Genomic DNA, 121,896 nt, shown 5'->3' on the forward strand with positions numbered 1-121,896 from the left:
ATGGCGAAGCAGGTCCTCCTCCCCCTCCCTCCTCCTCCTTTTTAGCCTCTCTCTGTTTTTCCCCCTTCGTTTTTTGTTGCATGCAACGCTTGAGATACGATGATTTGACCTTCGTTTCTCCCATGTATCGATTCGGGGAGAAGTGAAGATACGGGTGGGCTTTTGGATCTTTTCTGTGACTTGGGTCGTTGCCCAAATGATCCGATTGATGGAAAATTTTGCTGATGAGGTCTCGCTGATTGATTGTTTCTTGGTGGATTCTATTTCTTTTAGCTGCTTCGTTTCATGATTATGAATTTAGGCCTTAACATTTGATCGAAGATCAGTGACTCCATTTATTCCTGCCAACAAGCCTTGAGCTTCCCTCAAGTTGCATTGTGAACTCTGTTCCATCAGATGTCTCAATTGAACGAATGAAGTACTCAGCAGAGGGTCTCTCTGTAGTGATGAGATCTCGATCCAGTTGCTGTAATTTTCCCACAGTTTTCTAACGGTATTCGATGAGATTATCTCACTTTTCATGGAGCCTGGAGTCCCTAATCTTCGTTGTCTCTTGAAAATTGTATAATGCTGTCATGAGTTTCCATGCGTTGCTCGTGTTGATAAGTTCCGCATCCGCTTCCACTGATGAGGATATTAGTATTCTTTTTCGTGTTGGTGATGTGTTAATAAGTTGTCTGTACAAGTTTTCGCTTGCTAATCATGCTAATAGATTATTTTCACTTGTTCTTGCCTTAGAAGTCTCAAGTGAAGAACTTGCAAACCATGCTTACATTGTAATGAACTCCGCTAAATCATCGAAGTTGCTTCTTCACTACAGGGAACCCAAAAAGTTTTTAGCTCTTTTAACCTTTCAGGTCTTTTAAATGCCTTGCTGGCATATTATCTTCCTGTCCTGCAGTTATTGACCTTCAAATGTCAATCCTACTTTTTCCCCTTTTGCTTTTTTAGACAGAGATCCAATGGATCCAACTGGAATCACTTTTTTCCCATATTAGGTTCAAGCCTTCGAAGCCTACCTTTGTAGAAAGGGAGGGTGGGGTATTTCCATTGTACTCTTTTTCTTTCTGAATACAGATGCATCCTGCTAATTCTTTCCTAAACTTAAGGTCCGAGAACATCAAATACTTCCCTCATAGTCCGGGCTTCTTGATGTCACATCTTGTTTCACTATTCCTATGTGCGGAACTTACTTTAGTTGGATATGTTTTTATATGGTGGGTTGTTGTCAAATGCGTATTATTTACATTGATCTCTCTTAGAAATCCTTTAGTTAAAAAGGTAATTACTGATGCAGAAACTGAAGACCCGTGTTATAAAGAAGGATGTTAATCCCGAGTGGAATGAAGATCTAACTCTCTCTGTTTCAGATCCTGCTATTCCAATCGAGCTGGTAAGTTTGTTCTCTCTCTCTCTCTCTCTCTCTCTCTCCCCGTCCCTTCATAACTTAAGTTTGGATAGATATGAATTATTTTTTCAATTCTCTGTCCTCGTCGGCCTCTCTGTTTGCCAGTCTGTTCCTCACTAGTGTGCTTAAGTTAAGGACTATCTAAGGAAGTTGTCTGATAGTATCTTTAGATGATGCATCTTGTATTAAGATTAGATTTTAGGTAAAAGAAATCATCATTAAGTTTAGCATACTTGCATGCAATTTTTTAAGGTCATCACAAACAATATTACAAGCATATTACGTTGGAATTTGTTTGTTTGTTTTTCAACTTAACAGCTTAGATATGTCAAGTGCTCATACAAAATCCATAATGCATTAACGGCAATACATGGAAGGATGCAGTCACAGTGCTTCCTAAATTTTCTTCCATATGTTAGTGCAGTATGAAAAAAATGAAAGGGAGAGTTTAGTTTTTCTTTGTATATTTATCGGCTCTTCCACTATTTATGTATTTTAGCTGTGGAAAAGACATTAAAGCAAAGAAGTCATGGCTTAGTAATGCTTTTTAGAGTGCAGAGTGCTGACATATTTGTTATTTAGCACAAGACCGGCTGCTCTCTTTCCTTGCTTTGTCTAAAGAATAGTTACCATTTTTCCTACTGATACCATCATGGTTTATTGCCATATCATTTTTATTATGTTTGTCCTGCTTATTAATTTTTCAAAGAGTCTAAATGCAAGTTTGGTTCACTGCAAGTTTCTCGGGTCTCTGCCTCATAAGTATTCTCGAAGTTCAGTCATTAAAGATGCTGCAGCTCATTAATTGGGTTGAAGTCAAACTATTTTGATTGTCCTTAGGGTCCACGAATAGTATAGGGCAAATGAGATGACATCATAAAGTAAATTCCCTTTTTACTGCAGTTGAGAACTCCAACACGCCATAGCTTGCATTTAGGAACCTGCTTTCGCGCTTAGGTTCTTTCATATACTTGCAATTCGTCCAGCTGAAAGAAATTAAGATGGCATCATTCTGCATCTAGATAATGAAGCTTTTCCTGATTAGGAGAAGACAGATATTGATGTTTCCTCGTGGCTTCAATTTTCCAGGGCGTGTTGTTGTAAAATGCAACAACTACAGAGATTTTTTTCCCCAGCCGTATTGTTGCAAAATGCAGCAATTTTAGACTCTCTCTCTCTCTCTCTCTCTCTCTCTCTCTCTCTCTCTCTCTCTCTCTCATGTTTTACTCGGATTCTGCTTAAGTGCAGACTGTTTATGACCACGATACATTCAGCAAGGATGACAAAATGGGAGATGCTGAGTTTGACATAAAACCATTCATAGAAGCTCTCAAGATGAATCTGCAAGGCCTTCCCAGTGGCACTGTCATAACGAGGCTGCAACCTAGTAGACAAAACTGCCTCGCCGAAGAAAGCTGCATCATGTGGAGTGAAGGCCGAGTTGTCCAAGACATGGTCCTCAGACTGAGAAACGTTGAGTGTGGAGAAGTGGAGATTCAGCTCCAGTGGATCGATCTTCCTGGTTCCAAGGGCTTATAAAGCACCATGAGGTTGGGCCCGTGTTTTGTACTCGAACCTCTCTTGTTCATACCATCCTGCGAAGAGAAGCTGTTGTATGTGTTTCTGCCCACGCGTGACTGGTTTGTATGTGCTTAGCGAGGCAGACATGTCGCAAATGCTCGTGTCTCATGTGATTTATAGGTTAAGCTTATTCGAAACAACATGATCAGAGGGTGGAAGGTGGTGATTGTGTATTTGCAAGTGCTTGTGCAGCCTTATCTCTTGCTACTTCTAGCAATCTTTGAACTTTCTTGGGGGATTGTTTGCTCATGCTTTCGAAAATTTCTACTAAGATTAAATCATCAGAAGCTTACCTTTGGTTTATCCATCGGTCGGGCTATTATGTTATCGAGGAGCTTTTTGTTCACAGGTCAAGCGATGCAAAGGGAACTGAGCTTTTCATACGCGGATCGATCTTCCTTCCGAAACACCGCATGAAATCTTTGTTTTCTCATGCACAAGGTTTATTCAAGTTTGAAAATCTTTGCACTTGACAGTGGATCCTAGCAAGTGATAAATCAAATTTTAGTGCTAAGACAAGCGCAAACCGCCACGGCTTCGTCTCATAAGATGCTTTGAAAAGCTTTTTCCCTCCCAAATGCCTCCATATATAATGTGCTTTTTTATAGCGGCACGCACCAACTTGACCCCTCCTCAAGTCCAATCAGAAATATCAGATTACTTATTGCAAGAAAGCAAGGGGAAAAAAACAAAAGGGACAAAATAGGGATCTGGCTGGACCGTGACCCTTGGGGGATCACTAGCTAGCTTAAGGTCGAGATAATTGTCCAAAAATCCTAAATATATAATATGGTGATCAATTCAATCTTAACTTTTTCAGCTTGACAAATCCAGGTCTAAAACTTTTGACGATTTGTCAATATAGTTCTTTCGGCCAATTTTAGCCAAAAATCGCTGACATGGACATTGATTGTCCTAAGTGGCACGATCAATGCTGACATAGATGATATTGCAATTTTTTTTCTTTCTTTTCTTTTTTTTTTTTTTCAATTGTGGGCAGGCCAGCCACCCACGTTGACCCCATAGGCGAGGGCCGCAAAAGCCCTCGTGGCACAACCGACGTCCGCAACAGCGATTTCTAGCCAAAATTGACTAGATGGACTGCATTGACAAATTGTGAAAAGGTTTAAGATTAAATTGGCGAAATTAAAAAATTTAGGACTAAGTTGGCTGACGTTCGATGAGCTTAGGACTTTTTGGACAATTTTTCCATGTAAAATGCTTATAAGTTGTATAGCTATTAGGAATTCACACACAGGCACTCAAAAGCTAGTACGTGTCATTAAGTTTGTAAAATGCGATAGGCGGCCAACTTGTGTTGTTCTTTTTTTGCCTCCATGTCCATTTAATATTAGAGAACATTATTTCATGAGGAAGTCCTATCCTATCTAGTCCTTGATCTGTTGTCTCAAGGTCGCCTCTCTCTCCTTTCTCTGTCACCGTTACCATCCTCGCCACCGCCACAGCCTCTAAGTGCGCGTCGGTTTGGGCCACCACAATCGACCCGAATCGAAGAAAGGTGGCAGTTCACTTCGAATTTTTGAGAGAGAGAGAGAGAGAGAGAGATCAAATCGGTACCGGTGGTCGAGCGGTAACGACAGATGATCGACACTCCAGGTGGTGACTAGCGTGGCATGCGAGACAGTCGTGTGGCGGCCGGTCGCTGAGGAAGAGAGGTAGAGAAAGGAAATGGGGATTGTGTTGGACGAGGGTTTCTTATTCTTGAGTACAGTTTTGCAAGTTGAGTTTACGCATGGTAAGTGAACAGAACGGAGTGCATCCGCTTTTTCGACATCTTTTTGTTCCCTAGAAAAGCCAAGGCAAGTGCGATTTGCAAAGCTCTCTCGCTCACAAGAACCTGAAGCGCATTGCCGTTTAACATCCTCCTCCTCCTCCTCCTCCTCCTCCTCAAGTTCACAGCCCAAACGCTTGATCAACCCCACGAGGCACGATGATCACGGGGTCGGACTTCTACCACGTCATGACGGCTATGGTGCCGCTGTACGTGGCGATGATCCTAGCCTTCGGCTCCGTCCGGTGGTGGCGCATCTTCACTCCGGACCAGTGCTCCGGCATCAACCGCTTCGTCGCCCTCTTCGCCGTCCCCCTCCTCTCCTTCCACTTCATCTCCTCCAACAACCCTTTTTCCATGAACCTCCGCTTCCTCGCCGCGGACTCACTCCAGAAGCTCCTTATCCTCCTCGCCCTTGCCCTCTGGTCCCACCTCTCCCGCCGCGGCTCCCTTGACTGGTCCATCACCCTCTTCTCCCTCGCCACCCTCCCCAACACCCTAGTCATGGGCATCCCCCTCCTCCGCGGCATGTACGGCCCCTACTCCGGTGACCTCATGGTCCAGATAGTCGTCCTCCAGTGCATCATCTGGTACACTCTTATGCTTTTCCTGTTCGAGTACCGTGCCGCGCGAACCCTCATCTCCAACCAGTTCCCTGGAGCCGCCGCCGCGTCCATCGTCTCCATCCAAGTCGACCCTGACGTCGTCTCCCTAGATGGCTCCCGGCAGCCCCTCGAGACTGAGGCTGAGGTAGGCAGCGATGGCAAGCTCCGCGTCACCGTCCGCCGCTCCAGCGCCTCAAGGTCGGACGTCTTCAAGCCCACGGCATGGCTCTCCCCACGGCCGTCGAACCTGACCAATGCTGAGATCTACTCACTGCAGTCGTCACGGAACCCCACACCAAGGGGGTCCAGCTTCAACCATGCCGACCTCTACTCCATGGCCACTGGGCTCGGAGGCGGAGGGAGGGGGTCAAACTTCGGGTCCACCGACGTCTACGGCCTATCGGCGCCGCTCGGCCTGACGCCAAGGCCATCGAATTACGAGGAGGATAACAAGCTGCCGAGGTTCCCATATGGTGGAGGTGGCACGGCGGGTAATTACCCGGCCCCAAATCCAGGGATGTTCTCGCCAAAGAGCGGCGGTGGGAGCGGAGGGAAGAGGGCGAATGGGCAAGGAGGGAAGAGAGGGGGCGAAGATGGCGGTGGTGGTGGTCGGAGGGATCTCCACATGTTTGTCTGGAGCTCAAGCACTTCTCCAGTTTCTGACGTGTTCGGTCATAACCATGACTTGCCCACTGGTGCAACTCATGACAAAGGTAAAACGTTTCTTTCCTTTTGTGATTCTCAAGTGAATTTCGGTTGTGTTCTTTCTTTGGGTAATCTATGGTGAATCATCAGTGGATCAGAATCATAGTAAAGAAGGTGATCATCAACTGGAGAGAGATGAGTTCAGCTTTAGAAACCGGAGGGCAGAGAACGTCGAAGCGGGCGGCGGGGATGCGATGCCACCAACGAGCGTGATGACGAGGCTGATCCTGATCATGGTGTGGAGGAAGCTTATCCGGAACCCTAACACCTACTCCAGCTTGATTGGCATCACTTGGTCCCTCGTCTCCTTCAGGTACATACAGTTTCAACACAACTTGGCAAATACACTTCTCCTTTGAACTTTCTGGCTTCTGGGTCTGCAAATTTTCATGCTTTGCTGACCTATTTCCTCATTGGCGTCCATCTCTTTCCCTTCTTATTCTGGTTCGTTTAGGTGGAACATCGAGATGCCTGCAATCATCGCCAAGTCCATTTCCATACTGTCAGATGCAGGACTTGGCATGGCCATGTTCAGTCTTGGTCAGTCAACAATTCTCCCCACATAACTCTCTCTCTCTCTCTCTCTCTCTCTCTGAGCTTTTATGTTGATTACACTTTCTTTTTCTGGGTCACGCCCACTCCTTCATAATTCATATAAGAGAGCACGCTTTGGATTTTCTCTGCAAGAACAAGCAAAGTGAAGCGTGGGTTGGGGTGGGGTTGGTAGCAAGAGAATTCTTAAATGGGGTAAAAGGGCTAAAGTCACATGCAAATAATGATGGGTTAGGGTTTCTTTGTGTTCCAGCACAGAATGTTCACTCTATACCTGCACGTACAGATCAATGGACTTATTTTCTTGGATTGGGAAAGATGCGGGGGTGTTAGGGTTTTGCTGGCGTAACATTCTTTAATTAACTGTGAGAGTAACAACATATTTTTGGCCATAAATTTTTGAACGAGTGGATCATAAATGATTTCTAGTTATTTTCTAGTTGTTCTTTTGTAGCTCAAAACAGACTGTTAATCTCATCATGGATTAAGGACAATCACATAATCATTTCTCAAGGCGTTATAATGAAGTGGCTAACGGTGAAGTACGATGAATGAAATGACAGGATTGTTCATGGCATTGCAACCGAGGATCATAGCCTGCGGGAATTCCATCGCAACTTTTGCCATGGCTGTCAGATTCCTCACCGGTCCGGCCGTCATGGCCGCTGCCTCCCTTCTTATTGGCCTTAGGGGGGATCTCCTACGTGTCGCCATCGTACAGGTCAGTCCCACACCTCGTCAAAATTATTTGGTCGGTGTAGTATAAGTACTAAACTTAATCTGGATCATCAAATTTGATGGGATTCACCATATTCAGATTAAGATAAGTACTAAGCTTATATTTACTCGCCATTGTCATGTGATCGTCCGATGACGTGCATCGTTGACATGTGAATCGCGCGATTTCATAGTGTGCTTACAGTGCCCTAAACAAATGTTACAGGCAGCTCTTCCACAGGGGATTGTCCCCTTTGTCTTTGCCAAAGAATACAGCCTACACCCCGACATTCTTAGCACAGCGTGAGTAATCCAATTGTATTCATAAATGTGTTCTAATCCATTCCACTCTTGCTTTAACTCCTAATCTTTAGCAATGGCTTGTCTAATTGGTCACTTGGTTGACTATTTGCAGTGTAATATTCGGGATGTTGATCGCCTTGCCAATTACACTCGTCTACTACATTTTATTGGGCATATGAAGAGCGAAGAGAAACTCCAAAAATCTTGGAGAGATAATGAAGAATTCGACTTCTTAATTCGCTTGCCAGTTCACGGGATCCGCAGAGAAATGGTGGAGAACATATCATCGTGTAGATTAATGTTTCTTCTCCATTGATTGTCGTTAGGAAAATTGTAAAATACTGGTTGTACCGAATAGAAAGTTTAAAAGCTTTTTCTTTTGGCAAAGAGAAGTTTAGGAAGAAGGGAGGTTATCTAAACTCCAATGCCAGCGTATATCGGTCAGATAGTACTCGGGTCAGCTTTCAAGTACCTCGACTAGTCCGCCTCTCCCTGGGGCGATTGTAAAAGTGCACTCCCGCACATCGGTCCGTTTCATTCAGCGTTTCACTCTGGAAATGCTTCGGATGAGACTTGAATCCAAGATTGTAAGGAGAGGCACAAACTCCTTTGCTTCTTGTTGTTTGATCAAACACTTGAATACAAGTTGTGGAGTTAACATGTTGGTCCACGTGATTGGTAAAGTTTTCATCCAAAGCTCAGAAAAGGATTACTATAGTAACAGCAATCGTGTAACAAAGTGCTTTGATTACATTTATGAACTAATGGGTTGTCATTTAAGTAGGAAAAAAAATAAAGTGAAAAAGGGACTGTAATCTTGATAGACACCAGAAGATGGGGCCAGAGAAATTAGGGCAAAGGAGTGTCCAACATGTTGGGAAGATGCTTCCATGGAGACTTTGCTTTTAGAAAATGGTCTGTAGATAGTGCAAACGAGGGTCCATGTCCATCATCTTCATCATCTTGCCCTTTGTTCTCGACTCAAATTCCTTTTTCACCGTCTTGTACTGTGGCTAGTGGTCCAGTGTGCTTGATTAGATATGAACATGATGTCTCTTCCACGGGTGATTTGATGTCTACCTCCGGCTACTTTAGTTAAAATAGCCATGAAAATGTCATGCTAGTTGATGAATGATGTCGATGGTTGTCAATTTTTTCGCATTAATAAATTGAATTTGAATTTGTATTGCCACTATATCTAAATAATGACCAATGGACCATTGTCATATTTTGTGCCCAAAAAAAAAAAAGGTTTAATTGAGTTCGGGACTTACCTCACCGTCAACTGGTAGAGCTCGTCGCGCGAGTCCAAGTCGGACATCGTTGCCCGGGTCTGTCCTTCGTAAAGGTATTCTGAAATCGAAAATAGATTAGAGAATAAGACAGACCTGTGATCTTCGATTTGCAAATCAAGTCTTAAATCATTCGACCAACCACCTTATTAGTGACCACGGACGTATTTCTAAAATATCTCTGATATCGTATTTATTTTCGTTTTTATAGATATCCAAGAGGCCAAAAGAACAAATTGAAAAGAAAAATAAAAAAGAGTTAAGGTGGTGACGGTCCTTGCATAGGGCCCTGCTAAGATGAATGAGTCTTCCTCCCTCATGATTCATCGATTCCATATCGTGCTCCTTTTGACCCCACCATCGCAATTTTCTGGTTCAATCAATGCTGTTGTGCATCCAAATTGATTACCAATTGTGAAGTTTATCTTTTTTTCCCCCAAGGGATGATCTCCGGAGCTATCTCCCTGGGAGTTACCACAAAGATTCAATCCTTGTACCGAATGTTTGAATTGAGTCGTAAATTACTCATTCTAGTAAGAGCTTGAAGGTCCGAAGTTGACAAGCATGTCGCAGCCGCCCCACTGGCATTAGGGGTGTCAAAAATCGAACCAAAATTTCATGTATTTCCGATTCGCTCGAATAATTAAACAAATAACCCTTTTTTTTCCAGTTTGGTTGACCAAACTGAACTAAAAACAACCCTAATATTCTCAGTGAAAACGAAGAGAGAAAATGAACTGGGTGGAAATGTGAGTTGAGCAAGGCACAAAAAAAAAAAAAACAAACAAAAGATCGAACCAAGCTCTATGAGGTTCAGATCGCAGTTTGGTTCAAAGCTAATGTACACCCAAATGGCTCGGTTCCGATTTCCTAAAGACCCGAACTGAACCGAATCATTTACACCCTTAACTGGAATACTTGAAATTAGTAGAGCAAGTTCACTGCACCTGAACTTAGGTGATTGGTTATGTCAAAAAACTTTGGTGATTTGTTCAGGCGGATAGAATTGGCCATGATGAGTTCCTCTACGCCCATTAGTCTTTCCACACGATATCCCGTACATCCAAACTCTTCATGTGAAAAAGGGTTTAAGTGTAACATTGATGACTAATTTAGTAATGGTTGAAGTTTGTTGAGAGAGATAAGGTGTTTTTTTTTTTTTTGGGTCAAAGAGAAACATAATATTTCAAGGAGAGAATTACCAAAACAGTTCTAGACCAATTGCAATTATGTCAATTCAGTCCATTTGACCAATCGATACCGACATGACACTTTTTTAAATAATATTTTAATAAATTTTGAATTTTTATGATGTTTTTCTTTTTTTTAATTTTTCTTTTTTTCCTTAAGTTTTGTTTTTCCCGAACCCTTGGGCCAATGAGGGCCACAACACCCTTGCCAGCCCAAGGGTTTGGGGAAAAAAAAGACTAAAGAAAAGTAAATAAAAAAGAAAAAAAATCATATAAAATTCAAGAATTACTAAAATATTATGCACCGGCCGGCCAAATGGATTGAATTGGCACAAATACAAAAGGTTTAGGATTAAGTTGACACAATTACAATGAGTTTAAGAATTAAATTAGATTTCACACACGTGATTGACATAAATTCTAAACATAAGACACTATAATTCAAACACCCAATCACTAGTTTCAAGACTTGATTGTATTTTTTGAAAGTTTTAAAACTCAATTATATTATCGCAACTTCCCAAACCAATCGAGATATTATGCACACAAGACAGAGAGAATTAATATGCTCTAAAGCATGCACGCACTTGTATGGAGGACCCCATTTACCCTTTTTTTTTTAAGTAGGTACAGTACAGACATCATTCCAGACATTGAACTAAAAATTAAAGGTTTGGCCAGACAAAACAAAGGCCAGCTTGTTCACTAAATTTATCATAAATCTGTAATGTACAGCCTCTCCTCACAAGACAAGCTTAATTATTATTTAAATTGATTATTTCTCGGTATATCGCATGAACAAATTCATGAACATCAGCAAAACCAAGAAAAAGGAAAGAAAGGACGATAAAGAGAAGGAGCTCTATAAACTCCATTTGATGTCTCCCACTAGTTTGTGTCGTGTCGGCCATTTCAACAACATTACTTTGTGGACTCTCTTTCTCTCTCTCTCTCTCATATTGGGAGAGATAAGGACATATGTAGAATGTTTACCTTAGGCCAATCAAACATTCTCTTGCATTCTTTAGACCGAGAATGATGAATTATGTAAATGCACGTGAAAAGTTGAACTAGACCCACTAGGGATTCCTTAAGAGGGCAAGGGGGTTTGCCTTCCTCCAATGCAAAAAACTATCTTGCCCTTCGAAACATAGAGAAAATTGAAGTTTATATGTCCAAGGGTCATTAGAGATGTGGTCATCCCCAGGGTCGCATCAAATATGATCGGAGAAAATTGTCCAAAAGAATTCTAGAATTATTATACGACGGCCAATTCAATCATAAATATTGCAATTGTGTAAATTTAGTCTTAAACATTTTGACGATTTGATAATTTAGTCTTTCTGTCTAATATTAGACGAACATTGCCAACATGACGGGGATGTCATCTTATATGGCACGGCCAAGATCGATGTGAACGTTTTATTTTTTGAATTTTTATAATTTTTCTTTTCTTTTCTTTTCACTAACCACTTCCTAATCGCCGACCATCCACGATGGCCCTCACCGACCCTTTCCAGGAAGTCAACAATAAAAAGAAGAAACAAACTTTGAAAAAGTCATAAAACTTCAAAAAATTATAGAAAATCATTACAATAAATTGTCCGCACGCGGATCATACACGTATGAGAGGCGGTGTCCACTTCAGCGATCTCCAACTGAAATTGATCGGAAAAATTAAATTAGCAAATCTCCAAAAGATTTAGGATTATATTGGAACAATTGAAATGTTCATGACTGAATTGGCAATCGTACAATAGATTTAGGACATTGTAGACAATTATTCCTATTCGATTACAATCTTCACGATTGCAAATGTCAAATATGATGCGACGGCGTAAACAATCGAATGCTTTCATTATAGTCTTGACGATTCCATGTATGGACACCATATCTTCACACGATGGGCATTATAGAGACGCTATTTATCAAACAATAGATCGAGTGCTTAAATAAGTCGATGATACGTATGAATTGAGTGTCGTTTGATTGAAACGTTCCATTCCATCTCATCAAGTGGGCAAGGGAATGGAAATCGATGAAGAGGTTGTATGTCCTTAAGCGTCAAATAACCTTCTAAGTTTGAGGCCAAAAACATTGCTACAAATCCGTCGAGGGGAGAGGCTTGTGGGGAATGAGAAATCGAAACGAAGCTGGGCCATCATTGAAAATTTGGAAAAGATAGCCATACCTCTTTTCGAAATTTGCGCCACTGTCATGTCGGATGCTGTTGCACGAGCATGCCGGTAGGAGCAATACCTTCTGATTTGATTGCTTTGATGTTACACCGCACTCGAGCAAAAAGCAGTCGAAGATAATTGTTAAGCATGAAAATGAGGCCAATTAATGCGTAAAAGACAAGCACACGAACACAAATTACATGCGCTACGTCATTTGATCACCATGGAGTGAAAATTTCAAAAAAGATTTTCAATTGTGTCGGCTTTTTCTATTGAGAATGTGGTTCAATCTTCCCTACGACAGAAAAGCACGTAAGTCTCGCTTAACGCTGAGCAAGCAAGGGTTCAAGAAACCCTCCCCGACGGGAGCCTCAAGGGGACAGCACCTTCCGGATACCAAGAGTTTTTACAATTTAGCTTCATAATTTTGCATTAATAGTTTGGATTTGGATTCATTAATAGCTATTATTACATATACACTATTTTTCGCTTGTAATTAAGCACTGTAACGAAATATGCGAAGCGCTAATTATAGTGAAATCATCTGCTAGACGTAGCTCCGGCTTAAGAGTGAACTAAGATAAAATCTCGCGTCTCGATTTCTCTTTCTCGCTCTATATTTCATTTCGATTTGACTGTGCGTTGAATCCCGATATTTTCAATAGAGCTTTTAAAATGAAAGTCATCTCGAATAAGAACTAATAATTGACAACTTGATCTTAAAAAACACATCTCCAGCTCGGAAGCAGGCTTAATCTTCCCTGATCGATATCCCACCTCTAGTGCTGCCGCTGTTAGGACCCGATCACGGGCCGCAAGTCTCACTTTCTCTGTTTGCTGCATAAATAACCTCGCAAATCAACTAGGTTGAACCCCGACACCAAGCCCATAAAGGCAGCCGCCTCATGCAACAACAGATCTATGGCCATGCAGGGCTAGCGAGCTCCACCGGAGTGGACCGATGGAGGTCGCGACTTCCATGGACATAGGTGGCGAGTTCTACAAGGGAGAGAAAAAGAGATGAAGGTGAAGCAAATGACTCGAACGGCTCTCAATTCTCATGCGGGTCACCTACTGGTCAAGCATGCCAAATTCGGATTCTGCCACAATGGACGATGTGAGACGCACGTGAAAACCCGCCGGCAAGGATTTGGCCGGCCGGTGGGCTGAGACTTGTTTTAAGACTAAGTTGGCCACCTCAATATTTATTTGAATAAGATCCACTCCTCTTTTGAGAAAGCGGACGCCCTTTAGGAAAAATATATATATATATATATATATCTTACGTCCATGCATTAGACCATTTCCTATGAAATCCCTTTTGTTTAGAATTAAATTTTGTTATGGATGCAGTGAATATCGCTCGGACTATATCCTTTTTCTTTTATGATGCGTTTGGTTCAAGAAAAACTCAAGATTTGAAAAATATTTTTCGAAAAATAATCCCTCGTATCACTTATAAAAATAAACTACTACAAAAAATTTTCATCACCCGTGAAAATGGGTATGCATAAATTACTATCAATAATAAAAATATTTTTCCGTAGACTAATTTTTAAAAGAGATATAACTATTCATTTTTCGAAAAATATTTTTCAAATCTTGAGTTTTTTGTTAAACAAGCGGACCCTTAAAATAAGAAAATAAAATACTTATGTCAATATCCATTCAGTAAAAATGGCAAAATACATGAGCTAGCCAGCTAGTCAAGACTTGGTATTTGGTAAAAATTCAAATGCAAAGCCACTTCCCTCCATCTATTTCTTGACCGAGAAACAATAGGCTCGCTTCTCCAAATCGGCACGCCGGTGTAGCGCTTGCCTATTCTACTTCCTCGCTTCAAGACCCGCCCCTCCGTGCACTCTCGAGACTCGCATGATTCCGGTTAGACAAAAATTGTCGAGCCCGACAACGAGAGGTGTGTATCGCGGGTTTTCGCTTTATTAGCGAAAGCGCGAAAAATTCGAAAGCCATAAGCTGTAGTTGAAAACGAGATGTGGTACAACTAAGCCGAGCAGGTCCTTAATAACCCAGACGGTTTTACTCACGAGTCACGTGGACCCTTTGATCATCTCCCGGCCCATAGTGATCTAGTTTGGAGCCGAGTACCTGGATTGGGCCGCGTAGAAGAAACTGCAAGGTGCGGTTACGGAAGTCCCCAAGACTAGGGAGAGACCGGCTTGGCCTGAGAAGGTAGAGAGCAAAACCCACCCAGCAAACCACTAATACTATGCCCCTTATGGTGGGGGGCTTCCGATTGATAGTTGGGCCTGGGTTGGCTCGAGTTGGGCCGTGGATCGAAAACTAGATCCACCTCAAGAGACTCTTGTCGGGTTTGTCACTCTAAGACTAAGGCGAATCGAAACTACATATCTAATCACACCACGCTCAACTTAACTTGGGTATCTAGTTTTTTGAGTGAGACTCACGGAATCCTTAAGTACAACGACGGGTTTCAACCTGTCATGACCTCATCAAGAGAGCAACATCGGCTCCCGACCGGTTTGTACATGGGAGACCAACCCCACCTTTAGAGCTCATAATAGTATGAGTTTTATATCCTAAAACTCCCATCATAGACCACTTGACAACACTCCCACGAGCAAATTGCATCATCCTCTCTGCATTGCTTACTCATCACCCCCACGTCACAAAGCTACACTCACAAAGGTATGTGACTACGAAAGAATTCGGTGCGTGATATTCTCCTCCACTCAATTTCGCAATGCCCGTGTTGTTAGCCGTTCTATCGCTTCCCTGTGTCACTCTAATACCATCAGCCCCGCTTTCGGACTTATGGTGAACGCTCGCCCTAAAGAACTACTTCACTCCACTGGTAGCTTCTCCCTATCAAAGCTATTTGTGAATCTTCAGTCATTTGTACTCACTTTGACAAGTGTGGAATCCCTTGCCAACTGCACTCCCTCGACAGCACTTTCTTTCTCCTACTAGGCTTCTCCCGATCTCAGCAGACTAATGGAGATTTCTCTCCTTGGTGAAAACATGGCAACAGACCTACTCTCGAGATTCGTCCATTGAACCATGAACATTATCCCTATTCATTGACCAATTTGGTTCCTTCTTGTGCCCTCATTGGCGTCCTAGGATCTAAACGAGAGCCGCACTTTATCCGAGCCTTTTTAGCCCCGGCGATCACTCTCCGGCATCGTGCGAGTGTGCTACAAGCTAGGTTAGAATCGTGTGAAAAGAATTTCACTATTAACTTTTAGTAGTATTCCCACGTCTTACCTTAAGAGATCATCGAACGCGACACATTATGCGTGGAAATCATCTCAATATCATAGCTATACCTAACTCAATTGAAAACTTTAATCCTTGAATTAAAGTTACATAAAAGGAAATTAATCATCTTGGGAGTATAAAGCTTGAAATTTGAAAAGATGCGATCTGCGCACATCTCCTTCGTGTCTGAGATATTTTTATTTGCGACTTGCCTTATTATCTTGAATTCGACATATCTTCATATATTAAACTTCGAAAACCTAATACATTAAAGTTAGTTCGGACACAATATGATCTACTTGATTCGCTGAAATCAATGCAACTCCGCGCATCTCGAGGGAACACCTTCTGGTTAACTTTCTTTATTTTTTGTTTAATATACGTTTTGAGCTTCGGAAATGTACCCAGTGTCCCAATATATTATTGGACAGGGATCTATCATTTTTTTTTTAAATTCAAAGAAAAAACCTTTTGTTTAAGATAATTTTTTAGCTTGGGAGATGTACCCAATCTATTATTGCATAGGGATCTATCAACCTTTTTTCGAAAAAAAGAAAAAAAAAATGAGGCAGATCTATTGTTATTTGTCGTTATGTATGATTTGTTTTGGTAAGTGCATGAGCCAAAGTCACAATAAAATTGGTGCCATCTATTCATATGCCCGAGGCCTCATATAATCCCAGGGCGATTGCCAATATTTCTATTCTCGAAAATAATTTTTGAGTAAAAATAAATTTTTATTCCATTTTCGGAAATAGTTTGTGAGCAGAAGAATACATTTGGAAATTGAATAAGATTTCTATTCTCGAAATTTAATAAAAAAAAGGACAGAAATACGTTTGGTACGAAGCTAAAAATTTATATTCCTAATTCTTTATTTAATTATAAAAATATCAGTGGAAGCGGCGGGGACCGGCTGCGGCGGCGGCGGCGGCGGACTCATTGTTGTAAAGATAAGAAAAATTACACTGAATTTGTTTTTCTAAAATGAATTTATTTTTTTCTTTGTTCCCAAGAGCAAAGAATCTACTTTTTTTTTTTAGTTTTTGTTTCTGTTACCGAAAACAGAAATTTATTCTCGAAAAAGAAAAGTAATTTACGGCACCGTTTGTTTCGCGAAAAATAACTTTTAGGAAAATGTATTCCCAATTTTCCGACATCCCCTTCCTCATCAACCTCCCCGGCTGAGGCCACGCGTCGGGGTTGAGTCATTCTCCGTCTCGCCCCGTGGACTCATCCGAGTCGACGACCTAGAGGGCCATCGGACGTGGCCACTACGAGCGGTTGCCGATAAAGGTGGAGAGCGGCGGCGACTTGGTGGAGGCCGAGGCGTGTTTTGCCCACGCCGGCTTGCGGGAGGGGCTGTGGCGGAGGGGAGGGGAGGTGGGTATGAGCGAGTACACGGGCGATCGCGCCGGCGAGTACGTGAAGAGGTCGGAGAGGCTGAAAGGTTAGAGCTTTGTGGAGGCCGTGAGAGAGTTCGTGTCTTCTCTTCTCATTGAGGACTGATTTCGATGATTATGTTTTGTTTAATTCTTGGGTTAATACCACGGAAAACCCCAAACCGGTACACTTGTGACAAATTTACCCCAAATTATTTTTTTGACCACATAAAACTCCAAACCGGTATACCCGTGACAAATTTACCTTAAACTGGTACACATGTGATAAATTTACCCTCCGTTAATTTTCGTTAAATTTAAGCGTCAAATTGTTGATTTGGTGACACGTGACGGTTGACGGGTATACCAGTATGGAGTTTTGACCATCCGCTTGTCACTGATTTATCAATTTGAGATTTTTCGTGATATTAAATCAATTTAACTGGGGTAAATTTATCACGAGTGTACGGGTTTGGGGTATTTCGTGGTCAAAAGAATTAGTTTATGGTAAATTTGTCACAGATATACCGGTTTAGGATTTTTGGTGGTCAAAAAAATAGTTTGGGGTAAATTTGTCACGGGTGTACCGGTTTGGGGTTTTTCATGGTCAAAAAAATAATTTAGGGTAAATTTGTCACGGGTGTACCAGTTTAGAGTTTTTCATGGTATTAACCCTTAATTCTTCTTTCATCATATATATCTCTTATGTTGTGAAGTCTTCATGCTGATTTTTTTTCCTTCTTTGTTCTCTTAGCAATGCGTGCATATGAATGATTTATGTTAATTTGTTTGTTTCCTGCTCAACAATTGAGCCCCGGTCGAACTCTGTAAACCGTGGTACTACGATCATAACGTTGTGAGGTGAAAAAATGGCTCGCGGAATCCGGCAAGGCTCGGCCGTCGGAATTTGGAGAGCTTGAGCCTCTCCGACCGGTGGCGAGGCCGGGCGGTTGTCATGGTCGATCGCCAGCCCCAAAAAAAAAGGAAAAATAAAAAAAAAATAAAAAAGAGAAAAACATAAAAGAAAATAATTTATTTATTTACAAAAAAAAAGAAAATAATTAAAAAAGTAAATTTATTTTAAAATAAAAAAATATATTAAAAGGAGTGTATGGTAGAAATTGATTTTCCTTATCAAACGGCGGAAAAAAAAATTTCTAATTCGTTTTCAGATTTCAGTCAAATACCAAAAAATATCATTCTTTTCTTGAAAAATAACTTTATGAAAAATGCTTTTCAAAAATACCTTTTTTTTTGCGAAATAAACGGAGCGGTCTCGTTGCCGCATCATTAAATCGTCAAACTTCATTGTCACTTGCTCTAATTATTTATTGAGAATCTTCAATGGTCTTGCCACTTGTTCTAATTTTCAAGGTGGGGCGGAAGGTATCGGGCGAACCGTTGGATCGGGCACAACCGGACAATCATTCGGGTTACGTGGAGATCGGATACCCACCCCACCCATTATTTTAATTAGGCCATCTGCCCACCTAAGTGGGACCCACCGAATCCTTGAGTATCTCGTGCGCCAATCGCATATCATCCCTCCAGATCCAATCCCAAATCAACAAAAAGCGAAGCTAAATTAAATAAATCATTTCTTTTTATAAAATTAATTCTGGTACAAAATACAAAAGAAACTCAAATTACCATATAGGACCTTGGGTGGACAATTTTTTTCTTTCTTTTGAAGAGGGTACTTTTGACATATCAACCTCGCTATTTCTAATCATACATTAAAAAACAAGTTAATTACAGTGTTAATGCCATCAAAAATCTCGAATCGGTACCTCACGACATATTTATCCCAAATTAATTCCAGTTTCGTAAAAAAATCTCAAATTGGTGCCCTTGAACCGGATCCTTAAAGGGTAGATTTGGGTTCGGAGTGTTGATTCGAAATCCTTCGAGACGAAAATTACTTTGAGCTAAATGCGTCACCGGGTATCAATTAGAACTTTCAATGATGTCGGTCCTTGGTTGTACATGTGCGTGAAGCGCTTTTTAAAATTTTAAAATGCAAAGTGGGTCGTTGGGAGGGACGTGTTAATGCGACTAACCGACACGCCACGTGCAAAATAATTTTAGATTTTACGGAAGAAAAGCAACCTAGGCATGAGATTTGCACTCCCGCTAAGCAGCTGATCAGATCTGAGGATTAAGGAGATCCCTTTTTTTTTAATTTAATCTTACAATTAAGATACGGTCGGAAATATCTACGACTTTAATATGGACCCGAATGGGGACAAAAGCGATTCTAGCCACGTGTCGTGAGATTGTTTGTTGACGTCGTTCCAATTTCTTTTTTCATTGATAATTAAAATTTGATCGGTGACTTTTCTAATGTTTTGGTGGGGGGAAATAGCGACGAAGGTTGCCGGATGGCGACAAAATCACGTGGCGATTGGTCCCGTTCTGCGATCTTTTTTTGCCCTTTTTGGCATCCCTTCGCTGCTTCCCGGGGTCAAAAAGCCGAAGCCCGATTCGAATCACCGACCGGGCCCCACCACGTATGATAACATAAATGATCATTAAATATCGAGAACATTATATAAATAGCCCGCTAATTTTAATTCACGAATTTTTAATTTGATCAGTACGGTGTTTGAACTAGTGTAAAAATTAGTAAAATTATCTCGAGAGTCCTAAAAGTTTTAGCTCAATGTGATCACTGAATTTTTAACTTGTTCAAAATAATCCATGAACTTTTTGTACATAATTAAATTTAGTCCCTAGACTATATGAAAATGTTGAATATCATTTCTAATCCTGAACTAGTAAAATGACAATGTTAGAACATTTTCATAAATTGAACACAAAGCAAAAGCCTAGAGACCACATTGAATAAATTAAAAATTCGTGAACTATGTTATATAACGAGCTAAAGTTCAAGAATCACATCGAACAAAATAAAAACACAAGGACTATATTGTATATCGAGCAAAAGTTTAGGGATCATTCGTGTTATTATCCCTTGAATATTTTTTATACAATTCATGAGCTAAATTGAATATGTACTAAAAGTCCAAGGATCACATTGAATAAACCAAAAGTTCGGGGACATCATTATATATATTAGACCAAAGTTCAGCAACCACATTGAACAAAACCACATTACATATTGAATCAAAATTTATAGACCATTTGTGTCATCTATCCTAAAGACAATTGCTAAGTTTGCTAAAAGTTGGTATCTGAAGTTATGTCATAAGATTATTGGATATTGAACTTGGCATGCTTATTGTCTTTATCTCGCAATTTGCATTTTTATGAACGAATGAAAGTGCTTTGTTTTACCCAAAAGAAAAGAAAAGAAAAGAAACTTGGCATGCTTACTGAAATGACTAATCATCATTATTTGCGTGGCAAAAAATTTGTCGATCCATGCCTAACATCTTTCATATACAAATTGCTTGATAGGTAAGAAGTCTCGAGTCCAACCAGTACATATTGACGTATTGACCTGCTTGCTTATAGAAGTCTCGACTGTTTTGGTGTCCCTAAGTATTCTGCGGAGATGGATCGTGGATTAGAAGAATGAATTTTGCGATATCTGGATTGGAAGTACGCCATGGGGTTGGACTCTGTTCGCCATTAAACCTAATATAACTTATGTCCACATGACACCAATTTGGTTTCTCAATTGCGTTTTATCCGACAATGGCGTTCCATCTACAACGCTAAAGGATTTCACTTCACTTGTATATGGTCTAATCGATTAATCTTACGTAGTTCTAATCTCTTTCTACTCAATAATTTAAGTTACCGCGTTTCCGTACTGATTTGTTACCAATCCCTTCATGAAATGGACCTTAATTTTTGTGTTTAACTACTTGTACTATTATCAATTATTGGCGTACAGATTCTTGGAAAGAGTTTATGGCAGATAGCTGCTTGTGTGGGACAGACAGATGGGCGTCACGCTACCCCCAATCAATACATGTGAGCCCTCCACGAACGAAGCACATGATAAAAGTTTGCACATCAAAAGTTTTTTATATTCGTGTGGAAATTGATCATGTGACTACGTGTAATTCATGGTTACACCTAGGGGTGAGAAAAAAATCGAGATTCACCGGAATAGGATTGAAGTGTACCCAACCGGCTAATTTTGGGCGGTTTGCATCGAGTACCGATCCGATTCTTGGTTTTAATTTGCTGGAACCGATGGGTAATGGTCCGGTTTCTGATTCTAAGTGGAAATCACCCACCTGGACCAACCGGACCGTACCTATTTATATAATACATGTATGTATATATATTTTAATAATAGCTATTTCTCTCAATAACGTGACCAAGGATTTGAGTACGTTGTTTTCTAAACTTAGTTTGATGATGTTAATTTGTTAACCGAGTCACTGACCACACAAAACTTTGGTTCGGACTTTTAGTGCATAACAATGCAGACTTCAGTTCATTATCTTTTTGAGCAAACTATGATGTAATGGTCGAAATCGGACGCTCATGCCATCTCTTTATCCCATGGGAACGGCTTCATTGGTTCACTTGCTTATGGTTTTTTTAATTAATGTTGGTCCTTGATACTCGTAGGACTTGTTCAGTGGACCCATTTGAGAACCAGATTGGACCCGTAATTTGATTTTCGAGTGGATCCATGGAACGAGTGGGTGATTCGTGATTCTTATTTCCCTAGTAGGTAGAAAACACCTACCTTGAAACCGATCACCCATAGTTACACCCATTCAAATTCAAGTTCAAGAATTTTCCAGGGGGTTGGTACATTTTCGTGTTCAAGATGACATATACCCACACAAAAAAAAAAAAAAAACCTAACTCTAACTCACTGATACCTTGTAAATTTTCATTTGGGTGATATCGGTACATATTTTAGTACTAATGATTAATTCAATTCTTTCCGATTTCACATGAATCTTCCTCTTTAGAACAACATAACAATTAAAATCCTTAGATATATATTAATGTGAAATATAAGGACGTTATAACGGTTAGAAAATTGCTAATTGTCGTTGTTATGGGATTCAAGGAAAATTATGCATAATCGATAATCATTTTATGTTTTCATAAATAAAATAAGCAAAATCTACCAAGGAAAATTAATATGTAAAATCACTTTTTAGAGGCGATTTCTAAGTAAAAGCAAGTTACTACATATTAATAGATATATAAAAAAGAATAAAATATACGGGATAATAACACAAATAATCCCCGAATTATGACCCATGTGCAACTATGAAGCACCAACATGTTGAGTAGCTCACCATGTCGGTGTCGGATACGTGTCAAACACGGACACACGGCCGACAAGCGTTCGACACACGCTCAACGAGTGTCGGAGGTCCGACCCGTGGTCAATGCCGGTGACATGCCAAGGACACCCGAGTCGGTGAGGAAGGAGGGCATAAAAAGCGCAAATCTAGAGGTCGGAAAGGGGGGAAGAGGAGGAAAAGGGCGCCTTCGTCTAGGACCTTGAGAGAGGGAGAGAGTCGGAGAAGAGCAAGTCAATGGGAAAGGAGGGCTGGATAGCACGGATCTGGAAAGGGAGGTAGTGATGGAGCGAGCCAGCCCTAGAGGATGGGCTTTATCTGCGTGGAGGACATAGAGAAAGCCTTAGAGAATAGAGCGAGAGAGCGGTAGAGGAAAGGCGAGACAACTAAAATCACGGTAGTCGTCTTGCTTCGAGAGAGAGAGAGAGAGAGAGAGAGAGAGAGAGCCGGGGAAAGAAGACGAAGAAGAAAGAGGAGCGAGAGCATGCAGATCTCCGAGAATGAAAGATGAAAAGGTAAGGGTACACATGATAACACTTCCAAAAGTGGATTTACGCTTCAGAAGTGTTTTTGGAGCAGAAATTCATTTGGTACAAATTTTTATTTTTGAAAGAAATTTTCACTTCTAAAGTTATTTTTTTCCCGATTTGAGAAGTTAAAAAAATAGCTTCTCCAACTCAAGAAGTACTTCTCGTCTCACCATCTTTTTATTACCCCATCACCCTCTTTTCTATTATATCCACATCCGCCAACCTCCGTCACCACAAACCATCGCCGACCTCAACCGGTTCTTGCCCACGACTACCGCCGACCATCACCTGCCCTTGCCCACCACGGACCTCTGTTGGCCGCCACCCGTCGACCGTTCCCTACGCCCAACCACTGCCAACCTTTGCCGAGCGCCGCCCATCGCCACCCATCGACTATCGCGCCGACGACCGCCGACCACCGCCGCTTCCAACCACCAACCACCAACCATCGCTTACTGCCAACCTTTGCCGGCTGCGATTGCGGCCAACCACCGATCTTTGCTAGGCGCGACCGCCGCCAACCATCGACCATCGCACCGGCTGCCGTTCTTGAATCGCCGTCTCTGGCCGCCTAAGTAAAAATAAATTATAGATTTTTATTTTTTAAAAATCACATAATATTTTAATAATAAATTTTATTTTCAAAGAATTTTAAAAATTTCAAAAATGAAGTAGAAATTTTTCGGTTGTCGATAATAATTTTCCATAGAATATTTTGTGTTAATAGTGTTTCCGAAGTGGAAATTTTCAACCGTTAACAAAAGAATTTCTCTCATCATAAATAACTTTAGAGTAGAAATAAAAAAATAAACTTCTACTTTTGAGGAGAAGTAAAAAAATTAATTTCTAATCAGAAGCTAATTTCTGTAGCAGAAGTGTTATCGTAAACGTCGTAAGCTTCGGGATGTAATCTGATCTCGTGATGCACATGCGCTGTTTTCCAGCGCACCACCACAGCGGCACATTAATTGACTTTCTCTCTCTCCTCTATCAGAAGGGGTCCCCATCACCAACCCTAACAACCATGGCCATCGTGTTTTTATAGGTCAAACTTTTCGCACCCAAAACCTAGCCATCGTGTCATTTGCTCGGTCCATAGAACTTGTAAGACAATAACTTAATGTTGACCACACTTGGTGGAACGAGGTCAAGAGAGGAAAATTTATGAATAATTTTATTTAGAATTCTATAAAAGTAAGACAATTTCTAAAAACATATGAGTTTTTCTTTAAAATATCCTAAGATTATCGCATGCCCAAAAAATAATTTTTCCTTGACACACACATATATAATTATTTATTATATAACATGTCGCAGTGTATCGAAATTCTCTATTTTTTAGAAATAATGTATCGGCGTGCCGTCTCGTGTCGTGTTCCGTATACGTGTCGGTGCTATTGAAGTGTGCAATATGACTATTGAATTTTGAATTTATTTAATGTGGTCCCTATTTCTCCCAATACACAATTTGATCAATATAAATTTTACATATATTCAATTTAGCCTCCGAATTGCATGAAAACTTCAATACTGCACTTGAATTTAAATTAGTTGGTGGATAATATTGAATATCTTCGTACAGTCTAAAAATTTGAATTGAAGGTATGCTAAAAATCGAGGAATCAAAAATAAATTTTTGGACCAAAAAAAAAATAGAATAAATTTAAAGTATAGGATCGTACTGCCCGGCGAGCCAAAGTTCCGGTGTCGTTTAGGTTTATTGTTGTACTACATGCCCCGTCGCCCACGACGAGTAAAAAGTACGAAAGAATTGAAAACTCTGGCGGGCGGCTGCTAGGGGAAGGCGCTGGGCTACCTCTATAAAAGCATAAGCATTGAGCGACTGCCAACTCCATTGCCATTACCATCATCTGTTCGTACAACGCCCGAAGAGCGCAGAGAGAGAGAGAGAGAGAGATCGCGTCGCCGATGCGGCAGAGAGGAAGAGCTCACAACCGCAGATCCAGGAGCTTCTCTAGGTCTCGCCTCGCCATTCAGGGCTGCAGTTGAGCTGACCCCGCTTCACTCGCTCCCTCTCTCTTCCATCTCCCATAAAAGCTCGCTCTTTCTCTCGCTCCCCCTCTTCCTTTCGCCTTTCATTGGCGCCTCCCTCTGCGACAATGGCTGCTCAAGGTACCGTTCCTCTGGCTTCTTTTTCTGTTTTCTTGTTCTCGGAGATTGGTGGGGCGGCGTTCTTTTTTGTTTTTGTTTGTTTTGGGAAAGGGAGGGGGGTGGGGGGGTGAGCGTAGCTAATGCGGAATGTTGATCGAATTTGGGCTTGGTTTTTTGTCAGGGGACGAACGCGAGGTGCAGAAGAGCTACTGGATCGAGCACTCGGCGGACCTGACCGTCGAGGCCATGATGCTCGACTCCAAAGCTTCGGATCTCGACAAAGAAGAGCGTCCTGAGGTGACGTCTCTGTCTCTGTCTCTCTCTAGAATTTTTTCTATGCCTTCCTTAGTTTTGTGGAAATGGTGGCGATTTGATTTTGGGTCGTGTCGGTGGCGATGGGCTGTTGTTGGTTTTGTGGTTCGGATGGTGAAGCGCGCATACCGTTCGTCAGAATTTCTAGCACTACTCTTTCACAAGGCAGGTGTCGCTCTACAGGTTTCAGTTGATGTGAGAATCGATTGGCGCTCCATTTGCTCGTTATTAGAGACAAGGATCCTCTTTCCTTCCTTTTTTATTCTCATGATTCCTATTCTTAATTATTACTGTTGTTGTCACCAAAAATCGTCAATGCACCCCGGAGGCCGCTGGACATGTTACTATCAGGCGTAACAATTTACTTGACTGTATGGTTCTTTTTTTTTGCACAATCCCAGGCACTATGGGAATCCCATGTCAGCTAAAGATTTTGCCAGTAATTTGAGGTTGTTCTTTTTTTATTTTGGAAAAGGGAATGTAACTTTCTTCACTGGGTTCCTTTATATATATCACACAGACATTGAGGATTGGGACGCTTCATTACATATTGGATTTGGATGGAATTTTTCCATCCCTTCTACTTTAAAGGAAAGCGATTTTCTGTTTCTGGTTCGTTTTAAAAAGAAGTAAAAAATGAACAATACTGGCTTGTGTTTAATTCAACTACAATGTGAGTGTAATTATCCTTAATTCCTTGGGTTAAAATATGGGGAAAGAATAAACATGTGAACATTCTCATAAAGGAAATTACTTCACCCGAGCAACTCCGGCAGCAATGTTCACAATCAGCCAAGATGTGGGTTTTTCTCCATGTACCTCTTAGTTAGGCATTCCCATTGTTGTTGATTTGAGGCGTCAGCCAGAACAGCAGTCGTCTCCAGCTTGACCAATTGTGCTGTTTAAGTCACCATTACACCATGCTGAGTGGGATATTCATGGGTGCTAAAACGGAGCAAAGTGCCTGCTATCTGCTTTATTGCTCTGTTTTACTTAGCTTCACATGATTTTGACTGCTATCTGCTTTATTGCTCTGTTTTACTTAGCTTCACATGATTTTATCCTTGGACTTATGTGGTTGGTTGGATTGTAGATCCTTTCTTTACTCCCACCATATGCCGGAAAATCAGTTCTGGAACTCGGGGCTGGCATTGGTCGCTTTACTGGTGAGTTAGCCCAGAAAGCTGGTCAGCTTTTGGCTCTCGACTTCATTGATAGTGCGATCAAGAAGGTAAATGTGCCTCTAAATGTATTAGACTATGCATCTCTTCAAGGGTATACTATAGTCATTCGGATGGATTACCTGAATATGTTTTTCAAATCTTGTTTTACAGAATGCAAGCATCAACGGGCATCATAAGAATGTCAAGTTTCTGTGTGCTGATGTGACATCCCCGGAATTGAAAATTGCAGAAAATTCTGTGGACTTGATATTCTCTAATTGGTTACTTATGTATCTATCAGACACGGAGGTGATTGCCATATTCTTCATGTATTCTTTTCCTACAAAAACCGTGGATAACAGAGCATGACTGCAGTAAGAAAATCGGTTACCAACATTTACCGCGAAGTCGGTCCTCCTTATAAATATAATCTCCATATTCGCGTGTGCCGGTTCATGTCTTAGTTATTAGAGATTTTTTATGCTGCATCAAAATAAGCTATCAGGGGTACTCTCCCCTGTACCGAACTTTTTATTTGCAGTCACTGCAAGTTCTGTTCTTAAATGTTGCATTACTCCTAAATGTTGCATTGCTCTATGTTAATAAAGTTGAGCACTGCTACCAGTGTGGCAAATCTGGTTCTGTTCTTATAAGTAGTAATATACGTCTCTTTGGGTAGTATTCAAAGCTGAATAGTTTTGTCCCTATATGTTTGAAGTAAAGAAGGATTATATCTGTTCCCTCTATGTTCTTTTTAAGCACGTCTTTTGTTGGTCAGGTTGAGAATTTGGCTGAAAGGATGGCCAAATGGTTGAAGGTTGGTGGATATATATTTTTCCGTGAATCTTGCTTCCACCAATCTGGAGACTCTAAGAGGAAACATAACCCTACCCATTATCGAGAACCCAGATACTACACAAAGGTTCGTCCTCTGATTAGCGTTCCAATAAGCATGCTTCTAAAAGAGGGCATTGACATTGACAGTTCGTGTTCTGACAGATTAGAATTGCTACTGGGAAGTATCATTTTTGCTGAATAGCTATCCAATTTGCATCTCAAATTGTTGTTTCTTTTCTCCCATTTTGTTTCTCCAAGAGGAGAAAGCTCCCTCTATGCAAACCATATTGTTGGATGAATTTCTTCACCCTGGGAACAGCTTCATGACTTTTTCTTGTCATGTTTTTATCATAGAGGTACACATGTTGTGTTTCTCCCTTGAGTGGAAATAGTTTTGTAATTCAAGGAAGCAACTTGAATTTTGCACTTTGGTTACTTGTAGGACATTGTTAGTGCAAAAAACAGACAGGATGCATATTATTGTATGTCTGGGATGGGGGATGTAAATATGTTTTAGATTTGCTTCTACACATGATACGGTTCAACAAATTCAACATATTTAATCTCAAGCGATTAGCAGAACTTTTCGAGTCCCTTAATGCCAGGTTCCACTGTGCACATTTTGAAGTAAATACGGTACTTTTTTGGAATCCATGCTAGATATTTTAGCGGGTAATTTAGTTTATTCATATTCTATTGCAGGTTTTCAAAGAATGCCACATGCGTGATTCATCTGGCGATTTGTATGAACTTTCTCTTGTTGGATGCAAGTGCATTGGAGCTTATGTGAGAAACAAAAAGAATCAGAATCAGGCAAATGATACTCACAAAACTTGAATCGCAGCTTTTTGATTTTTCTTTCCAGTTACAGCTTTGTGGATAGTAGATTCGATAATAACACAGGCAACTTCATCTTTGATGCAGATTTGCTGGACATGGCAGAAGGTCAAGTCAGACAACGATAGAGGCTTTCAGCGATTCTTGGACAATGTTCAGTATAAGTGTAGTGGCATACTACGTTACGAGCGTGTCTTTGGGCAAGGCTTTGTGAGCACAGGCGGGATTGGTATGCTTTAGGAAAACAAAATTCTATTCATATAAATTTCATTTATTCGGTTTCAAAAGGAGAACTTATTATCTTGGGGGAGAACTTTTTTTTTTTTGGTGTGTGTGCGTCTTTTTTTTTTTTTTTAAGAGGATGAATAGCTGCTGTCATTCCTGCATGCTTTAAGAAAGGGGACGCTTTCACCTAGAATAGTTCTGTACCTATAAGTCCTTCGATGAGTAATCATAAGTTGAAGTGATCTTCTCATGAAGCTGTACACAACTTAGAAGTGTGTGACATTACCTTTATGATTCCCTGGGGGGCAGTGCCAGTCTGACACAGAATAGCAAATGCTTCAGTTTGAAAAATGCATAGTATCACATAAATTTTCTTGACCAAAAGTAAAGGAAAAAAGAAAAAGCTTACTCGAATTTGGAAATATTGGAATTAACCTGTATTTCTTTATTTCCTGATACTTCCATGTTGAGACACCTTGGCTTCCCAGGAACTTAACCAAATTTGATGGATCTGTGGGATTACTCAAATCCAAGGTCTCTTTTTCTTACGTTATTTAAACATTACCATTTATAACAGATACTACTAAAGAATTTGTGGCAAAGCTGGAACTCCGGCCTGGTCAGAAAGTTTTAGATGTTGGGTGTGGCATTGGTGGAGGAGACTTCTACATGGCAGAGAATTTTGATGTTGAGGTCGTCGGCATTGATCTTTCCATAAATATGGTCTCTTTTGCTCTCGAGCGTGCCATTGGACTCAAATGCTCTGTTGAATTTGAGGTTGCCGACTGCACCAAGAAAAGTTACCCTGAGAATACATTTGACGTGATCTACAGTCGTGACACAATACTGCATATTCAAGTAAGTTTTCTTTTCCAAAGTAAAAAAACAACTTCTCTTTCTCAAAGGTCATTTGGACATGTGGCATAGTACATCAAGCTGATTTGGCACTCATTTATCTATTTTTGTCATTTACATCTTTAATCAATTCCATGAAGTCACTTGATCTCTAACAATCCATGGAGGAACATTTTGGTTGGAGATTATATATAGATAAACAATACTTCTTGTTACTTCGTCTCCTTTCATGTAGAAGTATGGGTATGCCTCCTCGGTGCTAAGTTCTATTTGCATGCTATTTCCAGGACAAACCTGCACTATTCAGATCCTTCTTTAAGTGGTTGAAGCCTGGAGGTAAAGTTCTTATTAGTGATTACTGCAAACATGCCGGAACTCCTTCACCAGAGTTCGCGGGATATATTAAGCAAAGAGGGTATGATCTCCATGATGTACAGGCATATGGTCAGGTATGCACATTAAAGACATCTCATTTGTGCTTTCTGCCAACAAATTTATCCTTAACCCATCAAGCTTATTTGATCTGTTTTTCTTTTTCTCTATATGCAGATGCTTAGGGATGCTGGATTTTCTGAGGTCATAGCAGAGGATCGAACCGACCAGGTCTGTATAATTTTTTTTTGTGTTGCCACATTGTGCAAATTGTTTTCCATTCTGAAATAAATTCCTTGCTTGTGCTTTCAGTTCCTTAAAGTTCTGGAGAAAGAACTAAATGCTGTTGAGAAGGACAAAGATGCATTCATAAGTGACTTTTCTGAAGTATGCTCTCCATAACCTTCTCGTCTTCCTTGCAAAAGGCCTTGGATTAACTTGCTATGGTGTTAAATTCTGTCTCTCACGGTCCTAAAATATGCAGGAAGACTATAATGATATAGTTGGGGGCTGGAAGGCGAAGCTGACGAGGAGTTCATCGGGCGAGCAACGATGGGGTCTATTCATCGCCAAGAAAAAGTGATGAGTTGATTGCTAAAACCATGCAATAAATTATCTGCTTTGCTTAGTTGATAGCACTCCTGTGTTTGTTGGTCATTTTCTCCAGCTTATGACAGGGCCTTCGTTAGTCATATCCCTTCCCTTGGTCTCTTTTGTTGTTCAGTTGATCCTGTCTGTTGAATGCTGTGTACTCTCCTTTGGACTTTGATAATAAGATGTCGTCTGGACTGATTTAGAATTGCCATACTTGTGGCCACAATGATGTTTAATCTGGATTTAGGGCGACTCTTGATATGTGTCGTTCATCGGTACTTATGGATAGGGCATAATCCACCTGACCTGACGCAATTGAGGGTTGTCATGGGCATTTGACATTGGAGCTTTGAATTGTGCTTCCCACTTTGGAAGAATGACACTATTGGTTCATCCACGAAACCAATGGCCAATAACACGACGGCGGTCTCTGTTCTTTCCATTATGTCAGTAGATCAGCATTCAATTTCTTGAGCTTGATTTGATTCAACCCCTAAAAGACTTAGGATCATGCAACAATTGCAAGTTCAAACTGGCCTGTTCGTGAACCGAGAGCTCAAGGTGGAGAGTTTGCGTCCTTTCTAACTGTATGATAGGCTTACACATAGTAATCTTGGGTGGAATTTGTGTGTTTCCTATGGTTATGCTTGGAGCCCAAGTAAACCCTTTTCGTTTCAAATGCACATGTGAATTGCAATACCGCCCACTTCATGAGGACTGCATGTGAATGCATGAATACACGGATGTGCTTTTCAAGAGGACCAAGAACTACAGAAAACAAGTCTTCCACAAAAAAAAAAAAAAAAAAAAGGGAGAGAGAGAGATTCGCGGGTCTTCCTCAAAACGTTTCGACAAGAAAAAATGTTATTGATGTGGACAAAAGATGTTAATTTCGTCGTTAAAGTTGTACTTTTAGTTTGGGAAAAAGATTGAAATAGTTCATCTTCTGTCCTAAGAATGTAAAAAAAAGTCACTACATGAAAATGGTCTGTGTACAATTCCCGCAATGTTATTATCGAAACTAAAATCGAAGTTTTCGACAAAAAAAAATCCCTTACTTTGCTCGTCTAAATGAGCATCTTGTGTCAATGTCGCGTTCTAATGAAACAACTTACATATTTTTCCTAGAAAAAGTACCAACGATTGTCCTTAATCAGACGAACATGTATGGACAAGGACGATTTTGAGCTTCAAGCAGGAGTAGCAAAGGACCACTAATGTGATTCCCCTATTTCTAGCATGCTTAACAAAAATACAACATGGGAACACGAATTGCCAATCTTAACGCGGATATCCCGAGTTTACTGATTGGCGCGGTGAACAGTTATGGGGAACCTATTAGTAGTGGGGTCAACTAATAGTTAGATGGTTTCGAGACCATTTGACGGTTCCGTAAAAGGAAAATACAGAATGAATACCTATGTCACGAGAAATGATTATGTGACTGTCTTTAATCTATTGTGGGATTAAAAGCTTGCTTTGGGCCACAAAAAAACCAATTAACAGATAATTAACAATTATTTTTGCGGTTCATTCTATCAAGAATTTGTGGACTATAACGTATTGTTATGCTTACAATCACCAAAAGTCTGTTATGGTAGCAAAACCCTTTGGCCATTCATTTGGCCAAATATTAAAAGCTACTTAAATTTATCATTTTCTTCTCTCACGCAATTGTACGTGGGTACATTCGAGGAATAAATGAACATACATATGATCAACATTCCAGGATTGGGACAGCTGATTGGTACGCTATGAAAATTTCAACCCACAAGCTTCTCCATTGGAATTCCATCAACTACGTGCAAAGTACTCTGAGTCGGCCACCTACGTAAGCCTAGAGGTGTCACTATGGGTCTTTGACCCACTTTTTAACTCACTTTTATTCATTTGTGTGAAATATGGATTCAACAAACTTTAAAAATGAGTCAAATATAGGTTTAGGCCTATAAAGTCTATTCAAATATGGATTTTAACTAGGGGTATCAAAAGAGCTCGAGTCAACCCGATCTGGCCCGGCCTAACCCGAAAATTCACCTAATTTTCGGGCCTTTTTTAGTCGGTCTTCGATCTTGTCCGCATAAGGCTTGGGCCGGGCCGGCTCTGAATTTTTTGACACCCACGTTTTCTTTTTAATTTATTTTCTTTTTATTTTTTATTTTTTTATATTTTTTCATTCGACAGGCTTGTCAAGTGCTTTTGATTCCATAAAAAAGGAAAAAAAAAAAAAGAAAAGAATCTGACCCAATCCGACCCACCTGAAAGTTAGGGCATATTTAATTCGGGCTCGGGCTGGGCCGAGCTAGGGACTGTTTAGTTTTGAGCCGGCTCGGGCCGAGCCGAGACCCAACCCATTGACACTCCTAATTTTAACTCAACCCATTTTTGACCCGTGACCTATAGTTTCGCAAAACAACTTTTATTCACTTGTAAATTGCTTATCACCTGCACGCCGTCATCGCCCGCCTCCACTGCCCGCCTGCCACAACCACCTGCTGGCCCACCACCGCCCTCCCTCCCGCCGCCACAGCTGCCCACCCGCACCTTGCCGTTGCTGCCGGTCCAGCCGCCCGGCCAACGTCGCCACCCGTCCACCACAACCATGGTCCGCCCCCCGCCCCCAGCCAGCCCGATACAAGAATTCTCACTCAAGCAAATGCTCGGATCGTACAATTCATCATCACTGATTTCACCTTCACCGAATCGTATCCTCTTACAACTACCATGCTCACTTCCTCCTTTCCTTCCCCACTTTCTGTTGTATTTCACTCACCTTCATCGCCGTCCGCGTTTGGCTTATGATATACAGGTTCATGAAGAATGATCCTCAAGCTGTTGTACAATCGCGACTGAGATGCCGCTTGTTTCCTTCCCACTTACTTTTGGGCCTTAGATGATTTAGCCTCCCTGCTTTGTTGTGACTTGTAATGCCGGGAATCGCTTGTGAGAATTCCCCACCAGTAAGAGCATTTGCTTGAGTGAGAATTCTCGTCTTTGTCCTGCCGGCGGTGGCATGTGGGAGGGCAGGCAGCGGTGGCAAGGGCCTGGCAGTGGAGGCGGTGGGCGGGCAAAGGTTGTGGCACCCGCGGCAGGGGCGAGGGCGGCGGCGGCAGCAGGCAAGCGGCGGAGGTGGGCGGGCCACGGTGGCGGCAAGCAGCCGGGCCACGGGGGCAACGGTGGGCCGTTGACGAAACAGTTTTTACATTTTGTTTAATTTTATGTAACAAATATTTCATGATTTAGTTAAAAATATAAGTATTTAAATTATACGGGTTGGGTCGGTTATGGGTTGGGTATGGGTCGGGTCGGGTATGGGTCATAAAATTTGTGATATGTGAAAATGAGTCAAAACGGGTTAAATGAGTCAATATGGTTCGGATCATATTCGACCAAATCCAAACCCGATCCGACCCACCCATTTAACACCTCTACGTAAGCCCAAAAGACTGGATTTACTCGGTTCTGAGACCTTGCAATTGAATTCTCACTTTTTTCACTTCCATACGAGACTACAAGAAATGCTTTCTTCTTGAAAGAAGATAGGCCAAATAAGCTCGAGATAATTGCTAATGTAATGTCTTTAAGGACCTTTACTTGTCGAGAGAACAAAGATGAAAACAGAAGACCATTGCTGTGAGTGATTCTTCCCTGCGCGAATTTCTTTTCGCGAGAGAATTGCGTACAATTGTATGTTAACGTTGAGATTATGAAATCATATCTAGCATAAATGGGTGATCAACTGGGTTATTACGTGCAATACTCTTGAATTAACTCACTCGAGATATTCATTTTGGTCTATCCGATGCCGAATCTCATGATTTTGTCCTTTGGTGGCTCTTTCTAAGGAAGTAACCCATCCTCATAGTCCTTCCATCTGAGTATGTTTAACATTAGAACTCCACTATTAAACTTGCCCTTGCGTCAAAAGGTACCTCCTTGCGTTCCAGTTTCACACATACATATATATATCAGAAGCGCTCTTCCATTGTTCGGTGCGCAATTCAATTCATTCCTACCCTTTTTGTTATCCTAGAAGTTTGCTAGAAGTCGCTCCTTATTCGAGCCTTCTGGCTCCGGCGATCACTCCCCGCACTTGTCAGACCGAATCATTAGACTATGAGCATTTGAAGATTGAACCTACAAAACGAATGTGGCGGGACGCTTCAAGAACACTACGATCTCCCTCAATGTAGTGATCGATTTTGTTTTCCCCTTGAAGCCCTTGACTAACCATCAAACTCCAAACTCCAATCGAGGAGCGAGTCTATTCAGACAACTCATATTCCACTTCTCGTCTTTCTCGTCCACCCAAGATCAACCCCGACCCGAGTGCACCCCGATTACCAAAAAGCAGTTATAAACTTATTGTAATTGTGTTAATTTAATTTTTTTTTTGTCAATATAAATCTAAACCTTTTTGTATTTGTGCCAATTCAGTTCATCCGACCAATCTTCACCGGAAATCGTTGACGTGGCGCTACCAAGATCGACCTGAATAAATTTTGATAATATTTCAATAGTGTTTGATTTTTGTAAAATTCCCTTTTCTTTTTCTTTTCTTTATTTTTTTTCTCTAAACTTAGGGAAGGCGAGGGTCGAAGGCGACATGGATAAATTTTAATAAATTTTCATAATTTTCACCGGCCTTGATGTCCCTAAGTTTAGAGAAAAAAATAAAGAAGTAAAGAAAAGAAAAAGGAAAAAAAAATTATAAAAAACTTCTGCCATGCCACGCAGGACGGCCGACATCCACGTCAGAAATTTTTGGATTAAAATTGGCTGAATGGATTGCATTGATGCAAATGCAAAAGTTTTAGGACGGGATCGGCAAAAAAAAAAAAAATTGATTCAGGATTGAATTGATACAATTGCACTAAACTTATGATTTTTTTTTTGTGTGTGTGGATAATTTTCCTCCTCTCTCTCTCTAGTGACGCACGCGAGGACGAAGGTGCATGTAAATCTTCTTCGCACGTAATGTGGACCTCAGCCTTAGCTCGGGCCATGCTGTCTGATTCAATACTGGATCTGAAGCTGGACCCCATTACCGGCGCAATCGCATGCATGACGCGAAATTGGGGTGCTGCTATCGATTTCCACATATCATTCGATGCTTTTGCTCACCGTGTGGCACGGACAAAGACTCGACTCTTAAAAAGAAAACAGGAGACAGAAGGGACAGTGCTAACGTGAAGCCGCAAAGCATCTGCCTCCTCAAAACTTAACTCCCCTTTGGTCCCCCAAAAAAAAAAAGAAAAAAATTTTGCAGAAGCCATGCAATTTAATTTCTTTGGGGGAACATAGCGTCAGGATTTTGCAGCTCGTGACCCGCCCGATTCATTTCGCCTACCGTTTTTGGCACGCGACGTCGTTTTGTGTCCGGAAAAAATTGTCAAAAAAGTCATAAACCTAATGTGCTTTTGTCAATTCGGCCCTAAACTTTTTTCATCTTTCGTCAATTGAGTCCATCCGGCCAATTTTGATTGAAAACCGAGACCATAGATGCTGACCGTCCTACGTCACACGGTCGGCATTGACGTGGACAGCTTTGAATAATATTTAATATGTTTTTTGAATTTTCGTTTCCTTTTTGGATCAAAGGGCCGACGGAGCCGCTGTGCTTTCCTCGGTCGAACCTGCGATAAAAAAATACAAGTTTCCACGAGGTTTTATGTCTGTCCTCTGATTGAAGCTCATAAGCCCTTCCGAACATTGGTTATATCGAGCTGGTTCGGGACCTACGGTACACTAATTAAATACACATTTTATGGAACGCAAGTTGTAGCATTTTTCGCGCGATTCATTCTCTATCGCTATTAAATATCGACAGTAAGTTAATTATCGAAAATAAAACCTATGTACTTACATGTATCATGGTGGAGAAGTGGTCTGTGCACAAGTACTAATCCTACTAAGGTGTCGCCTTCAATTCAAGAAGACTGAACGTAGAGAAGTGATGCAAGCTCACGTCTGACTATGACCCTAGCTATCTGCACATTAATTAATCATAGCAAGACCCCCGCAACCGTGGTGGCCCAATAATTTATCCATATGACATCACCAAGGAATTGAAGTGTCACTGGCTGCCCTGCACCTGCATGGACCATATGTTTCTTCCAGTATATATTGTCGAACAAATTGGGATTGGCCTTACCATTCTGAGCAAGAAAACCATGACAAAGTTAACCTAATAATAGTTTCCACTTTTGACTAATCAATAATCATGGTTTTCTTTTTCTTTTGCCGCAAGATAAATACGGTGAGCAAAAAGTGGGCAAAAATAAATTCATGGTGGAGTTATGTTCTCTTGGACTGTGCTGGATACACACACTAAAAAAAAAAAAAAATCTAGAAGGTGATTCGACAAGTAGTTTGCTCACCCAAAAGAAATGGGACTAGATTGCTCAACTTGAAATTGTGGAACAAAATATTGCTAGTCCGCAAGCTTTGGAACCTTATTAATTATCCATTTTCTTCCCTACGGAGTAATTGGGTTTGCAGTACAGAATTTATAGGCGCTCCAATTATGCAGCCCGACATCAATGGCGGCATGATATGGATATGGCAAGAGTCAATACCTGCTCTAGCTTTGGTCATATCTAGCTCTAGGAACTGTTGTAAAGAAGCTTACAACGTACACCAACGAGTGGGGATGTTTATGGAGTGGCATAACCTAATTTAGACCAGTCGTATAAGCAAACATAGTTTCATCAGCTGGCTTTTTTGAAGAGACATGATTCCAACAGCAAAGATTGTATTACGATGGATGCCTTCAGTCGATGTCCAATGCAATATCTATAGACCAAGTGTAGAAGACAAAAAAATTGTTCTTCCAGTGCAACTGGACTGGAAGTACATGGCATAATATCTTGGCACAACATGTGATTCGGCATTCTGAAGGAGGATGGAATGATGGATGATCAGGGTCACCGGAGGTAAAGACTTGGCGACGAGGCTCCTCAAGGTATCATTCTTAGAGACTACATATTGCATTCTGATTGAGCGCAATTTTCCTCATTATTTTGGCTAAGGTGTGTAAAATCATTAGAGATAAAGCTTCACTCTACAAAAGTTTTAGATACTTCCGGGCAAAAGTTGTATTGGCTACTATATGGACATTTCCTATCTCCATCTTTTTGCATTATTAGTTCTATTTGAAATGTTGGGGATGCCCCTACTAAATGATACTTATGTTTTACACACACACACAAAAGGAAGAAAAAAAAAAGATTCCAAAAGATGCTGGCCGGACATAAAAAGATTGATTATAGAGAAATCATGTTTACATATATGAGAATTCTATAGGAACAAGAATATCTATGTGTGTGTAAGGTACATCTCCTTAGAATATTTCCTTAGATATATAAGGAGATACGCCTTAGAAGAAAGCAACAATAGAAATGTAAACAACATGATTGAAATGTAAATGATTAACATATTGCAAGATATTGAAAGATTTCAAATGATCGCGAGAAACTTAAGGCACAGAGAGATACAACAAGTGTGATATCCAAAACACAATTATAGTTACTTTGCAATACAAGTGAAAGTCTATGCTATTTTATAGCACAATGAGATTGCTACAGCATGATACATGTGATGCTACAGTTTGTTGTCATGATTGTCCTCTTGATTATTTGCTATCGTGATTGTCCTTTTGATTCTTTACTATCATGATTCATATATTTAAGATTTGGATTGAGCTTGATTACTAGAGATTGGTGATGGGTCTCCAATAAAACAAACTAATTGCATCGAATTCAAAGCAAGTTTTGCAACTTGGGTTGTACAAGGTTCCCCCATCTTTGGGTGTCCAAGCATGGGGACAATACCAAGATGAACCCATCATTTGACTCGATCAACCAGGATCAGATCCACATTACTTTTTCCCCCTCGCAATCTCTCAAGAATCTCTTTTAGGGTTTCTACAAACAAATTATTGCATGCTAACACACCCAATCATCTCCAAGAGCCTCACATAAAGTCAACGTTCAAATCTTTTGGTTTCTGTGGTTGCCTCCAGAGCTCTCCCCTCTCCCCCCATTGCTTTCACGATTCATCACTGTCTACTCTGCACCAGTGGTAGGACAGAAGAAATTGAGAAAATCATAATCTGGGTGCTGAACTGCTGATATGGTCCCTTTGCTGGCTCAAGTTAATTACTGGAAACTAATTAAGGGACTTTGTCTAGGTGTGCTTGGATTGATCAGATGAATCCCTTTGTGGTGTTTTCAAATACTCGAATGTATCATGGTTAAAAAAGATAGAGAGTTAATATCATTAACAATCTCAAACTGGTACCTCTACCACGATATGCTTACTCTGAACTTCAGTCTTTCTAATAGAGGGAATTCTTTAATGTTCGTCTCACAAAAGAAAATCTCAAACCAGTACCCCAAAACATTGTTTTCCTAGAATTGTTTTTCTCTGACTCAAATCTACCATGCATTATCACTCCGCACAGTATCTCGTTAAAATGCATACATCACACACACACGGCTGACGACTGCAGCTCAGAGAGTGACGAATTCGACGTGAAAAGTCCGCGTGTACTAGCATTCACGTCAATATACGTGAATTTTCGACATCCGATCTGCCCTTCTCCACATCAGATCCATCTTGTAGTCGTTATATATATATATAGAGAGAGAGAGAGACACACACACACACACACACACTCACAATTTCATGAAATATTGGACGGACGTAATGCTAACATGTGGTATATTTGGATAGGGGTACTAGCTTGAGATTTTTAATGAATAGAAATTTAATTTGAGGAAAAAAATATTCTGTGAGCTACCGGTTTGCCATTTTTAATTGTATTAACCTAGGAGAATAATGTTGTAATGTGCAGCTAATTTTTTTCAACCTAGTTTTGGGATAGATTAATTTGACAGTGTGAGGAACACGTGAAGTTGCCTCGATGAGAGAGAGAGAGAGAGAGAGAGAGAGAGAACATTCTCATGCTCGATTTAGAAGTAGGCTGGTCCCCTTCTTGGATCGGATCTCCCACACAAATCTGCAATGATTTCTAAACCAAACCTCTCCTAAATGACCGACACAGCAACTTCCCTATTTGCCTGACCCTCGACTTTGAGTTCCAAGAAGAAGATTTATTGATGAACACACTATGAGGAGGACCATGTTATCATTTCGGAGTTGCGGAAAGATTATTATTTGCGCCCGTGTTCGAATCTCCTAGGATCCCTTCTCTTGCGATCGAGGAGCCACTTGCCATTCGTCGTTCCGGCCATCAGGCTAAGTCGGTCCGACGAGATGAATCAAAGTTATTTACCAATCAAACTGAAGACTTCTGTTAAGTATGAATCAGCTCGAGTGATTAAGTAAGACAAAAGAGTTATGTTAAGGAGTGCCTTCAGGGTACTTCTTAATCATGCTCGATGTGGAATAATTCAGTTTCAAAAGTACCGATTGTACATCACACAAGTATAGTCGGTTGTCGGTACAAACTAGACAATTTCCTTAATCAATGGCTGAATAGACGCTCGCAAGCCTCCCGTTAATAAAAATCCACATGAAATCATGTAATAAGATGGGATCTAATCTTGATGTGAGGACCCCTCTTGTACCTTCATGAGACAACTCTAATCCAACCAAGTTGATAGGCATGCTTCATTTACAGTAACCGGTTCCTCGGCTTCTCAAAACATCACCGCCACTAACTCTAAATTGTCTTCTTCAGCTTTCCCTTCTCGATGTGAATGCTTGTGGTGGTTGATCAGCCAATTGTCCAAGGCCAAAGAAACCCAGATTAATTAATTTTAGGTGGGTGTGTCCACGCTTAATTAGGCCTTGGCTGAAGAAAAAGCTCCTCCTCAAATTACACAGTCGACAACCTAGTACCCCCTTTGATCTCTCCACCTGGTCCATCTCAAAAGGTGCTCCTAGATAAAGAATGATTTGATTTGTTTAATATTTCTCACCTATACTATAATAAAAAAAAATCACTAAAATAAGGAAAATGAGTGTTAGTGAATGGTACTTTTAATGTTTCTAGGTTTCCTTTTTTAGCCCTTTACAATTTGTTAATGCAAAAGTTTCAAAGCATTGATTAGTTTGTAGTTAGCTTCATTATCTGCATTAATTGATAAATAACCAACTATACCGACGGCTAGAAGAGGAAACCACTAAAGTTTGTGCCACGGTTCTCATGTAATACTTGACGTATCGGTTTTGTTATCGAGCTTTTTCAAAGCGTTTTTTAAATGAAAAATGAGAAACCGATTGCACCATTACTCTTGAAAGAGTGACGCTGTAGTAAATGTGCATCGAACATTTTCCCAAGATTTGTCCGGATTCCACGCAAAATCAAGAATCCATGCAAATCACACCGAGTTTAGAGATTTGGCATAAGTAAAAGCGGAAAAAATCCTAAAATTAGTAATGACCAAGATCCAGATGTTCACAGATATGAAACAATGTACATTTGATCTAAATCTCGTCTTACATTTTAAGTTGACGTTTGTTTTGTTCTGTTACGTCAATCTTCCATCACATTTCAAGAATTATAATTTCATCACTGTAATTCCTTTCATACGAGTTTAGAACTTTAATGCCAAATATAAAAATTATAATAGGATGTTCAAAGTACTATGTACTTGTGTTTGATCAAAGTTAATAAGAGACTGATAAATATCCTAATTTCGGAAAGAGATACTAACTTGTTTTTCATCGCGCAGATGAAAGAACTTAGACGTTGTGTATGTGATATGAAAACATTAAAATACTCCTAGATCGCCGTTTATATCATTCTTGTACTTGATGTTTACTTTTCTCATTTATCAATTCTCAAATTGCATTTTCCTTTTTCTCTTTTTTTTTTTCTCACGATATTAACCTATAAATTCTGAGATAAGAATTCAAACATGTTTGATACTAGCCTTCGATATTTAAAGGATTTGGCTAGTTTTCGACATTTAATTTATCTCAACATTTCGAAATCGACGTTCCGTTTGCCGATTCTACGCAAAACAGAATATGCGGTCCTGCTGGTATTGTTTCTAATTGGATGTAATGGTGCCGTTATGCTAGCCAAATCCTTGCGAAGACATACTCGACCAGTATTATTTCTATTTCTAACTTTTTTTTCGTTACACATAATATGACAAACACAGTATATGAAATAGCTATAAGTTTCCCTTTGAGTTTTCCCCTCTTAATGCATTGAAACTATAGTGTTTCTTGATTAAATACTTCACTTCACGTGTACCCATGACACACGCTTTGACTAATTCCTTCACAAGATATGGGACAGACTTAATTGACATCGAAGGAAAGCCATTCAAAACGTCCCTTATGGTGTGATTTCATCAGTAAACGGCCCATCCTCAAACCTCCATCCCTCGAGTACTTCTTCCCACGAATTCCGTTCATACAAAATGGATCGGGCGGTTACATTTGCCGCAACGAAAAAAACATTCAAGTCCTTATGTAAAAGAGAGGAGAAATTACTAAAAGAGTCATAAATCTATTATAATTATGTCAATTTAGTCATAAACTCTTTCTTTTCTAGCCAATTCAATCATAAACCTTTTGCAATTGTGCCAATTCAGTTCATTTGGCTGACAAGCGTTGATGTGGCAATGTTTTAAATTTTTAATTATTCTTTAAGTTTGGAATAATCTTTTAAGTTTTTATTTTATTTTATTTTTTTAGGGTTTGGGCCCGCAACTGGACCCTAAGCGAGGGCCTGCGACCATTGGCCAGGGGGAGACGAACTTTGTTGGCGGCCACCCCAAACCCTAAAAAAAGAAGAAAAGATAGAAAATTATTTAAAAAATTTAAAATTAAAAAAATATAAACAAGTTATTGAAAATTGTGCACATTATCGCCGGCCAGCCAAATGGACTAAATTGACACAATTACAATAGGTTTAGGACTGAATCGATAAAAAAATTTAAAACTGAATTGACATAATCATAATAAATTTATGACTTTTTTAGTAGTCCTCCCGGAAAAGAGAAAGTAAAAAAAAAAAAAAAGCAAGGAAAATCAAGAAGATTACCATATCATCGTACAAGAGACAGCAGGGCGGGGCTCCCAAACATTCAAATCCAGGGTTTGCCCAAGTTCCTTCTTTTTTATAACCCAACTCTTTATTACAAACACCAGGTCCAAAACAATTCTCTGACACTTTTCCCCTACCATCATGCATGCATGATCTCACATCTCAGTCCAAGTCACTGCACATCACCGTACACGTGTCCCAAAAAAGAAAAATTTATATCATCACCACCACCATGATTTTGTTGTTAGATACCTTGAAGTTCCATCGTCCAACCCTTCACATCATTTCTCGCCTCCCTTGACGTATCAGTATCTCCCACAGCATAAGAAAAATTATTGAATGCGCAGTGTGGGCTGTAGTCAGCCTCTTGACAGTGAAAAAAAATCTCTTGGCCCCATCTCCTTCTCTCTCTACCAAAGCTTCCAATTATATAACAATGATGATATGAAATTTCTTTCTGGTAGAGAGAGAGAGAGAGATAAATGAGGTGTGGTGAGAGAAATGGGACGTTGGACAAAAGAGATGGACATTGGGACAAGGCCTCTTTGATGAGTCGAAATGTGAATGTGTAAGAGAGAGGGCATTGAATGATTCCAGATGAGGACACAACCTCTGCATGCAATAGCGATAGCTCGGGAAAGAAAGAGAAAGAGAGAGAGAGAGAGGTGGTACGCCAAGAGCCCTGCCTCGGCGAATCCGGCGAGGCTGGATGGTAACTTCTAGTCTGGAATATCTAACGGACAGTGAATAATAATTTAACGAGGAGGACTCGAAGGAAGAAAAAGGAATCCTTTCTTTTCGACTACGCGACAGTACTGGTCGATCGCATCGCTCGGAAATGCGACCCGACACATAATTATGGGTTCGTATCTTCCTCCGAATCGGTCTTCTGGCTGGTGGGGTTATGCACATCCGAGCACCGTTCGTGTGTGTTTTTGAGTTAAGTTTGCACGATGTTTATAACTCGACAATCGGAGACCCGATTCGAGGAAACCTTTTCTTTCGATGATGAATTGAGAGAAACAAAAAGCATGAGACTGTATGTAGGAGGGGAAGATGAAACAGTTGTTAGGATGGAGAGTATACTTCCTTAGCCACTGTAACTTCCCTTCGCCGGCGAAATGTCGAATAACATCTCCATCTCTTTGGTTATGACATATACCCTAGACACTTAACCGTGTTTCTTGGCCAAGGAATGCGAACGAGACGCGACGCATTTTCGTAGGAATGAAACCCCATGGCTGGAGCGGGGCGGCCGAGTTCGACAAAATTTCGTGTCAAGACACCTAACGACAAGGAGAAACCCTAACTTCAAACTCGACCGACATACAACACGCCGCGAATCAGTCTCTCTTATCGTAACAATATCGTCCATCCTCGACTACCGTAGCGACAAGACACATTATCCGAACCGCTCCGACCGGCGAATATGTAAGCCACATCAATCGCCGAGTAAAAACACAGGCACCGTTCTCCTGGTCACGGGGGCGGAGTAGGAGAGCAAATACCCCAAATTGCGAGGGGGCCGGTGCAATTTCCACCTCCACGAAGTTAGTACGAGATGTGATGATCGTGTCTCCTTTTGCGCGGAACATATGGGAACACAAAAGCGTGTGGTGAATTGAAAAAAAAAACATAATAATAATATTGGGACAAAAGAAGATGTTGGAAAGGGGCCAATGAACCGTACGATATGGTCAGACCGATAGAGAGACAGAAGTGAATTTCCTGTTCGATTTTCAGGGTCTTCGAGAAGACGATATGTTATTTTTTTGAAAATAAGCTACTTGGCCGACAATCTTGTCGATTATTTTTTACCATACGATCTCGCAATCAATGAGTGCTTTATACAAAATACGCGGTGATGGTGTGTGAATTTACGGTCGAGAATGTACTGTTCTTAACAGTACTGTCACGGAATATTTTTTTTTAAATTCCAGTGAATTTTCATTTTCCAATTTTGTTCTGTTCGACTAGTGAGAGAGAGAGAGAGAATAGACAAAGGAAAAGGCAAAAGAAGCAGAGTGGGGAAGAGGGGCAGTTCGGATTGAGAATAATGGTGAAAGGCACGAGACATGAGAAGAGAAGAAGACCCCAGAATTAATATGTGAGAGAGAGAGAGAGAGAGAGAGAGAGAGAGAGAGAGAGAAAGGCTTAATGCTGTAATTTCTCCATGGCCATTTTCTCTCTCTTCTCTCAATCATCGTCACGTCGTTTTTGGTTCGCTCGTCCCGATAATCCTCCCCCAGAATTCCACGCCTGCTCTCTCTCTCTCTCTCTTAAACGACAGCTCTATGGCCTAGTCAACCTCACATGTGTCCGTATTGCTACATCCTCAGTCTCTCCCTCGTTCTTAGAGTTTGAACCATGTCTTGCTTTTGCTTTGCCCTAACTTCTCTTAAGCTCAACATCGACCCCGTGGTGTTCCATAAAACCGGACCCCGTTAGACACCCACCATGTGAAATGAACTCCTAGGGCGCGAGTCGGCGTTCGCGTGCTAAGAACGCTCTAGATATCACCTTCGCCGTTCTTTTGTTAGTGTCCGCTGGCCTTTTGTGTCTTGCGTCTTGTGTCGAAGCGAAATGTATTCGAATCGACGAGGTGGGTTTTCGTAAGGTAGTTTTGATTTAGGGTAACATTACCTTCCGTAGATCCAGATAAGTACTAACATCATTCGAGAAGATCTGGCGTAACCAAAACCTCTTGTCTTGGTAAAAGGTATGTACAGAAGAAATGATGGAGTGATCATAGCATATTCAAATGTTATGAAAATATTAACATGAAGTCATCGTTAATCCAAGAGAGAGCGAGTAGTTATAATTGCCAAAAAAATGAGTTGAAAAAACGGTTTTGATGTATTTTCTGCACAACCAAGGTACGCGCACTATTTTTAAAGAGGAAGTTGCTAGAGCGACTGTCGGTTATTTCTCACTATACGATTTTCCAACCAATAAGTTTTTTATGGTATGTAGATTTACGATTGAGATTATACGATTCCTGACAAGACCGTCAGGCAAATATTTTTCTTTTAACAAGGTAAATATTTTTCCCACTTTTATGTTTCCTATATTAGACCTACTAGCTACACCTGTACATACATCATTCTCTCTCTCTCTCTCTCTAGGTCCAGTCTTCTATCTCTTTCGAGTGATCAATCCCCTTCCCTGAAGATCTGAGAAACTCAAATTCCCCCTCTCTCTCTCTCTCTCTCTCTCTCTCTCTCACAACTGTTCAACCCCAACTAACCTCACCTATCTTTTCTTTCACATGTAAAATTAATAGCTGCAGAAACCCTCGTCGTCTCCCTTCCTTGGCATATCAACACATTCCATATTTGAACCATATCTACCTTTTTCAAAGTGAGGGCTCTATCATTTCTCCTCCTTGAACTCCCCCACCTCCCTTCCATAAACCTTTCGGCCCTCCATACCCTTCACTCCAGCCCCACAACAGTTAGCATCAGTCTCTCTGCCTCCGCAACAAAAAAAGCTTCGGGTTTCCGAGAAACCCTGGGGGTTTGGAGCTGAAACTGTTGCTGTCGAGAAACATGTGGATGATGGGTTACAATGATGACGGAGATCTGTACATGGCCGATTCCTTCAACGGCAGGAAGCTTCGTCCCCTCATGCCGAGGCCGGTCGCCAACCCTTCCCCAAATAACTGTGGCGCCAACGCTGCCCCGCCTTGCTTGAGCCGTATCCACGGCGCCGCCGACATTTTTGCGCTGAACCACCATCTGGGTATTATATTGATCTCTTCTTCTTTTTTTGACATTTTCAGTTTTTTGCAGGATAAGATTAACTTAGGACACTCATGCTTTTGACTACGTATGTAATATCCATGATTAGTTCCAGCTTATAAAGTTACCCTTTTTCCTCTTTTTCGATGAGTAAATTCATTTCCTTAACTAGAACAACTTGCATTTTTTTTTTTTTTGGCAGCGACTATGGCTGAGCAAAGCAAAAGAGAGTTCAATTCACCGCAGGTCGTGGTGAGCTCGCGGTGGAACCCCACACCAGAGCAGCTGCGGACCCTGGAGGAGCTATACCGGCACGGGACCCGGACCCCCAACGCCGACCAAATCCAGCAAATCACCGCGCAGCTCCGCCGGTATGGCAAGATCGAGGGAAAGAACGTCTTCTACTGGTTCCAGAACCACAAGGCCAGGGAGCGGCAGAAGCGCCGCCGCCAGATGGAGGCAGCCCCGGAGGAGCCGAACCGCGACCCCGAAGAATCAGAAAGGAAAGAAACAGGTCACACTACGCTCCCAGACTGGGGCTCTTGAGCTATAAAGGCCAAAGGGTCATTGCACATACAAGTTCATTTCATGCTCCTTGCTATCATCGATCTATCATGTGAACCTGGGAATTTTCTTTCATTTTTTCTGGTTGAGGGTCACATGGAATGTGGTAGACAGGACTAGAAAAGAGAATTATGTGGCTGTTTTAGTCCTGTTAGAGTCTTTCTGATGTATTGCTTTTTGTGATATATTCTGTCTGTTGGGTTGCTATGTAAAGTTGTGTTCTTTCTGTTCTTTTTGTCCACAGCCGAGAGTAGGACAGTGCTTGAAGTTGAACAGACCAAGAACAACTGGGCACCACCTATGAACTGCAGTACACTAGCAGAGGTCGGTCTTTATACTCTCTCTCTCTCTCTTCTCCTCCTCCTCCTCAAGTACTTCCTCTGCTTATAGTTCTAAACTTCCTTCACACAGCTCCCACAGAGCTCAAAAAAGACCATCCTCTTTTGAATTTTGGACCATGCTTTGGACAGTAATCTCGGCATCTCAGAAACGGATTCCAATGAAATGCAATTTGAGGGTTACTTATGTTCATATGATTAGGATATAATTCAAACTGAGACGTTCATGATAGGAAGGCGATGAGAGGGAAAAAGGATCAATTTTTTTTTGTTTTGTTTAAAATAACAGTGCAGAGAAGAAGGGAAGGTGAAAAAGAGAAAAGCTTTTCTCGTGTTTGTTGGGAAATGAAAAGAGTTCGTCCCAAAAAGCTGCATTCCTTCCTTTCTGTCGGGGGCAGCTGTTATGAAACTTAGCTGGGCTTTCTGGGGGTCTGTGCTTCATTCATTCACCAATTCCTCTCATCTCATTCTTGCCCTCTCTCTCTCTCTCTCTCTCTCTCTTCTTTCTGATACAAGCACGCCTAATGATATACACAGACATGTATACATTTCCCCCCTCCCTCTCTCTCTTTTTGCAGATCCTGAGACAATGCAAGTCTAGGAAAAAATGAAAACATAAAAAGCAGAAGATGTTCTGTCGAAACCTTCAGGATAAGTCAAACCCATGGTGCAGTGACGGTCCCTCCCTTTTTCTTCCCCTGACGTGCAGTGTTATGCATAATAGGACATTGTTTGAAGATGTAATTTAGAGCGTACATGTCATTTTGGGATATATACCTTAGAAGATGCAGCAAATACTTGGTACAAAAGTTTGGAAAAGACAGTGCAAAAACCCTAGCTATGGCTAGTTTGGTACGGTCTTTTTTGGCCTCTCATGTCCAGTGTCAAGGTCCTTTTCCGGGACTCGAATGGTGCAGTCACTTAGATTCCTAGGTGGGGGGCAAATCACGGGTGGTCTCCTGAATTCCGTGGTTTCAAATTTGCTGTTGGGTGCAACGTTGTTTCCAAGGATTCGTCGTGTGTCTTTGGCCCAATTGTTTCTTGAGAACTAGAGAAATTCCTCTTCGTGATATATTTTTTTTTTCTGTTTGTTGGGTCTTTTTTGCCAGGAATCTGCAGGAGCTACGGCTCAAGGGGCGCCAAAAGCAGGACCGGCAGCGACTTTGGCAGAGCGTAGAACGAGATCGTCGTCGTCGTCGCCATCGTCTGACCAGTGGATCAAATTCGACGACGGGGAATTTCAGTGGACGAGAAGTCTCAGCACAACCAGCAACTTTCTGGAGAGGAATGCCACGTGGCAGATGGTGCAGCTGCCTCCTTGTCCTCATCCCACCCGCCTCATAAATACCACAGCCCCGTCAACGGTCGCGCTGCCTCCTCCAGCTGCTGCCCCGGCTCTCTACCGTGCCGCCGCTAGGGCATCCATGGACCCCAACAAGATCGTCAGGGCTCATGACCTCAGGGGCTTCTTCATGTCCTCGCCGTTCCAAGACGACCCCGACCCGGCCAACGGCGGCGACCGAGAGGGCGAGGAGGACTCCCTAACCCTCCAGCTGTTCCCTCTCCGCAGCGGCGACGGCAACGACGTCAACGGGAAGAGCGCGAGCCCTCCGCCGCACCGGCGCCAGTTCTTCGAGTTCCTACCGTTGAAGAACTAGGGCAAGTTGCATGGATTCGCGGCTCTAAGAGCCTGTGCTCAGATCATGATGATGATATCATGGCGTTTTGTGTTAGGGTTTGATTTCGTTAGAATTATTATTATCATGTACGGTATGATGATGATGATCTTTGGAAGCAAACAGTGATGTTGACCTTTTGATGCTTTACACTTCATGGGAGATGCAATGGAATATAGGATGTCTTTGCGGGCGTGAGAGGGAGGTCAATATTGCCTTAAACTGAAATCGACCCACGTTGGTTCTTCCAATGAAGAAATGGAACTATATTCAATGAGACAATTTGACTGAGATGTGTGTTAACTTTGACAGAGTAATATGTTGTCCCAGAGAGAGAGAGAGAGAGAGAGAGAGAGAGAGAGAGAGAGAGAGAGAGAGAGAGAGAGAGAGAGAGAGAGTGTATGTGTGTATTTGTGGAATTATGTTTGTGAAATTTGGTAAGACTACCATCAACTATTCTGAAATTTGAATTCAAGACATTCTGCTCTAATATCAGCTGAAATTTTGTGAGTTTATTACCAACTGTCCTAACAGTTTAAGTTTTTAGAATAGTTGGCGGTGATTCCACAAAATCTTACACGACATCATAGCATGAAATCCCGAGTTCAAATAACCTTTGAATCCTATTTACCTTATCAAATTATATATTTCCACGCTTAGTATTAGGCAAAAAGGCCAGATTGAGCATAAAAGGAAATGATGGAATAATTAAATCGCGCCTTCAAGAGAGAGAGAGTATTTGTGGAATTATGTTGGAGAGATTGATGTGGAAAGGGAGTTGTCTGAAATGGGGAGCTAGGATGTGAGAGATTCATGTGATATTGAAGTGACTCAGGAAGAGGGTTGGTCTGCTTCGTGGGTGTAGAGGTTTGTTCTCCACTGCGTTTCGAGAAAAGAGTGGCATGTTGTACATCAATTATTGCTGAAACGAGGGTCTGTGGAAAATGGAAACGGAAAACAAGAAAAGAGACAATTTCTTCCCCAGTGAAAAGGACCATGAAGTCGATGCTCCTCCACTGGCTTTCTACAGATTGGTGATTGTGTCTTATTCACCCAGAAATTCGACCCATTGTTTAGGATGGACAAATCCGAATTGTGAGAAGTGTTACACACGTTGTATGGGTAGGACATTCTGACATGGTGCCACAGTCGGGTTCTGCATCGATTCGTCAAATTCACGTGCCATTCCTAATCCCACTCGCACCCGAAATAGGGTGTTAAAGTATTTCGTATCTGTTATCTACATGGTTTATACACTCTTTACATATTTGGTCTCCCTCGAAATTTCGCATGTCGTTCCTAATCTGATTATACGTGAGCGAGGGAATTAAAGCATCACGAGATAGTTTATATTTTGGGTTGGACATTCTCATCAAGAAGGAACTAAACTTGTTAATTTTGTATAAGGGTACAAGACATGTTGAAACTGAGATATCCATGTGAATTTTGAATGACAACGCTGTGTTTACCATCGTGAATTTTGGACGCCGTTCTATAGTGTTCTGTTTACGATGAGAGAGCTAGGTTTTCTTGCCGATGTACCTTGCATTTGCTCGTCTAATATTTCTGGCCATAAGCATGAGCAAATGAGTTTGGGATTTCGCTTGCTTCTTCACGCAAAACTATATGACCCTAGTCATGCCATAATGCTTCTTCTTCGAAAGAGATTATGCGAACTAATCATAGAAGATGTTTTAAATCTCTTCTAGAGATTGTTTTTGCTCTTAAACCGGTGCATCGAGGACTTCAGCTTCTTCACGGCCCATATCATTGCACGGTCTGGAATAGGACAACAAAAGGATCTGTTTTATCTGTGAATGTACCTTAGCCAAAAGATATATCGATTCCGTAGCTACCTCGACTAGAGAAGGTGCAAACGACAACAAACAATGCGAAATATCCCCGTTTCATCTTTAGCGAATCTTAAAGTCAGGGTAACATGTGCACCAAATCCTAAATAGGATAGAATTGAGCAAAAATCTCGAGTCTGGTAAACTCGATATGTGTCCATGCTGACAAACTCAAGGTGGAATTGAAAATCCGATGCGGCCTAGTCGGAGCTGGAAAATAATACTAGCCATCACAATAGATAAAACTACATTAAATGCCTCGATTGTGACCTCGTTACGAACGGAGCTAGATGGTCACACACGGACATAAATACCAAACATTTCTACAACCCTAGACTAGACCACTTGTGGAAATACAAATCACTTTCTATGGTGCAGTGTACACATGTCACTAGGTTACACATACTTTCATCTTTAGCCATAAATTGGGTAAGGGGGAAAGAAGGAAAATTTAGGGTTTGGGAAGAGAATTGACTGAGGTAGACCTCAGACTGCTAGAGAAAGTGACCATACCTAAGACTGCTCCACATATGGAGACAGGCCCCAATCGATGGACCAGAAGTTTCCTCTTACATGAAATGCTCACAAGACATCATGTGACCCGCCCTCCTCTCTCTGCCTCTCCCTTCCTGGCTCTTGTAATAATTTGGTAATTATGAATTAAAATTCATTTCCCCTCCATAAAATAATAAAAGAAAATGATAAAAATAAATAAATAAATTTTTGGACATGGGTTGATTTCCTCTTTCTTTCTTCCCCAGCTATATCATGAGGTCATCATAGATTCTCTCTCTCTCTCAATCCCTGTCTGACAGCCCAGTTAATGTCTCGGGTGAATACTTTTGTCTCCATCTTATTCATAATTTTTTTTTCCTGTCACTGTCCTTAGTAGACATCACAAACCCCTGCTCCTCTTTTTTTATTTTTTATTTTTTATTTTTTTAAAATTTTGGGTGTGGCCTGTAATTTTATATGAATTATAGAGAGTTCATGGTGAGAACAAAAATATTGCAAAAAAAAAAGTTGAGAAAAAAAAAACAAAAAACGTACAATCTGCTGGTGGAATAGTTTTGCGTGGAAACGAATCCCCTTCAAATCATGATAGGCAAGTAAATTCCCGGTACGTTGGCCTACAAATTCTAATCATGATTAGTGATGATTTTGATAGGGAACAATGCAAGAGCGCGAGTTAAGATGGAATTGATTCCGAGACCAATTAGATTGGTTGTCGGGTTTAACCAAAATATCTAGGCATTGTCTCGGATAATGTAATCGAACGATTGGCCAAAGAGAGATCGCTCGAGATTGGGTAGGTATAGAAGAATATGGCTAACCCGACGGAAAGTCGGATGCATAACCATTTTTCATTTTCATTTGATTGACTGTGCAAATCGCCACATCACATACTTTTATTATGCACTTATCGATGAGTGTTCGATCGCTGCTCACGCCTTTTTGATGATTGCGAATTACGAATAACTTACATTAGAGAAGAATCGATGCTCTAATTCTCTTGCAAAGCACGTGGCTCGGAAAGTGTTTATTCTTTCATGTTATTGCTGTTTCATATGGATCTTGCGTGAACTTGTGTCGCGCGTTAGGTTTGTAATATTCGAACCTCTTTTCTATCTAATGCAATTCTCCTTTTAAAACCGAAAAAAGAAGCTCGATATTTTCGCCCTTCCGTATTTTTATGCGTATTCTACTTTCTGTCGTATTAAGCAACCAATTTTCATGATTAATGCCTAACGCTATGAAGGTTAGTGCTGTGTTTTTAGTATGATCCGGGAGCACGTAAATGGAGAACCGGTTACTTGAAGGCTCGTAAAATACCTTATAATCCCCATGGACGGTTACCTCCAAACATTTAACTTATGCAAGTGATCCTAATCTAGAGCGGTTTATGCACGATCATTGAGATTTGAATAAGTGACGCCCGGTTCATCGAGTTCAAAATCTTTGACGTTCCGACCAACTGCACCCGCACCAAGAGGTTGACGGTCGGATGCCGAATGTAGCTTAGTGTTGTGTTTTGTCGTGTGCGGAAAAGGAAAAATCCGAAGAGACGTTCAAAAACTATATGGGACATGTATGTCGAGAAATTGTAGACAAATAGTTTAAGGAGAAGAGTACATTTTCATCGTTGTACGAAGAACCAAGGTCACGATGCATGCACGTTTAATGCCAATCCCAAAGGTTCTGGACTTTGGTCTATTCTATATGACGTCATAAATGCAATTTTTCTCCTTTTCTTTTGGGACAATCCAAGTGCATTTCAAAGCAGACATTGTTGGAAAGGTTAAAATAACTATAATCGAGGAGCGGAATTAGTGTGCTCGATAACATAAATTCAAACGAGCGGGGGCTATATTCAAACATTCAATAAGAACCCGTTGCGTTACTTAATGCACCAATTTTATTAATCTAGTATACCTAGTATTTTTGGAATTAAAAGTAAGCTTAACAAATGTCTAGTGCTTCTCAATTGCGTCATTTGAGTGGGTTAAAAAGAGAGAGAGAATAGTTACTCAACGGTCTCTTAACTTTGGCCCAATAAGCAATGTCGATCATGAACTTTTAATTTATGCTTTGTAGTCTTTGAAATTTAGCTCAATACGCAATATCGTCCCTATACTATATGAAAATTTCTAATGTTCTCTTTCCATTAATTCAAACTCATGGACAATATTAACCAATTTCATATAGTCTATGGACCAATTTGAACATGTACCAAAATTTCGGGGACCATGTTGACATGATCAGAAGTTCATGGACGACATTAAATATCGGGGTCAAAGTTTGTGGACCATATGTGTCATTTTCTAAAGAAAAAAGACGAAAAAGAAACCGAGCTTCTCGTTCTCCCATTCATTTGGAATCATGCATGTTCAAATCAATTGTTGAGTGTTTAGGATTCTGGAGAAGTAATTGATTGAGTAGTTAACAGATGATGTAAGAAGTTCTTTGAGAATTTCTTCAGATTTCAAGAAGGAATAATAAAACCCACAATTTTATTTAAACTCTTCAACCATAATATGAAATGAGTCAATAAAGCTTAAGTATAGTGTAAATAAGATTTCTAAAAAAAAAAAAAAAAAAAAATAAGTGCGCAATATGTCACTTGCCAAGTTAAGATCTTATTATGCTTAGTCTCTCCTTGGACAACTGGCCACTTAAACACTCCACTGGATCTTTCCCGAGCCAAAAAAGTATTAAGCAATCGCCATCTTTCTAGTGACTTGCTACTGCACTCTTATTCAAAAATAGTACAAGGTCAAAAGCCAGTGCTGAATTGGGCCTTTACAAAAGGGATTCTAGAACTCGGGCTCGATACGGGTCCCGTTATGGGGCTGGACTCGACGGGCCTTTTCAATTTGTGTCCTTCGGGCCTAGCATCCATCTCGCAATCCAAAATCTATTTCCGTCTCTTGGACAAACGATGAAATCCGACGATGCCCGCCAAGTCGAATCGAAGTGACGGAGACCGATCGACCCGCCATCCAAAGAAGGCGAGGAGGAAGCCTTCCTCGAGCAGTAAGAGACTCGGGAAATACTCCACTAAATCGATGGTTTTGTCTGGCTAATGGTGGCCATCCTTCTTAGGACTAAAACCGGCCCGACTAGTGCATGGAGTGGACTCACTTGTGTGGTTTAGGTTGGTCCATGACTTTGGGCTCGATTTCCCCAACCATATAAGAAGTCCAAACCTTTTGAATCCAAGGTATCTATAATTTGGGGGCCCATTGAATAAACTGAACTAATCAACTTTATTTTTCATATTGTTCTGTGGGGAGAAGAATTTTCCCTTTTAGGTTCCATTTGTTTCGTAAAAAATGAATGAATAGGAAAATATTTTCATACAAGTAATCTCTTGTATCACTTGAAATATTTAATCAATTAAAATTTTCCATCGACGATAACAATTAATGGCTAAATATTTTCATGGATGGTGAAAATGCTCTTCGTTAATTTATGTTTGTAAGCGATACGATATAGGCGATCATTTTTAAGAAAATATTTTTCAAACCATTCGTTTTTCGTGAAACAAACGCACCCTTAAGTGAGATTCGTGCATTTGGCGTATTATATAATATTCTCATCACAATGCATTTCTTTTGGTAATGCGAATTATAAATTTCCTGGCATAAATTTCAAATCTTCTCGTCCCTCTGCTCCATTTTTCATTTTCCCATCATTCATCTTTTCCAAAGACTGTTACCCTAACAAAGTTCTAACGTTAATTTGAGGTTTTCCCCCATAAATTTCGAATTTTGTGCCGGTCCTCCTTTTCTTTTTCCTTCAAATACTGGTTATAGAGGATATAGAGCGTACAAATCTAAGGGCATGGTGGTCAAAGAGAATTTGAGATAATTGAAAATTCCTCACAAACTTCATGTTTTAGTCACGTTAGCGCCATTTATGAGAAAAATAATAATAAAACAAAGCCCAAGTCATGCTTAAATCTAAAATTGAGGAATTTTCTGCAGATGTATGGTAATTTCCTTGAATTTTTCTTTTTCAAATATCTTAAACCGGTACAGCCCAAGTCATGCTTAATCTTTGGTTTCTGCAGATGTATGCGTATATCTTTGTTAAATATATGCCCGAATGTGCATATCTAAGAGCTCAAATCTAATCCTTGTTTTCAATTTGATGCAGATGGAGTCATCGAGCCGAGCGAGCTTGGTTCAAGAACTTCTCAAGGTGCTCAGTTGTACATGAGGACTGTACATCGCCAAATTTTCAACTCGTTTTGGGGCGCGCGAACTCAGTGAAATCCTTGATTGTTATCAGTTAATTTGAATAACCTCTCCCATGAGCCCAAAAAGATCTAAAGATGGCCCCTCGAAGGCCTCCGGCCACTCTGGCCAAATGAGAAAGAGACGCCAACCCACGTGGGTTCAATTCCAAAACATGAGCCGACTCTTTTTATTATTATTATTATTTACAGCACCGGTACTCCCACAAACCAAAAGATCCACCGACACGGCAAAACATGTCAATCAGCTATGCAGGTACGAGGATATGCAGCTATGTAGTTTATGTGCGATCATTGAGATTTGAATAAGTGGCGTCCAGTTCATTGAGCTCAAAATCTCTGACGTTCCGACCAACCGCCTCGCACCAAGAGGTTGACGGTCGATGCCGAATGCAGCTTAGTGTAGTGTTTTGTCGTGTGCGGAAAAGGAAAAATCCTAAGAGATGTTCAGAAACTATACGGGACATATATGTCGAGAAATTGTTGACAAATAGTTAAATGAGAAGAGTACATTTTCATCGTTCTACGAAGAACCAAGGCCATGATGCATGCACGTTTAATACCGATCCCAAAGGTTCTGGACTTTGGTCTATTCTATATGACGTCATAAATGCACTGTTTATCCTTTTCTTTTGGGACAATCCAACTTCATTTCAAAGCAGACATTGTTGAAAAGGTTAAAATAACTATAATCGAGGTGCGGAATTAGTGTGCTCGATAACATAAATTCAAACGAGCGGGGGCTATATTCAAACATTCAATAAGAACCCGTTGCGTTACTTAATGCATCAATTTCATTAATCTAGTATATCTAGTATTTTTGGAATTAAAAGTAAGCTTAACAAATGTCTAGTGCTTCTCAATTGCGTCATTTGAGTGGGTTAAAAAGAGAGAGAGACAATAGTTACTCAACGGCCCCTTAACTTTGGCCCAATAAGCAATATCGATTATGAACTTTTAATTTATGCTTTGTGGTCTTTGAAATTTAGCCCATTGTGCAATGTTGTCCCTATACTCTATGAAAATTTCTAATGTTCTCTTTCCATTAATTCAAACTCATGGACAATATTAACCAATTTCATATAGTCTATGGACTAATTTGAACTTGTACCAAAATTTCAAGGATCACATTGAACAAATCAGAAGTTCGGGGACGACATTAAATATTGGAGTCAAAATTTGCGGACCATTTGTGTCATTTTCTAAAGAAAAAAGACGAAAAAGAAACCGAGCTTCTTGTTCTCCCATTCATTTGGAATCATGCATATTCAAATCAATTGTTGAGTGGTTAGCATTCTAGAGAAGTAATTGATTGAGCAGTTAACAGATGATCTAAGAAGTTCTTTGAGAATTTCTTCAGATTTCAAGAAGGAATAATAAAACCCACAATTTTATTAGAACTCTTCAACCATGATACGAAATGAGTCAATAAAGCTTAAGTATAGCGTAAATAAGATTTCTAAACTAAAAAAAAAAAAGAGTAAGTGCGCAATATGTCACTTGCCAAGTTAAGATCTTATTATGCTTAGTCTCTCCTTGGACAACTGGCCACTTAAACACTCCACTGGATCTTTCCCGAGCCAAAAAACTGAAAAAGTATTAAGCAATGGCCATCTTTCTAGTGACTTGTTACTGCACTCTTATTCAAAAATAGTACAAGGTCAAAACCAGTGCTGAATTGGGCCTTTGTAAAAGGGATTCTAGAACTCGGGCTCGATACGGGGTCCCATTATGGGGCTGGACTCGATGGGCCTTTTCAATTTGTGTCCTTCGGGCCTAGCATCCATCTCGCAATCCAAAATCTATTTCCGTCTCTTGGACAAACGATGAAATCTGACGATGCCCGCCAAGTCGAATCGAAGTTACAGAGACCGATCGACCCGCCATCCAAAGAAGGCGTGGAGGAAGCCTTCCTCGAGCAGTGAGAGACTCGCGAAATACTCCACTAAATTGATGATTTTGTCTTGCTAATGGTGGCCATCCTTCTTAGGACTAAAACCGGCCCGACTAGTGCATGGAGTGGACTCACTTGTGTGGTTTAGCTTGGTCCATGACTTTGGGCTCGATTTCCCCAACCATACAAGAAGTCCAAACCTTTTGAATCCGAGGTATCTATAATTTGGTGGCCCATTGAATAAAATAAAATAATCTACTTTATTTTTCATATTATTATGTGGGGAGAAGAATTTTCCTTTTTAGGTTCCATTTGTTTCGCGAAAAATGAATGAATAAGAAAATATTTTCCTACAAATAATCCCTTGTATCACTTGAAATATTAATTGATTAAAATTTTCCATCGACAATGACAATTTATGTCTAAACATTTTCATGGATAATGAAAATGTTATTCGTTAATCTATGTTTGTAAGTGATACGATATGCGCGATCATTTTTAAGAAAATATTTTTCAAACCATTCGATTTTCGTGAAACAAACACACCCTTAAGTGAGATTCATCCATTTGGCGTAGTATGTAATATTCTCATCACAATGCATTTCTTTTGGTAATGCGAATTATAAATTTCCTGGCATAAATTTCAAATATTCTCGTCCCTCTGCTCCATTTTGCATTTTCCCCATCATTCATCTTTTCCAAAGACTGTTACCCTAACAAAGTTCTAACGTTAATTTGAAGTTTTCCCCCATAAATTTCGAATTTTGTGCTGGTCCTCCTTTTTTTTTTTTTTTTCCTTCAAATACTGATTTTAGAGGATATAGAGCGTACAAATCTAAGGGCATGGAGGTCAAAGAGAATTTGAGATAATTGAAAATTTCCCACAAACTTCATGTTTCAGTCACGTTAGCGCTATTTATGAGAAAGAAAATAATAAAACAAAGCCACATTATTATTTGCGATCAGTCAAATTAGATGAAGTTAATAGAATGACTTGATTGCACTAATTTCATAAGTCGTAGAATTTGATTGTTTTTTTTGTAAATTCTAAGATTCAATTATACTTTCATGACAAATATTAGAATTTTCAGTGCGCTTATCCCTTTTTAAAATAGGTTATAACCAGACAAGAACTCCCATCATAGAGTTTTATGTGATGGACGCAACAGCGACAGCAAAGTATCCCACCTTATTCGGTATTATCTACGTATGCATTTCATAATTGACAGGTCGACAATACCACCCGTTACTTTCACGTGATGCATGAGTCATATAGAATATCTTCTCGGGGACCACGTCTCGTAACCTTTTTTTTTTTTTTCCTTTCCTTATAGCCCAAAATAACTCATAAGTTGTGAATTGCGAAAGGGGCCCTTTTTTGTTGTTATTTTAAGGGGGAACCGACAATGTTTCGGTTTCTTAATCTTAACATGGATTTACGACGAGGTCTCCTGTTTTCATTCTTTTCCCCGTTCGAGCTGCGGAGATCTTTGTAAGCTGGCTATAAGACGACAACAATTCCACTGCAAGAATCTCTCTCCCCCATGTCAGAAATACTGGCGACAAAAAAAATAATGTCTTCTTTACTGGAAAATGGGCCGGAAAAGGGCTACCGGAAAGCGACTTCTCACCGTTATAGTCTTAGTACGCCCCCACATTAAGTTCAGTCTCAAATTTATCTCAATTTTTTTTTGTTTTTAAAAAAACTTTACCCCAAACTCTTTTATAAAAAAAAAAACACTAAACTTTAAGTACAATCCCAAATTCACCTCGATTTTTTATCTAAGAGAAAAAAAATTTGTCAATTTTTTTTTTCTGATCTCAAAACTGGCCCCTGTTATCGCTCTGTCCAAAACCATCGTTAATCGTTCCTAATTTTCATATCTTAAAACTATCTCATTTTGGAGAATTTCGACAAACTTTGTTAGAGTGGATTTATTATCCACATGGAAAGGCAACGTCGGTCAATGCCTATCGACCCATTACTTTGCTCTTGTGGATTTTATTGACATAGGAATGTCATGTCAAGTTGGGGCTGGACCATAAGGTAGATTTAAGAATAGATTGAAAGTTTGTGACATTTCTCTTAGAAAAAAAAAAAAATCAGTTAGATTTGGGACTGGACCTAAAATTTAGGATTTTTTCTGAGATAAAAAAAATTGGGGCAAATTTAGCACTGAACCTAAAGTTGTGGATTTTTTCTTAGACAAAAAAAAGTTCATGGCGGATTTAACACTTGGACCGAAGTTGGAGATTTTTTCTAACAAAAAAAAAAATCAGGATAAATTTGGAACTAAATCTAAAATTGAGGAATTTTCGGGCAATCACGCATTCATTGTAATATATTCAGTTTTAGCCATAAATAAATATGTCAATGATTGATCCCGTTTAGGTTTTCACCATTACCCGAATGCATATAATATTTAATTTCTATGACCCGACCCGAGACATAGCATGTACGGTTCAGTTTGAATTACCGTCGGATATTGCTCTGGAAATGGAACGAAGGAGGCAAAAGTGACTGCTAGGGAGGCAGTAGTAGTTCTTGCAGTTCGAGATGGTAGTTTTTGTCCTTCCGGCAATAGCTAGAGGTAGAGCTAAACCCATACTCGAAACGAATCTTATCTGATCCCTAGCCCCGTTTGAAAACTACTTCGATTTTTCGGTCTTTCCCTCTTCTTTTTCTTCTTCCTCTTTAGCCGTACAGGCATTGACATTCCTCTAGCACACCGACTTTTCCATAGTTCTAACACATTGCCATGGGTGGATCGGGAGCTCCGAAACGTCATCGACGAGACAATTTTCATTGCGGACGAGGGACCTCAGTCTCCTCCAGATCTGTGGTTTCTTGGGTGAGAAGAGATTGAAGATATGATGATGGCAAGAGGAAGTCGATTACAGGAGATGGAACGGCAATGTACTATTTTGAGAGCTTCTTCGTTGGCTTGCTCGTTCTTTACAAACAAATTGACACATAGAGAAGAGACCCAATCCTATTTCATTTTATATTTAGTGTTTTATCTGTTTTGGATCCGTTCATATATATGGCCCAAACCGAGCTGAATCTTCGAGATATCCATATTTTTCTTCTTATTATCCGAATCAAAATAGGACTCGACTTGGAAAAAATCCAAAAAATTTTGACTCAATTCGAGTCCTTTTTACGCCCTTAGCCATAATTCTTCACATCGCTTGCGATACAAATGTCCAAAGATTGGCTAGCCCTCGCAGACCGGCTAAAGATGCTGGCGTTTCAAAAATCATTTCATGCAAGGTATGTTGCAAATTAAATAGCGCAACACGAGCTGTTCAAAAGTTTATTCACAACAACCTTAATGGAGTTAGTGATCTCATAGAAATTTAAGAATTGAAATTTAAGAAGCCGAAAGCGTAAGATTATAGTGGTACAATCTCAACTGTAAATGTTATGAATAGCAAAAAGTATAAAGCAATTATGACCGGACCCATTTCTAATCTTATGCTTAGTATTTTACGGTTACACAATAGTGCTAGCGGACTTTTGGGAATTTCCCATCATTACGTCGGAAGTTGATTTCATGTCAGCCGCTAGATCCTGCACCGGACGATGAATCCTCTACGTGCGAGATCACACGATGTCCATAGTACCGTTGATATTCTCTCTTTTGGCGGGTCCCCCACCTTGCATCACGAGCACGAGGAATGGAATCCCTATGATTTCGATCAACGGCTCTCGTCGACGTGGAAAGCACTTCGATATCAGTGCTTCCCAGTTGTCTCGGGAGCAAGGGGGAGCAGACCCTATCACAGCTACGCGCCGTATCTCTTTGGTCATAAATTTGTTTGATGGTTTTCCATCAAATAATAGTCGATCGGACTATGATCTCGCTACAGTTTTCTCTGCGCACACTGCTTGTTAACAAGAACAAAGAATGATCCAGATCCCTCAAAGTCTCTCTTTCCCAAGTTCCATGCCCCGAAAGATTTCAAATTCTCATACTCTTTTCTTTCAGTAAACTTTCGATACGCAGAATGCGAATGCGAAAAGCCACACTCATCGAGGGAGATCATAATACTACACGACACGGCATGACATAATCTCACAATCGAGACAGCTCGATGGTGAACATGCTTGTAGCCCTTTATGAGGTCACGAATTCGAAGAACAACGGGCTTGTGAGTCAACTCTCACGTGCAAAAAGAGACCTCCTTGTGTTGAGACATCGGTTTGGCCGGCGATGGTGGAGACTCTTCTTGAAGTCTCGATTTTAGGCTCTCATATGAAAACAAAATTTGTAGTGAGGAATATGCTCATGTGACAGTTTTTTTTTTTATATTTTACGGTGAGATTGATAACATGTTGTGAGTAAAAAAAAAAATAATTAAAAATTATTATCGGGTCTATTTTTTTAAAAATTTATGACCCACAACATGTTGTTATTCTCACAGTCATCAAAAAAATTATTATGCTAGTAAAGTCCTTGTGTTAATTATGTAACGAGCGTGCTACACATGTGGTAAGTGGTAAAAGTACTGGCGAGTCACACCCCTTCTTTTTTACCTATTAGCCCAAGAAAAGATCATGGAAATGACATAGATATATGAAACTTTTTTGCGGCCCCAAAATGTGCAATTGACATTAACTTTAAAGTATGGTTGCACATGGGCAATGGGGGGTGAAGCAACACAGACCTTTTTCACACATGGAAGATTGGATGAGCAGCAGTGTGATGTGGTGTTGGGCATGCATGGGGACTGGACGCTTTGATTCCCTCGTCACATGTGAATGTGTGTAGAATCGCCATCTTCTTTGTTTTTTCATCTTTTTTCGCCTTTGGATGCAGACAACTATCCCCCACTGACCTTCTGACATCCTCGATTCCCGGGCCAAACTTTTGTCTCTCTATCTCTCTCTCTCTCTCTAACGCTCTCTGTAAAAAGTGATTGACAGAGGTGAAATGGAAGAAGGGTCGTTTTAATCTCGGCAGACCCCACAGAGTTCCACCTTCTCCGTTCATCATTATTCACCGTCTGGGGAGAAAAACAAAAACGAGCATGAAATGAGGACGAGCCATTAAAGTGAAAGCCTGCTGGTACCCATCTCTCTGTTTTTCTCCTCTCTCTATATAAAGGCACTTCCTCGGTAGGATGTTGGAGAGAGTGTGGGTGAAGCTGCTCCCTTTTCCTTGAGCTCTGTTATTTTTCTCTCACTCGTTGCTGCTTTGGGTCCTCCTGAGTTTTGACGACAATGGCGGCAATGCTGAGGCCTGTGCTCACTTTGCTCCTGCTCACGCTCCTCTGCTTCCACATTGCAGGTATTGACATGCATTCTCTCTCTCTCTCTCTCTCTCTGGTCGACTGTTTCCACATTGCAATGCAGGTAGGTGTATGATGAAAAGCCATCATTCTTTCTCATGAACATTTTTGGATTTTGCCTCAACTTTAGTGATAACCCTTCTTGGATACATTCTTGAATCACAAAGATGAGGGAGGGATTTGGGGCGAAACTTAGATCTGTAGATCTCTTTTAAAGCCATTTTGGGTCTGCAACAGGTGCTAAGAAAGAGGGTCACCTCAAGTAGCATCAGGCGATCGTGAGTGTTTTGTTTAAGAGCACGTTCGATTAGGCTTTGCTTTAGGCAAAAAGTAGTAGTCATTAACAACTTGAGATTTTGGTGAAATTATGCCCTTTATGTGTCAAAGTAAATTTTTAAAGTTGCTTCAGTGTTTGAATTAAAGTGATTCCGTGAGAGCCGAAAAGTGATAAAGTGATGTCAAATTACAAGTCACTCTAAACATTCCCTAAATCTAGAAGCTCAAATTGTTGGTAGTTTCATAGGATTCCTTAAGAAGTGACTCAGGATTCAGGACTCTGATTGACGCTTGTTTAATATATTCTAAGCGTTTCTACTGAATTATTAGGTTAATTTCTCATAATGTGCTTAGAAGTTGTGCTTTTTGGATGGATGATGTAGGATTAGTGCTTATGAAGTTTTGTATTGACTTGCATTGTAACATCTGGACCGTGTGAAGCATGAACAGTGTATCGACACTGAATCCTATGAACATTGAGGCTTGATTCGGATGTGCCGGTCCTAACACAATGCTGGACCGCCCGCTTGTAACATTGTTGTATTTTAATGGTTTGAAGTGATGGAAACTTTGGACTGTCCTGAACATCCTGCTTTGTATTGTTGTTATGCAGATGAGGCGTCGGCGACAACCATAACCTTCCTCAACCGCTGCACGCACCCCGTTTGGCCGGGTGTTCAGCCCAGCGCTGGCAGGCCCTTGCTTGCCCGTGGCGGCTTCACCCTGCTGCCGAACAAGGCCTCCACGATCCGGCTGCCACCTCTCTGGTCCGGCCGCTTCTGGGGCCGCCATGGCTGCACCTTTGATGCCGCCGGCCGTGGTCGATGTGCCACAGGGGACTGCGGCGGCTCCCTCCACTGCAACGGCCTCGGCGGCACCCCTCCTGCCACCCTCGCTGAGATCACCCTAGGCAACGACCAGGACTTCTACGATGTCAGCCTCGTCGATGGCTACAATCTCGCCATCTCCATCACGCCATTCAAGGGCTCTGGGAAATGCAGCTATGCAGGTACAAGGATATGAGCTGTTGTACGGTCGATATGCAGATTTGGTGCTGTAGTTGTGGCTAGGATGATGTTCTGCGAATTATATCCTGTGTGTCAAAGTAATTAGGAAGCATGTATAGACTTAGCCGCGTAATTGTTGCAAGATGCTTCAACCTGGTACGTTAAGTTACATATTGCACCCCTTTTTATGCGATTTATAATTAAATAAATGTTGATAATCAACCCGTGTTCATTAAGAGTCATGGGTGTTCGACGACGTACATGTTTTCTAAGCACAATCAAGCTGAGTAATTTGCTCTTGCCGCGCAGGTTGTGTGAGCGACCTGAACATGATGTGCCCGGTGGGACTGCAGGTCCGGGCTCACGACAACAGGGTCGTGGCCTGCAAGAGCGCTTGCTTCGCGTTCAACTCCCCGAGGTACTGCTGCACGGGGAGCTTCGGGAACCCGCAGTCCTGCAAACCGACGGCTTACTCGAGGATCTTCAAGACGGCTTGCCCCAAGGCGTACTCCTACGCGTACGACGACCCCACCAGCATCGCGACCTGCACGAGGGGGAACTACATCGTCACCTTCTGCCCTCACCACCGTTAAGAGACCGGCATTGGGTTCGCATCTTATGTTTCGGACTTTCTGGTTCGAGTGCATTAGTTATTACAAGTATAGTGATCGTATTGTCCTTGGTTAATATGCTGATGATGGTAGTAAGTGGCAAGTGGGAGAGGAGGACTCCATGGTGGGGGTGGTTGTATGCCTGTAGCTGAAGATTGAAGTCATGTTGCTTTAGTAGGTAAAAGATTGATATGTTTCCTTGGACTTAGCCCTACACTTTTATTATATCACAGAGATCATGGTCAGGTCGTGTTCAGGATGTAGTAATTGTCTTTGGACCATATGGCCATTCGCTGGAGGGAAGTTGGTCACCTAACTCCATCTATTGCTTTAATTGCCGAGCCGGTCCAGGCTCGGCCCTCCAAAGGAATCGGGCGAAACCCGGGTTTGGGCTCGGGGACATGAATATCTCCGCTCCATACGGTACTCTCGGGTCGCCTTGACGGCTCCCGATTGTCGATCCGCATTTCATTAACATGCATAGACAGTCGAGAATTGCAAAGATCGTCGCCCTCGGACGAGTCTTGATGGGTCGGGCTCAACAGGAAAGGTGGGTTGCCTAGACCTCGAAAAAGCAGAACTTGGCCCAGTCTGGCATGTGCTAGATAGGCAAGTATATCTAGCATTCACGGGTATATTCTTAGGTCTAGCAGGAAAATTTTGAAAAAAAGGGACGGAGAAAAGAATTCGATTTCAATCTGAATTAATTACCTGTTAACCAAAAACCCCGATTAATTACATTCTATAAAAGTAAAAAATCTAAATTATCTTCCGACTCTCGCGGTCAGCATATTTGGAGTGAAATCTCTCAAATATGCGGCGATGCTTAAGTTTTGACTCTTAATTTTGATTTCGTATATATACGGCGATGCTTAAGTTTTGACTCTTAATTTTACATGAGATATGTGAAATCTCTCAAAATGTTTAATATTGAAGTTTGATGTTTTTTCGAAATTTCGAACAATCTTTCTGTCATCTTCAATTTTAGGGGAAAAAAAAAAGGGACAAATTGAATATTTTCTGTTTAGTAACATCATTTTCGGTTTTTTTTTTTTTGTAATTTTCTTTCTCCTTTCCCTTGGTTGTACAAATTCAATGACTTATACGTGTTGGTTGAGTAAAAAATAAAAAAATAAAAAATAAATGAAAATAGCGAAAACGAGGATCTGTCATCTCCGATGGTGTTTCTATTGCCCGCCTCATTCGCCGGATCATGACATATGTTATTCTCAAACGGCAATCGAGCCAAAATCTCTGAACTTCGTACCGAAATATGCACTCTCACCATCTCCCCTGCCGCCCCCAACCACCGACTAAACCGAAACCATCCCACCATCCCTAGCAAAGCTCTAGTGCCTCCTAGCGCCGCTAGTTCTCCCCCGCTCTTCGCCCCCATCATCATCCATCGTTTCTCTCTTTCTCTAGCGGACCCGCCCGCCCTTTACTCTTCATTGTCTTTGGTAATCTCGTATGCTAAAACATCACCGATTATGCTAGAAGTTATCGGATAATAGAAATTTTTCGAGGTTGTCATCTAATTAGGTCGTATTGCGATTTATACATAGTGATCAAACTTATTTGCTTTATTTATTGATTTATGAGACATGGGGTTTTTCCGACATTCATTTAGTAGCTTTTTATAAGACCCAAAGATATTGACGACGAAATTGGGAATCGAAATGGACGATGGATTTAGCCGTTATTAGTAAATGCAGTCAAACAAGGTTGGCTAAGGTTAATAAGGCTCAGCAACTGGCACCAAGTTGTATCTTAAGGAGCACGACTCCAGATTAAGGCTGATTCTTTCATCGCCTTGTACGGTCGTGGCCACCGGTGTTTCGTGCGACGGCGTAGCGCGCAGTCCGGACGACATAGCCGTCGGCCCATTTGCCATTGCCACAAACAATTCAAATTTCACCGTCTTCCGTGGTCAGCTCACCACTGTTCGACCATCCGTTTAGCTGACAAAAAGGACAGAATTAATTACTCGTGCATATATGGAGATCTAGCTTTGTTGGGGATAATGTGACCGTTGATCAATCCACTTTTGTCCGAAAATTCAAAATCATCCGTCTACTTTTCACGGTTTCAAAAGAGTCCCTCCACTTTTTAAAAAGTATCACCTTCAACCCTTGCGTAGTACTTTTTTTACTATGACCAGTCGATTTCTTCTGTCGAGGACTGTGGGATTGCCGACGTGGATGCCGAAATAGATGTGCCATGCGATGGGTCGCTCGAGATTTGCTCGCCATTTGACGATTATGAATCCTAACCGGGCTACGTGGTTCGGGGCGGAATGCTGGTGAATGTGGTTTGGACTTAACAGTTAACACCTTCTGTTCCCCGCCCATCCTGGACTAAGGAAAATGTTGCGGTCTGGAGGCATCATGGGCGTACGTCGAATGTAATCGAGGTTTCTACCGCCTACTTCCTATGTCCGGCCGTAGCACTGGTTTGTCCGAGGGACAAATCAAATTGATGCTCAAGAACTAAGAATGGCTTTTGGGGTGTCCCTAACCCTAACCCATCTAAATCCTTGATACTATGATCCAGATCAGGGAGCTTGAAAGGAGAAAGCCCGCCATATGGCTACGGCCCTCGCTCGTATTCTCGAAGCGTGGATAAGGGAAAATGCTCGGGACGGCCAACCCGACCCCCGTGGGGGCGTTCATCACCGGGTTAGGTGGGCTGCCGGAATTGAAGAGGATGAAGATGCAAATATCGATGATCCTGTCACCGGAGGCTCTCTCCGGCGAGCTTTCTTCCCTTTTGGGGGGAAGGTCGCATGGCAAGTTAAGCTTCTTTTTTTAAATAAATTGGGTTGACCATAAGTCTTAAGTATGTAGAGAACAGTACATACACTTGCAGAAGATTTCCATATACACTTTGCCATCTACACTCTTTGAGCGATTAAACTTGTGTGATGAATATATTGTAAAGCAATGCGCCCAATTTGTTGATGGGGAGTTGACTACATTGTAAATCAATCTTTACACGAGGTTTCAAGTTTCATCCGCATTACAAAATAATATAGTATTTCTCTATCCTACTCCTTAAATTATATCAAATCACGTATTTGGTAATTTATCTAACTTGTATATGCGCATAGACATTTTATATCGTGGCACATATTTTGCACATTCGGGCCACAAAAAAGAGCCCGGGCATTGGCACGACCCCTCCTCACGGCCTCTCGCGTAGAGGGGTTGTCCCCAAACAAGGCAGGTTGCCATGGCACGGTGGCCGGTCACCGGAACGAAATATTCCTTGCTCGACGAAGCATCTCTTGCTCAAAAGAAAAGAAAAGAAATAAAATCAAGGAAAAATTAATAAAGGGAAAGAGGAGATTAATTAACCAAAAATACCCAGGGCCAATCCTGAAATTTATCGGGCTCGAACCAATGGAAATCGCGAATCAAATAAGAAGCAATGCCGTTCAAAAAAGATCAACGGTCAGGATATGCGACTGCTTTATTTTTTAATTTTTTTTATTTACGGAAAGTGAATCGTAAAAAATAAACGGTTAGGATGCGCAAATATTTTTCTACAGAAATCAGGATCGTTGACTTCACGTAAAGCACACCTTCCCTTTCGGTCGCCCCGCTTAAATCGCCCTCCAATTCGAGAACCTCCCGGTCCCGGTCCTCCCCCCTTCTCTCTCTCTCTCTCTCTCTCTCCAAAAATTCCAACGCTTCGTACCCAATCCAGAACCAGGGAAAAACAGCAGAGAGCTCCACATCCATGGCGACCGCCCCGACTCCGACCCAAAGCTCGACGCCGGCGACCTCCTTCCACCTCCAGCACATGACCGACGCGGACCTCCGGAAGGTGTTCGACCAGTTCGACGCCAATGGCGACGGCAAGATCTCCGCCGCCGAGCTCTCCAAGGTCCTCACCGCCATGGGCTCCCCCGTCTCCCCCTCCGACCTCGACCGCGCCATGGACGAGATCGACACCGACAAGGACGGCTTCATCAGCCTCCCCGAGTTCGCCGCCCTCTGCCGGTCCGGCTCCTCCGCCGAGTCCGACCTCCGCGACGCCTTCGACCTCTACGACCAGGACCGGAACGGCCTCATCTCCACCAAGGAGCTGCACCTGGTGCTCAACCGCCTGAACATGAAGTGCTCCGTGGAGGACTGCGCCAGGATGATCAAGTCGGTCGACGGCGACGGCGACGGCAATGTCAATTACGAGGAGTTCAAGAAGATGATGGCTTCGAAAGGTCCTGGTAACTGATGATGGATCCGTTCCTGTTCTGCATCTGCCGACAGGTTTGAGATTTCAAATGCCGATCTCGCCATAGCAGCAGATTGATTTTTACACTTTCCGATACGCAAGACTAGAAACGAAACAGATAGACATAGGCTATTATCTGACTGTTTTTGGATATGATTTACGCCTCTACTGATTCGGATCTCCCTAATCTGGAACCACTATCTGATTTGATTCCCATTGACTGCAAAAGATCAGATGCATCACTTCGTCAAGACTTTGAATCCTTTCCTCAATAAACTTGTAGATCTTTCTCATATTAGTCTCATGGCTGGCTCTCCGGGAACAAGCGATGCACGGATCATCCAGTTCATCCCACCGATCCGTGGGGTTTAGATAATTAAATGCGTGCCATATTGATCGAATGCATGTGGAGGTCGAAAATTCGTAGCATTGCACATTGCAAGATTTTAAATCTCATGTGATGTGAAAAGAAGTGACAAACCAAAATTGGCTCCACATTCTGGTGGCCACCGGCTAAGTTGTTGGGAGTTGGACTTGGCACATTGCATGTCGGCCCCATTCCAGACGACGGGGCCGAACTCCGGCTCTCGACTCGATTAGGGGACAAGCGAAAGAACCGAACCAAAGTTTCTAGCTCGATTTTCGGGCATCATAATCAACGTGAAGGCGTGGGCATCATGTGGAAATGGCCGGTGAGTCACATGACTGTTTATGGACTTCCCTCTTGATCAAAAGCTATGGTGTCGCATGTAATAAATGTGGAACATGGTCAGACACGAGTTAGGCGGATCACACCATTTTCTCGTCTGTGCATTTTCTTTGCTAAAGTTTAGGACTTTTGTTGAAACGATTGATGGATTCCAAGGACTGCCTAATGAAAGAAGACGCATATAGCGATTTAGTTTTTATTTGTTTATTATTTTTCGAGTTTTCCATCTTCTTCTCTGGACCCATCTTGCCCCCAAAATAGCGTGCCGACCTCAGGCGGTCGGCCCAAGTGATATGTAGGTGGAGATCGGGGGTGGTCGGTTTTCGAGGTTGGGATCGAAACCTCGGCAAAAGCTCTCTTGTAAAAAACAGTTAAAAACTGCTAGTATAATGGTGGGCACGAAATTATCCACATTAGTTGGCATTAATGTGGATAATTTTTGTAATTTTCATTATTTTTTTAATTCTTGAATATGCTTTTTTTTTTCTTTCTTCCTCTATCGGCTATAGGTGAGGGACAAGCTTGCCAGTCTCAATCGAGGAAGAAGGACAAATGAAAAAACAGAAAAGGAATGAACGATGGAAAATAATTAAAGGAAGGTGAAGGAGTACGGATGAAAGATAAGGGAAAATGTTTTCCTTGACTAATTTCCTGAAAATTATTTTCCATGAAACAAACAGAGCCTTAGCGAAAATTGTTAGTCTTCTTATATTTCATAATATGTGGCCGAAAATGTTTTATGATATTTACATTTCATTTGGAAAATGATTTCAATCTCATAACCCTGTCTAAGGTAAACAAAATTTTGAATTTTCAAATAATTTTTCCCTTCTTCTTGGGTCGGTGGTCGGCCACAGGAAGGCCCAACGATCTGCCACAAGCCATGGGTGAGCTCGAAAAAAATTAAAAATTAGAAGTTAAAAAATTGGAAAATTTGAGGGTTATTTAGGAAAGTATTTTCACCTCTTTAGACTCGGGAATCCACTTTTCTAAGTTTATATGTGAATATTATGTTGACCGCACATGATTTTATTTTTAAAATTCAATTTATTGTTCCGCTATTTTGCTCTCATCAAACAATAAATGAAAAAATATACTCTTTTTTTGGAGATGAGACAGACAAAAATAGTTAATTTGTGAAGCGAACGATACGTCGTCAATAGATATATCGCTAAATAATAATTGGCGATAGTTAATCCGTAGTTGTAAATTCTACTCGGTCAAAAATTGTAAGATTGAGAAAGTCTTCTGAGCAAAACTGTTGTAAGAACAACCTCGAGACATATTTTTGCAACCAAGTGGGGATAAATTTAAGGATTATTTGCGAATATCTTCTCATAAATAAATTATTACCAAACATATTCATTTACGTGCTCCTCGGAAGATTTTGAAAATTTGCAAAAATCCGATCAAGTTCGGACTCCGATTGGCCCAATAACATTCACCGTTGGCGATGTGAACCCAAGCTCATGGCGCATGAACAAATCTTACATTTTTCCAATCCTTGCCCTTTTCTCCATTTCTTTTCAGTAGTCCGGCAAAATTTATAGAAGGATAAATAGCCCCTTTCCCGCCACATTTATCCCCTCCTTTATGTTTTTTTTTTGTCTTTTAATTAATTTATCATAATGCGAGTCTCATTTTTTTTTTGTCTCATTCATATATCAAAATAATAGTTCGAGAGTTACATATTTCAAGTCTAGCAAATTCCAAACAGCATATGAACAAAGCAAAGGCCATAAAGCAAATAACACCACATGATTTGTGACTAGAAGGACACTCTCATACCTCCACAAATCTGTCAATGTAAAACTTCGACGGCCGATCGCCTGATTGAGTGATGAGTACACACGCCAAGATCTTCCGCTCTATTTGCAACGGCCTGTGGTGCACATCTAAGTTCGACGTTGTCATGTCGTGCGGAGACGCCAACATCGATATGGTGAAAAAAATACAAATCAAATGCCTATAAAGAACTCCCATCTATATGTAGATCAAGTTTGGGAGAGCAAAATCCCCACAACTTGACCTAAATTTGTATCGGGAGGAAACCGGCTTAATCTTAGAGAAGTTATGGAGGCATGTCACAAACATCCTCGGTAGACGGACGGCAGAACTAATCTCCTCGTTCATCTAATATCAGTCGCAGAAAGTTATTCACGAACACAAAATAAAAGCTTTCAAGAGGGAAGAGGAAAACAGGAAGGGAAAGGAGCATGGAGAGAGAGGGAGGTACAGAGAGAAAGGTCCTCTCCCTCACTCAAAGCAACTTGGCGGCGGTTTTCCAAGGGAAAGGAGAAGGGGAAGGCAATGTCACTTGAAAAGCTTGAAAATTTTTACAGTAGAGAAAAAGAATCGTCAGTTTTGAATTAAAACTCTTATGACACTCAAAAGCATTCCAATAAATGGTAAAAGAACCTTCAATTTGAGGAACGAGTTCTTGTTAATGGTAAAAGCGACCGATACATATGGACCTTTCTTCTCGAAACATATCGATGCACACTCTTAGTCATATAGACTCGCATTTTCACAAGATCGAAAATGAAAACACATAAATAACTTCATTCGATTTTTCCTCTTCAAAAGTCTAGGTCACAAGCTTTCCATTGGCAAAAAAATCGAGTTAGCAGAACATCTGATGCAAGGAAGGTGGTGCGATACAACATCTTTTTAATTATGGTTCTTCAATCATGAGGTTATGAGTTTCTCTCTCTCTCTCTTTTTTTTTTATGTGTTCGAAAAGGTTATGAGCTTTACACGCCACAAAAATGATCAATTTTTTCAAATCTCGACTTCCAATAATTGCAGTACATTTGGCCTGAATTTCAAAAATTCGAGATCCGGGCACATCTTTTAAAATAAAGTCGCATCTTCAAAAATTAGGATCACGAGCTTTTAGTTGGTGTAAAAATTGACTCAACCGCACATTATATGGAAAAATTTATATCCAATCGAAATTCAATTAAATTTGGACTAAAATAAGTAATAAGGGAAAATATCAAGTGCCTAAGGACCCGAGTTTCAACTTGACATATTAATGAAAGGAAAATGCGATTTTATTGTCTTGCATCTCGAAAATACAAATACAATTTTGATTTAGTAAATTGCGAGCCAAAATATTCACCCTCCAATGCAACATATATATACCAATATGGTCTCCAATATTCTCAACGATGTCGTATGGAAAGCGACAATCTCTTAATACAAGTTCCTTCATCTCCCTAGTTATTATCAGTATCTATGTCTTCGCCAATACCCTCATCTTCATGTGGAATCACGATGGCCTCGTGATATTGATAATCTTGGGAAAAGATTTCTTTTTGATTTTTAGATGCACGGGCATATTTCAGACTACAACGAAAGATTGAGGTTTTTTTTGGATAATAAATTTTCGTAATGGAATTGGGATTTGGCCTAAAGTTGGGAATTTTCTAGGAAATTTGCTCGATAGTAAACGACTTGTACGGCCATTTTGTAATTGGGAAGCAGAGACGTTTTTTTTTTTTTTTGCTAATAACAATCGAGTCCAGTCAAAGAGAGTTGACTTTGAATTTTCGTTGAACCTGGACTTATTGTGAAACGTCGTACTCGTAGCACCAGCAGCAGCAAATGCCAAGAACCTGCACTGATTAGACGACCAAGTTCACGAGAACCGTCAGATTATTACACGATCAATGTTTTTTTTGGTCATACATTCGGGCCAATGAGTTGTCACGTATATTGCTAGGAATCAAAATGAAAAAGGCGTTCAAAGAAAAGAAAAAGGGGTTTATGCTCCTTTATTCTCTCTTTTTTTTTTTAATATATACTTCGATAAAATTTCTCCCCATAAAAAAAAAAGTATAGACGAAATTCCATTTGATGAGGACACCGTACGTTTTCCTTCATCCTCGTCCGAGGAAACTTCCTCCAATTATGTCTTTGAATTTATGGGTCACAAGCACCGACATCACTCATCTCTTATTCGCGTGTGATAAATTTATCCCAATAAATTTTTTTAAGGACCAAAAGTCCAACATTGGTATTTAACCGAGATTGATTTTTTTACCACAAAAAAAAAAAAATCATAAACCGATACACCTGTGACAAATTTACCCTCCGCTAGTTTCCTTTAATTTGCATTTTTAACGGTAGAAAAATGCTATTTTATCGTCTTGCATTTTTAAAATGCGAGTCAATATGATTAAGAATCTTCGCCGAACTAGAAATTCTAATTGTCCTACATTTTCGAAATGAAGATTTACATGTGCTCATCAATGTAAGCATGCATAGAGCACGTTAAAAATATTATCCGTAATTTGGACGATTAAATTGTCTACTTTTTATTTATTTATAAAATTAATTGCATCAAGATACATGGACAAATTCAAGATGAACCCATGTTTAATTCGGTTAACTAGATCACATCTACATTACCTTCCCCCTCACAATATCTAAAAAATCACTTACAAAGCCACATTATTTTTGCAATCACATCGTTAACAAACTCATTTGCAATGATCAACCGTAACAAAGTCATCAAAATCCTTATACAAGCCAAGTAGTCATTAGAAGTGAACCGGTTCCCTAAAAACAACAGCTAATCGGCTCGGGGAGGGAGGAACCTCTGATATTGTGGCTGTGCAGTCATCAGAAGCTGAACCAGTTCCCTAAAAACAACAACTAATCAGCTCGGGGAGGGAGGAGCCTCCGATGTTGTGGCTGTCCTGACTACTTCCGTCCTCTGCCCCTGTCGCATCAAACTTCACCAAAACCCTACCTACATTTTGAGAAAAAACAATGTCCTCATGTTACATGCACATGCTTGAGCAACTCCGAAAAAAACAACCCATATTTTGAACCATTAGATTACCGCTTTCCTCATTTTTATTTTCTTATTCACTTCATTAATGTCGCCATCAAGTGATCCTAGCAAATCCTCGTCTTTCCTTCTTTAACTCTACAGGCTGAGCCATACATGGTCCACACAACCAAATTAGTTGTAACACTAGCTTACTGGGAAAAACTCATACACTTGTGTGACTAACCAAATAAAGTTACCTCCATAAGTCTTATCATGGGAAGTTTTGTAATCATAAAACTTCTCATACAGTTGTTCAGCCTCTTGTTCTCGCCCTTCAATCTGCTATCGTACTCTCCAGAGCGCCTCTGGAATGCATCTACTAATCATTGTCTGCAAAAGAAACGCATTCGTCATATATAAACATTGTATTGCAACCAAAGTTAACATTACCAATTACATGTATAACTTATTAAATTTACCCATTTTCCTTAAAGTATGAGTAAGCTTGATCCATCTTAGACTTGATCTTAGCCATCTCGCTGCAAAACAAGTCTAGCAAAGAGAAGTTCTAGACAAATTAACTGCAGTAACACGAGTTCTCTATAAAAGAGACCAATTCTCTAGTTACCGTTTCTCAACCATGTCCAACTGAAATGTTACCTCGACTAGTTGAAGATGTAAATTGACAATCTTGGATGTAGAGGTACATATTCATCAAAAAACATATAGAGCCTTTCTCGAATGCTTCGTACAAATTCCACATGATCATCCATATCCAACTTCGAATAGCAAAGTTCTAACAAGTGTTGTTTATAGTGAGGATCTAATTCAGAAACAAAAGATAAAGACGACTGGGTCACGAGATTGAAAATGAAAAACAAAATTACTTTGACGAGATAGAAAATGAACTAATATTTTTTTGTTTTCATATTTTTCACGAGACTGAAAATCAAAAACAAAATTATTTCAATCGACATATAATGTCCGAATCAACCCACTACTTTCCCTTCAAATGCGGCTTAAGTACACCCCAAGTGCCATAAGTTGTGTACGACGCTCACTTTAGTGTCAAAACTTTCAAATCGATCACTTTAATGCTAAGTTTTTGTAACTTCGATCACTTGATTGCCAACTTTTTTTAAAAACGATCATTTAAGTGCCAATATTTTTAAAAAACGATCACTTCGGTGTCAAATTCACCGAGCCACGTCATCTCAAATATTAATAAAAAATAGCACGTGTCGAATTTTCGGCAAGCCACATTAGCTCGGGCACTAAAGTAATCGTTTTTAAAAGAAGTTGGCACTTAAGTGATCGAAATTACAAAAACTTAGCACTAAAGTGATCGATTTGAAAGTTTTGACACTAAAGTGAACGCCGTAAACAACTTATGGCACTTGTGGTGTACTTAAGCCTTTCAAATGCTATGAATCAAAGAGGTTTCCGTTGGCAGAAAAATCAAGTCGACTAGATGTATGAAAAAGTTATACCTATTCAAAATTCGATCAAATTTTGATTAAAATGAACAATAAGTAGAAGATATCATCTTTCCCCTCCGAAAAAAGCCCGCACCTGTGGTTGAAGTTGAAATTTAACGAAAGAAAAATGCGATTTTATCGTCTTGCCTTTTTAAAATGCGAGTCTATACATTTTCAAAATGATGATTTACATGTAGCCATCAGTCTAAACATGCATAGAGCATTTTGAGAATATTCTCCGTAATTTGGACGATTAAATTACCCACTTCTTTTTAGTAAAGATCATCCAGTTTAGCACTCTTAAGCACCTGTTTTAATTTTGAATCAATATACACGCTCTCATTCCAAACAATTTTGATGTTAGATCATTCAATTCATCAATTTTTATTAGAGCCTCGATTTGTATGTGGCCTATTCCATAAATTCCATCACGGCGTCCGTTTTGGCCCGAATTCTTGAATTCGCGATTTGACACATTTTTGAAAATTGAATCGCATTTTAAAAAAAAATCACCTTCCTAAGTCTTGTTATCGGCAAGTAATATACTTAGTAAGATAGTGATAAAATAAGAGTGTGTTCAGAGATAGAAGAGAACTGGAAAGATTTCGAATCTCATTTTTGTGTTCGTATTCCATCAAGATCGTTTCCCTTTTTCACTTTAACTTGGAAAAACGCAACTATTAGTCTGGTGATAGGCTAATGAAACTTCTCATAGACCCAAAACGGAAAAAATCTAGTTGACGATATTATCCCTTCCACTATAAAAATCATTACATAGAAAGGTAGTGTCGACATATTTACTAAGTACTTCAATGAAAAATCCGATATTTTTCTTAAGTTCTTTTTGATTCGCGACAAATAAATACTTAAAAATCGTTTTCTTAAGATTAGTAACTTATAGGTTCAATTGGCAGTTTTATCATGCCATCAACTCATGAATTCATCCGGTAACTCTACCACGCCATCTACTCAAACTTATCATTACGAACCTTTCATGTTTGTCTCCACAATTCTTCGTTCCACATGTCTGCTTGTGGTTCCATTGGTTATAGTCCTCATACAAAACACAATTACAAACAAGTCCGACGTAATCCTCGAATCTCCGGGAATCAACCTCCGGGCATTCCGTGACGCAACTTAGACCTCTACAGCATACATCACTGCAGGCACTTACAAATAACACATGTCTTACACAGACGGGATCTTCTTCGGCAATAATCTTGGAGATATCACAACAAACTTTCACCAACCTCCCACCAAGTAGTCCAGGCATTTCCACATCCTTGTCCATGGTACTTCAATCCACTCATTATTCACTCATTCACCACTCCGATCTTGAGATGCAATGCTATGCATTTTCAACTTTTTTTTCCTTTTTTTAATCAAGTTTAATGCAATGTATTGTTTAATAAAGGTTAGACTTAGCCCGATATCGCCTCGGCCTTTATCGGAATCGAACTTCTCGGATTTGGATCTGAACAGGATGAAGGGGGAAGAGGTTGAGGATAGACGTTGGATTTACGACGGTCCTCCGTGGCCGTGCGGGATCGGTCCAGAGCCTAGGCCCGAGTGGTGGCGGCGGAGACTCTTGTTGAGTGTGGGCGAAAAACGGTGGTGGAGGTGGTGGGATTGGGAAGGGATGTGAGCGACCATGACGAGGGGAAAGGCAACAAAAAGTGGGGTAGGAAAATAATGAAAAAAATAAAAATAAATAAAAGTAAAAAGCAATTAAATAATCGACTTAAAAAATAAAAAAAGAAATGATAAAATAAAAATAAAAAAAATTATTAAAATGAGTGGACAAAGAAAAATCAAATCTAATTTCCCACGCCAAAAAAGGGAAAATGTTTTTAAGTTCATTATTAGATTTATGCCAAACATTGAAAAATATGATCATTTTTCTAGAAATTGTCTTCCCGAAAAACATTTTTCAAAAGTGACTCATTTTTTGTGAAACAAACAGAGCCTTAGGCATGGACAACGTAGGTACGAGAGTTGCGTCTTTGATTGTGCTTTTAAGTGGACAAACCTCATGCCGCTTGACCATCTACTTGCAATAGAATCACTCGAAGCACCCTATCATAATCGGTCAATCTGTGGCATTCTAAAATTTGATCCAACTTGCAAGAAGCTATGCAGAAAAAGTATACTAGAAGTACCATAACTTTTGTACTACGTTCACTTGAGTGTCATAACTTTTAAAATGTTCACTTAAGTGCCATAACTTTCAAAAATCGTTCACTTGAGTGCCATGCTGATGTAGCGGCTGGAAAAGCTGACGTGGCAGTCGGAAAGCTGAAGTGGCTCGCCAGAAAAATGACATGGCAAGTCGGAAAGCTAGTGTGGCACGCCAGAAAAGTTGTTGTAGCACTCAAGTGAACGATTTTGCTTCGACGTGGCACTCAAGTGAACGATTTTTGAAAGTTATGGCACTTAAGTGAACGTTTTGAAAGTTATGGCACTCAAGTGAATACCGTACACAAGTTATGGCACTCATGGTTGTCGCGACCTAAAATTCGATTTTCCAGGTTAACGGATTATTAGGTTAATTAGATTAACTAACCTAATTCGGTCTCTCCCAAGTCCTACTGAATCGTAACTTAGGTTCAATTACATGCCAAGATTTTAAATTGGAGCCACCACTAATCTTTTGTGGTAGGTACATTAGAAACCTAAATAAAGTAATCGGGAGAAAATACTTTATTTCATAAGAACCAGAGATTATATGGATTTGGGGACTTAGTTACATTAAATTTTCAATTAATGCCCTTTCGGTGCTCGATTTTCATGAAAAATCCTTAGTTTGATAATTTGAATTAATTTTTTTTTGGGGTTTTCTTTTATTAAATGCAATGCTAATACAATCTACCTATATGACATATGAGATGTAATGACTTGGAAAAAATGCGTGAGATGGCATAATGACGTGGCAAATATGCATGACAAGGAAAATATAATAATACAAACTAAACTAGAATGCTATGCAACGTGAATGGTATTTTTTTGGTATATTTGTGTATTTTCGGATTTGTGAAAAAATAAAGGTAAAAACTACCCTAACGTGAAGTAACATCTAATTTAATTTGAGAAATTGATTTCTCAAAGTCCTAATTTTATTAGACGTTATTTTACATGCAAAGGTATGAGAGAACATGATTTAACTTAAGAAAACGTGACATCTTTTTGAGATTTTTTAGGAATTTATTTAGACCATGAAAACAACGAAATTTTAACAAAAATAAACAATATTGCCCATAAAACACCTTTAAATCCGAAATTATGATTTTATTCACAACATCTCCCAAGATTAGGGTTAGCAAGTGAATATATTATGGAATTACTGTCGTCCCTATATACATAGGGCAAACCCTAAAATTCTATTTAGAAATTAGCCATCCGCTCCTCGAAATCGAGGATTTGATATCTAATTCACACGTACGGGGACAATCGTACTTCGAGATCGAAGTCATATGTTGCCGTTAATGTACGTTTTCCGAGGGACAAGGCGCTAGGGAGCATGTGTTATGGGCAATATTGTTTACTAATGTTCAAACTTTATAAAAATAAATGGAACATATAAAAGCAAACAAGATGCAAAAATAAACATGCTAAACATAGAAGTAAAAGTCAATCGAGGCCGCATGAATTTCAAAAATCCATAGGGTATTACCAAAATTTTAATGGGCATATGGCCCTATCCACAAAGGATATTCATATCTTTTAAAATTGGAAAATTATCTCTTGAGATTTGAAAATAATTTTCAGATAACTATCCAAATTTTAAAAGATATGAACAAAATTTTAGCGGATTTCAATTTAGACCATAAAATAATCTTGAATATTCCAAAAGATGTGCACAGAGATATGATCGGGATTCTGATTATCTTAGATTCAAATCAAATATCCAAAAATATGCTGCAAATTCAAGAGAAAACTCTCAAGATATACACAATCATCCGCAAGCCAAAAGATATGTAGAAAAATTCGAATTTGATATGCGAAGATCAAATCTCATCCTTGAACGACCCACAAAATCTCAATTAAATATAACTATCCTTATTTTATCAAAATTCACTTTTATCTGGTCGATTTTAGAATATGCAAGATAATTCAAAGTCAATCAAGATAAACGAGACGTGAAGTTCATCCAAATCACGTTCAGATTTTTGCATCTAACAATATCAAGGGTAAAATCCGAATTTTTCATGCATGCTTTCAATTCGATAACTTCTTGTAACTCGGACTAATATCAGTGATTAAAATTTAGCAAAAATAAAGCACAAAGACAAGGAATCAATCACATAGATAACAAATTCTAAGATATGACAGATTAGAATTCTTTGTTACCTAATTCAAAGCTTGAGCCGAAAAATATTGGTGAGCAAATCTCTCAGACCGATCGGCTAAGGAGTATCGTGCACGCCTAAGAGCTCCGTCGGGATGCTTTTGCGGCTACGAGGAGGCTCGATTCACAACAGCCGCTTGAGCACCAATTCACCTAGGAAAATAGCTCGAAACAGAGAGGATGTTCCGCAAAACAAAGCGGAATAAGAGCGCAAACAATGGGCAAAACTGTATGCCAAATCAATGAGTAAAACCACTAAAACAGTGCTGTTTTTGCCCCTGGACAGCAGCAAAATAAGTCCAGAACAGCAGTATATTATCCTCAAACAGCAGCAAAGATTTTCGGATTAAATCGCAGTTGAAACTAGCGTACACAGCAGTGTTTTTTGGACCCTAAACAGCGAGCAGAGGCACCGAACAGCAGCCAAGGTCGGGCAGTGATTTGGGGTGGCACAAACAATGAGCTGCCGAGTTCCCTCCCTCTCTCTTTTCTTAGGTGAATGCTATGTGTGTGAGCAGAAAAATTGCCGACCCCCCTTTCTCTCGTGTATCTCTCTCTCTCTCTCTCTTTTTTTTTTTTTTTGTGCGTGAAGAATCTCCCCTCCAATAGTTTGGTGGTCTCCCCTTTTATATTAGAAAAAATGTGCATCTTGAGAGATGGTCTTTCCCTTTTGTAAATATTCATGCATATCTTCTTGATTTTTATTTCTTTTTGCTCCTTCAGCTGATATATGAATATATTCGGCTTGATTTCCCCACACCCAGACCATGATTCTTTCTCTCTTTATTAACTTTTTTTTTTAATCAAAATCTCACGTGAACGATTGGCTTTTCTCCGCGAAGATTCTTGCCACGACGTCAAAATACTCCACATGTGAAGCGCATGGAGTTTTCAGACATGAGCCTAAACGAACTTACTGAAAACTCACATGTACCAATCCAAATATTTCAATTGAGCTTCAAATATTCCACCGTCGCCTTTGGTCCACAATAACGCAAATGCAATATATATTAAACTAAATTAAATATGCTAGGCGTGAAAACTTATTTTTTTGTGAGAACTAAAACTACCGTTTTTTTTAATGCATGATAATTGATTTAAAGAAAAATCAAAATTTAGGTGTCAACAATGGTGTACTTATCCCGAAGCTACGCCATCTTGATCACTTACTCTCCAGCATTTCTCGCTACTCACGCACCACTGTACATTAACTGTCCGGACTCTAGTTTGCTGATGCAATTTTAATGTAGGTGAAAATTTCATGAGGCAATTGCTATGTAGTAAATGGTAAATGCCCCCAAATGAGTGTTTCGGAGACCACTTTGACATTTGATCTGTAAAAAATTTATTCAAGAAAAAAGAAGGAATCCCAAAGTGCATGAAGACAAATGCACAGTAGCTTCTCAATCGTCAGAATAGTCAGCATCTTGAGTTCTTTAGAAAACAATGGAGTGGTTGTAAAAAGGTCATTGATTCCCATTTCTCATATTAACCAGCGAGGTTCCCTAAAAAGAAGCTCAAAGTATAAGTCGTCAATATAGTCATGAGGAGAAGCTCAACCAATGAGGTTCCCTAAAAACAGCCAATCAGCTTGCCCAGGGATTAACGTCTGATGTTGCGGCTATGGCTGTGAGGTCAACCTCCGGGGCTGTAGCTGGTCTTGTCGGATGGAGGAATGACCGAGGCCGTGGCTACTGAGTGTTCGCCCTTCCAATGCGAGCCTATATTGCAAATCCTCATGGACCTGCATTTGGAGAAAAAGAATGTCCTCATGCACATACTAGACAACACCTATCCTGAACCATAAGATTACCATACCATTCTCCTCATTCCCACACCCCGATTCACTTCCTTAATGTGGCCAGCAAGTGATGCCAGCACATCGTTCGCCTTTCTCCTCATCTCTACAAGCTTGGCCATGAATTTCTGTTTTTCCTGTTCGAATTCACGGAGTGCATCTATCGAAAAGCACATACAACCAAGTCAGTTGTAAAACTAGCTTTATTGGGAAAAACTCATAGGTAAACTTACCTCCAGAAGTCTCATTATGTGAAGCTTTGAAATTCTGCAACTCCTTACATAATTTGTTGAGTTTTTCATTCCCCGCCTTCAATCTATTCTCATATTCCTCGGACCGCTTCCGGAAGGCCTCTGCCAATTGTCCTCTACAAAAAAGAAAATATAAAAAAGAAGAACAAAAAAAAAAAAACACATTCATCGGACGTAAACATTGTACTACAGCAAAAGATAACCTCACTAATTACATGTACAACCCACTAAATTTACCCATTTTGTTCTAATGACTTCACCCGCTCGATCTTGGAGTTTATCCTAGCCATCTCACTACAAAATAATAGTTCAATACAATGATGCAAATAAAGCACGAGTGAGATGTGCAAGATAGGATTAGGAAATGGGCAGAAACATTATTGCTCTTCACGAATTTCACTCGCATATTGGACAACAACCACGAAAACATATCAAGAAGAAGATAAGTCAAATCACCTATATAGTTGATTATCTATAGCCTTCAGTAATTCCAGGGTTAAACGTGCATGAATGCCTGTTTCCCTACACATTTCAAGAGATCGAAAGTGAAAAATAGAAATCACACTTCAAATTGACTCGGATATATCCAAAATTACTCACATGTTCCTCCTCTTTGCCACCCTCATGTACGTGTAGTAGTCGGGGTAAGCAGTGACCTTAAGCAAGTCGATATTAAGCACATCGATTAGAGGCACATCAGCGTCGGGTGGAATTGACATTGTTACGAAGGAGCTTCACATCCCAAAACAATTATATTGATTACTTCTCATTCTTCCAAAAAAGAACCTCAATTAATAAAACACCCAAAATCAACAGAAGACATAAAGCCTCATGGAGATCAGCGAATCAAACCCACCCTCAATGAATTCCAAGATGCAAAACATTTCCAAATGATCCATAATTGAAAATTCACAAATGTCATAGCCATGTTGCACGGTGGACAAAAGTTCAAGAACTAGTGATATCAGGAATCTGCCAAAGAACATATTTTCACATGTAGTAAAGATACACCATGGGTCTTTGGCTTTCTCATTAAAACCTGGTCATTCAAAGGAGCGACCTCGGTGAAAATGTAGCAACAATCTTCACCTTTCATTGGGTGTCCTAACTATGACAACAACATGGCAAAGTGTAAACATAGTCGAAGATTTCATGAGAAAAGAGTCGATACCTATGGAGAAAAACAATATTTGCAATGTCTAGAACAACCTAGCCTCCGTTTCATGGTCATATATCAGCATTTCAATCATATATTTGAAAATGCGCATATGAATGGATGGGACAGAAAAAGAGTTTAGGGGTTGCATGGGAAGTTAGAAAACAAAAGGTAAGTCAAGAAGCTGAAATTGATGGTTTGGTTTATGACTTCATCTTCAAGTATAGCACAACATTATGCATGATTTGAAGACAAAGTAGAAATGAATAGACCCGGAAGGGCGTGCATATTGATTATAGCGAGTAAATCAAAGAAGCTTCTCATTCATAATTGGGTGAACTAATAATTCGGGGACTGCTTATAACACAAACAATCCACAATTGAAAATTCAGAGATGTCATAGGCACATTGCACGGTGGACAAAAGTTCAAGAACTAGTGCTCTCAGATGTCCGCAAAAGAACATATAGCATGTAGTAAATATATGCCATGGGTCTTTGGCTTTTCCAATAAAACTTGGCCACTCAAAGGGGTGACCACGGTGAAAATGTGACAACAATTTTCACCACCATATTTTCACCTTTCATTGGGTAACCTAACTATGACAATAACATGGCAAAGTGCAAAAATAGTCAAAGATTTCATGAGAAAAGAGTCAACATCTATGGGGAAAAACAATATTTGCAATATCTAGAACAACCTAGTCTCTGTTCCAAGGGCATATATTAGCATTTCATTCATATATTTGCAACTGCACATATGAATGGATGGGACCGAAAAAGTGTTCAACAGGCACAAAGAGGAGGTTCGGTAGTTTTTATGGACAAAAGCGAAGTAAAAAGAGTTAGGACAGCCACCCTGTTACATGAAAATAGGATACGAATGAGTATTTCCAAGAAACAAGGTAAGCTCCAATTGAGCAAAGCTGGAGCTAAATAGAACAAAAACAAGCTTCAAGGGACATATTCCATGTGCTTATTGTTCGAGCCTCGTGCAATGTCCATGTGTCACACTTTGGTAAAAGAGCATCGCTGGTAGCATTCTTCTTGGAGAGCACCAAAAACAAAACCAAGTCGATGAAATTTTTTCTATGTTGAACTGATATGGCCACAAGTAGCACACGACCAAAAACAAGAAAGCAACTCAATAGGAAGCTGAGAATAGCTCACGGTGAAGGTAACCTAAACCACTAGGACCTCTATCTACAAGATCGACCAAAGGTGATTTCAAGATCACAGATAAGGATATTTTAATTTGACTACGGGCATGTTGTAATATGAGACCAAGTTCATATGACATTAGTTTGACAAAAACCGGTAGTTGCTAAACAAAATAAATTACTTTGTAAGCCAAAGTTTTCCCGAGAACTAAATGATAGACACAACATTCACTTGTCAAATTTAGCCATGAGCTACGAAATTCTACACGAGTATAATCAAATATATGTGTGTAGCCATTGTTCTTTAGCCTATAAAGACCAATGGAAAGAATTTGGGAGGAGATTAGAAAAATTATGAGTAGATAAGCTTTAACACAAAAAGAAAGGACCGACAGAATTTAAAATCCCTGCCTATCTCACAATATACCAAATCACACTTTAACTTGACGTAGATGACATGCCTTTTCGTGAATATGCAGTTAAAGCCATGAGCAAGCGCAACTACATTACCCAATCCATTAATGTGATTACAAAACTATCCTAGTCTCAACAAAGAAATAGCACGTCAAAGAAACAATAACATGAAATGAATATGCAAAGAGCTTGAGGCATTGCATGGGAAGTTTGAAAACAAAAGGTAAGTCGAGAAGTGGAAATTGATGGTTTGGTTTATAACTTCATCTTCAAGTACGTCACAACATTATGCATGATTCGAAAACAAAGTAGAAATGAATAGACCCAAAAGGGCGTGCATATCAATTATAGCGAGTAAACCAAAGAAGATTCTCATTCATAATAAGGCGACTAATAATTCGGGGACTGCTTATAACACAAATAATCCATAATTGAAAATTCAGAGATGTCATAGGCATATTGCACAGTGGACAAAAGTTCAAGAACTAGTGATATCAGATGTCTGTCAAAGAACATATAGTATGTAGTAAAGATATTCCATGGGTCTTTGGTTTTTCCATTAAAACCAGGTCATTCAAAGCGCGACCTCGATGAAAATGTAGCAACAATTTTCCTCTTTCATTGGGTAACCTAACTATGACAACAACGGGGCAAAGTGCCAAAAAAGTAAAAAATTTCATGAGAAAGAGTCGACATCTATGGGGAAAAACAATATTCGCAATATCTAGAACAACCTAAACTCTGTTCCATGCTCATATATCAGCATTTCAATCATATATTTGCAACTGCACATATGAATGGATGGGATCGAAAAAGTGTTCAGCAGGCACAAAGAGGAGGTTTGGTAGTTTTTATGGACAAAAGCGAAGTAAAAAGAGTTAGGACAGCCACCCCATTACATGAAAATAGGATACGAATGAGTATTTTCAAGAAAAAAGGTAAGCTCCAATTGAGCAAAACTGGAGCTGAACAGAACAAAAACAAACTTCAAGAGACAGCTTCCATGTGCTTATTGTTCGAGCCTCGTGCAATGTCCATGTGTCACACTTTGGTAAAAGAGCATAGCTAGTAGCATTCTTCTTGGAGAGCACCAAAAACAAAACCAAGTCAATAAATTTTTTTTTTATGTTGGATTGATATGGCCACAAGTAGCACACGACTAGAAACAAGAAAGCAACTCAATAGAAATCTGAGAATAGCTCACCGTGAAGGCAACCTAAACCACTAGGACCTCTATCTACAAGATTGACCAAAGGTGATTTCAAGATCACAGACAAGGATATTTTAATTTGACCACGGGCATGTTGCAATTGACACCAAGTTTATATGACATTAGTTTGACAAAAGCCGGTAGTTGCTAAACAAAATAAATTACTTTGTAAGCCAAAGTTTTCCCGAGAACTAAATGATAGACACAACATTCACTTGTCAAATTTAGCCATGAGCTACGAAATTCTACACGAGTATAATCAAATATATGCGTGTAGCCATTGTTCTTTAGCCTATAAAGACCAATGGAAAGAATTTGGGAGGAGATTAGAAAAATTATGAGTAGATAAGCTTTAACACAAAAAGAAAGGACCGACAGAATTTAAAATCCCTGCCTATCTCATAATATACCAAATCACACTTTAACTTGACGTAGATGACATGCCTTTTCGTGAATATGCAGTTAAAGCCATGAGCAAGCGCAACTACATTACCCAATCCATTAATGTGATTACAAAACTATCCTAGTCTCAACAAAGAAACAGCACGTCAAAGAAACAATAACATGAAATGAATATGCAAAGAGCTTGAGGCATTGCATGGGAAGTTTGAAAACAAAAGGTAAGTCGAGAAGTTGAAATTGATGGTTTGGTTTATAACTTCATCTTCAAGTACGTCACAACATTATGCATGATTCGAAAACAAAGTAGAAATGAATAGACCCAAAAGGGCGTGCATATCAATTATAGCAAGTAAACCAAAGAAGCTGCTCATTCATAATTGGGTGAACTAATAATTTAGGGATAGCACTGCTTATGACACAAATAATCCATAATTGAAAATTCAGAGATGTCATAGGCATATTGCACGGTGGACAAAAGTTCAAGAACTAGTGATATCGATAATCTGCCAAAGAACATATAGCATGTAGTAAAGATGTACCATGGGTCTTTGGTTTTTCCATTAAAACCTGGTCATTCAATGGGCGACCTCGGTGAAAATGTAGCAACAATTTTCCTCTTTCATTGGGTATGACAATAGCATGGCAAAGTGCAAAAATAGTCGCAAATTTCACGAGAAAAGAGTCAACATCTATGGGGAAATAAATATTTGCAATATCTAGAACAACCCTGTCTCTGTTCCGGGGCCATATATCAGCATTTCAATCATATATTTGCAACGGCACATATGAATGGATGAGACCGAAAAAGAGTTTAGCAAGCACAAAGAGGAGGTTCGGTAGTTTTTATGGACAAAAGAGAAGTAAAAAGAGTTAGGACAGCCACCCCGTTACATAAAAATATGATACGAATGAGTATTTCCAAGAAAAAAGGTAAGCTCCAATTGAGCAAAACTGGAGCTGAACGGAACCAAAATAAGCTTCAAGGGACAGCGTCCATGTGCTTATTGTTCGAGCCTCGTTGCAATGTCCATGTGTCATACTTGAGTGAAAGAGCCCGACTAGTAGCATTCTTCTTGGAGAGCACCAAAAACAAAACCAAGTCGATGAAAAAATCTTTATGTTGGACTGCTATGGCCCTAATTAGCAAACGACCAGAAAAAAGAAAGCAATCCAATAGAAAAGCGAGAATAGCTCACAGTGAAGGTAACTTAAACCACTAGGACCTCTATCTACAAGATTGACCAAAGGTGATTTCATGATCACAGACATGGATATTTTAATTTGACCACGGGCACGTTGCAATCTCGGACCAAGTTCATGTGACATTAGTTCGACAAAAGCCGGTAGTTGCTAAACAATGCGACCGAGCTTAGTGATGTCCATAGAGCAAAACTCACACACTAATTCATAGAATTATGGTCGAGACTACGAGATGCCATGCGAGCACAGTGTAAAGGTCGAGAGTTCGAACTCACCATTCTGAGGATGTTGAGCTGATCAAAGGGGTTGGCGACGATCCCGGAGATCCAAAGAAGCTCAGGCAATCCATTTGGAGCTTTAATCCCTCCTGGTTTGCTCTTATGAAGATCACACGGTCTTCCCTCAAGCTCGCGTCAATGGCGGACGACGAGAGCTCCTCTCTCTCTCTCTCTCTCTCTCTCTCTCTCTCTCTCTCTATATATATATATATATATATTTTTTTTTTTTCTGTTTCGTATGTGAATAAAATGAGCTCTCCCCTTTTGATCCAAAACCGCAAGGGTTCATGTATCTCCATTTTGAAAAATTGGCATGAGCTCGGGACTTCATCGACTAGGCTCTCACGTGCCATCGGATGTGCCACATGATCTTGACGGCATCGGAGGAGATTGAGATTCCGTCCAACTCCGTTAACATCTCCGGCGTGCACAAATTGGATGCGAATTGGCTAGGTTTGGCTCAATGTTGGCTTTCGGAGCCGCAGTAACATTGACCGAGCTCGCCGACGCAACTCCAACAATGATTGGCTCTGAAAATTGGTGCAATCGATTTGGGCTATTGAGGACTAGAATGACCTGCCCTTATCTTCATCAATTATCGCCAATTGCTCATCCAATTTTGATGTCAAACTTCAGCCTAGAAATGGATTTAAATTGGGTGGGAATGCATTTGGGGAAGAAGGTGTCGCCCGAGTTTGTGGGTCGGATCCAATCGACACGGCGGACCTTGGTCGACCTAAAATTGCCAAATTGACCCCCAAGACCTCAAAAATTTTCAAATTAAATTTTAAAATAATGTCCAAAAATGTGATTTTCCCTAAAAATATGCAATGAATTATGTAAAAACCTCAAATTTGAACTTTGACCCAGTAACAAGATTTGCACAATTGAAACCCTAGTTGGCCAATTCAGACCGAACTACCCCTACTAATCGATTTAGCAGGTCAAAAACTATACGGTAGTGGTCTTACTTTGCCGTGGCAACCCATAGATTTTGATTAATTTCATTTTATGGAAAACCCTAGGACTAAATTGAAGACTTTTTATGCAATTATGTCCAAATCGTGCAATTGTGCAATTTCTTGAAATATGAGGGCCTAATTGCAGTGTAGGATAATCAAGTTGACTGTTAAGACTCCAAAAATGTGGAAAATTACAAATTAATAGACTCAAATGGTATTTTTTGGCCTAATTCAAACATATGTGTAATGAAGGAACACATAGGCCTAAACTATATTTTTGCATTTTTGGGAGACCAAAGTGAAAAGGATATTAAAATTAAAATAGAGACTATTTTTACATATTTTTCTGACCTCCAATGCTTTTTTCTGAATTTTTCAAGTATTTTTATATTTTCGGAAAATATTAAAAATTGCAAAAAGTAATAAAAATTATTTTTTTTTTTTGTTAAAAAAATGGTTCCCTAGGCTTGGCCAAGGTCTCCAAAGTTGATTTTGTAATTTTTTGACTTTTTATGAATTTTCTATGAATTTTTATGTCAAAAAACTAACGATAAAAAATCGGGTGTCAACAGATGCCCATCTTTGAGAGGAAAGTCGATAGAGGTTACTTTCAAAGATAAGGTGACACCTAAGTCCTAATCCACTTGATTGGGAAAAATAAAAGAAAACGAGCCATGACATTCAACTGTTATACCCCACCCATGTAAGCTCTAGTCGGGGAGATTGGCACATTCCATTCTTTTTTCTTATGAGAGAGAATTAAAGAAGAGAGAGAGACTCACCCGAGTCTTACCAATCGATGACTTGATAACTGTTGTTAACTCACGAATGATAATTGAAGACCGTAGGATTCATCGTAGGAACACATAAGGTGGATTAACAATTTGACCAGTATGGTGGATCTAACCATGAAGTGACTCTTAAGGACAGAGGCAGCCATTTTAAAATTTTGATCCGTATGGTGGATCTGACCATGAAATGACTCTTAAGAACAGAGAGAGTCATTTTAAAATTTTGATTCGTATGGTGGATAAGGATAGAGACAACTATTTTAAAATTTTGATCCGTATGATGGATCTGACCATAAAATGAATCTTAAGGATAGAGATAGCCATTTTAAAATTTTGATCCGAATGGTGGATCTGACCACAAAATGACTCTTAAGGACAAATACAGCCATTTTAAAATTTTGATTCGCACGGTGGATCCGACCATAAAATGATTCTTAAGGATAGAGACAAGAGTTTTAAAATTTTTGATCCATATGGTGGATCCGACCATAGAATGACTCTTAAGGACAGAGACAGCCGCTTTAAAATTTTATGGTTTAAAAGATTGGATGACCATGTAGGAAGGGATTTATCAATATGGGTACCATTTTGGGATCCGGGGAGACTATGAAACCTGCAAAAGCTCAAACCCTAATCAAATTTTAAGAAGAAGGGTGCCATTCTCAAGACCTAAGGATAATAGGAAACCCACAAAAGATCAAACCCTAATCAAATATTAAGAAGGAGGGTGCCATTTTAAAGACTTAGGAATACTAGGAAACCTATAGAAGCTTAAACCCTAATCAAATTTTAAGAATGAGGGTGCCATTCTCAAGACCTAGGGATACTAAGAAACCCATAGAAGCTCAAAACCTAATTAAATTTTAAGAAGGAGGGTGTCATTCTAAAGACCCAAGGATACTAAAAAACATACACAAGCTCAAACCTTAGTCAAATTTTAATAAAGAGGGTGCCATTATAAATACCTAAGGATACTAGGAAACCTACATAAGCTCAAGCCCTAATCAAATTTTAAGAAAGAGGGTGTCATTCTGAAGACCTAGGAATACTAAGAAACCTACAGAAGCTCAAACCTCAATTAAATTTTAAGAAGGAGGGTGCCTTAAAGAGAACCAAATCGGTTAAGACTTAAGAAACTCCTATAAAGATGATGTGATCCTAAAACTTGTGAGACTAGGATTCACTAAAAAGGACATCAAAATGATGTTGTGGAGGAAACTTGTCCAAACACATTATCCTACGGACTTCAAGAGCAAAACTCCACTAGGGAAATTTGAATCGCATGACTCAAATGCTTTTCAAAAGGTTTGTTTTAAAAAAATTTCAATTAGAGTGCCTTTATCTAAGAGGACTCCTCGCAATTTTCAAAGGGTTTAGATCTCCATGATGAGGAGATATTTTACAAAATCATTCAAATTTCCTCACAAAACCTAAATATAGAACTTTGGGATTATTCGCAGTGCATACAATCTAATTGATCTGAAAATGTCTTTTTTGGGACCATAATGTAGGCTGCGTTAAAGGCTTCACAAAGGATTGGCACTTTGAGGCCTAGAATGGAATATTTGTCAAAAATCAACTCTTAGAGAACCAAGATGGGAAGTAAAAAGCTGCTCATGCTTGAAGGATCCAAAGGGGGTTGCCGAAAGCACCACCCTCATCCTAAGTAGTAACAAAGGCAACATGGGGACAAACTTCGGTATAAAAAGGCTAGAGTGGTTTTCCCAAGAGCCAATTTAGTTCCCGAAGACAGAGCAAAAGCGATGTCAATCAAGTCTCTTGAGACTCGAATGACAAGGGTGGCAAAAAGAAATTTAGACATTCAGTATAATAGGAAGACAATGTGTTCCTCATTGGTAAGTTTGCTTCCCTTTTTAAAATACTTATTTAAAAAGGTTTCATAGGCTAAATCGGAATCGAAAAGTTTGTGAAACCCTGGGCAAGTACTTGTTGGAATTGTGGCTATGTCTACAGCAAGGGGACTAAGGCCAATTAGATAATAGATGTCGAGTAGGGTTACCCACATTGGGAAAATAGGAAAAAGAAGCAATTGGTCAAAAGAGACCAAAAACAGAATAGCGCACAAAGTAAATCACGGTTCGGATGATATTCAAAGCAGCAAAGACATAAGGCATCATGGATTAGAAGATCATCCCAAAGAGCGCCCTTGGAAGGAAGAATGCGAAGTTACCATTAATGGAAGGAGGGTTCAAAATCAGGAAAAAACCCTAAGTCGAGAAAGGCAAGAATGCCAACTATAAGCTAGCATAAACGAATGGTGAATAGTCAAGACCTCAGTTTGAAGTCGCGAGAAGAAGCTAGAGAAGCTCGCATGAACAGAAACTAGTTGTAAATCTCGGGGCCAAAAACAAAGGAATCCTCTTAGGAGTTTAGAATGAGAAACCGATGGTGATCATTGTAATCGTCGGACTCGGTAAACTTGTGGTAACGGCCTGAGGCTTTTAAGGAAGAAAAGGTGGAAGCTTTGGAGGCCATGGATGATGAACAAATGAAGGGTGATTTAGCACAGAGTCGAGAAGGGAATACGCAAAAACATGAAGAATAAAGAAGATGAGTTTTGAAAAAGAAATTTGAAACCAGCAGAATATGGATAGTCTGATTTTGTGGGGACAACAGGTTATGTAGTGAATTGATGTAAAAGAAGTTGAAATGACATGTGCACAAAACAACGCAGCAGATGGTGCTTGGAGCAAAAAGTAAGTGACTATTTGCCTTTAATATTTAAAAGAACCAAAATTTCTTTAATTCTTTTCTTTTAAAGGGGGCATATGTTGACATCAAAAAGTAACCAATACAAATACCGAACCGACGATAGAATCACTATGTACCGAATTTCGGTAAAAAGGACAGAAAAATACTAAGTGGGAGGCAAAGCTTGCGCGTCCCTAAGTTCGGTAAGTAAAAAAAAAAAAACCATACTGAACGGGTTACATAGCCATTTTGTCCCAAAGTTTGGTAAGTTGAGAGCAATATACCGAAAGGATTGTAGGGCTATTAGACCCGAGCTTCGATAAGTTGAGGGCAAGGCTACTGAACCCTAAGATTTGCCATGTCGGCAAAGGAGTTACGAGTCAAAAATGAAAATAATGGGCACTAGTAAATCATGGAAAGTTATTGAGAAGAATTTGAATTGATGGTGGAAGTTACAAATCAAAAAGAAGTTATTTGAATTTTGATGGACAAGTTATGAAGATTGTGAGTGAGAAGGGAGTTACTAAAAGCGCCAAAATTCAAGATTTGAAAACATTAAAGTATTTGACTGAGTGGTTATAAAGTGTAAAGAGTTACAAATATGCAGTGATGATAAAGGAAAAGCCCCCGCTAAACCGACCAAAAAAGAATACTTACCTTCATTGCAGTTTAAGCTTTCCTCGTATTTTATACTTCATGTACCTTTATATTCCCAGTAACCAAGTGTCGCAACATAAAATCTGAAAATTCCAGGTTAATGGATTATTAGATTAATTAAATGAATTAACTAACCTAACTCGGATTCTCCCAATTCCATACCAAATCGCAACTTAACATGCAAAGATTTTTGAATTGGAATCACCACTAATCGTTTTTTGTAGGTCGATTAGAAACCTAAGTCAATTAGCGTAAGAACTAAATTACTTCAACGAACTAGAGATTCTAAGTCCGGGGACTTAATTACGCTAGATTACTCCAACGCCCTTTCGGTACCATTTCATTTCATGAAAAAGGATTTTATCAAGCAATAATAATTTATTTTAACCTAAGTTACTAACAAAGGTTATCATGCGATTGCGCAATCAATTAATGAACATCCAAAAATCAAATGAACTCGAGGAGCGTGCGCCACACAATATGTTGTTTCCTATTTTTGGATTTTTGTTTTTAAAGAATGAGAGCTAATTTATATGTCATGAATGAATGTAGTCTAAAATGCAAATGAATTAAATCGAATGCAGGACTATTCTAAACATGCATAAGAAACTGACTTAGCTACATGACTAGACTAGATGTGCAGTTAAATTGAACTAATTTACAAATGATGTTAAGATCTAATTCATGACGTAAAGACCTAAACATGCAACATGCAAATTCTATATAATCTAAATCTAGCATGCAAATGACATGGCAAGCTTGTTTTTTTTTTTAATTTTGTATTTTCGGATTAATAAATGACCCTAAATAAAACTCTGCCTAAAGATAATTATCTTGTATATTTTAGGGTCTAAGTTTGCCTAATCCCTAACATATTAAAGATAAATTATTTTAGACATGAAAACCAACTTAAATATGCAGATTCTATCCTAGAATGCAAATATTAAATTAACTTATTCTAAAATTAAATTAAACGTGCAAATACCTATATGATTTTAATTTAAGGATGCAAATTTATCTAAACATGACAATTGATTCAATGCAATATCTTTTAGAATTTTAAATATCATGCAAAAAAAATTCATTCTAAAGATATTTTGCCAATCAAATCACCCTTCTCTGCTCACTCTTTTTTTTTTTTTTTTTTTCAGACGAAGCCCCCAATGTCCTTTTATAAGCTTGAGTTGATCTGTTGAAACAAAGAATCCTCGGAGAATATTTCGCCTAATAATCCTCAACCTCCATGATTCGGCAAGATTGATATTTCTTTTTGAACGTGTGAAAACTATCTCTCACAGTTTGTTAGTGGAGAGAGAAACATCAAATAGGGAATTTTTCCATCCGACGCCCACTATTTTTATAATAACCGAATTATTGAGCAAAAGATGAATCACATGGTAGTTTCAATCATTATGAGCTCCTTCGAATTTTACGCATTCGCAAGTTTCGTCGAGAAAACTTAAGTCCAAATCATCCACCGTCATTCTAATAAAAACGTAAATTTATGCGTGCTAAAAATAAAATAAACTAAGTGCAAACTATATGCAAGATGATTTAATTATTTTTGTAGGGACTACAGTTAGCCCTTAATATTTTATGCAACAAGTTATGAAATAAGAAATCAAAATTTAGATGTCAACACCAAATTGACTTTCTTGCAATCTACTGCTTTCCTTAGGAGTATTGTAAGTTGTAGAAACTTGATACTTTGTCCTTCAATCCACAATCCGTATTCGATCCATCTATATTCAATCCATTAGCACACACACGTCCGTTCACTTTTTGCCTGAATTTTCCTTGAAACTTGAGCCATAGAATCCTTCTTAATAAAAATCGAAGAACGAATTTCGATAAAAGATATTCCTTGTCACAAAACGAGCGAACAATAACCCATAATTTCAACGAATAAATTACCCATATCTTTTTTATTTAGTGCTCTTGCAGTTTAGCAATCTTATGAGCTAATGCGGATATTAGAGTCATTTTCCTTAGTCTTGTTATGGACAAGCAATAGATTTAGTAAGATAGCGATAGAATAAGAGTGTGTTGTAGAAGAGAACGAAAAGATTTCGAATCTCATTTTTGTCTATAGTGTGTATTCCAAGTAAAATATTCGTAATGTCTATAACTCGATATTTTTGTTTACTAATGGCTCGTTGGCCATAATGATCGAATATGAGACCACACATTTTGATTTTTTGGAGAATTATTATTATTATTTTTATAATGACTGGAGAATTAATTTAATCGGGATGTAAAAGATAAATTAACCGGGTCGGCCCAGATGAGTCTTTGCGCAAGCCAGTCCGGCCCATGTGTCCATTTTTTTGGGCCAGAAGCCCATATCTCTATCTATCCCTTCCTTAATCGATCCTCATCACGCACGTGCGAAACGCCATCCCCTTCTCTCTCTCTCTACTTGCCTCTCTCGATGTGCGCGTGTAGATAGTAATGGAAAAACCGATACGACGTCGACGCGACACCGTCCGAGCACCAGCAACCACTCGTCGGTGACCACCACTGATTCCCACGGCGGCGATAACCGTCATCCACCGCCCGCTAGAGAACCTGAGTGGCTTTCCGCTCGGATCGCCGGCGCGTTCCGAGTCATTGACGAACTCCTGTCACAGAGCTGTGATGCGAGCGCGCCTCCGTTCAGCCTCTCGTCTTCCCTCTGCAACTCGATTCCGTTGATACCGCGAGCTTCGCTGCCATGCGTGTGCTGCATTCTCTATCTCGTCTCCTTCTCTAGTCTCTCCGTCTCCGTCTCCGTCGCTCGCTCGGTTTGCGTTTGAGCTTGGGATCCGAAGAAGAGTGTCTTCGTCGACATGTCGGACTGGTTCACCTCCAAACTCAAAGCTGCCGAGAGTATTCTTCAGAAGGTAATGCCTATCACTTCAACAGAAAACGGATTTTCGTGTTCTGTTTGGTTTATCAGTGTGTCGGAAGGTTGATCTTCCTCGATCTGACTCGAATTTTCGGCTCTTCAGTTGAGTCAATTCAGTTTCAGATCTCTCCTGATTTCTGTTCATTTCTTACTCTTCCTCATTCTGGTGCTTCGGTTGATGAATTTACCTGGTTTCGTTTGATTGTGCTCCATTATCGTCTACCTCTGAACGACGGACAGCGAATGTGAATTGTTTTTTCTTTAGACTGAATTAGTTGTTGATCTGGTGATCAGATCGATCAGCAAGCAGCTGAGTCGCTCCGTAAGGATGAGAGGCCTCAGTCAGATGGTCTAAGCGTTGATACTCCAACGAGGACTGGAGGCTCAGTGCCTTTGAAGGATCAATTGAAAAAGAAATCACCGGATAATAGCAACCATGGAGGTAGATTATTTAGTGATTTCAGCAATAGCACGATTAGCCACCATGAAAGTAATAAGGGGATTCCAAGCACTTCGAGCGCGAAACCCAGTCCAACACCTAACTCCAATGTTACTGATGGTGACTGGACTGAGTTATTGAGTTCACAAAATCCGCCATTGGCCTCCCCTGGGAAACGTAGCAATGGGTTGCCTGGGGTTGTTGGTGGCAAGAATAACTACAGGAGGCAGGGGAGCTTTGGTTCCAAGTCTATGTCGGCGGAGCTGAAGAGGAACCAAAAGACAAGTAACACTGTTGCGAAAGTATCTAGGAGGTCGGGCGTTCTCAGGGACAACAAGTTGAATGGGAAACCTGCTGATGGAGAAAACTCTGGGTTATCTGATTCTGCAGGCATGAGGATGGCTTCAGATGTTAATTCAGCAAATAATGGGAAGTTTGTGAAGCAACAAGCTTTAGATCAGAAGGTTGCGAAAGGAAATGCAATGCTTAAACCGGCCCATGAGGAAAGTATGGAGAATGTTGGGCAGTTGAATGTCCCCCTTCAGGAGAATGTCTCTCGTTTAATAGGTGGCAGTGGTTCCACTGTACTACCAATCGCTGCTGTTGATGCTGCTTCTCAATTGAAGGTAGGATTTGACAGAGATGGTCATGGGGTAAAGGGCACTTCGGTTACTTCTCTTCCTAGAGATGTCAATGGGACAAGCAATGCTGGTTCGGCCTCAGAGACTACATCTGGTTCCACATCTGATTCTGAGAGTGAAGATGAACGGGAAAGAGAGGAGAGAAGAAAAAGAAGGGAGAAGATTCTTGCTGAGAAAGCAGCAGCTAAGGCTGTTGAGGCCATTAGAGAACGTGAGAATATGGTTGCAAGGTTAGAGGGAGAGAAGCAGAGTTTGGAGAAAATAATCGAAGAAAGGGCAAGGCAGCAAGTGAAAGAGGTATATCTTCTGCTGGCTATAATATCCATATAGTTACCGTTTTGTTGCTGCTGCTGAAGCTGTTTTAACCCATCTCCTCTATGTCATCTGCATATGATTGCTTTTACAATCTTCTCCTGTAATTGGGGGGATATATTCTCTCTCATGTGGATGGTCCTGATTTTGTTTCGTACGCAATTATTGCATGAACAGACTCAGCCCAAGTTCCACTGATCTTTGCAATCAAACCTTGTTAGCTGGTTTGAACTCACCAAACTTTTGTGCTTGAATGAGAGAAAAATGCACCATTTTCTTTTTCCAGTTCGTATAAATTTTCTCCTAGCTTTGGAATGCACAACTGAACTCCTCCCACAATGCACAAGCCGAGAAAAAAGAAGAGAAAAGCAAAGAATTCGATACAGTGTCCAATGTGCAACTATATGCAAATAGTGCTGATTTCGTAATGATTTGTCAAAGGATCATTTATGCATATGCTTGGCTAACCATCCAAGTACACAACATGCATCATCGGTTTTATTACCCGTACCAAAACACATGCTTCTGTAGCAATTTTTACTTAGTATCAGGCTATGTTTTCAGAAGTAAGAAAAACAGGAAGAATGAAAATTGAGGTGGAAAGTTGAGAATAATTTAATTTTTCAGTGAGAAGATCGCAAATAAAAATTTGTGGCGTTTCATTCCATTTTCTCTTCTTATAGAGTTTCCAGACATAGACTGAATCTGTTTCTAGGTCCTCTAGCTAATGATATATGATTCTCTGGCAGGTCTAGTATCTCTAAGTTTCTATTCCATCAGTCCCTGCTTTTTTCTGACTCTAACTATAGGCTAAGACACTTAAGCTTTATGTTGATGCAGGCTTCGGAGCTGCAGACAACAATGATGGAGACTATGGAAGCTGTAGAGCTGGAAAAGCAGAAACACAACAATACTAGAATGGAGGCCCTTACACGGTTAGCTAAACTGGAGGTATTAAAGATTAATTAGGTGCATTTCCTCAAAATATTCCATTCTCAATCTTTGTCTGGTTAATAGCGAAAGTTTTGCTGGAGTAAATGCCCTTCTAATTTGTTGTTTCTAGGCAGATATTTTGGTTCTATTGTTAGTGAAGTTGAAATGGGTTTTTGCAGACCGCAAATGCTGACCTAGCCAAATCTCTTGCAACTGCACAATGGAATCTTGAAGTAGAGGTATCGTATTGTTCAAGTTGATATGATTAACCAAGTTTCTCTCTTCTAAGTGTATAGACAATTGACTTAGTTTGCTCATGTAGTTGGAGCAAAGTCTTTTTCCTCTTGTAGATTTTGGTCAGCAGTACTTTATACAGATGAATTAATGCAATTGTTCCTTTCTGCTGGTTCATAAGTCTGAGTATTGATTGTCTGGTCTAAGTAAATTTAATTGGATAGCTATTCTTGATATAGGTGAACATTCAACAGTAGAGATCTATTTTGTTAAGTACAATTATGATGTGTAGTACCCGCATATGAAACTTAAAATAACTGTACCATAAACTCCGAATTTATGCAATTTTAAATGTTAATATGTAGAAATTTTTGAAGATTCTAAGTGTGGGGCTTGGGCATTCTACCAAAAAAAAACAAAGTTAGTCATGAAATAAGAGTCAAATTTGAACACTAAAGGTGTAGGTCACTCCGGATAGACACATTATGTTTGATAAAGGGAAGTTCGCCATTCTAGTCGGTTGAAGCCGTTTTGTCTGTCGGTTATTATAAACATGAGGAGGAGATGGAGATACGTGATAGAACAGTAACTCAACTGTTGGAGTGGAAATCTGAATTGGAGATGCTAGGGTCATATACAAGCTCATTGTTTGGCCTCCATAGTGGTTGAACTCTTACTACACTTTTCTCTTTGACCAGGTTAAGAGGGTGGCTGAACTTCGGCAACAAATTGAGTTGAAAGAAGTAGCGCACGAGGGTATGTTGTCTGAAAAATACTTGTATGGTCCCGCTGTTCATAAGCCCAATGAATCTGAACTAGTTAAACACGTGGGACCCGTGTGATCCAACGGTTGACGTCCACTGGGCCCATGTGCACCCGGTTCACACAATTATTGTTCATGTCATCTAGGCTTGGATCTCAGATTCATTCGTGTTTTCCTGTTTGCATTGACTGGTCAATCTGATCAAATGGTTATCTGACCATTGCTTATGTGAACTAATTTAGTGCTGGTGAGATATTCGTTTGAAAATAGATGGACACAGTTTCACTTCATGTTTGAAGCATTATGTGTCTGATAGGCTTTTTGGTTAGAAAGGAATGATTAGGACATAGACATGCATTAGTTCGGCAAAGCTACATTTAGAGAAGGTTTATTTATAGATTCAGGGTTGTGGCAGGGTATCCTCAAGTAATCTTGGCTCCACATGGGATTTATGGTTAGAAGCGGCTTGACGAGTTGAACAGACAACGGTGTTGCCCATAAGTTACAATTTAATGAGATATATAATTGAAGCCATCCGTTCCATAGTTTTGAGATATATCCTGGATTTGCTATATTCGGCATACACTGTTTTCCTTGCCTCGGAGTGGGTTGCTTAGCGCCTCTCTCTCTCTCTCTCTCTCTCTCTCTCTCTCTCAGAGAAATGCCTGTCCTTGCATGTGACACCATATAATCTTATGGTTTCATTCTACTAAATCTGCCCCTCTTTTACTGCAGAACTAAGGAGGAGGATCTCCAACGGCCATCAGACAGGATCCTCTCTAAAGCAGGTGAGCCATTTGGATTAATGATTTGGGGTGCACGGCCTGCAAGTCCTCACAGCTGTCTGCTGACCTGATCATTTTTCACTGATTTTGGCTTATATTTTGAGCTTGGTTGCTGATTTACTTACACAGTTAGCCTCCACGAAGGCATTGGAAGTTGAACGAGAGCTACTTGAGGCAGAGTGTGCTTTTCTTGCTGACAAAATTGAGAAGTTGGAGGAAAAGGTGAGCTTTCTTGGATGGTATGGTTAAAATAAATAGCATAGTCTGCAAATTCATTACAATCGTAACTGGCATTCTAAATGCTATAGACTTAGGACTTTCCTAAGAATGACTCATGAGAGATGTCAACAGAGGAAGTGGATACACTACCTGTTTTGGAAGTTGACAGTCATCATGTAATGTGCTCGAGTAATTTTGGGAAGTCCTAATGGAATGACAGTACAGTTGGTCTCCGGGGAGAAACTATTCTTTTTCAAAAAATAAGGGATGCAATCCACATCCCATGGTCCTAATGGTCACACACGAGCCATACCCTCCCTACACCCAAAACATCTCATTTAGTTGGCTTGAATGGTTGATGGTTCAGTATTGTGATGTAAATAATCGTATAAGTGGCCATTTGTATTCTCCCAGTTTTCATGCTTAGCCGCTGTGGATCAAATGTTTTAAGTATCGGTCTTTTGTCTCATCCAGGCTAAGAATATTGAAGCAAACATTGAAATGACAAGAAAGGAAATGGAGGAGCCAACGGAAGTAGAATTTGAGTTGAAGCGACGGCTGGGTCAGCTAACTGACCATCTAATTCAGAAACAAGCCCAGGTTTGTCAAACATTCTAAACAGTTAAAGCAATGCAGATGGTCATAACAGTAGCAGTCTATGCCTGACTCTGGTATTCCCACTTCTAAATTACTGCTTGGCTTGTCAATAAGGGTAGATTTGAAAAGAACATACGGAGTTGCAAATGTCAGACTTCAGAGAGAAATGCATAGCTCATTGCACATGCACCGGAAAAGATCCTTCAGCTTTTCTAGATGGAAAACATTCACTCGTCCATCAGAGAATCTGAAGAGATGACATTCCACAGTTTTATCACTGAATATAGCATGGAAATCTACCGAGTAAAGGGTAACAAAACTTATGAACGAAAGTTGATGCTTTCACTAGCTCTTTGTTTATTTAACCCAGCTTTGACTGGGGACTATAGGCAGCGAGCTTGTGGCTCTTTAAATGAATGCAAATACAGATCTGCTCCAAAGTTAAGTTAGAAAATTACTACACCTGTTTGATTTTTTTTTTTTTTTTTGGGTGAGGAACACCTGTTTGATTAGTTCAGTTGGGTAAAAATGCTAAAGCACGTAGGGCAATCTGTCAACCCAAACTTTCGCCTCGTCTGGAGAAATTCAGTAGGTTATAGTTTGTGTCAGGGAACTTGTCTGCTGAAATTGATTCGTTGGTCCAACTTAGTGAACTTCTGTGTTATATCAGGTCGAAGCTTTATCCTCGGAGAAGGCTACTCTTGTGTTCAGGATTGAGGTATCTTACCATCTTGAAGCCTGTACTTCTCATGTAAGCGATCAGTCGATGATATTGAGGTTTAACGCCTTTCTAAGATCAGTGCTTTGGTGTCCACAGACAGTCTCAAGGATGCTGGACGAGGGCCATTCGACTATTAACGTGGACAACTTCTCCAGCATCCCCTTGAAGGACATAGAGTCGGGGACCTGGGAGCTATTCAACTCGAAGACAAGGCCCTTGCTGGAAGGCAAAATCCGGTCCGGGAGGGAGCAGCTGCACTTAATAGTCCGGCAGTTGGACGCCATTTTCTTGGCCGGCTCTGTGTTTCTCAAGAGGAACCCCACGGCCAAAATCTGGTCTCTCATTTACCTCGTGTGCCTCCACCTGTGGGTGCTCTACATTTTCACTTCCCACACGCCGCCGACGCCGGACGCCCAATCTGGCGCGGTCATGTCCTTGGAAAACATGAACAGCTCGGGCGTGTGATCCGGTGAGCGCGCACGATGTTTCTGCTTATTTGATGCGTCTTTGCCTCAGCATTTTAGAGGCGCATTGGTTTATACCTGATTTCCGGGCCATGCTTATTCAATTTTTCTTCCTGGCCTTAATAAACGAACTACAGAGAAATGTATGTATATTTTACATCTCACAAAAGTATAGAGCGACCATTTTCATTATGTGCTCTCACTCGTAACTTCTGCCCCCAAAATCCATCGTTGGGCAAGCGGTTTTGCAATTAGACTGGTCCATGGGCCTAACAGGGCAGCCTATGTGGATGGGCGTCGAGGCCTGACTTTGGGCCTAGCCCCATCAGTTCCTGAAAATTTCGTGAGACCCGGCCCAAAGATTGCTATTCAACGGGGCTTTGTTTGAGACTCAGAGAGACCATTGGCCACACGCCTCAAGTCACCCATTCATGGTATAGCGTGCAATGTGTAGAAATAAAGACTAGAAAATCGACTTAGTAAGTGATAACGATAAGTATTTTATTTAATTTTAAATAAAATCCACAATTTTTAATACCAACTTAATTAAATAAAAATCCACGCTTTTTAATACCCACTTACGAAAAGCCCCGTCACTTAGTATATTAAATTTTATATAATTATAGTAAATCCAGCATCACCTATCCTGGCATCTTTGCAAATTCCAACCAAGATTAGGACCCTGAAACGGCAGCAGCAACGATCTTCACATCTTTCCCTCTTCCATAGTAGCAGTCACAAGTTTGACGTTCTTTCAGGTTTTGGGCTACCAACAAAATATCGAGCATAATTTGCCACATGCGACGGCAACAAATTTGTCAGGACAACCTGACTCCAACAGACGGTAGCCAACATAAAATCTATTGCGGTTGGGGTAGGCAAGAACTAGCGGACAACAAAGATTAGTGTCGACAATCTCGGTCGGCACCACAGAGAATGAGAAACAGGATTGACCGGGATGAACACGAATAGAAGCTACAGAGATGATGAACATTACTTAAAGGCCCCTTTGTTTGTCACAAATGTCAAAGACATCAACGTAAGTACCTAAATCTAGCAGAGATGGATATCACCGCTCCAAAGACTGCATCACGCTGACCCATCCTCAGTCACGCCGCTTCTTCTGGCCAACTTCTCTATACCTTGCGAGAATGGCAAATGCATTGAGAAAACGATGCATTTATGCCGTAAAAGTACACCCCTAGGAAATTGAAGCATTGTAGTCGCATTCAAATTTCAGCTGTTAAACTACATTACATGCTTGCAACAAGAAACTCACTTTCGAAATGAATTATTAGCTAAAGCATAGATGGCGCTGCATTGCCGATATCCAAACTTAAGAATAAGACAACATCCGTGAAGCGAGACTCAATGTCATGACCACGATACTCGATATGGAAATTTCTAGAACCTTCTGCTGCTGCTGTGCGAGCTAAGATGATGAAATTTACCCATCGCTAGATGTTAGGGTCTCTTACATTAACCTTGGATTCATCAGCTTATCAGTTTGATACGGTGGTTTTGAACCGAAACGTGTATAGGTAAAGGAGGACAAGGGCATGCGGAGAAGGATACTACGGCACAGTATTATGAACATCTCCCTAACAATTAACGAAAAATATAGCAGCACGACTGTTACCATTATCCACTAGCTCTTACAAAGAACAAAAAAGCTAAGCATGTAAAATCAAGATGTGTGACCAATGTGCAATAAGAGCAGAACAGTAAACAAAAGGATTAAAGAAGTTTTCCTCTTACAGTTACGGAGTAAAGAATTCAAATACAAATAATTTAAAAACTATACAGAAACAAAGCCTCTATTAGAAAAGCATAAAACGAGTCACCTTGCAGACGTTATTTACCGAGTATACACGTAAAGAGAAATGGCCTAGTGGAATAGAGAAGTGCATGATTAATCGAGTTGCATTCTTCGTCCAGAGCAATCATATATCGACATTCAACAAACTTGCAGATAGAAATTGTCCGAAAGCACAATGCATTGAAAGAGCGAGTCACACCACATCTTGTGAGTTAATCTAGGTGATACTTTGTAGCCTCACCAGTTCACGCCTTCGTCAGGAAGATTCCGACTGTACAAAGGAAACTCAAAGAGAAAGCTTGTTTTGACCCATAGAGGCAGGTTCCCATAAACTGATGGAGGAAGCAGAATGAGAGGGCTGAATAGAAACAGAGTTTAAACAAGTTAGCTATCTTCCCCAAATCAATCTCAAAGTGAGGAAAGAGGAGACTCCAACCTAGTTGTTCTTTTATATGTCCTGTATGAAGCCACATTTCCATATTTCTTGTCCGCCGATTCCTGTTCTCATTTAATTCGAACAGTAATTAAAAAAGAATGAAAGACCCAAATGAATGTCCATTGAAAATGCAAGGTGAGAACCAGACCTCAAGTAAAGGAATGCCACTGACAAACAGAAGTAACAACGTGAGGAAGATTGGCCCAAAAATTACAAGCCACTCAGAACCTTCAAGTACAGGGGTGGAAGCCACAAAGATTCCCCACCATAGTAAAATCTGGATAAAACAATTCACATAAAGAAAAATGCATGAGTGTTTCTCAATTGAAAGTTAAAACTAGTTACCAAATCCTATATGACAATCGCTTCAATATTTGTGCTCAGTTACAACTTAAAAAGGAACTTTTTTATGGTAATAGCAGGACTCACCTCTCCAAAATAGTTTGGATGCCGAGAATAACTCCAGAGTCCAATATTGCACCACTTCCCTCGATTTTCAGGAGAATTTTTGAAGTTCAATTTCTGCTGGTCAGCTACTGCTTCGACCGAAAAACCCAGAAACCACATAATCCACCCAACTATGTCCTGAGCTTGGAGAGGTGGATCTCTGTTGCTTGCATTCACCACAGTTACTGGTAAACTAACTGTCCAAACCCAGACAGCCTGTGATAATGGACACGAAATCAACATCCCAGTACGTGCTCTTAGATGCTAAATTGTATCTTTTAAAAATCATGGACCAACTTAAATTTGACATAATTTGGGAAACCTGGAAAATCCAGAAAATCGCCAATTTCCCCAAATTGCTGCGCATCTCATCAAAACGCCTATCTTCCCCCCACTTCAGAATTCTGATGAATTTCAACACAATGTTTATAAAAGGAATAAGGGACATACCCAGGCTGTTCTACAGGAAACAGGTATTGCTTTGTACCAACAACCCATGCACTGGCAATGGAAGAATAAGAGAACCAAGCATTTTGATGGGAGGACAAAATCATACGGAAACATTGAGTACATTTATTGTTGTCAACATAGAGATGTAGGTTCACATGAAACATCTCATGGAGGCAGAAACTACAAGTTCAACCATTCCACTGGAATTGTAAAACATCCATCCAGGGATTTAATATGTTCAATGGATAAATTGTAAATGCTATTGAAAGAAAGTATCTAGGCCTCATAGGAGTGCAACAATCAAATCGTAGATTCACAACTGGCAGTGTACTTGCAAGTCAGTTTTTTCTCTTGATTAGGTACATCATAAAGAGCAAATCGTGCAAGAACCCTCTCTCTCTCTCCCGTGTGCAGCGTCATTGTCTAGATGCCACTAGCTTTCTATCAATTCAAAAGAACTATAAGTAAATGAAAGTTGCAATTTCCCCTGTTCTACTAGATTCGTACCTCATTAACAGAAAGAGACCCAGTCGGAGACCCCAGATTAATACAAGAACTGTCAGGACCACCTGAAATTACATTGTCACAAGCATCTTAAGATTCAGTAAATTCCAGCAACAACAATTGACTTGTCGAGCAAAAACTCTCAAATCTAGTCCTAGTAAACCTGCAATCCATATACCAAAAATTCCTCACAATAAGTAGCAAAGCAATTATGTAGGGAGGGCAAACAGACAGAATGCCGTTAAAGGGCTTGCAGTCGCAACAGCACAAAGCCAGGAAACCTCAGCAAACAAATGTATACTGGAAAACAGTCTTCCAGAAATGCAGATAATATTCAAGAAGCATCCTCAACTCATCTTATCTAGTCCTTCTCTCATCAAGTTACTCCTAAAATGGAGTTCTACATATCAGTCCCAAATTTATGCAAAAATTCTGTTTCATATGTTGAGGATCACTGCCAAACAGCTTTATCAACAACTAGGTCCTCCAAATTTTAATTACCTGGTTAGGATTGAAAAATGCGCATTTCATAGGCAGTTAATCATTCATGACAACCTCCTTTTGATTTCATCACCCTCAGTATGTGCATTTGAGGTTACTTTTACTTCAAGGCTCTAGTTAATATTCGAGAAGGCGAGTTTCAAGACTGATTCTTGTCAAGCAAGGAATTGGCAGGTTGGTCCTCTACGCTATCTTAATTATCTACTGATAATCGAGGCTTTCAAGATATGGCCAAAGAGTCTCTTGCAATTGACCAAAGTTTCATTCCGCACTACCGTGATAGAGGAACCATATCCGACACGTACTATCTATGAAAGACTTGGCAATGACTACCATCATGACTCGTACATGTTTTCCGACGATTTCCACGCCGATGTTAGGGCAGTGGGAGTATTGATTGCACGATCACCAAGAGATAGAGAAAGAACCTGTCTGAAATGCCAAGTCCCCCTGAGAATCAGGGTCAACAGAGCGATGATAACAAAATTGGTGCTTCCTGAAACAACAAAACAAACACATTCACTGGTTAGCCAGTACACAGCTCACACAAGCCCGAATCAGCATGAACCGACTCTAAATGAAAATAACAAGACTGGTTACTCAGCTCGAGGTCTAAACCTATCGAAACAGGAAGCATCAACTGCCATTGCTTCGCCGATGTAACAGTAGCTAATCATGAATTCCATAACAATGCGATTCGCAGTCACTTCTCATTCACCGCTCAAAGAGAAAAGCGAACCACAAATCACTCGTTTCTCCTAATAATTTCCTCGAAATTCCCACGCCAAGTTCACTAACGATTCCACAACAACAAATTCTGCCTAAGCAAGATGGATCACTGACCGGCGAAATCGGTGACCTTATCGAACTTGAGAAGAGCGGTCACGACGAAGAACAGCGACTGGTACACAGCCTGCAACGCAGCGAGGAAGCCAAAAAACAAAAAACAATCCGCCAATCAGAGCGACGCGAACGTCGAAGGAGCAAAAGCCTGCACAGAGAGAGAGAGAGAGAGAGAGAGAGAGAGATTACAGTGACGATTGCGGTGAGAGCTAGGAAATGAGAGTCGAGAACGGTGGCCATGGCGGCGACGGAGGTTCAGCTCCGAGAGCGTCGCCGAGCGCTGTCGTGCGTCCGCCCCCTCTCTCGCGATCTCTCGACGTTTGAATTTTCGCAGACCTCTTGCTAACCAAGCCGCCTTCTCCCGTTCCCGCAGTAAATAAGTACAAAAGAAACTCCCGCTCAGATCTATGGTCGGCAAAGCCCGTCAAGGTAACTCCCGTCGAGATGCCGACGTGAATCGAACTCGTGACCTTTAATCCAATATGATTTCGTGCATAAATTGTTTGTAAATTTGCGACGGCCCGACGTAATAGAGGATGCGAAATGACCGACGCGATCGACGTAATGACAGCTTCTGACATCATTATTAAGATCATTTTTACCGAACCAATCATAAATTCAATCATAAACTTTTCGATTTTGTCATTGTAGCTTTAATTTTCTTCTTTTTATGAAATTTCAATCTAGTCTTTTCAGCCATGTACGGCACGAGGCTGCTGACATGCCGTCGATTGTCATAAGCCTTTCTACGTGTCACGCTGGCACAAACGACTTTATTTAAAATCACGTCTTGTATAGACCGCCACGTCGATGATTTTCGATAGCAATTGATCGGAGAGACTACATTAGAATTTGACGCAAAAAGTTCAGAATTACCACGGCAAAAATTAGAAAACTCAAAACTAAATCGGCATTCATACGGTAAATTTTACGACCGAATCGGTAATTTTTTTCCTTGAGGATAGAGTGGGTTTGGAGTTTGGGTTGCCGGGTTGTGGCTGGGATTAGCGCACGGATGCTGCATGCGTGGCCCACTGTACACTCCAAGCTCGAACTCAGTAAGGACCAGATGCGTGGTGCTCGCTCGTTCTGGTAAAGTCCTTGGAGACTTCTGCCATTTTCATCTTTTCTGTTCAAACCCACCATCACAAATTCAAGGAAAGAAAGAAAGAAAGAAAGAACAGCAAAGTCATGTTCAGACAAGAACAAAAGGATCATGTCCATTCTTGCAAACTATATAATCATCTTAATCGCCATGGTGATTGTCACCGATTCTCTCGAATCCAAAAACACGTGTAGGTCGTATTTTCTCGCAATGGCGATTGGAAGAACAAATCTTCGACGGCTTTTTCGACCGGAGGAGATACTTTCTTGTCGATCGGATTTACTACTTATATGATCAAACGAACCGGGGCTAATCTCCTAATTGTGTCGTTGTTACGTGAGATGGCCACCTCTTCTTCCTTTTGCTTGGATGAATGATCATCAGTTCACGCTTGCTGCAAACTGTGATGCTCAAACATTGGTGCAATCTAGATCTGCACATGCCATGCGCTTGAACTCGCGCCGGGGTTTTAAATTTCAATGGCCGTGCCAACCGGCGGTCCATGAGAGTAGCGAGATATTTCATGGACTCACGGTTCACCTATCCAAATGTAAATTCACGTTATTTATAGTAAAATCAAGAGTCTTGCACTAAGGCATGCTAATTGATCTTCTGATCACATCAGCTGCGGAGGAAAATGCCCTTTTAGGAACTCCATAAGTGATCATCTGATGAATTATTTTGCCATTTGACAGACGAAAAAGAAAGAAATTGATTATGCAACAAGAAAGCACATCTGTACAAAGAATTTCACAAACTTGTGGAAGGCAGAAAAACTAAGACAGTGAAAGAGAAAATCACAATTGCCGATCGCCATGTATCGGATTGACCATCCCCAGAAGTTACGATCGTCACGTAGTTTCCCGATAATGAAAGACTTTGCCGCCAATGTGACATGGGACGTGCCAACATCTTTTGATTCGTGATTCCGCTACTTCGACCAGACGCCTCCATTGGACATTTGTCACGCTCACTGCTCATCAGTGGCCTTGCCTTGGGGTTGTACCGCTAGTTATGGGCTTCTGCAGAGGCTTCAGCGCAGCCATGATCTCAGCAAACGTCGGTCTCAATTTTGGATCTCTACAAATTTCCAAATCCAAACATCAGACGCTGACTAACAATGCAACTGCAACGGCAAAAGCATGCGCTTCATAATTTCATGCAATGAAGCTTCAGCCTTGTGCCACAGTTCGATTATCATAAAAGATCTTATTATGTGATCCTAGTGATTTTGACATAGTCTAACCAAAATTATCCATGGAAAGGAAGGAACCTTATTTCAAACGAGGGACAGCGAGAAAGGCCTTGTTTTTCCAGTAAAAATCGAACCTTGTTGATTAAAACCACTGTATGTTCTTAGGGAATTGACTACATGCAGTTTCCAACAAAAACATACTCACGTTTGCCAGCACTTTTTGATGATATCTGCGATGGTGGGGTCCATGTCATCCGGAATCTCAAGCCGACGGTGCTGAAAGCCAACAGCGCCAACGACTTGCATAGGATTCATTCCTCCCCAAGGTTGTTGTAGCGTAGACAACTCCCATAATATGACCCCGAAGCTATAGACATCGCACCTGCGTGTCATATCACAGATTTTAGACAGGTTTCATGTACTACAGATGAATGGGGATGACCAGAAGAAAAAATGGGAGCAAATATTTGGTAGGTAAATGAACGAGGTACTTTTCATCTGAAGGTTCATTTCTCAGCACCTCCGGAGCCATCCACTCTGCCTGAAGAGTGATAGCATGTTAGTCATGCAAATAGAATGCACAAAAGAGAACTTGCATGTGGAAATGCTTCTGAAGCTTTCACGTTCCGGCTTAGACGCGAGAGAAAGAATGAAAAGCGCCGCTCGGTAGATAATAAGACAAAATGAGAAGTTCTTGAAGGGTTCCAACTACATGGTTACCTAGAAATATGGTTTATAAGTAGACGTGTTCATGCGTTCAACAGTAGGAAGTTGAGAACTCACAGCAAGCAGTAAGAATGACAGCATGGAAACATGTAATTCTAGTCTTTACTGATTACTTTATATCTCCACGATTGCCAACTATAAGGACTACCAAATCAAGAAATAACATGTCCTGGGCTACTTGTCAAGCACCGTGTTAAAAATCATTCAAAAAGAAAACATCTCGGAATTTTCATAGAGCAAAATGATTTTTCAGTTTGACAGAAAAAGGTGATCAAATCCATTCATCAAAGAAACTCACTAAGGATCGCCAATCACAGTGTTTTTGATGTGTGAACACTGCATTATTGAAGTGTGAAAGATTTGATGGGACAATTGCCAACTGTTTTAAAAGCTTAAACTAATAGAAGAAGGCTTGGTTGAATATTTATATATTCCAATACTCTCCCTCACGCTTAGTCTGGTTTTTTTTGCCTAGTACTAAGTGCGGACATATTCATTAGGGAGGCAAAGAGGGACCTAGAAAGGTTTGAACTCAGGACCTCCTGCTCCGATACCATGAAAGATTTGATGGGACCACAGCCAACTGTTCTAAAAGCTTAAGCTGATAGAAGAAGGCGTGGTTAAATATTTATATATTCCAACAAAGTGAACATGACCAATTGAAACATAGCGGCATGTTATAGCATCTCAAGGACATAAGCAAAGCAAGACAAAGACAAGTATGATGCATCAAGAAAAACAATGCCAAGAGTAAATAAAACCAGTCATTAACATTGCCTACCGTTCCAGCGGTTGACCTAGATGAGAGGTATGTGCTATGCTTCATCCGAGATAATCCAAAATCGCAAACCTAAAGGATCATGGAAACACTAGTCATTTATGTAATAGAAACGTGACCTATCGTTTGCTTGTAATGAGCAAAAAGAAGTCACCTTCACGACCCAATTTTTATCAACAAGAAGGTTGGGAGACTTCAAGTCGCGGTGTACTATAACTGGATTACAGTTATGCAAATAATTCATTCCCCGGGCCTGAAGATTATTTGTGAAGATACATTATGTGCAGATAATTAAGTGAAATTAGACTCTGCTCACTGAGTTTTAATCAAGGATGAGTGATGAAATCATACTGCATCAAGGGCCATCCTTAACCTCCTCCGCTCATCTAATTGATTGTTAGGCCGGTGAATGAGCCTATATAAACTTCCTCTGCAGGGGAAAAATTCTGATTTAATCCCCTAAGCATAACGATCTCGAAGAGTCAACAACGGAGTAATGCTAATGAAAATATGAAAGCAAACTAAGGATGCTTCTTAAAGTCAGAATGTTTCCCCGAGGCAAAACACTACTACAACAAACTTCAAGGATCATTCGCACTGGGATCTTAAAGAAATGGTGTGCAAAGGAAATGAGAAAATTGATATAAACTTAAACCAAACATACTAAAAGCCTCGATGACCGGGTCTCGGAAATTCCTCTCTTTACAAACTGGATATGAAAATAACACGATAGGCTAAATGCAGTATCCAATCCCAAGTCATGTAGCATCTTGTTTCGTGGGCAAGTTAAAACAGATTGTCAGATAAATGAGTTTGTAACATCTAAATTGACAGGTTCAAGTGACCTCTACAAGCAACACGTGTTCTGGGTCCTTCTGTGTAGCTGGTCACTTCTGCTTGAGGAGGGAATGGAGAATCACTTGTTTAATTACTGCTATGAATCCAGCATAACAATTTCGAGAAAATCTTACATCAACATCAACATCACCTTTATCCCAAACTAGTTCGAGAAAATCTTACTTGAATCTTAAATTGAAACAGGAAGAATTGCAATGTACCTATGAAGAAACTCTGAAACAATTGATAGATTTGGAGGACGAGTTATAGCACCCATGAAAAGAACGACATTGGGATGCCTCACTTTCTTCATTATCCGGACCTTGCAATTCAAAACCAAAGTTTAAATAGTGTATTATGCCAGTAGCAGCCCTGAAATCTACAAAATAGGCAAAGAATAACAGTAATGTGCAAAATAAGGTAACATCAGCAATAGCTGGCCTCGTTTTCTGATTCAGAGAATTAAGGGTTGCTGGCAAGCAACACTATACTGAGATCCATACATCGTCCTGTCATGCTTATACTTTCATTCACAGTCAAGCTTCCATATTTGGGCTCAATCCTCTTGCTTTCACAGTGGTTGTCTTCCTTTTATCTCTAATTGTCATTGAGAAATCCATATTATATGGTGGTTTTGACCCAATGTTCTACTTTTATTTTTCTTAAAAAGAAATCATCTAATAGCTGATTTAACCCAATTACAATAGAGCAGTTCTTAACAGCTTCGCTCCACAACTTAAAACCAGTTATGGTTGCCGTAGATATGCTGGTGAAGTGAAGCTACTTTTCCCGGTGTAAATTGTAATTATGTATTCTTCAATGAGTATGGAATATGTATCAGCTTTATCTACATTTTCTTACTAATTTTGCTTCATCTCCTTCTAATCTAGATTATCTATGGAATTTCTTAATATATAAGTTATCCTATCAAAAATAGGCGATCAAATATCCGTATAAAACTTAGTTCCTCTAGTTATGTGGATTGGTCCAGTGGACCAAAATTCCTTTTCCCAACACTTCTTCAATGGTTGATCAAATGATCCTAAGCATTTAATTTTGATTCTGTACCAAATTAGGGCACATAGTATTGCATGTAGATTGGTCATGTTCTCTAGTTATCCATATTCGTGTAGCTAAGGTTGAGTTTACGAGATGCAGAAGCAGAAGCAGTACAATAAGCAGCAGTAACGAACTAGTACCTCACTTTTGAACTCTTCAAGCATGTCACCAGAAATATCCTGGTCTAGGAACTTCTTAACTGCAACTTCCTGCATTTAACCAGTAGAGAAGACCATATAAGTTTTCTTGAAGTTTGAAAACGTGCTAAGCTTAATTTAGAGGAAAGAAATAAAAGCAAAAGAAAAGTATTACATAGTGCTGTTAGCTATACCAGATCAAAGAATGTGAAAGGAAACGTATATGCAGCACACTAACAGATAATTTGGGAGGAAAAAGACGAAAGAGCCAAAAATTCCAAAGCCGAGACCCTATATATTTTAGGAGACCAGCCAGAGATATAAATGCAGAAAAATCCTAATCCTTCAATCTACAGAAAGTATTTGCAGGATTTGTTGCAATTGTGAGATTGTTCATGATGAAAAAGTTATATGGAACATATTGGACACCTTCAAATTGAAGCAGAAGAAATAATTAGTGAAGTGAACCCCATGTAAAACCCCAAACAATAGACAACCTCAAATTAGGTGTAGACCTAATCTAACAAAGCAGAAAAAATACACCTTATGCATAACTCGTTTCAGCTAGTTTACTTGTTTTACTAACAGTAACTCGATCAAGGATGCACTAGGATTATAAGACTCAATTTATGCATCATATTCAATTATAGTTCACATATAACTCCCATAAACAGATCTTCGAGAGCCAGTGCTCAAGTCAGATCCACTATGACTACATCAATACAGAATTGATATGCCACATGTCAGACTAAAGTGAAGCAAATTTAGAAACAAGAAAGGGATTCAAGACAGCCAGACAAGAGATGATCTAATAACAACTTTGACGTTAAACACAGCCTTCAATATTTAAGTTCATGCACATGATGCATCTGCAATAGACGCACCGCAGTTAGAACCTCAGTAACTGCATCATTGCCCCGAGCATAGAGACAAACTTACAAGACAAATCTTAAAGCTTCTCACAAGAAAGAAATGGGACCACAATGATAGCAGATACTCAAAAAGGAAAAAGAAAGTGTTTCAGTAGACTTACAGTTCCATGCCAGTCCCCACGGTATACCTCCCCATAGGATCCTGTAAAACAAAGGATGTAAACCTAACAGATTCATCCAATTTCATGTAAACCTACTGAAATTATAGAACTAAAAATCGCCACAAAGTTATTGATACAATTGGCTTGTCAGTACCTAGTCCTATACGCTCTCCCAAGGAGATCTCCTCCCATTGAATCTCGCACTCCGCAACATCATCAAGGGCAATATCCGATTTTGTGCTTTCATTACCAGTTGATCTGTCAGAAACCCTCTCGCCTTCTGAATTTACTCCCGTAGCATCGCTCTCCCGATTAACACTCTCTCGTGGCTCATTCCCACCAGAATCTGGATCTCCGTCACTTTTCACCCCTGCTTCATATTGCTTATTGACAGCTGCAGTTGTTGCCACCACGGCTGCAGCTGTTGCTGTGGCAGCAGCTGCAACAGGAAGCTCAAGATTTGAGTCTGCATTCGACTTTGCAGCAGCAACTACCATGGACGATGCCACCACTGCAGCAGCTGCTGCTGCTGCTGCCGCTACAGGGACATTTTTCACATATACCGGCTGAGTGGCATCGGATTGAGACAAAATCGGTTGCCCAGTTGCTTCCCACAGTTCTAATGGAGGGTTGAATCCTAAACCCTCTACAGGTTTGGGTTGCTCTGGTGGACCCCAAGGGATTGTTGTTTTCAAATGCGGTCTATAGGGGGGCAAAGGAGGCAAAAAGCGAGTTGCACTTCTATCATCCTGACCCTTAGTATCTTGAATTCCAACCTGATGGCTCTTTTCATTCTTATTTCCTATCAGAGGCTTGTCCTCAGCTGGTGAGTTGGTCTCAGCAGCTGATGCATCTAACTGCCTGGGATAAATTTCACTAAATAAGTTTGGTGGAGCAATGACACCACTTTCAAGTAATACGTTGTGAAGCTTCTCAGCTAACTGTGGGTTCTCTTTGGCTGCATCAATCATGTATTCTGATACATCTTTTACTTTCATCCTGTGAACAGCAGGTGAGCTCACACCTTCCGTCCATGAAGGAGATCTTGCATGCGTGTTAGGGTAACTAGGCCTTCCCAGGATCTCTCTTCCCCCCAACTTATTCAAATTGGATTGATCTATCAGATCTTCTGTGGATTTCTTGGCTTCTTCCTTCACCATGATTGGCCTAGTTAGATTCACACCAGCCAGCACTTCACCTTCATTAATGGACTCAAATCCTGAAGCTGCACCGGTTCCGAACCTGGATCTCTTGTCAGATGTCCCAAATTCTATCTGCTCTTCATATGAACTGGTAACTCCACTACTAGAAGAGGCCGCATGTGATGAATCTCCTGACATAGGGCTGACCGATAACAATGATTCATCAAATTCTGCATGTGACCCCGTCGCATCAGATGGTATGAGAGTGCCTGGATCAGCCATGAGGTCAACTATGTACTCCCTGAGAATAAATTATCAATAGCGTTTTAAACTGGTTACCCGTCCATACTTGATATGAAGAAAAGGACCTCCTATGAATGCTTTTACTTATTCTAACATGCTAAAACATGCAATTCACAATTTAAAATGCAAACGGCTTTAACATGCGGAGAACATGCGCATGATAGATTCAGGACACAACACATATTTTTCTATACAGAGCAAAGCAAGAAATAAAGCATCAGCTAAAATTCTTTCGTCAGCATAAATATGAATAGCGCACATCAACTACCTTCCATCATCAAGCTTTACAAAGTTAATTGCTACATCATCTGAACCTGTATACTGCTGCCCCTTCACTAACCGGCATCGGATACCTACGCTGTCGGCCAAAACCTGTGCAGTTGTTTCAAGCAATTCATACATGTTTGAGAAGTCGAAATAAACATTAAGCAATTCCAAATGAAAATTATCTAGAGTCACTGAAAAAATGGCATAAAAGACTTCACATATAAAATTTAAGAGAATACACGTGGGCAGAACATTAACATACTTCAGGCCAAAATGTACCACACAGATACTTCAGTAAGCAACAGTTTAATTAAAATAATTATCAACAAATGATGTAGATTGTGCAATCTGATTATAACCTACAGTAATTTCTCCAGAAAAATCAAAGAACAGATAATGTAACTATCACAGACAACATAATTTAGGAAAGAAAACGAAACTAACAATTACCATAAATATATAAAAAAAACGGTGTGTGTACCTTAAACAACAAAGCACGATGCCGAGCCATCCCGATAGTCAAGGAACCAAGAGGCAAAACCATACTTCCAAGGGTTGATTTCAAACTATAGCCAAGACTTTGCCATGCTCTTAACATGTTCTCTGGATCTGCAACTGGTCCACCCATGTAGTCCGAAACTAAAACAGCTAGGTTTCTCACCAAATTTCTCTGTAACAAACCAAGAGATACTGATCTTGATCTGACTGCCATCTCTAGAGATTTCTCTTCCAGTTTCAATAAATTTGAATCTGCAGCTCTGTTGATCAAAACTGCTTCCCAAGCGATATTTTCAGACACCGGTGTTCCTTGCAAATCAACAAGCGAAGGCATTCTCCCTGAGGTTGACGCAGTCAGGACCCCATATAGATCATAAAAACCATCCACGATTTTGTCATCATAGCTAAGAGCATTGTAGTTCTGTCAATCATTGACAAATCTACTGTATGAGACAGATTAGAAAAGAATAAACCTGACAAAATAGAAGAAAATGTAAAAGCAGCAAGAGAATATGATTCTAGATCCATAGAGCACCCTCTAAGGTAATCTAAGTTGGTTATTTTCACTACAAGCATCAATCTAATCAGCTAGATGATTAGTGAAGCAAGAGACAATATAATTTAAGCAGAAAAATAAAGCTCCTAATTTGGGGAAACATGCAGATATACGGAATTCTTCCAAATGAATTCCACAAGATCATGAGATCTTTGAACTTGTACCATTTTACCAATAAGAAGAAGGCCGCTAGTTTCTCCTCAATAACTCTAGATGAAACACCTCCAGTACCTAAGGAAATTGAAGAAAATTGGATTTGAGATATTGATAGCGGGTATTGCCTGCCCAGCAAGTTAAGGTTGCATCTGAAACTTACCATAGAATGACTGCGAGAGACTAAGGTCATATATCTTTTCAAACTCACTACTTAAATTTGAAGAAAGAAAGCCATATTCAGCAGAATAAAAGGTAGTTCCGATTCAGCTAAAAGAGGTAATTCCAACTTCATAGTTTTACCAACCAACCAACACACCTCAATTGAAACAGACAGAGCCAAAAAAAAAAATTCTTCTTTCCAGCTATGCTTCTCATTTTCAATTGCTCCTATTGATGCATGATAAGGTAGTGCAGATCATGGGTAGTATCAAAGTCCTTAATAAATATGGAATGACTTGGCAACCTCTTCCTACGTTCTTGACCTGCCAAGTGGCTTCCAAAAGCTCGCACCAGTCACACCGGGATTGCACATTTTCACCAGTCCTTCCTGTTGCTACTCAAGAGGAGTAAAGCTATTCTCTAACAGATTCTAGAAGATTACAACTCCCATCTAACCCCTCCAAAAGAAGAGAAGAAGAAAGAGAATAAGAGAGAGGTTAAGACAAGAGAATTTATTCTAAAGTAAATACAAGCTCAGTTCAAAACATGTCTCAGCACCAGTAAACAACACCAATTTTTTTTCATTATTCATATGATACTCTACATGAATGATTTGGCATTGTGTTCTATTGATACACATGAACAGAAGTGGAGCAGATTTGGATCATCGATCATTATATAGGAAAGCTCTTGAAAAATTGCTGAAAATATTATCATTTTCCAGTGACAAATTCTTTTCAGTTGCTCTTGCCAACAGTCAATCAGGTTTGGTTAAATAATTGCCCTAACACAGAACTTGAAACAACAATTGATCACACAAAGTCCACATGTAATGCAGTTGTGCATTGTTCCGACCGAATACGTATTGTGCTTTGTACCAGTTATTTCTCTGGTAGAGGACACTATATGAAAAGGAGGAGCAAAAGTGAAATGTACATCCTCCGTAGCCAAAACCTACTTAGTCAAACATAATTCAATCCTTCTCTTTTGATGCATTCCGTTCCCTCTTAAGAAGGGGGTGAAGATGACAACTTACCCAGTATCTATAAGCAATAACCTCAGCTGGAGTATTATCTGGTGCACAAGACCCCAAACTAATCTGCTTGACAGCCTCAATTTGAACTGCCTCAGGATCCTCCCTTGCACTCAGCTCCATCGCCAATTGTATTTGATACTCCTCCTCTACATCAGGATCTCTAGAATTAGACTCCGAATCCGGCAAAGCTGCATCTGGATCATTACTCACTCCACTGACAGTGACAGAATCAGATGGCTCCATTGGCTCTCCCTTAACTACATTCGAAGATGAAGGGGCACCATGTCCGTGCTTACTAGTAACTGAGTGCAACCAAGAAGAAAGCCCTGAAAAGGGTTTGTGCTCACTGAAATGATACGATCGCGCTTGCGTGAGTCTATCAGGTGATGATACTACGTCACAGGTCTTACTGCCCATAGATGAACTAAGCTCTTCCCTATCTTCTGTTTGATTCGACATGATGCGGAGCTTCTTGAGAAGGTTCTTCATCATCTCCTCAACAAGCCGCGGTAAAGAATGCTAAAGGAATAGAAATCCGGCCATAGACATCTCCATTGTCTTGGACCAAGCATGAAATCCCCCAATCACTCAAACCAAAATCCACTGAATGAAAAAAAATCTACCCTCAAAGAACAAAGTTGACCTCAGACCAACCCCACACAATCCAGTGCTCCAAAAGCCATTATCAACCCAAACCCAGTAAAGATTTGCCCGATATCAAGATACCCAGATGCTAAAACAGGAAGATAACATCACCCTCTTCGCAGACAACTGAAGATTCGCCCCTAAAGACAATCAAGTCAAAAAAAAGCACAATCTGCGAGGATTAAAAGAAGTTGAATTTGAGATTACCTTTCCAACAATCAAGAAACGAAGTCGCCAGGAGAAGTCCAGAATGAGACAAACGAGCCCATGGAAAGAAGAGAAGAGACTATTCAGTGTGGGAAAAAAGGGAGAAGTTGCGAGCCGGGCCTAGACAGCGAAGAGGAAGAACAAGTTGGAGAGTAGGGGACTTCCAAGAACGAAACCAACAAGTGACCCACTTGAGCTCCGGAAGAGGCACTATGGATTTCCCCGTCCCAGGAAAAAAAAGGGCAAAAATAGAAAAGTTGAAACTGGTCAGAAACTCACCTCCTCTCTCCCTCTAAAAAGTCTGCAATTCGATGATTAAAAAAAATGACCTTTTCCCCCGAGTGTCTGGCTAAAGAACTGAATACCCGATTGAATCAACTCACATATTCAAAGCATCAACTATGAATTCCACAAGTACAGTCAATATATTGGAGGATTACTATATTTTCTCAATTAGCTATTGAATAAAAACAAAATGGGGTCCAGGAAAAATGCTGTCTTTTTGCTTAGAAAAATGCTCTCTCTGTTCTAGGACACTCGCAGTTCGAGAGCAGCAGCGGGATGACTGGGTAAAACCCGCGGTCAGCTGAGCATAAATGGAAGAGACAGACCAATTTCTCGGCTCCACAGTGTTGCTATTTTTTATGAATTTGTCGTGCGGGATTAACGTTTGAAGAGCTGCTTCTTCCGTAAACAAAAGGGTCGGGGATTCTTTATGGATTTGGAAAAAGTTCAGTCAGAATTGAGAGCCCTGAACCGACGAAGGCGGGCGGCGGGCGCCACCAATGCCATTGCTGGCGTCGCAACTTTGACGGCTGCAATTTGACGATTTGCCTAAAAGGAAAAAAAAAGGAAGAATTTGAGATAGAAAGCTAAAATGGGAGATTTTCTCAAATAGGGTACTGGGTAACATTTGTCTAAAGTAAAGTCCAAGAGTGACCAACTTAATTTCAAATAAGACCCCGAACTCACCAATTGGCTACTTTTATTTGTCAACTTTCACGTGCAACCCACATGCTCATACCGACGGTTAGAACATAACCCGCTTCATACCTTTATTAAAAAGTTTATCCAAAAACATTTTGACTTTTGTATTCAATCTTTGAGAAAAGAAAGTACTTGAGAGTTTGGTAGCGACGTGAATTATCGGGGTATGAAAATCAGGGTCATTTATTGTCGCTCGAGCCGCGTTTTTCTCGCCATGCTCAAATGGGCAAATATTATTCATAACAAAACGAATGGTCTAATTCGATTCAAACAAGATGAGTGGTAGAGATTTTCATGTGACAAGGTTGAGAGTTTTTCGAAAAATGAATGATTTGAAAAACACTTTTTCTAAAAGTGATTGCTTGTATCGCAGCAAATAATTAGTAAATGGAAAAAAAAAAATCATCGTCGACTATAATTTATATCTAAATATTTTTCGTTCATTGATTTTTATAAGCGATATAAATGAAGTTTTTTAAAATATATATATTTCTCAAATCATCCATATTTTGCCAAATAAAAGAAGCCTAAATTAAAAAAATATGATCTTTCTCCTTCTCAAAAAGAGAGAAAATTGCCATTGTCTTCATCACGAATCTACAAAGCTTTGAATGAAAAGGGGTGTTTCACTTTTGCTAAAGACAGTTCCTTCTTATTTTCCATCCATTTCCATATGAAGTAAAGACATTTCCTACTCTTCTAGATAAGGAAAAAATAATTTTCCCCCGACTCTCCATTCTTCACCTCCTAAATATCTTTCACATTGAGCCCTAATTTTTAGAATTGAGGCTTTGCCTTGTTCTCCTCATACGATGTACTGTCAGAATTTAGGAACTATTACCAAATTCTTGTTAATGTCTTTTTTGGGTAAGGAAAAAAAAAATCAAATTCTTGTTAATGTCATGCATCCGAAATTTTTTTTTTTTTTGTCAATTTCGTCCTATAAGTTTGCTCAACACCTCCTATAAAGGCCGTCACGAAAATCTTTGTCAATGGATTCTCGACTCGCGAATCTCTCTCCCCTTCATAATAGCTTTGTTCCGGGTAGGAGAGATGTCGGCAACGTTGCGATTGTCCGGGAAATTGTCAATTCCATAACTAATAGACGAGGCTCCTTATGCTCCATGCTTATTGTCAAAGTAGACCTTGCTAAAGCTTATGATCGCGATGAATGGAACTACATCTCATATCCTCTAGCTATTGTCAAAGTAGACCTTGCCTTTTGTTGGTTTATAAAAAAAAAAAATTGCAATTCAAAGTTCATTCACTAAATTAAATTGGAGACTCGGGGCATGCATGGTAATCATTTTATTTCTCTATATTTCTATATTTCTATTTTCGGGAACAAGATTGGAACAGAAATCTATTTGGTAGCACAATTTCATTTTTCTATTTTCGGAACAAATTTTTAGCCTAAAAATAGGTTTGGAACAAAAATGAAAAGTAGAAATTTTCTACTTTTCTATTTCTAAAATAGAAACAAAGATAAAAACTCTTCTCGGCGTTGGACACCAACCGCCATCTGTGGGTTGCTACAACCGTAGCTCCACCACTTGTTGCAACCCTAGTCTCCACCGCAATCGAAGAAATTTTATATTATCATCAAATGAATTATTTTTTTCGAGGATAGAAATTTTGGATCGTCATCAAACGCGTTCTCTACATAGAAACTCGTCTAAGGAATAGAAATAGAAAAACAATCATATATTATTCTCATAAGCATAAAGGTTATTATTCGCGCCCTCAATGTCTGGACAGTAGTCACAGTATTAGAATGATGTTTTTTTTTTTTTTCCCTCAGCAGAAAAAAGAAAAGGAACACATGTTTTTTTCTCAATAAGAACAAAACATTTTTATCCGTTGAGACTGATTCACGTGAGCTCTGAAACGTGCAAGAAAATTGATGGGGACAGAAATCGTCTTGGGAAAAAGGTTGCCAAAAGTGGATGCTTCTCATCCAATCAGTTACCGATGACCGGCTGAAGAGGGAATCTAATAATTTTTTGAAAATCCGATACCGTATTTCCTTGACGTAGATGAAATTCGAGGTCCTTTGTATCTCAACCACTTCCATCTTTTTTCCTAAAAAAAAAAAAATGGGTAAAATAAGCAAAGAAATCGAGCCTACCATAATTTTTTTTGTCTAACCTATTCTAACCGTCCTCTCTCTAATTTTTGCTCTACCTATTTACCTCTTTATACAGCATGGGAGCCGAACCCGATACCTGTGATACTAGCGTCTTTATCATCCCGATTTCTTTATTAGCAAGGCCGCATGCCTATTGGCAGCCCATCATAATTCAAAAGTTGAATGTTTATTTTTATTTTTCATATACCATTTTTTTTTTATGTATTATGTCATATTTTCTGGTCTGCCATGCTCAATTCAATCCAAATACTCTTTGACTTGGACTGTGGTAGCCCACCAAATTTGGAGGAGGCAACATTTTCATTCGTGGAA

The 121,896-nt window shown here is 40.1% G+C and overlaps 9 protein-coding genes and 1 long non-coding RNA gene across 18 annotated transcripts in view; 7 read left to right on the forward strand and 3 right to left on the reverse strand.

Annotated features, from left to right (window-relative positions):
* Nucleotides 1–3,270, forward strand: part of LOC115741462 (protein C2-DOMAIN ABA-RELATED 4) — a 3,484-nt gene extending 214 nt beyond the window's left edge. The window contains exons 1-3 of the mRNA XM_030675378.2: nt 1–12; nt 1,298–1,393; nt 2,657–3,270. The exon at nt 1–12 is cut by the window's left edge and continues 214 nt beyond it. Coding sequence (XP_030531238.1) covers nt 1–12; nt 1,298–1,393; nt 2,657–2,947 — 399 coding nt within the window. The 3' untranslated portion in view covers nt 2,948–3,270. The remainder of the gene's footprint in view (nt 13–1,297; nt 1,394–2,656) is intronic.
* Nucleotides 3,271–4,804: 1,534 nt separating this feature from the next.
* Nucleotides 4,805–7,949, forward strand: LOC115741437 (probable auxin efflux carrier component 1c). Of its 2 annotated transcripts, none has more exons than XM_030675335.2 (6): nt 4,805–6,099; nt 6,182–6,404; nt 6,546–6,631; nt 7,207–7,364; nt 7,587–7,663; nt 7,776–7,949. In XM_030675335.2, the coding sequence occupies exons 1-6, from the start codon at nt 4,941–4,943 to the stop codon at nt 7,840–7,842; spliced, it is 1,770 nt and encodes a 589-aa protein (XP_030531195.1). In that variant the 5' UTR covers nt 4,805–4,940; the 3' UTR covers nt 7,843–7,949. The 2 variants fall into 2 exon arrangements, with proteins under 2 accessions (XP_030531195.1, XP_030531211.1); XM_030675351.2 differs by having other exon boundaries at nt 6,185–6,404.
* A 16,615-nt stretch (nt 7,950–24,564) lies between these two features.
* On the forward strand, nt 24,565–30,244 carry LOC115741457 (phosphomethylethanolamine N-methyltransferase). Its single transcript, XM_030675364.2, has 12 exons — nt 24,565–24,859; nt 25,020–25,135; nt 26,244–26,381; nt 26,485–26,622; nt 27,092–27,235; nt 27,853–27,963; nt 28,075–28,216; nt 28,790–29,070; nt 29,355–29,516; nt 29,617–29,670; nt 29,752–29,826; nt 29,924–30,244. Exons 1-12 carry the CDS (start codon nt 24,847–24,849, stop codon nt 30,020–30,022), a joined length of 1,473 nt encoding a protein of 490 aa, XP_030531224.1. The 5' UTR covers nt 24,565–24,846; the 3' UTR covers nt 30,023–30,244.
* A 14,916-nt stretch (nt 30,245–45,160) lies between these two features.
* LOC115743597 (WUSCHEL-related homeobox 1) lies at nt 45,161–48,571 on the forward strand. 3 transcript variants are annotated; one of them, XM_030678445.2, is made up of 5 exons: nt 45,161–45,505; nt 45,553–45,805; nt 46,007–46,318; nt 46,613–46,692; nt 47,816–48,571. In XM_030678445.2, exons 2-5 carry the CDS (start codon nt 45,613–45,615, stop codon nt 48,362–48,364), a joined length of 1,134 nt encoding a protein of 377 aa, XP_030534305.1. In that variant the 5' UTR covers nt 45,161–45,505; nt 45,553–45,612; the 3' UTR covers nt 48,365–48,571. The 3 variants fall into 3 exon arrangements, with proteins under 3 accessions (XP_030534305.1, XP_048137336.1, XP_048137337.1); XM_048281379.1 differs by having other exon boundaries at nt 45,249–45,285; nt 45,542–45,805; XM_048281380.1 differs by lacking the exon at nt 45,161–45,505 and having other exon boundaries at nt 45,535–45,805.
* A 13,388-nt stretch (nt 48,572–61,959) lies between these two features.
* On the forward strand, nt 61,960–64,405 carry LOC115743607 (thaumatin-like protein). Its single transcript, XM_030678456.2, has 3 exons — nt 61,960–62,179; nt 63,070–63,465; nt 63,773–64,405. The coding sequence occupies exons 1-3, from the start codon at nt 62,113–62,115 to the stop codon at nt 64,054–64,056; spliced, it is 747 nt and encodes a 248-aa protein (XP_030534316.1). The 5' UTR covers nt 61,960–62,112; the 3' UTR covers nt 64,057–64,405.
* A 3,328-nt stretch (nt 64,406–67,733) lies between these two features.
* LOC115743477 (probable calcium-binding protein CML27) lies at nt 67,734–68,490 on the forward strand. Its single transcript, XM_030678270.2, has one exon. The coding sequence runs from the start codon at nt 67,816–67,818 to the stop codon at nt 68,308–68,310; it is 495 nt and encodes a 164-aa protein (XP_030534130.1). The 5' UTR covers nt 67,734–67,815; the 3' UTR covers nt 68,311–68,490.
* Nucleotides 68,491–81,328: 12,838 nt separating this feature from the next.
* Nucleotides 81,329–81,756, reverse strand: LOC115741340. The gene is made up of 3 exons (XR_007198825.1): nt 81,657–81,756; nt 81,444–81,583; nt 81,329–81,369 (listed from the first exon to the last, which is right to left on the reverse strand). It is a non-coding gene; the product is annotated as an uncharacterized LOC115741340 (long non-coding RNA).
* A 13,267-nt stretch (nt 81,757–95,023) lies between these two features.
* LOC115743422 (golgin candidate 2) lies at nt 95,024–101,801 on the forward strand. Its single transcript, XM_030678190.2, has 10 exons — nt 95,024–95,496; nt 95,796–96,878; nt 97,734–97,844; nt 98,006–98,065; nt 98,759–98,816; nt 99,559–99,611; nt 99,738–99,830; nt 100,302–100,427; nt 101,095–101,142; nt 101,242–101,801. Exons 1-10 carry the CDS (start codon nt 95,443–95,445, stop codon nt 101,608–101,610), a joined length of 2,055 nt encoding a protein of 684 aa, XP_030534050.1. The 5' UTR covers nt 95,024–95,442; the 3' UTR covers nt 101,611–101,801.
* Nucleotides 101,802–102,179: 378 nt separating this feature from the next.
* LOC115741797 lies at nt 102,180–107,045 on the reverse strand. 2 transcript variants are annotated; one of them, XM_030675799.2, is made up of 10 exons: nt 106,799–107,045; nt 106,610–106,679; nt 106,195–106,262; nt 105,269–105,330; nt 104,634–104,715; nt 104,294–104,527; nt 104,013–104,141; nt 103,865–103,926; nt 103,670–103,786; nt 102,180–102,751 (listed from the first exon to the last, which is right to left on the reverse strand). In XM_030675799.2, the coding sequence occupies exons 1-10, from the start codon at nt 106,847–106,849 to the stop codon at nt 102,715–102,717; spliced, it is 912 nt and encodes a 303-aa protein (XP_030531659.1). In that variant the 5' UTR covers nt 106,850–107,045; the 3' UTR covers nt 102,180–102,714. The 2 variants fall into 2 exon arrangements, with proteins under 2 accessions (XP_030531659.1, XP_030531667.1); XM_030675807.2 differs by having other exon boundaries at nt 102,180–102,745; nt 106,799–107,044.
* A 1,338-nt stretch (nt 107,046–108,383) lies between these two features.
* On the reverse strand, nt 108,384–119,081 carry LOC115741770 (probable serine/threonine-protein kinase SIS8). 5 transcript variants are annotated; one of them, XM_048280113.1, is made up of 14 exons: nt 118,449–119,078; nt 117,597–117,810; nt 115,673–116,110; nt 115,193–115,296; nt 113,634–114,922; nt 113,480–113,520; nt 112,450–112,518; nt 111,472–111,572; nt 110,765–110,843; nt 110,568–110,666; nt 110,417–110,485; nt 109,401–109,450; nt 109,115–109,291; nt 108,384–108,794 (listed from the first exon to the last, which is right to left on the reverse strand). In XM_048280113.1, exons 2-14 carry the CDS (start codon nt 117,714–117,716, stop codon nt 108,695–108,697), a joined length of 2,736 nt encoding a protein of 911 aa, XP_048136070.1. In that variant the 5' UTR covers nt 117,717–117,810; nt 118,449–119,078; the 3' UTR covers nt 108,384–108,694. The 5 variants fall into 5 exon arrangements, with proteins under 5 accessions (XP_048136070.1, XP_030531636.1, XP_030531629.1 ...); XM_030675776.2 differs by having other exon boundaries at nt 117,597–118,367; XM_030675769.2 differs by having other exon boundaries at nt 117,597–118,381.
* Between the last annotated feature and the right edge of the window lie 2,815 nt (nt 119,082–121,896).

Source organism: Rhodamnia argentea, chromosome 6 (genome assembly GCF_020921035.1).
Source record: "Rhodamnia argentea isolate NSW1041297 chromosome 6, ASM2092103v1, whole genome shotgun sequence".
NCBI lineage: Eukaryota > Viridiplantae > Streptophyta > Magnoliopsida > Myrtales > Myrtaceae > Rhodamnia > Rhodamnia argentea.

What these genes read in the sequence shown, in the direction of transcription:
- LOC115743477 (XM_030678270.2), top strand. Translation starts at nt 67,816, where the DNA reads ATGGCGACCGCCCCGACTCCGACCCAAAGCTCGACGCCGGCGACCTCC.
- LOC115743607 (XM_030678456.2), top strand. Translation starts at nt 62,113, where the DNA reads ATGGCGGCAATGCTGAGGCCTGTGCTCACTTTGCTCCTGCTCACGCTC. An exon ending in CCTCTGCTTCCACATTGCAG is followed by an intron (nt 62,180 to 63,069) that starts GTATTGACATGC and finishes GTTGTTATGCAG; the next exon opens with ATGAGGCGTCGGCGACAACC. An exon ending in TGGGAAATGCAGCTATGCAG is followed by an intron (nt 63,466 to 63,772) that starts GTACAAGGATAT and finishes CTTGCCGCGCAG; the next exon opens with GTTGTGTGAGCGACCTGAAC.
- LOC115741457 (XM_030675364.2), top strand. An exon ending in ACAAAGAAGAGCGTCCTGAG is followed by an intron (nt 25,136 to 26,243) that starts GTGACGTCTCTG and finishes GTTGGATTGTAG; the next exon opens with ATCCTTTCTTTACTCCCACC. An exon ending in TGTGAGCACAGGCGGGATTG is followed by an intron (nt 28,217 to 28,789) that starts GTATGCTTTAGG and finishes CATTTATAACAG; the next exon opens with ATACTACTAAAGAATTTGTG.
- LOC115741770 (XM_030675776.2), bottom strand. Translation starts at nt 118,088, where the DNA reads ATGATGAAGAACCTTCTCAAGAAGCTCCGCATCATGTCGAATCAAACA. An exon ending in ATAAAAATTGGGTCGTGAAG is followed by an intron (nt 110,486 to 110,567) that starts GTGACTTCTTTT and finishes ATGATCCTTTAG; the next exon opens with GTTTGCGATTTTGGATTATC. An exon ending in ATCAAAAAGTGCTGGCAAAC is followed by an intron (nt 108,795 to 109,114) that starts GTGAGTATGTTT and finishes GGAAATTTGTAG; the next exon opens with AGATCCAAAATTGAGACCGA.
- LOC115741797 (XM_030675799.2), bottom strand. Translation starts at nt 106,849, where the DNA reads ATGGCCACCGTTCTCGACTCTCATTTCCTAGCTCTCACCGCAATCGTC. An exon ending in CGATTTTCTGGATTTTCCAG is followed by an intron (nt 104,528 to 104,633) that starts GTTTCCCAAATT and finishes CCATTATCACAG; the next exon opens with GCTGTCTGGGTTTGGACAGT. An exon ending in ACATATAAAAGAACAACTAG is followed by an intron (nt 103,787 to 103,864) that starts GTTGGAGTCTCC and finishes GTTTCTATTCAG; the next exon opens with CCCTCTCATTCTGCTTCCTC.
- LOC115741437 (XM_030675335.2), top strand. Translation starts at nt 4,941, where the DNA reads ATGATCACGGGGTCGGACTTCTACCACGTCATGACGGCTATGGTGCCG. An exon ending in TGGTGCAACTCATGACAAAG is followed by an intron (nt 6,100 to 6,181) that starts GTAAAACGTTTC and finishes GTGAATCATCAG; the next exon opens with TGGATCAGAATCATAGTAAA. An exon ending in TACGTGTCGCCATCGTACAG is followed by an intron (nt 7,365 to 7,586) that starts GTCAGTCCCACA and finishes CAAATGTTACAG; the next exon opens with GCAGCTCTTCCACAGGGGAT.
- LOC115743422 (XM_030678190.2), top strand. Translation starts at nt 95,443, where the DNA reads ATGTCGGACTGGTTCACCTCCAAACTCAAAGCTGCCGAGAGTATTCTT. An exon ending in CCGAGAGTATTCTTCAGAAG is followed by an intron (nt 95,497 to 95,795) that starts GTAATGCCTATC and finishes TCTGGTGATCAG; the next exon opens with ATCGATCAGCAAGCAGCTGA. An exon ending in TTGAGAAGTTGGAGGAAAAG is followed by an intron (nt 99,831 to 100,301) that starts GTGAGCTTTCTT and finishes TGTCTCATCCAG; the next exon opens with GCTAAGAATATTGAAGCAAA.
- LOC115743597 (XM_030678445.2), top strand. Translation starts at nt 45,613, where the DNA reads ATGTGGATGATGGGTTACAATGATGACGGAGATCTGTACATGGCCGAT. An exon ending in ATCAGAAAGGAAAGAAACAG is followed by an intron (nt 46,319 to 46,612) that starts GTCACACTACGC and finishes TTTTGTCCACAG; the next exon opens with CCGAGAGTAGGACAGTGCTT. An exon ending in ACTGCAGTACACTAGCAGAG is followed by an intron (nt 46,693 to 47,815) that starts GTCGGTCTTTAT and finishes CTTTTTTGCCAG; the next exon opens with GAATCTGCAGGAGCTACGGC.